The following is a 125,878-nucleotide window of genomic DNA, read 5'->3' as shown; positions in this document are numbered from 1 at the left end:
GTAATCCCAGTGACTTGAGAGGCTGAGACAGAAGGATTTCAAGTTCAAGTCCAGCCTCAGCAATTTAGCAAGGCCCTAAGCAACTTAGTGAAACCTTGTCTCAAAAAAATAAAAATGGCTGGGGATATGGCCCAGTAGTTGAGGGCCCCTGGGTTTAATCCCCAGTACAAAAAAACAAAAAACAAAAAACAAAAGTCAACATCATACATTTTGTGTCATGTATATTCAGTCTCAGTAAGAGGCAGCACTGCTGTCTCCTCCATCCCTAAAGCTCCCTAAAGCTGGGCGCAGGAGGCATCTCCCTGTGTGTCCTTCGGTGACACTTGGCAGAGGAGCTGTGGAGGCCTGGCCTGCAGCAGGTGGACTAAAGAGGCTGGTCTGGGCTATGGGTTCTGGGCTGGCTGCAAGGGAGAGCGCCACTGGCCACTGGCCTGTTCCTCTTGCCAGCTTCCTTCTGGCCAGGCTGGGTGACCCAGCAGTCTTCAGGCTGGCAGTGCTCCCAGGTGGCACAGGTGGTAGAGGCTTAGGTGGGGCTGGATGAGTTGACCAGTGTGAGACATCTGGGCACAGCATGCAGCAGGGGAGAGGGGTGCCCACCCTGGAGAGAGATACCCATAGGGAAGTTCCACCTCTGTCTGTGTGGGGGGCTGAGCAAGTGCAGCTCAGGACAGAGGTGAGTGGAAGCTTCTCTGGGGCCGGGGAAGGAGCCCCTTCAGCCCCCATGGGCCTCTGGAAGGGTTAGTTTGGACCCCAGAGGCCCCTTCTGGCTGAGAGGCCCCACCCCTGGTACTGACTTTCCTCTAGGCTTGCCAGGAGTATTCATGTTCCTTGTCCCTGGTGGCTAGTCTCTGACCAGATCCTGAGATGCAGGCCAGAGAGGCCAAGACCAGGGAAGGTGTGCCTTCTGGAGGCCAGTCATGAGCAGCGTCCTGGCTGGGACCAGTGTCTCGGCTCTTTCTGGGTTCTGTGATGAGTACCTCTTTATGGCTGAGCTCTACCAAGTGGCTGTGTGCATGTGGTGCCTCAGCTTCAGTGGCTCTGCAGAGCCTGGCTTGCCCTGGCCCGGTCCCCGAGGTGCAGCTCTGTCTGGCATGTCCCAAACAGTATCCTAGGCCTGCAGGCTGACAACCACCTGCTGCTCTCTGTCCCAGGGTGATTTTTCCCGGTAGGATATGGGTAGGTGGATGCAATGACCCCCATGGTAAGCACTAGAGACCAAAGATGCCAGTTTCCTCCTGGGGCACAGGAAGCCTCAGGTGAAGAGCTGAGGGGGTGTTTCATGGTGGAGTCAGGTCTCCCAGGGGTCTTGCCAACTGCTCTTCTCAGGGAGGGGCTGCTGGACTGCATGAACTGGGCTCTGTGGCCTCATGTTGCCCACCTTTTGTAGTGATCACCATGTACTGAGCAAGGACTGTGCCCCAGGTAGCTGTGAGGGCTTTGTGTCCACTCTGGTGCATGCCATATGCCCTCCTGGGACCAGGAGACAGGCTCTGTGCAGAGGACTAAGTAGAGGTCCACCTAGGCAAACTGAGATCTGATGAGTCACTTATTAAAGTTTGAAAATTTAAAAACTGGTTCTGCACATCTAAGCCAAGAACACCTTAGTTCTTCCTGAATTTTCAGTTCAGCATATGCATTTTTAAAGTTGTGGTAAAATTGTCATTAAAATTTATCACCTCTGTTGGCCCTAAGCTCTTGAGCCTCCTGCCTCAGCCTGCCAAGTGCTGGGACCGCAGGTGAGCAACACTGCTTGGCTCATCCTCATCCTGAAGTGTGTTCACATGGGCATGTAGGCGTCACCACCGTCCTTCTGTCCACAGGAACTTCATCTCTGTCTTCACGAAGTGTGGCTGCCCACTCCTGTGGGCTCAACTTATGCACCAGAACCAGTGCACCTGGCCTCCAGGATCCACTTGAAGGCTCTGTGAGGTCCTTTTGCAGCTGGGACCAAGGCAGGGGCATCAACTGGCCTGTCTTAGCTTCCCTGGCCCCCTCAGCTCTGCCTGGGAGGCCTGGGACCCATGCAGAGCATTTGGGAAGTATATGCTCTTTAAACTGCCATGGCCATGCACTGTACACAGTACTGTGCACATGGTGCTGCCTGGTGCACCTCTTGGGTGCCATCCTGGGGGCATCCTCCGGGCCCAACATACTCCTTCCACCTAGCACAGAGCACAGGAACAAGACGGGGGTGCTGCCTCCCTACTGGTGCTCCTGGTTCTGGTGTGCATTGTTTAGGGAGAGATCATGTTTTGGGGTCTGTGTGTGAGTCTAGGGGAACCCTTTTCTCCCTGCTGCTCAGCTCTGGCCGGTTTGGGTGGAACTGAGCCCTGATTAGCCACCTTCAGGGGACCATGGGGCCTCCCCCAGGGGAAGCTCCCGTCTCGCTCCAAAGCATGGGTGCTGCCAGAATCCTGAGAGAGCGGAGAGGACTCCAGAGAACACCCAGCTACTTGGGGGCAGGGTGCAAGCATGCCCAGCTGACACTGCTCCCATGAGGGGCCTCAGTGCCGCAGGAGTGCCTGTCCTGTTTCCACACTCTGCAGCTGGGCTGACCCTTCTCAGCCACAGAATGAGAGGAGCCCTGGCCTCAGGCCATCTGGAGGGGCACGCTGGGTTTGATGGCTAAGTGTCCACTGTAGGGACACCAGTCACACCTACCCCCTGCCACAGGCTCAGGGGTTTAGCGCTCCTGCTGCCCAATTCCTCCAGAGGTGGCTGGGAGGTGGCTGCCATATCGCTAGGCCTGCACATCCCACAGCGAAGCCTCTGCTCTGATGGCGCCCCCACAGGCTTACATGTCATTTATTTTTCAGAAAGGATGAGGGGATGGTGTCATGCTCGTTGTGGGATGACAGCTCTTTTTTCTCTTTTCTTCTGTGGTGCTGGGGATTGAACCCAAGGCCTTGTGCATGTGAGGCAAGCGCTCTACCATCTGAGCTGTATTCCCAGCCCGAGGGATGACAGCTCTTTAACAGAAGCTGTGGGGTCCTTGCCATCTTGAACCTCCTGTGAGCTGGTGCAGGTCTGGCGGGAGCTGCTTCCACTCCTGGTTCACGGAGAATGAGGGCAATAAGGAGGGTGTGGCCCAGTCTCTCTTGCTGGAGGCTGCTGTTTGCCAGCCTCACGTGGAGAGAGTCTCCATTCTGGTGGGGGAACTGGCTCCCTTATAGCTGAGGGAACCAGCCATGTCACCTCTCACAACCGGTACCAGGCGGTAGGTCCTCCCCCCATCCTCTCTGATTCCCTTATTCAGCTTCTCACATAAACATGCCAAGAGTGGCCTGAAATCTCTTCAGGGCCACAGCCAAGCAAAGGAAGCCGGTACTGACATGTGCATGAGCACACAGGTGCACATGTCCCCACACGTTTCACAGCCCACCTTGGGGTGTGACTCCCGCCACAGTGCCAGTCTGCAGGCCAGTTCTCTGCACGCAGGAGCATCTGGGTGTGAGGAACCTCTCCAGGTCACTCCCATGAGCAGCAGCATCCTGTCCCAGCCCTCTGCCTCTCCACATGCCAATGAGAGTCAAGGCCTTTCCTCTCCTCTCCTGAATCACTGACTAATGAAAAGCTCAAAGGAATTCAAAGTTGTGCCTGTTCCTCCAGGTCCCCCACCCCAGAAATCACTCCCCCCCCCCATGCCTTTCAGGTAAGGGTTTTTTGGGTGAAAATCATCCCATACCACCATCCTACATGACTTTTCTGTACCCACAAGGAACCAACTGGCATTTCCAGTTGGGCAGATGGCTCTAACACTGGCCACACCAGGCCTTGGGGGCAGCCCTGTCTACCTCGAGGAACAGACTGCCCTGGTTATAAGGAAGGTGAAGTACACAGAAGGGCGCTCTCACATGATGCTGGATTTCAGTTAAGACCAAAATACATACCTCTCAAATCAGAACCAAAAATACAAAGATGATATTTCTACTTTTGCAAATGAAAGACAGCTGCCAGGCTGATGCAGAGGTACATTAGCGTCTCCTGCAAGCTGTGTCTCTGGGGACAGGGTGCATCTCCACTGCAGGTGCTGGCCTGTGCCCTGGCCCGGGGCTAGAATTCCCCTGAGCTTGCTTGGGATCCTGGGTCAAGTGGGTGCCCAGAGGATCCTATAAATAAGGAAATTCCAGGGCAGCCTGCAGCTGGCCAGAGCATGAGACAAGGGGCGTGAATATTGGCAGAGGCTTGGAAGCTGGACCTCCTCCAGGTGCTTCTCTTTTCTGAGGGGCTGGAACAGGATTTGGGTCTCTTGAAATTTGATGTGATGGAAGGTGGAGCCTAGAACCAGAACTATAGGAAAGGGAAGGTCAGGGGAGCCAGCCAAGCTCACCTATGCTGGAGAGAATGCTCTCTGCTGGGATATTTGAGAGACGTGGTGCAGGGGCTCCTCCTGCTCGGAGTTGCAGACTGGTGGGCTGGGACGTCACTCTCCTGCTGGGCTGATGGCTTTGGTTCCATCCTGAAGATGTTTGGGGTTGCAGGCAGGGGCCATTTCCTTGCATCCTCTCAGAGTCTTCATGGCACCTTTGGCAAACTGCCCCTTTGCTGCAGATAAACAAAACCAGTCCTGGGTTCTAGCAGCAAGTTTGTTTTGGATGATAGAGATAAATGCTGCTCCTATATTCAAACTTGAGCAAGGTACAGAGGCCTGGCTGACAGCTTCCTAAAGGGTAACTCCTAAAGCACACATGAGCCAGAACTGGCATCTAGACAAAACGCTTGTCTTTCCAGTGCCAGAACAGGTGGAAACATGCAATTCTAGCAGCCCAGATGATTCCTCTGACCCAGAGTCCTCTGTTCCCACTCTTTGCAGTTCCTTAAGCCCACGGGATCTCTGGGCTGCCAGGTTCTCCATCTGCTCCCTGCCCCATGTGGCCCCAGTGTCACGATTGACCCCTGCATATCCCTCCGCATCCCTGGAGGGTTCTGCCCTGGCCAAGCCCTGTGACTCAGCCCTTCTCTGGTGGTCTCAGGGCACATGCCACATCAGCCTCCCTTCCAGGTGTGTCCACCTATGAGATGTCTCCTGGGAAGACAAAGAATGATGACGGCATCATAGTCTATCTCTGCAGCTCAGACAACTAACTATCCCAGGCCTTCTCCTGTCCCCTGCCACCCATGGTACCCTGCTGTGCCCTTAAGCCAGTCTTAGGGCCACTAGGGCAGAGTCAGCCAGGCTTCCCGCCCCAGCCCATCCTCCTGTCCCAGTGCCTTCTCTCACGCTGCTACCAGATGAAAAAGAGGGGCCTCCTCCCAGTTTCGTGTCTAGTCTTATGGCGCCAGCAACTCTCCGCCTCTGTCATCAGGTTTCCACCCGCATCTGGAATGTCCAGTTTGCACACACACCCCTCTTTCTGCACCCTGTCCTCCCCTTGGTTCAGCTCAGCTTCTCTGCTCTCCTCCACAGTGAAACTCCTGGAAGGAAGCTGCATACTCATTGTGGGGATTCTATCCTCCTCTGTCCCCACCCTCCCACAGAATTGCTTTCCAGGGATGCTAGGGCATCCCCAAATCCAAAGTCATGCTGAAAACTCTTGATTCTGCCCCACTTCCCTGTTCTGGCCTTTCCTATTTTAGTTAAGGATTACTCAGGTATCAGAATTGTTTAGGCCCAAAACCTGGGAACTAGATAAAATGGACACATTTCTAGAAAGACTTAACCACTGAAACTAACTCAAGGTGAAACAATCTGAACAGACCTATAGTGAATAATAATCAGTTACCCATGAACCCCCATTTCCATATGGCTGTGATGCTGAATTCTACCAAAGAATTAATGCCAGTTCTTTAAGAACTCTTCCAGAAATATATGAGGAACACTCTCAATCTGATTTATGAGGCCAGTGGTAACTGATATACCAAGACCAGATGAAGACTTCACAAGAACTTATAAACCAGTATTATTTTGAACATGGATGCAAAAAAAAAAAACCCAACAAAATAGTACTAAACCAAACCTAGGAACATATCAAGAGGAATCTATGTCGTGACCAAGGGGAGTTTATCCAGGAATGCAAGGGAGGGTCAATAACTGAAAATCAAGCAATAAAATACACTACAGTAACAGGATGGCGGGGGGAGATAGATGCAAAAAAAGCATTTTGGATTTTCTGGAGAAAATCCAACCATGTTTCATGATAAAAGACATAACCTGGAGGTGCTGGGGATATAGCTCAGTTGGTAGAGTGCTTGCCTCGCACAAGGCCCTGGGTTTGATCCCCAGCAACACACATACACACACATTCCAAACAAACAAAACAAAAACCTGGGAATAGAGAGGAACTTTTGTCTGATAAAGGGCATCCATGAAAAACCTACAGCCAGCATCATAGTGGTAAGTGGGATGCCTCCTCCAGATCAGGAATGGGATAAAGACATATGCTCTCACGCTCCCACTTGACCCTGAGCTGGAGCTTCTTTCAAGCCAGGTCTTAGGCAAGAAGAAATAAAGCACCCTCCTCCCTCGGTTGGGAAAAAGAGGTTAGCTCCCTTCACAGAAGACAAGCTCTGTGTTCAGAAAATGCTGGGAAATGCACTGAGAAACAATATGAACTAATCAATTGGTTCCCAGTTCCTTCATGATAGGAGACCAACACTTGAGCAAGCACCGCAGGTCCTCCTTGACCTCTTTCCTTCTCACCACTTGTCCCACTGTCAGTGACGCCTGCTTCACCCTTCAGAATCCTTCCTCCCTCTGCTCAAAATCCCTTGATGGCACTCCACCTCACCTAGAGGAGGACAAGGTTCTGACCCTGTAGGATCTGCTGTCCCCCCTACTCCTCACCTCCTCCCCTGACTGGGAGTAAATGTCCCCTCGTAGGGCTTTCCAGGTGGACGGGTTCTATCTACCTCTTGATGTGACATAGTGCCCATCACCGCCCAGTGTACTGCGGGTCACTCCTCTTCTGCCTGGACTCTCAGCTCCTGAGCCCTACGTCATCTGGACAGCATCTGAAAGACGGGGTCCACTTCAGCACAGCCTTCTTTCTGATAACAGGAGGGCTCTACCAAGTCCACAGAAGTTAAGAACCTCAGATCCAGGGAGGCAGGGGGCCAAGTGGCCACTCCAAGGCGTTGCGTGTCCTCTGATCTCCTGGGGCTGGTGCCCGTGGGCCAGCTCTTCTTCGAGGTCAGCACTCATTTCACAGGGATACTGTCTCCCGGATCGTCCAGACCCTGCCTGGCTGAGAATGAAGCCACGCCCGCTCGGGAGGGAGACGCACGCCGTCTTCGCGAGCGTGGGATTACGTGGGATGCCACACAACTGCCCACCTGGGGGTAGGCTCACCCGGATTGTCCAGTTGGGGGGCTCGAAGTCTCCCCAAGCTTCAAGCACTGTTGGGGTCCCCACCCAGCTACGTCGGAGAATGGGCAGTGGAAGGCGCTGTCCAAGAGAGTTGGTGTTCGACGAATTGGAGGAGCCGAGCCGGCGGTGGTGGAGGGGACCAAGCCTCAGGCCGTCCCACTGTACCTGGGGGCGGGGACGAATGACCGGGCTTAGGGCCGTTCCATTGCGCCTGGGGGCGGGACTGTAGGCGGGGCCTCAGGCGTGCGCAATGTACCTGGGGGCGGGGTGGAAGGGCGGGGCTTCAGGCGCGTGCCACGCGCTGGCGGAGGGGGCGGGGACTTACGCGCTCCCACAGCGGCTGGGGGCGGGGCTGGAGGCGGGGCTTCAGGTGTTTCCCTTGTGCTTGACGACGGGGGCGGGGCCTCAGGCGCGTCCTGTGCCCTTGCGGACGGGGGTGGGGCCGGGGCAGGCTTTCGGGCTGTCTACTGCGCCTGCGGACGCCGGGGGTGTCAGGGTTAGGCCGGGGGCGGGGCCGCGGGCGGCGCGCTCTGCGCCTGCGGAAAGGGGCGGGGCTGCTGTGGCTTTCAGTGCGCCTGCGCAAGGCAGCGGCGGTGCGCTCGCTCCCGCCCGTTGGCCGCCGCCTCAGCCGCCACCTCCCGGGGCCGCGCACGCGCCGCCGCCGCCCCCGGCCCGCGCCCGCGCCCGCCCGCCGCATCCTCGCCGGCCCGCTCCGCGCCTCTTCGGCCTCGGCTCGGCGCCCGCATCATGCAACAACAGCTCGGGCGGCGGCGGCGGCGGCGGCCGTGAGGCGAGGGCCGTGCGCCCGGCGGGCCGGCGCGGGAGGGCGGCGGCGCCTTTGTTGCGGCCGGGCCGCCGCGGCCTTTGTCTGCGGATGGTGGACGCGGGAGGCCGCCCCGCCGCCGAGGGCTGGCGGAGGATGGAGGCCCCGCCGGACGGCGCTGACCTGGTGCCGCTGGACCGCTACGACGCGGCGCGGGCCAAGATCGCCGCCAACCTGCAGTGGATCTGCGCCAAGGCCTACGGGCTAGGTGCGCGGCGGGCGGGGGGCGCGGGCGGAGGGCGCCTGGCGCGGGGGCGCCGGCCGCCCGCTGGCCGCGGTCCCGAGCGGTGGCCAGAGCGCCTACGGCGAGGCTCGCCGCAGAGGGACGCCCTGGACGCCCAGGCGACCCGTTCGCCACCGGTTTTGGTGGTTGCAGATCTTGGGCCGCTGACTCCCAGGCCCGCAGCTGGGCCTTGCACGGATTGCGTGGATCTTAGCGATCCCTCCGGTAATTCTGGTCGCGGAGCTGGGTGATCCTGCGACGGAGTTCTTGGTGAGGCCTAAGGTGCTTAGTGGATTAAGGCGGTCTGATTCCTGCTCCGGGAACTTTGCAAACCAGGTGGTGCGCCAGTGCCTTGATTCCTGGCTTCCTCTATTAATTAACCTTAGGTGCTTTGTTTCAATCCAAAGTTAGGGGTTAACACTGGTGTAAGCCTCTTAATTTGAAGCACGAATTAATTGCTTTTATTCTGGTGATAAATGACTGATTCTAGAGCAAGACTGAAGGGCAGAGGTAGCCCTTGGAGAAAAGGGTTAGTTGACCAGTTTTGAGAACTTGCTGAGCAGGCGTTCGGTGTGACAGTGGCCTGTGCCTCAGTCCGCCTCGGGTTAGTCATAAGCACAAACACGTTTTGTGAGTCTCAGATTAAATACACGCTTTATTATTTTTAAAAAATATTGTTTAGTGTCAATGAACCTTTTTTTGTTTATTTATATGCGGTGCTTATAACCCAGTGCCTTACACATTAGCAAGCGCTGTCCCGCTGAGCCAGCCCACAGCTTTATTTTAAACTCGTTTTTGTGCTGTGTAAGTAGCAGTTGGAAAATGATTCTTTCCTTTCTTTTAGAATTTTCAGTTTACGATCATTGTTCCCTGGTTATGTTGAATTTCTCTCAGGTTCTGTATGGTGGTGGAAAAATGCTGCCACATACCTGACTTTAAGTGGAATTGATAAAATGTACATGTAACACCTTAGAAAATGACACTGGAGTGTCGCTGGGTGTTGGGCACCATCCACCCAGTGGCTTCAGGCACCCCTGCTGGCTGGCCCCTCCTGTGCCTTCCACAGTGATGTCTTCTGAGGCATCTGTATTCCACGATGTGTGCTTAGGTTCCTCCTTCATCCAAGCTCACTGAATTTTTTTCCACGTTGTGTAATATTTCACCAAGGCTTGTCCACCATGTGCCACTCTGACGATTATGGGTGCTGCTCAGTTCAGATTTTGTTGTTAAACCTGGTCAGTTCTTGGGCATGACTTACAGGCCTGTGTGCAAGGTTCACCTCTGTGGTTTTGAGGTTGTGCCTGCTTAGGCTCTCCTGATGAATTGTTAGACTCAAATATTTAACAAAAGGGGCTTCCGTCATTTGCGCTCTCAATTTGTTGGTAAGGCCAGTGTCTGTTTTATTGCTTTCAGCCTTGGCATTCATCTTGGATCTTGTTAGCTATCCAGAGGTAAGTGTTGTCTCAGAAGGTTGTATCTGGTCGGTCTAGCTTATCAGTATGGGTTGCTCTTGGGTATTCTACCTCATTGGAGAGAGAATCAAAACCTGGCACTGGGCTGTAAGTTGGAATTATTGGGAGGTGGGCATGTGAAGACTAGAGACACTGGTAGTAACTGAAGATCAGGTACTTTCAAATGTCCTGGGATGGAGCCGGGATGGCTGTGCCAGTTGGAGACAGGACTTTAGCTAACAGTGCATATCACTCTGGCTTTAGGAGATCCGTATTCCATCCATTTTTGCTCAATGAGAAATTTTCTGTTTTGAAGGGGAGTAGATGTAAAAAAAAAAAAAAAAAAAAAGGAAACTCTCTTTAAATTTACAAATTTGAAAGGTCCCAATTCAGATGACCAAGGAAACTCGCCGTGGCTCAGTTGAAGGAATTTTATGTATGCTGTAGTCAAGGGGGTCCCAGCTGGGGTGTCATTTCGCTATAGCTGGTGTGGGGTTGTGTCTTCCATCAACTGGGTGGGGAGTGATTTTAGCAGGATATGTAGATTGTTTCCCCTCAAACTTTGATCCTAATACAGGGGTGAATCTTTGTTATCCTCCACTACCTCTGCAGCTTATGTGCTTTTCACTGAAAGCGACACTTCCAGTCTGGGCACTTCAGTGGTTAGTCAGTGTGGGCAGGCTTGCTGGGAGAAGTGGCTTAGGTGTTTTATAGGTATACAGTTGTTTCTTAGGCTGTGAAGTGAAACCAGCTTTCCTTTTGTGTAGGAATTGAAAGCATGCCAAACTCTAGGGCTGGTTGTGAAGGCCACCTTCTTGGTTTGCCTCTGGGGTTCTGTGTCCCTGGGCACCCGGCTGCCATCTGTATAATCAGTGGCAGGCTCCTGGTGCTCACCCTGCCAGGCCTCAGGCATTGGATTATGCCGAAATATTTCCTCCAGCTTAATCTGGCTCTGGTGCCACAGCCAAGACTCGTGGGCTGTCCTGTCCTGTGCTTTTATTTGTAGGTCCACCTCCCTCTTTTTTTGGTAACTCTCATGTTTCATTGACAGTCTTTTAATATTTTTTAGAAGTAACTTATTGGATATGTTGAAAATTCTTCACTTTAAGAAGTCTAAGAGAAGAGGAGTCTGGTAACATTTAGGGTGAAAATCGTAATAAGTTAGTAACAAGTTTAAAGGGTGACTCGAAATGCTATTTACTTTACAGAATCAAGTGCTGGACTGGGGTTGTGGAATTCCAGTCCACTGTGCATTTCACATGTGCCCTACTCTCAGGGACAGTGGGGGACATCAAATCTTGTTATCCCAAGGACAGTTCTGTGTCTGATCTGGCTCTTAGTCATTGCAAGGTTTCTGTGTAGCTCCTTGGAAACCCACGTGCTTTTGCCCTGGAGCTGAGCTGCTGACACCTGGCACTGGGCGGCAGCTCAGCCTTCTGTCCTACCAACACCCACTGGGCTAGATAGTGGCTGCTACCTGCCCAGGGTCCCTGTGGTGGGGAATGCTGCACCCCGCTCCCTCCCTCTTGCTCTCCCACTCTGGCTAGAGTCATTTAAACAGCTGATTTGACAGGCACGTGTGGAGTGAGAGATCACAGTCGCTTGTGCGTTTAAACCGGCCAGCTCGTACGTACGTACGTGGAGAGTGTTGGAGCCGCTGCGGGCTGCTTCATCTTGTAGGCATTAAGAGTAGCTTTGACCCTGGTTTGTTTAGTTGCAATTAGGGGCAGAACCCTTCGTTATCAATTCCAGGGGGTTGCTTGCTGTTTTGTTGTAGATTGGTCAAAAGGAGTTCAGTGCTGGGAGCCCCTTTCTAGCTCCAGAGCTGGTGTGGAGTCTCTCTCGCTTCGTCCCTGGACTGGGGCGCGTCTTCCTGGGAGCAGCCTTCTCCTGACAGTTTCAGAAGCATATTGCCAAATTCTTCCAGGTGATTATTTGTTTAGGTTATGAGTTTATTACTTTAGATTGTGTTTTTAAATAGCCTTTGTTGTTCTTGGAAAGGAGTTGAGTACTTCTGGGCTGGGTTTAAATGAGCGCTGTTAGGTGGAACTGAGGCTGCAGGGCCAGCGGCTGGTCCTCTGAGTGGCATCTGAGAACTGCCTGTCTGGTTATGTGTGCAGCTGTGCGTGGCTGGAGTCCTGGTCTTGCCTGGAGCTCTGTGTCCACCTTGCTGGGTGCTCAGGTGCTTCTTGAATGGGGGAAGGGGAAGATGTGTTTTGTAGTTCTGTCCTGGTGGCCAGAAGCGGGTGGATTCATATTTTCAAAGATAAGTCAGTTTGTAAATGGTCTCTTTCCTAGCTTGATGCCTAAGTGAAGTATTAGCCCAAGAATGGAAATCCATCTTTGAGTTTGGTCAGTTCTAACTCTTTAAGTTCAAGTGACTCTCTAGAGGGCTGGCCTCATGGTGCTTCAGGGTATAAGCTTTGGGCAGACGTCTCTGAAGGGCTGGCCCTTAGTTCTTATTGCTCATGGCCTTCTGCCATGGACTATTCTTGTGGCCTAGTAGTGCTGTGTGCCAGCGCCCTTCCCCATCACCTAGCTGCACTGTGGAAAAGCATGGATTGCTGTCATTTTCATTGTTAGGGTGGCCAGAATGGAGCCAGTGTCAAGTCATAACCAATGACAAATGAATGGCCACCCTGTGCATTGTTTTTTATTATAGGAAATACAGAGGGGGATTTTTATTTCCTGCTTTGTTGATTAAAGTCCCCACAAAATATGGACAGACACAGAGGAAACAGGAATAATGCAGGGGTTAGAAGATGACTGCATGATGAGACTGGGGGCTGCAAAAGAGGAGCCTCCAGGTGCATGGGGTGGGAGGGTGCCGGGACAACAGGCTTTGAAGGATGGAGAAGGCTTGGGTAGCCCCCAGGGACACAGGGGAGGGTATCTGGTTGCACCCTTGCAGCGGCAGAGTGTTTTGGGGGCACTGAGTGGATTAATCTTGTTGAGGCAGACAAGTCCACAAAACTGGTGGATTGAAAGAGTAGGCGATTGGTTGGAAACAGTCTGGGGCCAGGTTGTTTATGGCATTCAGGCTGCCTGGGGATTGTTTGGTGTGTGCCTGGGAAGATGTTTTTAGCAGGTCAGAGTGGGAGGAGGCCATGGACAGGTGGACCATCTGGGAACTGAGTCTCTGAGGCTGAAAAAGCCACAGCGAATTAGGGGGGTGGATTGAGCCAGGAGACACTATGAAAGCAGAATCCAGGAGACTGGATTGTGACAGTTGTGCAGGAGGTTGAGTTAGGGCCGCTGGGTTGGCAGTGTTGGCTGAACATGGGGACCATCATACCCTTGGCGGGAATGGTTACAGGCTTGCTCTTGGTTCGTTCATTCGTTCGTTCCTTCCTTCCTTCCCAATTCCCTTCCCTTCCATTCCATTTTATTTATTTTTGGTGCTGGAGGTGGAACCCAGGGCCTTCCTTGCATGTTAGCAAGCACTATACCACCTAGGTATACCCCCAGTACTAGTTAGAGTCTTTGTGTCATGGAGATTTCTACTCTTATGGCTTCTCTTGACCTATACAGAAAGATGATGTTTGAGTTTTTATTTCTGAGCTCCCACCTGGCCCTTTTTTTTTTTTTTAAAGAGCTTAACCTTTATTTTAATTTGTATTTGGTGCTGAGGATCGAACCCACTGCCTCACCATGCCAGGCAAGTGCTCTGCTACTGCTGCACAACCCCAGCCCTGGCCCTCTTTTTTAAATGATGCTGGGGATGGAATGCAAGGCCTAGAGCATGCTAGGCCTCTTTTTCATGTGCTTCTCACCTATGGTGGTTTCGGTCCACATGAAGCCCATCATAAATCAAAAATATCACGATGTCAGAAACACATTTAATACACCTAACCTCCTGATTGTCATAGTCTGCAGCACAGCACACTGGAGTAGTGATTTCTGGTCCTTGTGGTCCCGAATCATGAGGGAAAATGATTTGGCATTTTGCTAAGTCCCCAAAGAGATCAGAATTCAGAGTTCAAAGTGCAATTTCTGCTGAATGCATGCTGCTTTGTACCATCAGGAGGTTGAAAACAGTGGTTAACCTTGAACCATCACCAGTCAGACCATTAAGCTAGTGTGCTTGAGTATTCCCTGGGTACTGCAGACTTGACCAATCAAAATTAGACTTGGGTCTGTTCAGATGAGGAGCATGTGCTGTGACCTTGGGTCCCGCTGTGCTTCTCAGGCCTCAGGTAATGCTGGGCTAGCCATGTATGCAAAGACTTATAAGGAAAGTTCTGGTGGTTCCCTGTCTAGTGAGGGGCAGATGCCACCGGGAGGGTATATGAAGAGTGAGAAGACCTCCCTGGAGGGCATCTACAGTGTTCCCTTAAAGAAAGTGGAACCCAGTGAGTGGCCCGGTGGGTAAAAACCAGGGCAGAGGCAGGGAAGGGGAATGGCGGTGGCTGTGGTGTTTTACTAAGGGAAAGGCTAGTGGCAGTTGGAGCGCACAATTAGACTGGATAAGATCTGGGCCAGACCTTGGAATGGCTCCAGTGGCTGATTGATCAATTGATGAGTCCTCGCCTGGGCCTTCCTGTGTGTGAAGTGGAGCCGTGGAAGTTTCTGAGGAGGGAACAGATGTCTCACTGTTTAGTCTTTGCTAGGGTACCATAGCTACTGCCCACTGTAGGTATAAGATGCAGATTTATTTTGTACCTTTGAGAAGACCACTTTTATAGAGTTGTAATTTACATGCACTAAGTTACACATTTTGTACCTTTATCTATCTATCTATTTTTATGTGGTGCTAAGGATCTAACCCAGTGCCTCACACATGCTAGGTGAGTGCTCTACCACTGAGCTACATCCAGCCTTAAGATGCACATTTTTGAGAATACAGTTAGATGGGTTTAAAGGAAGGCACACTGCTCTGACCCCTGCCACAATTGAGAGAAAGCATTTCTTTCTCTGCCTGAGGTTCCCCAAGAGTCCCCCAGGGCTTCCCTGACCTGCTTCCTTTTGCAGCACATCAGACCTGTCTTTCTGGAGTTTCCTGCCATCTAAGCACACAGCGAGGACCTGCTATTCCTTGCTGGATGCAGGATATTTGAGATTCGAGCAAGCGAGCCCTAGTAGGCTTCCATCTGTGTCCTGCCCACATTGACCTCTCCGTTCACCTATAATGGTTACGTGGATGGTTTCCAGTTTAGGGCTCTGATGAGTAAAGTGGATGTGAACCTTCATTTTTGTGGACAGGTGTCTTCATTTGTCTTGCACAGGTAGACATGGCATTCTCACTCAGGAGATGAGTGTGTGTGTGAAGTCATAGGAAAGGGCCTGCTGTTTATAGAGGGGTGGCGTTGGTGCTTCCCATTAGCAGGGCGCTGGGGCTCAGTGAGCTCCCTTCCCATCGGTGCTTGTCAGTCCTTCCCTGTCATTGTCCAGGTGGGTGGACTGTGCTGTCTGTGCCTTTACTGTGCATTTCCCCCAAGACTAAACATGATGGGCATTTTAAAATGCGGATTTTAGGCCTTTCGAATATCTTTTCTATGAAATACCTTTTAAAATCATGGCCAGTTTTATTTTGAGATCATTGTATATTGACGTGGTTGTAAGAAACACTGCAGAGATCTGGGTGCCCTTACTTGATTCCCTAGGGGTAACTTCTTGCAAAACTAGTGAAGTATTATAACCAGCATGCTGATCTTAGAATGACCCAGGTGTGGAACCTTCCCTCCCTCTGGCCTCTTCTCTGGCCCTTTTATGCCATACCTGCCTCTTCTGCTTCCTTGGTCTATTTCACTTGGTTTCTTCAGGCTTAGGGCTTAGTATGGGTTTTTGCATGAGGGATTTAGCCAGGGATGCTCTATTCTGCCCTTTTTAAATTTTATTAATTTTTATTTTGAGACAGGGCATTGCTAATTTGCTGAGGCTGGACTTGAACCTGCAGTCCTCCTGTCTCTGTCTCCCGAGTTGCTGTAATTATAGCATGTGCCACCACACCCTGCTAGGAGCTTAGATATTGATTTGAGAGCAGGACCTTTTTCTGATGTAAGCAGTTACTGTCAGCATTACCACCTTCACTGTATCTCACATATATTGATAGGTTATATTTTCATTTTCATTTGATTCTATCTATCTTTAATTTTTTTCCTTTGATGCTTCCTCTTTGGCCCATTGTCTTAGTCCATTTTGGGCTGCTGTTACAAAATACCTCAGGGTAATTTGTACATGACAGAAATTTATTGTTCACATTTCTAGGGGCTGGGAAGTCCAATGCCGCATTCTGGCTGGGCACAAAATCACGAGCCACCACACACCTTGTAGATTCAAACAGCAACTCTTTATTCCCGAACTCACACCAGCACTCTACACATGTTCTGGGGAAATCTACATTCTGGGCCAAATCCATGTTCTGGATCCCAAATACCCTCTGAATCCCGTGAGAACTCAAGGAGCGAGCGGCGAGCCTGAGGCAGCAGGATACGCCCTATTCCCAGCAGGGTACACCTTAAACCTGGAACCTCCCTAAACCCAAGGAGAGCCCTAAACCCTGATCCGCCCTAAACCGGGATCCGCCCTGGTCCTTGAGCAAGGTCACCTTACATGCAGTGTCACTGCAAATGACCTGGGTCAATATGGAGAGTCCTTCCTCTAAGCAACATTGGGTAGGCTGACAAAGAAATTGCCATGTGTCATTCCTACTTGGCAATGGCTCTCAGCAGTCCAGGATCGGGCACCAGCAGACTCTGTGCCTGGCCCATTTCCTGTTCATAGATGGTGCCTTCTCTGTGTCCTCACCTGGCAGAGGGAAGACAGGTTCCTTCTCCTCTCTGCAGGATGTGCACCCCATTCATGAGGCAGGGCTCATCACCTAATCACCTCCGGAGGGCCCCACCTCTTCCTACCATCATAACCACCGGGGCACAGACATTCAGACCATAACACTTAGGAATCATTTATTAGTATAATTTCCAAGGGATTATAGAGATTTTCTTGTTTTCTTGCTTTTATTTCTAATGTGATTTTACTTTTACAGTAAGATAACAAACTGATTTCTATTATTTTAAACTTGTTAGTGTTTGTTCCAGAATGTGCTCTGTTTTGGCGAACGATCCATTGGCATTTGGGAAAAAAATGAGTATTCTGTGGTTGTTGGGTGGAGAGCTCTTTATAGCCAATGGGATGCCATGTTGGTTGTGTTCATATTTATAACCTTGTAGATTTTATGTCTAGTATTTCTGTCAGTAGCTGGCAGAGGGTATTCTTGGTCTTACTTGTGGGTTGATCTTTCTTACCATTATGTAATGATCTCTACGTCTTTAGTAGTTTTCTTTCTACTTTATCTCATAGCCGTGTTCGGTGGTCCCTACTTATCTGTGCATTTGCTTTGCACAGTTTCAGTTACCCATGGTAAACTGTGCTCTGACAGTATTAAATGAAAAATTTAGAAATAAATAATTCCTAAGTTTAAGATTGCCATTTTGAGTAACATGATGAAATCTTTCATATCCTGCCTGGAACATGAGTCATGCTTTGTTCAGTGTGTCCATGCTGTATACACTACCCTCCCCTTAGTCACTTAGTAGTTGTCTAGGTCATTAGATCATGGTTTTGCAGTGCTTATATTTGACCCTCATTGTACATGATAATGGCTTCGAAGAGCAAGAATAACAATGATGGCAGTTTTGTTATGGTAGTTATGATTTTTGTTTATTTATTTATTTATTATTATTTTTTGTGCCAGAGATTGAACACAGAGGTGCTTACCCATTGAACCACATCCCCAACCCTTTTTTAATTTTTGAGACAGAGTTTTGCTAAATTGTTTAGGGTTTCACTAAGTTGCTGAGGCTGCCCTTGAACTTGTGATCCTCCTGCCTCAGTCTCCTGAGCCACTGGGATTATAGGCATGTGCCACCATACCCAGCATAATTGTTTTATTTTATTATTAGCTACTGTTGTTAACTTCTTATGGTGCTTAATTTATAAACTTGGTATCAGCCAGGTGCAGTGGTGCACACCTGTAATCCCAGTGGCTTGGGAGGCTGAGACAGGAGGATCGAAGTTCAAAGCCAGCCTTAGCAATGGTGAGGCACTAAGCAACGTGGTGAGACCCTGTCTCTAAATAAAATACAAAATAGGGGTGGGGATGTGGGTCAGTGGCCAAGTGCCCCTGAGTTCAATTCCCAGTGCCAAAACAAAACAAAACAAAAAAAACCTTTATTGTAGGTCTACCACGATATCATATCTCCCCTGGGGTTCTGGGACTATGTCCCTGAGGATGGGGGCGGGGGGCACTGTAACTCTCTTCTTTCTTTTTTTTTTTTTTTTTTGGTGCTGGGGATCGAACCCAGGGCCATCCTTGTGCATGCAAGGCAAGCACTCTACCAATTGAGCTATATCCCCAGCCCCTTTCTGCTTTTTTAAAAATAATTTTTGCATGGTATATCTTTTCCTACTCTTTTACTTTAACTCATGTCATAGAATTTGAAGTGAGTTTCTTGTGAATAGCTTATGGTTGTGAGCTCTTTTTAAAATCCAGCCTGCCAGTTTCTGTCTTTTAATTGTTGTGTTTGGATTTAATGTGATTGTTGTTATGTTAGGACTTGAGAGATGTTTTATAATTTATTATTCGTTCTATTTCCTGTTCCTGTTTCTCTTTGATCTGGGTTATACATTTCTGTTTAGTTTCTTTGTGGTTGCTCTGGGTGTTATGGGGAGGTATGTGTCTTAAGACAGTTAATGGTGGTGGTGTTTCACTATTATCAGTGAAACATGGAAACTTTTTTTTCCGTTTAGGTCCCTTTACCTTACCCACTTTTTTTTTTGTACCCAGGATTGAACCATCCATGGTTCTTAACCACTGAGTCACATCCCCACCCCTTTTTATTTGTGATTTTGAGACTGGGTCTTACTAAGTTGCTTAGGGCCTTCCTGAGTTGCAGAGGCTAGCTTTGTACTTGCAGTCCTCCTGCCTTAGCTTCCTGAGTTGCTGGGATTACAGGTGTGGTTTCTTTTTTACTCCCCCACTGCTGGGGATCAAACTCAAGGCCTCCTGCATGCCAGGCAAGTGCTGTACCCCTGAACTACATCCCCAGCTCATTTATTTATTTCTCAGATGTTCTCACCAAGTTGCCAGGCTTGGCCTTGAACTTGGGATTCTCCTGCCTCGGCCTTCTGAGTAGCTGGAATTACAGGTGTGGCCATCATGCCTGGCTTATCTTTTAAGCTTATTGGAGACACATTCTTTTATTTTCCTTCATATGAGAATATGTCTATTTCCCAGTTTTTCCTTAAGAATAGCTTTGCTGGATGTGGAGTTTTTGGTTGACAGTTCTTTTCCTCCAGCATTTGAAAAAATGTGTGCCAGTTGCCCGTGGCTGCCATGGCTTCAGATGAGACCCCCTGCCATTGGAGTCTTTGGAGGGGGTGTCCCTCTTTATGCAGTGTGCCCTCTCTGTGTGACTGCTTCAAAATATTTGTAGTTTAGAAGTGTGAGTACAATGTGTCTTGGCACGAGTCTCTCTGGGTTCTTCCTACTTGGAGTTTACTTTATCTTGAAATTGGTGGGTTTATACCATCAGCTATGCATGGGCAGGGCTCAGCCATCGTGCTGCCAGTGCTCTTGAGCTGTGTGCTTTCCCCTCTCCTGGGCTCAGGAAGCACACAGCTGGCCTTTGGTTGCTCCCCCGAGGTCCCTCAGCTCTGCCCCCACTCTTCCAGTTTTCTGTCTGCTGTTCAGGTGGGTGGATGCTGCTGACCTCAGGTTCAGTGATTGTGTCTTCTGTCATCACCGTCCTGCAGTTGAATCCTTCCAGTGAGTTTTTAAATGTCTGTTACTATATTTTTTATTTCTATATTTGATGCTTTTAAAAAATTTCTTTCTGTGTTGAAATTTTCTAATTTTGTTTCAGAATTTGTTATATCTTGTAGAATCATTATAGTTGCTTTAAAATTCTCGTCAGATAATTACTGCATTTGAATCATCTTGGGGTTTGTGTCAGTTGGTCACCTTTTCTTTCTAATATGGTTTTCAATTATTTCCTGGAGACTTTGGCTGTTGTGTTAGAAGATTTTGGGTTCTTAGGCTTCTTTTATTTTAGCAGCAGTGCCCTGTTGAGGTTTGCTTGCAGCCGTGGCCTCCTTTTGTGGGCTGTGGTCCAGCGTGGCACTGTCTCCAAGCCTTGTGCTATTTCAGTCTGCTCCCACTGGGCCCTTCTGGTGTGGCCGAGGGCAGGAGGAGCTTTGTGGGGCTCACTGTGGTTTTCGGTCCTGCCTCTAGTAATGGAGCACGTTTCCCAAGCATTGGTTATGGGGTGGTTTCCTTTGTGGGAGCATGGGGGGAGGCCCCTCATGACTGACAGGGAAAGAGAATATCTTCTTGACCACGTGCTTATGGTGGGACACCACTTGCCGGGTTCCTCTGGCACAGGTGACTGTGGCTTTGGGGAGGGGTGTTTTAGGCCTGATGGGGAGGAAGAGCAGGTCTGGCTGGTTTTCTATCGTGCCATCTCTTGCTAGGGTCCCCTGGCTGCTTATTTTTATAGAGGCCTTCTATTAATCCCCTGCCCCTTTGAGTCTGGGCCGGGATGAGCTGCCCGCTGCCAGGTTTGCTCTACCGGGAGTCAGCAGACACCAGGACTGGCCCCTGCTGGCTGGGGGTGAGGTGTCCCTCTCTAGGTCTGTGCCCCAACCAGCATCCCCCTCTTGCCTTTGAACTATTCTGGGGTTTGTAGCTGTTCTCTGTGCAGAGGAGGAGGCAGAGATCAGCCTGCTCTTCTGGTCTGATCAGAAACCCCTTCTAGCTGCTTGAAAAAGCATCTGTCTTTGGGTCCATCAGCATCTCTGTGCTGTCTTTGATGTGTGGGTTTCTTTTTTTAGTCCTGCTGGCATTTTGTAGTGCTTCTTGAAGATGTGGTTTTGTGAATTTTACAAGTACCAGGACATTCTCATCCAGTATCTGTTAAAGTGCTGCTTCTGCTCGTGACTTTCTTTTCCTGGCCTCCAGGTGCAGTTCCGAAGCACCGACAGGTCTGTCGTTCACCTCCTGGTCGTCTTTCTACTTCTTTGTCTCGTTGTTTTCCACTTACCTTTATCTCAGTCTGAACTGTTCAACAATCCATTGCATAAAACCAAACCCTGCTCTAGAATTTCTAGTTTGTCCTTTCTCTAACTTGTCAGGGTCTTTTTCCTTCTTTTTGAAAATAGCCTTTCCACTTTTCTGCTAAAATTCCTTCCTGTCTTTTCCCCTCCACTGTCTTAAACACAGTACTTTAGAGTTGTGGCTGATGGCTCACACTGTAGCTCCTGAGGTCCTGTTTCTTCCTTGTGAATTCTGTGGTGGTGTTGTTTTTTAAATTTTTTTTAAAGTTGTGGAATTTTAATTTGTTGCTCTTGTTTTTATTTCAATCTGCTCCCACTGGGCCCTTCTCTGCTGAGAACTTCTGTTTCCCACTGACTTTAAGAGTTTTGCTTGTCCCTTCTAGAACTGGCCATGGTCTTAGATAGCCCCACCATCTGGGACCTCTTGAAGCTGGGGCCTGTCAGTTGCCTTTTTCCTTGAGGACTGGTCATGTTTTCTCAGTTCTTTGTATGCTGGGTGTTTATGGGCTGTGGCATGGGGTGAGGTTCTTTGCTGGGTACTGTTCATCTCCTGTGGTGAATGTGGATCTTCTTCCTTTGCAGCTGGGTAGCAGTAACCTACTAGGGTCAGACTCCGAATCTGCCTGGCCACATGGGCAGACATTCAAGGATCATTCCCCCTCAAGGCCTTTGTGGTGCCTTTGGGTCCATCCTAGGCATACAGCTCAGGAGCCGGCCCATAATGGCCCAGCTCCTATACGTGGTTGGGACCCACCACACTCTGTGGCTCCCGGTAACCCCTGCACCTTACCCTCTGGCTAGAAAGGCAGTTTTGGCTGCTGTGAGTAGGGTGACAGACACAGGGTGGGAGAGAAAAGGGAAACACCCCACTCTCCAGCTTTAGGGGTTCCTCTCCTGGGGAGGCCCAGAGGGCAGGTTTCTCTTGGGATTCACTGGTCCCATCACAGTCCTGTGGCTGGGCACCCTCAGGTCCACAGTGGCTGCGCACCCTCAGGTCCACAGTGGCTGCCCTCCCCACTGTGCCTGCTGTTGCCCACTTTGCAGAGCCCTCAGAGGCTTTGGTTGTAGGCCATGGGGAGAGGCTGCACTACTCAAGTCTGTCCACTGTGGGGCACCGCCTCTGTTGCCCCTTGTTGCTGCTGCCTTTGCTCACCCTGTCTTGTCATTTTGCCCACCTGCTTATTTTTCTTTGGGCACCAAACATTGTATTTGGAAGTGTGGGAATAATCTGAGGCCGAAGGTGGCATTCTCCTGCAGGGGGCATTGAGACCTGCTTGCAGCTGTCGCGCCCTCCCACCTCAGGAGGCTCCAGAGCTGGCCCGGGTCCTTGGCTCCGTTCCCAGCCCAAAGTGTGTGGGTGGTTCCACCAGGCAGGCCCATGGGTCCCAACTTTGTCCCTAGAAGCGAGCTAGGTGCTGGAAGTATGGCTGCACTTTCCTGCCACCTCTTCTAGGAAAGAAGAGGGAAACCAGGAGAGAGCGCGAGTGTCTCAGGTGAAATGGCCTCCGCCTTGGCTCTCAGGACTCTGGTTCCCCTGGATGTGGCTGGGCTGACACAGCCTTGAGCAGGGGTTATGGTCACGCTGCTCTCTGCTTGCTGGCCAGAATCCTGGAAGTGGACCTCCCACGTGATCTAAGGGACTCCTGTGCTCGGGTGCCACGGCTAGCTCTTACTTCCCTGTGTTCCGACGGGTTACTTGGCTGTGTCTCAGTCTCAGGGGTGACTGTGATACATGTAGGATGGCCCTGTCCTCCTGGAGGAGCTGTCCCTGCACTGTGGCCATGAAGCCTGATGAGGGTGGCAGGTGGTTGTGCATGGTGAGCCCTCTGCTCAGGTTGGTCCCCTGTGTCGGGAGGATCTGGTGTCTGGGGATGCTGAGCTGGCCCCAAGGGGAAGCCAGGCCTTGCTGGGGAAGGTGGAAGGCTGTGCGAGTTCCTGCCCATCTTTCTGTTCCCCGGCACCTGGCTTTTGGTTTCCCTCACAGGCTTCTCTGTCCCCAGAGTTTTGTGTTTTGTGTTAGTGTTGTTTATCTCAGGGGTTGCCCTTACTGTGGGAAGCACATTCAGATGCTTTCTCTAAAGCCTTTGTAGGGCAGTTCCGCCATCCGGCTTCTACTGATAGTGTTTCTTTTGGGGGCTTTGGGTTTCCCTGCTTGTTCTTTCTTCCTTGCGTTATTGTGGGTGACGTGTGGATATCTGAGAGATTCTGCTTTGCAGTTGTGGGCTTATTGGAAAGCTGGGATAGGCTGGTCTTGCTGGCTTTAGCAGCTGGCCCACCAGGTTGTTGGCTGCAGCTCACCGTCTACCCTGTGGCCCTGCTGGGTGGTCGTGGAGTGCCAGTGTGAAACCCAGACTGTTGGTGTAGCTCTTGGAGTCGCTGTATGGCTGCATTGGATTTCACATGCGGCCACTTGGGGTGTCCAGGACCTCATATACAGATCCAAATGCCCACTCTCTGAATGTGAAGAGTGCCCCAGGGCTCATGTGAGAGACAACGTAAGAACATTATGAGGTGAGATGATTGGGTTATGAGAGCCTTAACCCAGTCAGTGCATTAATACCCTGGCAGGGAATAGCTAGGTGGAAACTGTAGGCAGGCGGGGGGTGTTGCTGCAGAAGGCGGGACCACAGCTGCCTCCTGGTGTCCAGCCCATCCTTCACTTTGCACGGGGAAGACAAGCAGGTGTTAAGTAACTCTTTTTCCTCCAGCTTCCCCAGCCCCTGACCCAACCTGACCTAGTCCATTCCCTTGCTGTGTGCCTTAAGTTCTTCAGCCTGCCTGTTCCCTGACAGCCCACAGAGAGGGCAGGCGTGTAGCAGGTGCTCAGTTAAGAGTCTGTGAACAGGGCTGGGGCTTGGCTCGGTGGGACAGCACTTGCCTAGCACTTGTGAGGTCCTGGGCTTGATTCTCAGCACCATATAGAAATAAACATAATAAAAGCATTCTATCCACGTACAACTAAAAAAAAGAAAAAAGTCTATGAACAAGTTAGTGAAGCACTGAGTTTGAGTTCCCTAAACTTGCCAGGCAAGGGTCATTGGAACATTTTTCCTTTCGCCTGGAAGTTTGGCCACCTGCACAGCTCACCCCCACCCCCTCAGTGCTGGGCTGTCTGCTGACCCCTCCCTGTGTGCTCCCTCTGCACCTGGGAAGTTGCCTGCTGACTTTGGCATCTTCTTCAGCATCAGCCCACTGCAGTGTCTCTTGCCCCCTCCTGGCTTCCCAGCATTTTTGTACCTTCCTGGCTCACAGAGGTGCTTGCTAATTGTTGAGTGAATAAATAGTTCTGACAATCTGCATTACTGGATTGCAGAAGAAATGAAAAACAAATGAAAAATAGAAAGAGATTGAAGGCATCTATGAAGCTGTTTGAAATAGCTGCTTCCTAGTAAACATCAAGGACATCAGGTCTGTGCACATCAGTTCTTGAGGGACCAACAGCTCAGCATGAGGGCAGTCACTGCCCCACTGGACCAGGGAGTGTGGCTCCTTACTGAGTGGGGCTGTAGTGGCCCTGTGGCACACACTGAGGAGTCCATGGGTCTGGAGCCATTATTCCAGCGTGAGCACCACTGTCCCCTGGCTCTCCCCTTGTGATCCTGAAGCATCCGGGGGTGTCTTACAGTATTCATATACATACGGGATTCGAAGAGCCGCTGGTGTGAACCCCTCCTTGCTGACTGTGGCCCAGCGAAGCATCGCTGTGGGGCCGATGGTCCAGGAGAGCCGCTACTCAGACCTGCCTTGCCAGCCCCTGCCTTTCCGGTGGGCATCTTCACCAGGTTGGGGCTTTAGTTCAGTCTTTGCTTGCCCACCCATGCTTGCACAGGATCAGGACCCTGTAGGGTCCCCATGAGTTGTGGCGGCTCCTGCCCTTCTAGAGAGAAGCCCATAGTTCAGGTCAGAGGGAGGATGGTGTTGGTCAGCTGATGGGGCTCAAGGGGCCCTAGGCCCCATGTGGAAACATCACATAGGCACTCAAGGTGGTGGCCACAGCCAGAAGGTACATCTGAGGTCACCCCACAGCTGTGGTCTTTGAAGCTTTGAGGCTAAATGCGCTCTTCTCGGACATGAGGTAGGACATAGCCTTGCAGTCTTGGGCGACTGAGGCAGCAGTGAGGTAGAAGGAGAGCAGAGGGCAGGTGAGGTGACCTATAGCCTTCCCTGGCAGCATAAACTTCTGAAACTGTCGTCGAACCTGGGGCTCCTGCCTGGTGCCCTTCCCAGTTTCTGCTCTGCAGGCTGCCTGTCCCTGGGCACCACACTTTCCTCCCAGGACATATTGCTCCCATGTGTGGATGCCCCTTGCCTTCTTTTGTCCCTGCTCCCATCTCTGGGGCAGGGCTTTCCTGGACTGCTTAGTGAAGCACAGCAAGCCAAAGGCCCTCCTATGGTGCTGCATGCTGGAGCCTGGTCCTTCTATCATTGATGTGGTCTGTTTTGTTCAGAGCTACAGGTGACTTCAAACTAGGTGGCTTTCCAGGGTAGTCGGCGAGTGTGAGGTTGGCCCTGGTGACACTCTCTGAGCTTAGCAGAACCACTGTAGCCTTCCAGAGTTGGAGCTGACTTGCCCTGTCCACCCTCAGAGCTGCTGTGGTCACTAAGCATCTCAGTGCTTTAAAACTAGAGTGCCATGTGAATGCTGGCTGGCCACACTCAGAAAGAAGAAACTGAGAGCCAGGAGTTGAGACTGGGGCTGCGATGAGGATCTACAGACCCATGTTAAGTGGCCTGGGTCTCAGAAAACAGCACCCATGAGAAACAAAAGGAGACAGGAACAGAGGGAGAGAGGGGCCTTTGAAAAAGGATCTGCTCTGCTCTGCTCTGCTCAGGCAGGGCCTGACTCAGGAAGCATGAGCCTCCCTGGTACGTTCGTGATTTCAACACTGGCCTTCCTTGGGAATGGTGGCTCTTTCTAAACACTTGTGGAGGTGTGGACAATTCAGAAGTGCTGCAGCCTGCACTGTCTCAGACTGAGTGGGTTAGGTTTGTGGGACTCGGTGCTCTTAGATTGACTGTAGAGACCTCCCTCTGTGGGACAGCTGCTGACCTCTTGCAGATGAGTCTAGGAGCAAGCTGGGCGGTATATAGGGCAGAACTGTGGTGGCGGTGGTGCACTTACCTGGCACATGTGCGTTTGGCTCCCTGCTTCAGAGTTGGTTTTGGCCTCTGGTGACCTTGGGCATGTTGTTCCTCTCTGTGCCTGGGTTTTCTTAGCTGGATGCAGGGACAGGGCCATATTGGGTGGAGTCACAGTGGTGATTCTGTAGCGTGGTCTGCTAATCTACACAGCTGAGAAGAGCCTGGCTGCCGCTGCTGGCAGGCGTGCCCTGTGTGCACCTCACTCACGGTGCTCTTTCTTTGCTCTAGATAACATCCCCGAGGACCTCAGAGACCCCTTCTACATTGACCAGTATGAGCAGGAGCACATTAAGCCACCTGTTATCAAGCTGCTCCTGTCCAGTGAGCTGTACTGCCGTGTCTGCAGCCTCATCCTGAAGGGGGACCAGGCAGCCACCTTGCAAGGACACCAATCTGTCATCCAGGCTCTGTCCCGAAAGGGCATCTATGTGATGGAGAGTGACGACACCCCTGTGACAGACGCAGACCTGGGCCACGCGCCCATAAAGATGGTGAGTGTCTGTAGTGGGCACACCCTGTCCTCTGCAGTTGGCCGCATGGGCAAGGCATAGTGCCCTGCGAACAGGCATACAAGAGGCGAGGCTGGCACATGGGCAGTGGTGGCTCTTAGTGGCTCGTGTCTTTTCACATGTGTAGACCCTCTGGCAGCGGGAGGGAGCGGGCTTGTGAACAGAGGCACTGAGGCCACTGTAGTGGCCCACATGTCCTTGTGGAGGCCTTCCTATTAGGTGGCTACGTGTCTGTCCTGTGGGTCTTCTAGTGCCAGTGCCAGTGGGCATGCCCCTCTCCCCTGAGCAGGCCTTGTCCACGGCCCCCCTGCTGCCTGTCCTGTTCCAGCGCCTGTTGGTACCCTACATTTCTCCTTTCGGGCACGTCATGGCATTCTGTATTCTGTGGTCTTTCTCACTGGAAGGGTGCCTGTTGTAGGTGAAGAGAAGGTTCTTGGTGCCCCGTGAGAAGGCGTGCTGTGTGCATGGGCTTGGGGTGGCAGCTGGAGGCATGTGTTGGCATGGGCATGGGCAGCCTCTTCTCACAGCTTTCCCACATGGGGCTGCACTAGGCAGTACTCCACCTGCCAGGAAAGCTCATGGGCTGCTGGGGCTAAGGAGATGAGGGGCTGGAACCCACCCAGCCCCGGTGCTGGCCTTGCTTGAGAAGGGATGCTGTGCTTCCTGACCACCCTGAGGCTGGTGGGCCAGAGCCCAGGTGTGATCCAGTGAGGGGCATGTGCACTGGAGTGAGTGTCTCTTCCCACGGGGAGGATGGAAAAGAGCTATCTGGGTGGGCTCCCATGTGGGACCTGCTGGGAGAGGAGTACTGACTGTGGCCTCTGCCCCAGAGCGCCCACATGGCCATGGTGGACGCCCTGATGATGGCCTACACCGTGGAGATGATCAGCATCGAGAAGGTGGTGGCCAGCGTCAAGCGCTTCTCTACATTCAGCGCCTCGAAAGAACTTCCCTACGACCTCGAGGATGCCATGGTGTTCTGGATCAACAAGGTGAGCGCCTGCTGAGCCCTCCTTCCCTGAGAGCACATACTGACTCTCAGACAGGGACCTGGCTGCTGGGTCTTATCATTTGGGACTACTGGATGCTGTGACCAGCAAGGTGTCTGCAATAGTTTAAAAACAGAACAGGCCTTTCTCCTGGGCATCCAGAGTGAGCAAGATGAGTGGTCTTTGAAAATGCAGTACATGGGTATGGTTGAAACAAATGAATGGATCCTCATTTTATCTTTGGCACCTGTGTGCAGGTCAGTTTTAGAAAACATTGATTCTTAGGAGGCACATGGTGTCTTCTTGTTAAATATTGTTTTTCCCTTTTACATTTAAACGCTTTTTATTTTTGGTACCAGGGATTGAACCCAGGGGCACTTAACCACTGAGCTACATCCTCAGCCCTTTTTTGTTTTTTATTTTGAGACAGGGTCTCCCTAAGTTGCTGAGGCTGGCTTTGAACTTGTGATCCTTCTGCCTTAGCCTCCCAGGCCACTGGGATTACAGATGTGTGCCACTGTGCCCAGCTTCCTCACATTTAGAAATTTACAGTGCAGTTTTTATACAATACACATGAAGAACTTTCATCTTTAGTATGTGTACTTATTCATGAGTTTACCTTCCCAAAGTCTGTGGTTTGTAAGCATCCTTATTTGTAAACGGTGTTTGAGTGGGCATCAGGAGCCAAAGGAGACAAGATTGTGCAGCCCCATGTGAAGTTACCTCAGCGTGCTTGAAGATGTGACCCTGTGAGACCTTTTAAATTCTTTGCTTATAAGTGTGTGCGTGTGCAAAAGCTGGACTAATGGCTCCCTTTGCTGGCTCCCCTTAAACTGCTATGACAAGCAGATTGGTGTCAGGAATTGGGAAAGGCTTGTGCTGGGGCTTCTGCTCAGATAGTCACCTTGTTCTTGAATTGATTTGTGTTCCAGATGAGAGTTTGGGGGATCAGGTGGGTTGTCCGGCTCCCTTACACCTGTGATCTTGTGGCAGGGGAAGGTGAGTGCTGCTGTCTTTGCTGGGTCTCACTTTGGAGCCTCTGGGCCTAGTTTGGACCTGGATGCTGGTTAGCGCCATCTCTGCCTGTAAGGGCACCTCTGGAGGTGGGCACCATGTCTCATGTGAGGCCGGTGCCAGGGGGAGGTGCTGTAGGAACTTGGTTAAAAATGGGATTAGAAACTGAGCTTCAGGACATTTCTGAAACTCTAGTAGGATCTTCCTGTGGGCAAATATTCAGTTTTTGACTTATTATAAAACAAATGATATGGTTTTTACAGAAAATTCAGAAACTATGAATGGGTGAAAGGACAAACGTAACTGACCCATGATCTTACCATGTGAAAATGGTTGACATTCTGATGGTCCTTACAGTTTTTGTTTATGTGGGTTACATGTAGATTTAGAGACACAGTTGGACCTTATCTAAGCACATCCCAGGTAAGTCAAGGTTGGGTCGGTGAGGGCAGCGGGCGTCTCCCTGCCACCCGGCTGACCCCTGCTGATGGAGGCTGTCTCTCTTCTCTGCACTGCCTCTTGGACAGTCTCCAGCATTTCCTCAGACCATGTTTCAGCAAGGGAATGGTTGTGGTGCAGGTGTTCATTTTTAATGACTTCTGCTTCTCTTGCCAGAACCGACCTTTGAAGGCTGTGTGTTTTTATCATGCCATTAGTCTTTCTGGGTGCCCTGTCTCCCAATTCTTCCATAAATTGGATGTCATTAATAAATACTTGGCCCTTTGAAAGGTGACTCTCCCCACAGGATAAAGCCTGTGTTCCTTTGGGGAGGAGCACATTTCTCCCTCCCTGTTTGATCAGGTTTCTCCAGTGTTTGCCATGTGTTTATACACGGTTTTCTGAGGTTCCTGCCCCTGTTGCCCGTGGACATGGCAGATGTTTACAAGTTCATATCCATGTGTTCCAGAGGCCACATGGTCCTTATGGGTTTTTCTGGCTTCTATATCCCTTTTTTTTTTGTTTTTTTGGTTCTGTGGGTTGAACCAGGGGTGCTTAACTACTGAGCCACATCCCCAGCCCTTTTTATTTTTACTTTGCAACAGGGTCTCACCAAGTTGCTGAGGCTGGTCTTGAACTTGCCATCCTCCTACCTCAGCCTCTTGAGTCACTGGGATTACAGGCATGTGCCACCACACCCAGCTTGGTTTTTTTGTTCTTAATACAGGATCTTGCCATATGGCTCAGGCTAGGTTTAAGCAGTCCTCCTGCCTCAGCTTCCTGAGTCGCTGAGGCCACTGGTGTATGCCCCATGCCTGGCTATGATGATGTATTTTTAAAAAAAAATTTGCAGATGTCACACCATATGCATTTCTTATTTTCTTTGAGCTAGATCTTGGTATACTGCTCAGGCTGGCCTTGAACTCCTGGGTTCAAGCAATCCTTCTGCCTCAGCCTCCTGAGCAGCTGGGATCACAGGTACATACCATTGCATCTGGCTTCCTCCTGGCTTGTCCCCAGTGGACACAGCTACTGACCTGGATTGTGCTACGATGCTCGCAGCTCCTGTGGCCTCTGTCCCCAGCCCCTTCTCCTGGATCAGACTTGAGGTTGAGTGGCGGGGTGTTCCCTTCTTACCCCGAGTGCTGTTTCTTGTCTGTTATCATGGCCTCTTTCCCAACCCGATATGACAGGCTGCTTCCTTGGCATATCCAGAGGAGCTCAGGCTCACCTTGCCAGGCTGTGCCTGGTGTGGCTGTGGTGCGCTGGGGGCCTTGTGTGCTCTCCCACTCTCGGTTCCTGGGCTTCCTCTCAACCGGGGTCCTCTGCTGCCACCAGTGTGCAGACTGCACACACCTCCCAGTGTTTTCAGGTGGGACTCCCTGGTCAGTAAGATGGAGCATCCTTCAGGCTTCCCCATGTGCACTGCCCTTCTGGGGTCCTCTCCCAAGCGCACCTCCGAGGCCTCCCAGTCTTCAGCAGCTTCAAGGCCTGTCTAGTGAGCCGAGATCCTTTTCTTGTGGCATCCCTCTGGGACCCCGTCCTGCCCCCACTGAGATGGTGGCAGCCTAGGCTGTCTGCATGTCTGCCATCTTGGACTTGCCTTTGCCTCCTCTTGGCCTGAACCTTGGTTCCTTGCACACCCTGTGTACCTCTGAGACACTACCTTTCGGCCCAGCACCCGGGGGTGCTGTGTAGCTGTCCTTTGTCTGGGACTGCAGCAGCCAAGCCGTCCTTGTGGGTTCCTGAAACATCTCTGTGGTGGTTAGGTATTTGGGTTCTCTTTTTTCCTGGGTTTTCCAAGGTTTCACCAAGGTCTGCCTTCCAGAGGTTCTTTTTAGTTTTTATTGATGGCCAGGCCATTGCTTTCTTTTTCTATTTTGAAAAAATGCCTTGCTGAGGTATAACTTGTATGTAACAAATGGATGTGATTCTTTGCGTTTTGACAAGTGACAGTAACTTTTTTTTTTTTTTTTTTTTTGATGGTGCTAGGGATAGAACTCTGCCTCACACATGCTAGACAAGCTCTACCACTGAACTAAATCCCCAGCCCTTTTTAAAAAATTTTATTTTGAGACAGGGTCAGGCCAAGTTGCCCAGGCTGGCTTGAACATGTGATCCTCCTGCCTCAGCCTCCCAAGCATCTGGCATTGCAGTGTGGCCATCATGTTGGCTGACCGTTTAATAGCCACTAGGATGGAGGCTGTGTTCTGCCACCTGTGGAACCCTGCTTTGTGCTCCTGTGCAGCTGACCCCTAGGCACTGCCGATCTGCTTTCTTCATGGGGATTTGTTTTGATAAAAGTGTTTTGCGCTGTGTGATCTTCCTGGGTCTAGCCTCTTTGATTGAGCATCCATCAGCAGTTTGCTGTTTTTGTGCTTGGAATTCTGTTATATAAATGCACCATGATTTATCATCCCCTGCTGATGGGCACTTGGGTTGTTGCTGATGTTTATTTATTTTTTGGTACTGGGGATTGAACTCGGGCACTCAGCAACTGAGCCACATCCCCAGCCCTATTTTGTATTTTATTTAGAGACAGGGTCTCACTGAGCTGCTAAGCACTTCACCATTGCTGAGGCTGGCTTTGAACTTGCAATCCTCCTGTCTCAGCCTTCTGAGCTGCTGGGATTACAGACCTGCGTCACCATGCCCAGCTGATGTTGTCTATTTTGATATAGGTTCTAGGAGTCTGTTTGGCGCACATCTCTGTGTGCTGATGTGTTTTCATGCATTCAAGTAAATGTTTAAATCACATGATACGTGTATGTAACTTAAATATAGCAGTATATTTGAACCATAGTTTAGAAGCAGCTATCTGAACGCTTTCCAGAGTGGCTGTGTCCTTTAAACTCCACTGGCAAGGCAGAGTTTCAGTGGCCGTGCTGTTGAGCCCATGCTTGGTGCAGTCTTCACTTCAGCTGTGGAATGAGGTTCTCCTGAGGTGGGTTCTCCTGTGCTTTCCTGTGTGTGTACCTGGGAGAGATGTCTGTGCTTTTTTATCAGGTGCCTTTTCAGGTATTCTACCCTTATTTACTTTACCTTTACTTTATTTTTTCCAGTACTGGGGATTGGACCCAGGGCGCTCTACCACTGAGCCACACCCTTACCCCTTTTTATTGTATTTTGAGACAGGGCCTCACTGCATTGCTCAGGCCAGGCTGGAACTGTGGTCCTCCTGCCTTGGCCTCCTGAGTTGCTAGGATCACAGGTGTGCATCATTCGTTTTCACTCGTTTTAATTGACTATTTGTCTTATTATCAAGTTGTGATAATTTGGAACACTGTATGTACTGGGAATCCAGTGCCTTCTCAGTCTGGTCTACTCCCAGTCTGGTCTCCTCCCTCCCTCCCCCCTCCCTCCTCCTGTGTGGTACTGGGGATCAAGCCTCGTCCTGCATTGCAGTATACCCCAGTCCTCCTCACCATTTTCTTAGTTGGTCTGTTGAAAAGCACAGGCTCCTGAGCCCTGCAGCCCACATTGCAGTGCTTCTATCTTAGAAATCTCTGCCTATCCCCGCTGGCTGTGCCATGGTCTCAGTTCTTGTGCTGGCATCCCTGACCCCTTCTGAGTTCATTCACTATGCATGAGGGTGTGAGGTTTCTGGCTCCTGTGCAGAGGCAGTGCAGAGGCAGTTCTGAGGCCCTCTCTGAAGGGCATCTTCCATTCTCCTTTGCTTCACAGTGGTGGCTGTGGGAAAACCAGTGAGTCTGTGTTGGATGCTTACATCTTTTCCACGAATCTGTGTGACTTAATTTCCTGGCCGCGTCGGACAGTCTGTGGTTGATCCAGACTGTGGTAGTACTTGTAAGTCTGTGGTGAGATAATGTAGGTCTTTGAACTATGCCCTTTTGTTAAACAATAATCGTTCTAGCTGTTCTAGGTCTGCACATTCACATCAGCTTGGCATTTCCCGCAAAGGGTATTTGCTGGGATTTTGAGTGGGAATGTGTTAAATCTAGAGCAGTTATCAGTGTTGCCAGTGTTGAGGCTCACAGTCTGTCAGCATGCCCTATTTGCGCATGGCTGTAGATTTTCAGGGTGGCATCTTGTATAGAGTTTCTGAATTTGTCCCTGGACTTTTAATGTCTTTGGCTGTGTCCTAAGCAGTGGCACACAATTTTATCTCCCTAATTTTATCTCCTAGTTAAATAGAAGAGCAAATTAAATACTTGAAGGTATTTAGGTTTTCTATTCAATTTGAATAGAAAAGGTTTAGATTTTGTTAAGAAATTTTAGGTCAGTTTTGGTAAGAAATGTGTCAGTTTTAAGTAAGTAGTTGGATTTGTCGGCATAAAGTTCTTTTTTTTTCCTCCAGGGCTGGCAACCAAAGCCAGGGCTGCGGGCACGCTGGGCACGCACCCTACCACTGAGCTTCCTTCCAGGCCCATACATTTCACTTTTTATCCTTTTAGTGTCTCTGCAGTCTGTGGTGCTGTCCCATCTTGGTTTCCTGATCCTGGTGATTTGTTCCTTCAGTTGTTCTGGTTTATCAGCATTATTAGTCTAAAATATCTGCTTGTCATTTTTATTGGGTTTCCTCTATCATTTTGTCCATTTTCTTTGTTAGTTTTTGTTTTTTCCATTTTTTCTTTAATTTGCTCTTCTTTATTTTCCCTATTCCTTTTGTCTTAGTTTTGGGTTGGCACATCGGAACGGTATGTGTTTGTCGGGTGGGCTGGTGCTGTAGTCCAGGTGGCTGACACCTAACACGTCGGGCCCAGGTGGTGAGCGTGCCCCTCCTCACGTAGGCCCTCTGTGATGAGCGTGCACCTGTCTACAGGGACATGGAAGCAGGCAGTGAAGTGCTGACGTGAGTGGTCAGCTGAAGCCAGTCATTCAGCCCTTCCTCCATGCCCATGTGAGCGTTCAGAGCTGTCGACTCTTCCATGCAGCGCTTTTGCTGTGTCTTATGTGTTTTTATGTATTATATTATTTTTAGTTTCACTGGTGAATTCTTGTTTTATTGGTGGGTTATCTGGAAGGCTTTTGCCTAATCTTGAATATTTGGAGGGGGTTCCAGACATCTTTTTGTGTCTTTGATTTCTAGTTTAACCCTGTGGCCTGAGAATGTGCACTGTGTGTCTCACTCTGAATGGGGAGGCCTGTTCTGAGGCATGGGTGTCAGCCCCTGGGTTGGTGTGGGGGTTGTGTCTGCTGCAGTCTTGGTGGGTGGCTGTCTCCTGGGCCTGATATCTGGTCACTTGGAGAGGAGAGGAGTGTGAAGCCTCCCCCTGGAGCCTGATTTGCTTCCTGCTTCAGTTCTGCCAGGTTTTGCTTTTTTTTAGTATTTTCAGTCTATTACTGGGTTCACGCATTTTAGTCTTTTTATTTTTATTTATTTATTTATTTTGGTACCAGGGATTGAACCCAGGGTGTTTTACCACTGAGCCACATCCCCAGCCCTTTTTTAAAATTTTGAGATAGGGCTTCACTAAGTTACTGAGCCTGGCTTTGAACATGCAATCCTCGTGCCCAGCTTCAAGAAATGTCCCTTTTATCACCAGTGATGTCTTTGTCCCAAGAGTCTCCTTCGCGGCATGTCAGGTGGCCTTTTCCCTCTCCCTGGCTGGTCTCTTCCTGGATGTTCCTTGTGTGCCCGTAGCTGGCCTTGCCCTCTCACCTGAGGACGTGCTTCCTCGTGCAGTGTTCAGACCAGTCACATTGACCCTGATCAGTGCAGGCTTACTGTCCTGTCTGGCTTCTTTGTCTCGCCTTGGGCTGAGGAGCTGTACCATCGAGCTACTTCCCAGGGCTTGCCGGGTTGCCTCCACCTTGTGCTCCCCTGCCTCAGCCTCCTGGGAAGCTGGGATGGCAGTGGCCCACAGGGCCTGGCTGGGCTGAGTATTTTCAGCACTCCGTGACACCTCCTGTGTTTCTTAGGTTGCTTCTTTGTGGCACTCTGCATTTTCAGATGGCCGTGGCTGCTGCAAGCACCATCTACTCCAGGACAGAGAAGGACGCTGTCCCTGGGGCTTTGGGGCTGCTGTCACCCTTCATTTCACGGCAGCCCTGATTGGTCATGCAGTTCTGCTCTCAGCGCCAGTTACCTTTTAAAGCAGTTAGCATTGAGAATAAAAGTCTCCAATGTTTGCTTATGTATTTTTCAGTTTTTGTTCTTTTTTGTACTGACCAAAATTTTCAAACTGGTGGAGGGCCCCTTTACGCTCTTAATCCTTTAAGATTATTGCGGGCCTTAAAGAGCTTTTTAAGAAAAGTTCGATCTGTTAGTATTTTCCATATTAGGAATTTAAAAAAGAAAAAAATTTTAAATAATTTTAAGTCCTTAATTTTTTTAAATTTATTTTTTAATTGTGGTTGGACACAATACCTTTATTTCACTTATTTATTTTTATGTGGTGCTGAGAATCGAACCTAGGGTCTCGCATGTGCCAGGCAAGTGTTCTGTCGCTGAGCCCCAGCCTCAGCCCAGAAGATTTAAAACATTTAAAAATGGTAAACATAATTCATTTTATGTTAACATAAATGATGTTTTTTTAAAGTGAGAATAACTGTATTTTCCTAAGGAAAACATTTAAAAGTAGCGATATCTTATGTGGCTTGCTAGAAGACAACTGGGTTCTCCTATCCTCTTTTGCATTTAATTGATTATAATATGTTGTATTTCATTGAAGTTTATAAGGAGAACCTGGCTTCACATAGATGCTGCAACAGAGAAGAGGGTATTTCTGTTATCTTCTTGGACATGTGTGCACCTCTGCCTTCAATATCACACCAAAGCTTGACAGCAGCAGCTTCCCAAAGTTGAATCATAATGGAGCCTTAGAAAGCCATCAGCCAAAAGGACGCACATGCACTGAGCTCACCATTTTAGGGTGTACAGTCGAGTGTGGGGCACGTTTAGAGGTGTGGGGCCAGCCCACTGTCTCAGCAGCGGAGCACCTCACACGCCTGGAGGGAGCCCTGCCTGTCAGCATCACTGCCCAGACCTGGCAGCCCCTGGCTGCTTCTGCCTGGGCATGTGTAGAAGGAATCATGCAGTGAGTGGTCTCTTGAGTCTGCCTTCTGCCCCGTTCCTGTTTCCAAGGCTCACCTGTGCTGTGGCACGTGCCATTTCTCACTGGCCACCTCTGAAGGTTCAGTTTCCCCACCCTTGCTAGCACTTGTTATTTTCTTTTCTTTAAAATTTTTTTTTGTAGTTGTACACAATAATTTTATTTTAGTTATTTATTTATTTTTATGTGGTGCTGAGGATTGAACCCAGGGCCTTGCACATGCAAGGTGGGTGCTCTACCACTGTGCCATAACCACAGCCCCTTTTGTTTTTTAAATAGCTTTCCTAGAGGGCATGAGGCAGTCGCTCCTTGTAACTTTTGTAATTAATGACATGGGGCCTCTTTGAGTCCTTTCGGGCCTCTGGTCTTCTGGTCTTTTGCAGCCTTCGGATCCTGGCCCAGTGGTGAGCTTTCTGCCCTGTTCAGCCCCAGTCTTTGTCTTCCTTGCACTCTTCCTTGGTCTTGGAACCAACTCGTCCATGGTTTCGGAACACAGTGTCTGTCCTGTGGAGTGCTGTTTAACCCAAAGTAGATCTCCTAGATGTCACCTTTTGTGGGCGCCATCTAGCTTTGGGTTGTAGAAACAAACATTCCAGAATTTTAGTTTTTGTTTGAGATTCGTCATTTTATCCAAGCAACAGACTCTGGCAGACGCTTTGATGACAGACATCCTCCATTCCACATCTAGCAGTTGGTGGCTTGACACCGTGTCTGACAGACTTGAAGGGCCTGGGTCACCAGGCACTATGATTGCCACATAGCAGAGGAGCCGTGGGCCTGTTCCCCATGTGGTCACATAGGATGTAAAGACATTACACTGAAGAGCACATTGAGCTTCAGTAAACCCACCAGTGTTTACTGCTCCCAAGAGGACTGTAGGTAAAATAGGGCAGTTAGTGAGGTAGAGTCCAGCGACAGCCCAGTGCCATTTCCCTGGTTGTGTGGAGGGCTGGCAGTTCTCCGCCTTGGTTCTGCACCATCAATGCCAATGTTGGCGCTGTGAGAAGGTTCAACTCATCCTGGCATTTGGTGGGTGTAGTTCTGACCTTGTGCAGACCCTGGACATGTTTGCCCCGCGTCAGCTGCCTGAGTGTCCGTGTTTCTGTGTCGCTTTCTCCCCCTATGCATAGGTCCTGTGGCACTCTTACTGGTGGTTCTCTCCTGTTCAGAGAGAACTGCTGTTGGATGTGGAATCCTAGGCCGGCATTCTTTCCCCAGGACGAGAGGTGGTTCCTGCTGCTGGAGAATACCTTGGTGTGGGTGAAACTGGGTGACCGTCCTTGCCCAGTTCTGCCTTTGGAAGGCAGTCTTCTGTTCACAGCTCCAGGCCCCAGGACAAGGATGGAGGCGCTGGCCTCTCATTCCCACCCTCCACCCGTCTGGCTCAGCTCCCAGGGCCCAGCTTGCCCATCACCCTTCTTGCTGAGCTCTCTTCTATCTCCTTTGCCCTGTGGGTTTCCAGCTTTTAAATTTCCCTGGTCTGTGTGGATTTGACAGGGTTCAGAAATACAGGCAGATGTTTAATTTGCCAGATTTAGTCTCCTCCTCGGTGATTTTTTGTAAATAACAATTATATTTTCCTTTACATGACCATTTCTTCGGAATTTTGAAATTAATTTCCACTTTAAGTAGGAGGATATGCTTTTGTATTTGTTTCCTTTTTGCAGTACTGGGGATGTAACCCAGAGCTGCGCATGTGCTAGGCAAGTCTCTACCAAGAGCTATCCCCAGCCACCCCTGCCTTTTACTTCACTTTGAGGTAGGGCCTGGCTAAGCCACCCAGGCTGGCCCGGAGCCTGTGAGCTCCTGCCCCATGCCTGGCTGCCTGGTACTTTGTACAGTGGTTCTCTTTTTCAAAGATTGAGCATTTATCTCAGGTTTGTCTGTCTTGATTAGATATAGTCCTGTTTATAAGACTGAGATTTGTCTTTTTTCTGCTTTCTAATCCATGTTTTCTTTACATGTTATCGACTCTCCCTGTGTCCTTCCCTTGGCTCTCAGAGCAGCTTCTTTCTCATTGCTGTGGTTTGCAGGAGTAGCGTGTGCTCCGGTCTGGGGATGACATAGTCCTGCGCCTTCTGCTTACAGCTTGGACCACACCCCTAGCGTGGATGCACGTTTTTCCCTTCTCATCTCATCTGTGCAGTTGGGGGAGGAGAGAGTACGCATGTCTCTAGTTTTTAATGGTGTATAGCTCAGCTTTTAGTGTGAAATTTGCTGAGAGTTGTTTCCTGGTGGTTAGGGCAGGTGGGACCCATGCCCAGTCAGGCAGCCTGTCCTGAGCACACCTGCTGAAGGTGTTGGCAGTGTGTGCTGAAGGACAGCCTTGCGCTGGCGCCAGGAGGCATGTGAGTCTCCTTGCCGAGGCTGGCTGACATTATTATCCATGGCCAGCCTTGGGTCACGTGAAACCCCTCCATCTCTGTGTCTGTGTCATGGGGCTCTCTGGGAGGGAAGATGGAGGTGCAGGTACCAGGAATGTAGAAGCCTCCTTCTTAACACATTCTTCTTCTACTTTAGGTAAATCTTAAAATGAGAGAAATAACAGAGAAGGAAGTTAAATTAAAACAGCAATTACTGGAAAGTCCAGCTCATCAAAAGGTAAAGAGCAAATTTAATATCTCTGGAATGCACTGTTATTGTTAATCCTAGTTTTAAAGAATTTGACCTGCAGCTACTACTTGCTTATTCTTGTAACTCACCAAAAATGAAGCCAGCCTCTTGGATTCTCCCAGCAGCCTTGTTCTCAGTGCCTCGGTGAGGGCTGACCATGGGCGATTTGTCTCCCTTCCACCCATCCCTGGAAAGGGGTCGTGGTGCTTTGCCTGCAGGAGGGTGCAGGTGCACTGGGTGCGGGTGGGGGAGCTCTGAGTCAGGGGTGTAGGCTTACCTGGGAGTTAGCTTCTGAACATCAGCAAAGGAGGAGAGACTGCCCAGTGCCAGCGGTGCCTCTGTAGATCCCCGAGGTGGCCCCTGGGGTACAGTGGGACTGGTGGCTGTCTGGGAAGCCTGGTACCAGGTATCAGGTGGCAATGTGTGTTGAAGAATGGTGCAGATGGGCGTGTCACACGATCTGGGCATTAGTCTCTTACCCTGGCGTCATTTTCTCTTCTGCCAAGCACCTGTGTGGTGAGTCTGCCTCAGTTAGGTGTGTGAACGATGCCACCAGCCTGTGCCATCTCCCCCTGGAGAGCCAGGTCCTGCCTCCCCTCATGGCTTCCTCTCCCCACGACCAGCATTACACACGGGCTGCGGCCAGGCGCCTCCCTGGTCTGGCTTGTGGGCACCGTGCCTCCTTGGCCCTCAGATGTGTGCATGTGTGGACACTGACCAGGTGCTCCCCACTTGGAGTGGACTTCTTGCCTTGGTGCCCAGCCCTTCCCAAGTGCCAAGGCATTCTTTGCAAAGGTAGCAGGGTGTGTCACCTTCCCCTTGAACCGCCTGGGCGATGAGGTGTGCTGAGGTCCTGTCCAGCGGAAAGCTTTGACTCACTGAGGCTGTCCCACCTCTGCCGGGTGGGTGCCGTGTGAGCGCGCCTGCCGCCCGTGGACCTGCTCTGCTGACGCTCCTCTCACCTTCCTTCCTGCTTCCTGAGCAGTCTCCCTCCAAGTGGTATTGGAAGTTAGTGCCCGTAAGTGCCCCAGCCTCAGCTGCCACTGAGAGCATCCTGTTGCCATCACGCGCTTCCATAGAGCTGCTCGCACCCAGAACTGTTCTGTTTTTGTTTGTTTGTTGATTTAAATGTCCACGGGGGGTGGTTCCACTCTGTAGTGAGCAGGGTGGCAGTGTGGCACTTTGGAGCCCAGCTATGCTTCTCCCAGTCTCAGTGGCTTCTGTAGGTGGACAGTGTAGTGTGACTGACACAATGTGTCCCTTCCTGATAGACACAGAGGTGGATGATGGCCCACTGGCCGTGTTGCTTTTCATAGGTCACACGTCCTTCCGATGTTCCCTTGTCTGATGGGGCTCAAATGTGACACCCCTAGTGTGCCTGCGCTGGGTTGTCTGCTTGGGATGATGGCTCACTTGCAGGGTGCAGGTGGACAGCAGAGAGGGCTTTTCCAGTATTTCTGTTTCTCTGTTGTCCTCCTTGTGGCCTTCTCCCTGGGCCTTTGTGGAGTGGGCAGAGAGGTGTGCCTGTATTCCCAGGCAACGATCTGAGTTAGGTCAGCACAGATGCGGGCTCCTGGAGTTGGGTGACTTTTCACGTGAGAGGAAGAAGCCAGTCACCTTGTGGAGTAGGAGTCAGTGATCCAGCTGTGGGCCGCCTGGTGGCCTACTCTGCAGAGGAGCCAACCTGCTGCCTGCCCTTGTCGGTGCTGTGGCACTGGGTGGAGCCTGCCCCTGAACTTCTGGACACACAGCTTTCTTAGTTGGCCTCTCTGAGCCCCTTCGGCTGCCTGTGTGCTATAGCTTCATTATTTGGCCCAGATTATCTTGGGCCTCCCTAAGTGGGGGACCTTGCTGCTCTCTGGATGTGTTAAAGAGGAGGGAGAGGAAATCACCCTATGGAGGCCTGCATCTCTCTCAGCCTGATCCAGAAGTGGTTTAGGTGTGGGCTCACATGGAGCTGTCCCACGGGGAGTGCCGCCTCCGATGGGTTTCGTGGAAACAGAAACACGTGACCAAGAGCAGTGACCCTGGAGGTTTTCCTTAGTGGAGAGCTTAGGACCATCCTCCCTGATGTTGGTGGGTGGCAGCAAGGAGAGGCTGGGTGAGGATGGGCAGGAGGAAGGTTTGCCTTAGTACGGGCAGCCTGAGGTTTGCAGAGCCGGGTCTGCACGGCTGCAGCGGGCAGACAGTGCGCCGCCCGCTTTCACCCATGCCTCCATCTGTAATCGAGAATCCATCTGCTTTGCTGCATGCCGTGCCCACTGCGTGTGTGCTGCCTTGGAAGCCTGGCCTGGAGCATGCCATTGCACACTGCATGCTGGAACCCGCGGACTTTGCACGTGTGGTACAGTATGAGGCGGGTGCCTGTGGGAGCAAGTGCCGGGGGCTCCGAGAAACAAGTTAGAGTGTGTGCTGGCCGTTCCATGGACATAAAACAAGCCTTACCACTAAATTTAGAAGAACATCGGGAGCTTGGGACATTTTATGCTTGGGACAAGTACTGATTGATACTCTACACAATATACTTACCAAGATATCAACTCGAAATTTCTAGATTGCCGAGACAATTCTCCAAGTTGGACTCATCTGCAGAACTCTCAGAAATCCACAGTCCTTATTGTAGACAGCTGGGTTTCTTCCTCTAGTTCTCCCTCTGGAGAAAATGTGGCTGGAAATGCTGTGCATTAACGCTGCACTGGGCTGCCGACACAGGAGACGTGAGTGCACTGCAGGCCCTTTTACTGACCGGCCATGCTCAGCAGATGGGGGCATAGAGCCGAGGGACCCGCCTGCTATGGATACCTGGCACGTGGTTCCTCTGAGTGCAGAAGTGTGGGAGCCTTGACCAAGTGTTTGTTTTATGAACACCTTGCACGGATTTAGTTTCCTGATGCTTTGTTGTATTTCTTAGAGTGGCTGACGGTTGCATTATGAGAAATTTTGTCTAAACTGGTTTCTGAAATTTCTCTGACACTATAATAATGCTGTTTTGTGGTTTTTGTAATGACCACAGTTCACGCTGCTAACCTTAGGAAAGTGACGAGCTCGCTCTTCCAAGCATCAGGACATTCACCACTTAACTTGTTTCTCGTTGGTTTGTCGCTGTTGGCTCCTGGTAGTGTAGACGTGCCTCCTGCCTCTGTCCTGGTGTGCCTGGTGCAGCGGCAGTGTAGTTGGATTAGCCTTGGCAGTGCGAGCCGTCATCGTTGCTACCAAGCACAGTCCTGGGTGGAGACGTGGACAGGTGTCTGGTCGTATGGGGTCCGGATACTGGGCTCTCACGGGGAGTACCGCTGCTGTCCTGTCTCCAGTGCCCCGTGGGTCCTTGCTGCAGCAGCGTGCCTCCCGCGAAGACCCTTCTCCTTCTGTCAACTGCAGGTTCGCTATCGGCGAGAGCACCTCTCGGCTCGGCAGGTGCCCTGCTTCCCGTTGCTGGAGGACTTGATGCGAGATGGCAGTGACGGGGCTGCTCTCTTGGCGGTTGTCCACTACTACTGCCCAGAACAGATGAAGCTGGACGGTGAGTGGAGCACTTCCTACAGGCCGAGGTGTGCACCTTGACACCAGCTGCCGCTTGCAGGCAGGGCTCCGGGGAGAGATCACATGTGGACAGTGTCTGGGGACCATTCCAGGCCTGGGTCTCACCTGAGTTGCGATGCAGGCTGGAGACCCTTCCTCCAGCTGACCTCAGACAGCTCCAACTTGGCTTGGGGATGCAGAGCTCCCTGCCAGGTTCAGCCTGTTTATCTGTCAGCTTGTGGCCTACGGCGGGTAGAGGGAGAAGCAGGTGGCTATGAGTGGCAGGGATGGTTGTCTGCCAGGGTGCTCTGGGGACACGGATCCTAAACGATTGGGGTTTGCCAAGTGCCCTTCTTTCTGGAACGGAGAAGCAGAAGGCCAGGGGCGAGCCCCAAGCAGCGCCCACAGGGAATATCTCAGTGTCAGTCCTGAGTGGCGTGGTGCCCTGTGGGAGTGTGGGTGTGCCATGTAGTAGTCTTTTTTTTTTGATACTGGGGATTGAACCCAGGGTGCTTAGCCACTGAGCCACATCCCCAGCCCTTTATTTTTATTTTGAGAAAAGGTCTTGCCAAGTTGTTAAGAGCCTTTCTAAGTTGTTGAAGCTGACCTCAAACTTAGGATCCTCTTGCCTCAGCCTCTCAAATCACTGTGCCATAGGCACGGGCATATGGCACAGCACCTGGCCATATAATATTCTTTTTACACACAGAATCACCTCATAGACACAGAGCTGCCTTTTTGCTGGTCTGGTCTCAGATTTGTAAGTTCAACTGCTCCTATTGCCATAGCCTCCTGAATAGCTGGACCACAGGTGTGTGCTCTGGGCAAGATAGAGCTGCACTTGAAGGGCTGGGAGGCCCCTCTGCCTCCAGGGAGAGCCCACATGTGGGTCTGGGGGGCGAGGGGGGTGCCTCAGGGAGAGGGCTAGAACAACCCTAGGGTCACCCTCAAATTCCAGGAGGCTCCCCAGTGCCGTCTGGGTCAGGAGGAAGTGGGTGGGAGAAAGGCTGAGGCACTTTGCTCTGTGGTGTGGGTGTCTGGGGAAAGGTGGGTGTCAGAAGTGGCCGGGACCAGGGGGAATTCTAGCATAGAGCTTCCCTTCTGAAGCCACACAAGGAGATGGTTGTCCCCAGGCTCAGCACCAAGACAGGTGGGAGAGGACAGAAGGTGTGGCTTGGTGACGGATACAAAGGACAGAGCGGAGAGCCTAAGGAAGACGCGGGGATGCTCAGCGGCCTTGCTGGGCCTCCTGTGCCTCGCCAGGGCACTTTCGCCCTCACTCTCCTGCCCAGGGCAGTGCCTTCTTGCCGCAGTCTAGCTGGGCACAAATCACCGAGCCGCCACAAAGCACTTGTATCTACAAACAGGAAACTTTATTGCCTGAACTCCAACAGCATTCCACGCACACTCCCCGGAAACTCTCCCGAACGCCACCCACGCGGCTCCTTCAGGAACACACCACACACCAACCGGAACTCCCTCCACCGGAACTTCCCCAACCAACGCGAACTCTTCAGGAATCCCCGCGAGAGCTCAACCTGAACTCAACGGGAACTCCGTGAGAACTCAAAAGTCATCATCTTAATGGCTCGCTGGCGTCACCTCTCAACTACTACTTCTGGCAAAAATGCCATGCGTCATCCCAACTCCGCTGTGGCCCTCAACACCTTCTCAGCTCTGCCTTCCAGTCCGCTGACCCGGTTCTTCCTGAAGGACGTAGTGGGGATGGGGTTGTGGTTGGTGGTGAACAGCGCAGGGCGGCACAGCCGCGCTGAAGCCCAGAGCAGCTGGGAGCAGAGTGTCAAGATGGTGAAAGCAACAGCATTACAAGGAGTAGCCCACAGGGCCACGTGCGGCTTGACAGACGCTGAAGAGACACCGTCAACAGCCATCGTGGAGTGTGCTTTTTAAACATAAGCAGTTGAGGGCTGGGGCTGGGGCTCAGTGGTAGAGCACTTGCCTAGCCTGTGTGAGGCGCTGGGTTTGATTCTGAGCACCACTTACAAATAAAAATAAATGAATAAAATGAAGGTCCATCAACAACCAAAAAACAAAGCGGTTGAAGTGCATGTGCAGGCACCTCTAGAAGACGACCTTGATGGAGCCCACTGAAGACATGGCTGCAGACCTAGTGACACCAGAACTCCCCAGCAGAACATGGGAACCAGTCGCACAGGTGTGGCCTGCTCCCAGGCTCCTGTGATCCCAGTGGAGTGGCCAGCGTAGGCTCTCCACGGGCAGGTGTCCTCCTCTGCTGCTTTGGTCAGGCTCCAGCATTGATGTGGTGCCTGGGCAGATGGGCGTGGGGCAGACACTTGGAGTATGTCAGCACTCCACGACCTGTCAGACAGGAGGAGCTGTGCCCTCTGCTGCGCATTGTTAGAAGGAAGCAGCTTGGGAATTGGTTCAGCTGGGTTCACCGCGGTGCACAAAACTTCCCAGAGAAAGTTGTAGGGAAAAAATGGAAGTTTTTCTAATCAAAAGTGACTTCAGAACAAGGAGATTGGGGAACTGAATCGCACCTTCCCTCTTGGATGAAGCCAGGGTGCATCCAGACTCCTAACAGCAAGTCACCGACCAAGAAGTAGAACAGAAGGGCAAAGGAGCCCCAGCAGGGAAGAAGGGAGGTCACCAGAACCCTGGGGTGGCCGGTGAGAGCACCAGGGCTGCACAGCAGAGGTGACTCTGGCGCCTCTGGCCTCCGACCCTAGTGCAGGGCAGGCACAGGTGAGGGGGGGACACCGAATCAGGCGTTTCTGTGACATGCTCCCCACATCTCGCCTGCCCTGCCAAGTCTCTGTCCTTGCCTGGCTCCATGGGGCCGGTATGTGCAGTGGGGAGGAGTCTTCTCTGTAGAAGCTGGCCGGGGGGGTGACTACCACTAAGGACCTGCAGTTCTCTGCCAGGCAGCTGGCCCCCGCCTGGTACCTGCAGCCAAGCCTTCTTCCTGATGCTCCTGATGCCTTCCTCTCCATCCTCCTGTGGCTGGTTACCACAGGTCCCCTGATGTTTGGGACAGGAGGAGATGCAGTGGCGAGGGACAGAGACCCAGGAGTGGAACAGATGCTGGAAGGAGGGTCTGAGTGTCACAGATTAAGACCAGAGCATGTCCAGAAGCAGACTCCAACGAACTCTGGGAAGGGACATGCTTGGCTGCTGAAATGTCAAGAGTTCACTAATAAGCTGCATGACACACTTGAAGAACTCTCCCAGAAGTGGAGCCAAAGACAGCCATGAGGGCAGGGAGAGGAAGCTCACAGAGGGCATAGGGAGAGGAGGAGGGGATGCAGAGGAGCCAGCGGGGAAAGCCCAGGGTGCACTGGCAGGGCTTAAGGACCCAGGGCCTCGTGGTTATGAGGGCCACAGCACTCAGGCCGACACCCATGAGACGGGGTGGGAAGACAGCAGTGGGAGTCCTGGAGTGGGACACCACAGTGCCCCAGAGCCAGAGGCTCTGGTGGTCTGTTGTCGAGGGGAGGAGGGAGGCTGCAGGAGCACCAGCACTCAGGCTGGAGCGCCCCCCAGGGAACCTGTAGACCCGGGCAGGCAGGACACCCCGGAGGGGTTGCAGCAGGACCCAAGCAGGTGCTGTGCAGCTAACCTGCGGGAAGGGAAGCTCCCTCTGGAGCTGACCACCACCCTGCAGGGGGCCTTAGAGATGCCCCTCCTCCTGGGCCTGGCACTCCCACCAGGACAGCACAGTGGGTGTAGTCTGCCCCTCCATGCCAGGTTGGGAGGCAGAGTCGCTTTTAAGCTTAAAAAAATTCTCCGTGGTGTTTTAAGACTTTGTGTAACATGTTAAAAGTGAAAAATTTAAAAATTAAAGCAAATTCAATAGCAAAATAATAAATTATTAAAATAAAAAATTTTTAAGTTCTAAAGAAAAATATGTAAACTAAAAGCTTGTTCTTTATTTTGATACTGGGGATTGAATTCAGGGGCACTCTTCCACTGAGCCACACCCCTTTGTGTTTTATTTAGAGACAGGGTCTCACTGAGTTGCTTAGTGCCTTGCTTTTGCTGAGGCTGGCATTGAACTCATGATCCTCCTGCCTCAGCCTCCCAAGCTGCTGAGATTACAGGCGTGCGCCATTGCACCCAGCGCACCCCCCCCCTTTTTTTTTTAATTTGGTGGCAAGGATTGAACCCTGGGCCCTGTACATGAAAGGCAAGCACTCTACCAACGAAGCCATATCCCCTAAGGATTTCTTTTTTCTTTTTTTGTGGTGCTGGGGATTGAACCCAGGGCCTTGTGCATGCAAGGCAGGCACTTTTCCAACAGAGCTCTATCCCAGCACCCCCCCCCCCCCCCCCCCCGCATTGGCTTTTTTTAAGAGGAGCTTTTACCCTGACACTAGGGATAGAGTGGTCTCTCCTGTGCCCCTGAGGGGCATTTGGGCTGCTTTCCTGACTGACAGATGGGAAATCCTGCATAAGGTGCTAGACGGCAAGGATGCAGCAGCCAGGTGCGTTCACGTGGCGTCCCAGAAGGAGCAGCTCTGGCCTGCTGGAGATGTGGCTTAACCTTCATGGCTCCTTCCCTGGGTGGCAGTGAACCCGGTCAGCATCTGCCCAGTACGAATGTCCTGTCTAAAACGCAGGGAGAACTGTTCAGAACCGGGAGTGAAGCCAACAAAAGGGATGTGAGAGAAAAGTGTGAAGTATTTTAAAAACTGGAAGAAAAAAACCACAGGCTTTTCTGTGGCGCTTGGAAGAAGACTTCGCTTTCTTGGGTGACGAGTCAAAGCCTGAGAAGTGTGATTTCTCCAGAGTGTTCTGCAGATTTATTGCCAATCCAATAAATACCTGTATTTTCATAGACACCGGCAGGCAGTAGGACTTTCTGCAGTCCCTGGGGGGCCCAGGCAGAGCACTCGTTTCGTAGCACTTTGTTTTGGTGAGCTTGCTTCAGGCAGTGCTCATGGTCTCTGTGCACTATGCCTCCAGCCTCCCCACTCATTGTGCTGTGTCACTGGGTAGCAGGGGCATTGTAGGCCACTCCTGGCCCCCTGGGTCCTTGGTTTCCCTTGGCTCCCTTGAATCTGCAGGCTTCTGCCTTCAGCTTGTGTGACCTTGTTGTGGGGCAGGTCCCTCCAACACAGCTGCCCCCGTGGCCTTGGCAGTGCTGGCCTGGTGGGCTGAATTTCCCCACTTGACCGTGTGACTTGGCTTCATAGTGACTGGCTTGTCTGTGGGAGAGGTGGGGGGGCCTTAACCCCAGTTCTCATCAGAGGTCTGGTCCAGTCTCGCCAAGTGCCACTGTGTGGTATTCACTAGCATCCCGCTCCTAGAAGTCCACCCTTTGCCTGTAGGCTTATTTATTCACGTTTCAGAATACATCTTTATGCCCTTATAGATTTTTATTTAATTCAGTAGGTTTTAATTCATTTATTTCTTTGCTTAAATTGTTCCAGATTTTAGCCAAGTTTTTGTTTGTTTGTTTGTTTGTTTTTTGCAGTGCTAGGTGAAACCCAGAGCTCACAATTGCTAGGCACACTCTCCCATTGAGCTGTACCTGGGCCCTAGCCAGGTTAACTTTGAAGAACAAGAACATGGGCACTTGTTCTGTGAATGCCAACTTTTGTTTAACTTTCTGTGAGCTAAGATGGCATGACCCTGCTCAGGGATAGACACCTGTAACAAAAGACGTGCACACAGAATCCAGAAGAGAGACTGTAGGCTGCTGTTGCAGGGAGGGTCTTGCACTCTGCAGGGAGAGGAGAAGACTGATTAGTCTCAGTGGTGACAGACAGCACCCATCCTTAGACTAAACACCTAGACCTCAGAAGAACCAGTTAAGGTCTTGAAAAACAATCTAATTTGTACATACTTGTAAACCTTTGAACATTTTTTTTTAACTTAGAAATAAAGTTAATTTCAAATGAGTTAGCACCAGGCGTTGTGGTATATGCCTATAATCCCAGCAGGGTGGGAGGCAAAGGCAGGAAGATCTCAAGTTTGAGATCAGTCTAGACAACCTGGCAAGTCCCTGTCTCAAGATAAAAAATAAAAGGGCTGGGGTTGTGGTTCAGTGGTAGAGTACTCGGGATCCAATCCCCAGTACCCCACCCAGCCCCAAGGTGAGTGCTTCAACTTCTTTGGGGCTTTTTTTTTTTTTTATATATATATTTATTTTTCAGAAGTAGTTGGACACAATACCTTTATTTTGTGTATTTATTTTTATGTGGTGCTGAGGATCGAACCCAGGGCCTCACACATGCTAGACGAGCTCTCTACTGCTGAGCCACAATCCCAGCCCCACCCTTTTTAATTGCTTTTATTTTTTATATACATGACACCGGAATGTATCACAATTCTTATTACACACATAGAACACAGTTTTTCATATCTCTGTTTGTATATGAAGTATGTTCACACTAATTCATGTCTTCATACATGTACTTTGGATAATGATGTCCATCACATTCAACCATCATTGCTAACCCCTTGCCCGCACCCTTCCCCTCCCACCCCTCTGCCCTATCTAGAGTTCGTCTATTCCTCCCATGTTCCCCCTCGCTACCCCACTATGAGTCAATCACCTTATATCAGAGAAAATATTCAACATTTGTTTTTTTGGGATTGGCTAACTTCACTTAGCATTATTTTCTCCGACTGCATCCATGATTTTATTCTTATTTTATTCCTGTAAATGCCATGATTTTATTCTCTTTTATTGATGAGTAATATTCCATTGTGTATATATGCCACATTTTTTAATCCTTTCATCTACTGAAAGGCTTCTAGGTTGGCTACACAATTTAGCTATTGTGAACTGTGCTGCTATAAACATTGATGTGGCTGTGTCCCTGTAGTATGCTGTTTTTAAGTCCTTTGGATATAGTCCGAGGAGAGGGATAGCTGGGTCAAATGATGGTTCCACTCCAAATTTTCCAAGGAATCTCCATACTGCTTTCCTAATTTGCAGTCCCACCTGCAATGAATGAGTGTGCCTTTTTCTCCACATCCTCGTCCACAGTTATTGTTGTTTATCTTCATAATAGCTGCCATTCTGACTGGAGTGGGATGGTCTTAGAGTAGTTTTGATTTGCATTTCTCTAATTGCTAAAGATGATGAACATTTTTTCATATATTTATTGATTGATTGAATATTCTCTTCTGAGTTCATGTTCTTGGCCCATTTATTGATTGGGTTCTTGTTTTTTTGGTGTTTAGCTTTTTCAGTTCTTTATATACCCTAGAGATTAGTGCTCTATCTGATGTATGAGGGGTATAGGAAAAGAAGAACTTAAATTAGCACTATTTGCTGATGATATGGTTCTATACCTAGAAGACCCAAAAAGCTCTACCAGAAAATTTTTAGAACTAGTAAAAGAATTCAGCAAAGTAGCAGGTTATAAAATCAACACCCTTGGGGCTGGGGTTGTGGCTCAGCGGTAGAGCGCTCACCTAGCACGGGCGGGACCCGGGTTCCATCTCAGCACCACATTAAAAACATAAATAAATAAAGGCATTGTGTTGTGTCCATCTACACCTAAAAAATAAATATTTAAAAAAAAATAAAATCAACACCCATAAATCAAAGGCATTTCTATATATCAGTGACAAATCCTCTGAGAAGGAAATGAGGAAAACTACCCCATTTACAATAGCCTAAAAAAAAAAAAAAAAAACTTAAGAATGAACTTAATGAAAGAGGTAAAAGATCTATAGAATGAAAACTACAGAACCCTAAAGAAAGAAATCAAAGAAGACCTTAGGAGGTGGAAACATCTAGCTTGCTGTTGGATAGGCAGAATCAATATTATCAAAATGACCATACTACCAAAAGCACTATACAGATTTAATGCAATTCCAATCAAAATCCCAATGGCATTCCTCATAGAAATAGAAAAATCAATCATGAAATTCATCTGGAAAAATAAGAGATCCAGAATAGTGAAAGCAATCCTTAGCAGGAAGAGTGAAGCAGGTGGCATCACTATACCAGGCCTTAAACTATACTATAGAGCAATAGTAACAAAAACTGCTGGTACTGACACCAAAACAGACTGGTAGACCAATGGTACAGAATAGAGGACACAGAGACTAACCCACATGATTACAGTTATCTCATATTAGGCAAAGGTGCCAAAAACATGCATTGGAGCAGAGACAGCCTCTTCAACAAATGGTGCTGGGAAAACTGGAAATCCATATGCAACAAAATGAAATTAAACCCCTATGTCTCACCATGCACAAAACTCAACTCAAAGTGGATCAAGGACCTAGGAATTAAACCAGAGACCCTACACCTAATAAAGAAAAAGTAGACCCTAATCTTTATCATGTGGGATTAGACCCCAACTTCCTTAACAAGACTCCTGTAGCACAAGAATTAAAACCAATTAAAATCAATAAATGGGATGGACTCAAACTAAAAAGTTTCTTCTCAGCAAAAGAAACAATCTGTGAGGTGAACAGAGAGCCTACATCCTAGAGCAAATTTTTACCCCCTTGGGGCTTTTTGTTTGTTATGGTGCTGTGGATGAAGCCCAGGCCCTGGTGCACTCTGGGCACGTGCCCTGCCTCTGAGAGCCAGCCCAGCTCTTCCTTTGTTTTAACATGACTTTCACAGCAAAGCAGAGGCGGACGAGGGACAGTCTTGACAAGGGACACTGTCTCAGAGTCTCCTTTTTAGTGGCCTAGGGAATCCTTGCCTGTACTGCATTTACTGATTGAGGGCATGACATCCTGCATTGGCCTCCCCCTGAGTGTGATAGCAAAGATCTCTGTTTCATGGAAGAGACGTATGCTGTGCAATCTTCTGGTCTGGGGACTCTGACCTTCCCTAATAGTTTGGATTTTCTGCTTTTCCCTGCCCACACCTTGCCACCTGGACATAACCGTGTGCACAGGGTTTCCATTGCCAAAGGAAACCGCCATTCTCTAGCCACATGCAGCAAGGCTCTTTTGCAAACTCAAAAACTCAAAGGGGAGAGCGCAGTGGAAGACCACCCTTGGAATTTCAGGGTTTCTGTGGGATGCATAGGGTTAGCTATCTCATCGCTTTTCCTTGAGCATTTTCCTCCTGTGTCTATTGTCGTGTGTAAAGCTTACTCACAAGGTGGTTTTGTTCAGAGTCACACCTGTGTGCACCCCCTCGGGGCAGAGCGCTAACACTGCCTCTCTGTGTCTGCTAGACATTTGTCTAAAGGAGGTGCCGTCGCTGGCCGACAGCCTGTACAACATCCGGCTGCTGAGGGAGTTCTCCAACCAGCACCTGAGCAAGTGCTTCTACCTCACCCTGGAAGACATGCTCTACGCGCCCCTGGTGCTCAAGGTGAGGTGGCCCCTCACCTGTTTCAAGGCCGTGAGCGCCGTGCTCACAGTGCTCACAGGGCTCATGAGGGCTCACGGTGTGCCTCTCTTCCCTTCAGCCAAACCTCATGGTCTTCATTGCTGAGCTTTTCTGGTGGTTTGAAAATGTCAAGCCAGACTTCGTCCAGCCCAGGGATGTTCAGGAGCTGAAAGATGGTGAGTGACCACCTGCACCATCATGCCCAGGCTCGAGCAGCCTACCCAGAACCCTGTGAAAGGCAGGCGGGTTGGCTAGCTCCTATTTAGAGTAAGCTATTCTCCCTGAACATATAATGTGTCAAAATACACTCTACTGTCATGTGTATCTAAAAAGAACAACAATAAAAAACTGCAGGTAGTTTTCTGTGCTTCTTGCTATGTTCTAAGTAACCATGAATAATATGAATATTTCTGTAAAATTGCTATTTTTGCAGCTAAAACGGCATTGCAGCAGAAAAGTAGCCGGCCTCCTGTCCCCATCTCCAATGCAACCAAGCGCAGCTTCCTGGGCAGCCCTGCTGCACTGAGCCCCGCTGACCTGCCGCCACCTACTCAGCCACCAGCCGAAGGCGGGCATAGGTACCACCTCCATCCCGAAGAAGCTGAGTGTCTGTAAGTCACTCTGTGCTTTCCAGAATTAATTCACTATCTTGTTTCCCTTTTCATCGTCGCCCGAAGTTTTAATTAAAGTTATCTTTTCAATAGGTCATACATAAAGCACAGAAGAGTGGCCGTGGCAGCCTGTGCTCCTGCCCTGACCCTCTGGCCAGAGGCCAGCAATGGTGCCAGCCTCTTGCGGGCCCTGGTGCCTAGTTCTTTCAAGCCCGTGCTTCCAGTTCTGGTGCTATCCACAGCATAGGTGTTTCTCCAGCTCTGTCCACAGTAAATCACATAGTTTAACATGGTCTGAAGAGTAGAAGAATTAAATGACAGTTTAAATTTGCTTTGTTGCAGAGTCTGATAGGATGTGTGTGTGTAGAATATATAAAGAATGAAATCCTCTTTGCATCTCAAGTACTGTGAATTGTTTTCTCAGAGATAGACCTACCCAGGAAGAATATCAGTTTGCTTCTTTAATTTCAGCAAGCAATTAACTTGGCTCTGGTAAGACAGTAAACAGAGCTGTTTCAAGTGTTTTTGGTCATCGGCACCTGACTGGACTGAGTGGATCTGGGGCAGATTGGCAGCTGCAGGGCAGGATGAGGGAGTCTGTGCCTGGCGTGTGAGCATGTTGACGCACCTGTCATTGTCTGTTATTGCTGTTACTAGTACTCTGTGGTGCTGGGATGGAATCCAGGGCCTGCCTCAGGCTGAGCAAGCGCTCTACCTCTCAGCTACACCCTAGCCCAGAAGGTAGTTTTTAAACGTGGAGATTGAGCTAGGCTTTAAGAGTACAGCAGTACTTAGAGTGATTTTTGAGCAGAGCTTGTTGCTGAGTGATTCTGTGGGGCATGAAGACCTCTGTTGTCTTGGGCTGCAGAGTTGAGTCAGGAGGAAGGAGTCCTTGGAGGCGGAGGCAGTTCCCTGGTGCTATTCAGGGCGGGGTTTGCCGTGTTCTGTGTGGGGCTCTGAGGCCTGGAGACGGACTCCTGGAGAAGAGGTGGAGCACTCTGGCTGACATCTGTGCTGAGGCACGGGTGTCCGTTCTCCATGCGCCTCTCCACATTCCAGTCCCACATCAGCAGTGTGTGTGTGCACACAGACGTTATGGGTGCTGGGTGTCATGGGTGCACGCTGTGGGCCTGCTTTCTACCTCCCTGTGCACCCTGAGGTTTTCGCTCATTGGGATCTCTCCTGCAGCACACTCTAATAACTGTTTCTCTTCGCAACTGGGCTGGCGGCTAATAGCCATAGGAGCTGTGAGCAGCTCTGGGCAGGTGTTCCCCTGCCTGCCCAGCTCCTCGGGGACCCCTGCACCCCCAGCCATTCTGCTGGCAGCCACACTGCTCCCTAACTCTCTCCCACCCCCTCCCACTGTCTTTCTCTCCCTCCCTCTTGCTCTCTCCTGCCTCTCTATCACCCCCTCCCCATTGTCTTTCTCTATTCTGACCCTGGATGACCCCCTGCCTTTGTGTCTGTAGGCTTCTTAGCTGTGGCCAGGGGACTCAATCTGCTCTTAACTTTGTCACTTCTCCCTTGTCCAAGTTCTCCTGAGAGTGAAATAGCCAGAGTAGCTGCCCTGTGAGGCCAGTGTTCCGACTGCTGGGAGCCATGCCCACTGACCAGTGCCCTTCCTGCATCTGTGGGGCTCTTCAGGGGCACACCTCACAGCACAGCTGTACACGCACCTCTCGCTGCCCCTCGCCTTTCTGGACTGTAGGGCAGAAGTGGAAGTGCTGCGGGCAGCTCTGGAGCTCCTGGTGGACATGGCTCTCACGTCCTCAGCCACCAGGACTGTACAGCACCCCTGCTTCTCTGGGTGTGGGATCCCGTTCAGGTCACTCAGAGCCACCTGAGTTAGAGTTAGCTGGATATGGTGCGGTCATCTTTGTGGTCTTTCACTGAACCAAGAATGTGCAGTTTTGAAAGTCGTCTTTTCCAGGCAATTGCTTTTTCTCTTTTTTGCTTGTCTCAAAAGATCACCTGGCCGTGTGCTTGAGTGTTGCTGGGGGCTTGGGAACTGGCTGTGTTACACACTGTAACCAGAAGTACCATATCCCTGTCTGCAGCTGTGGATTTTTATCTCAAGTTTGAAGTTCTTGGTATTCTTTCTTGGTTCAATTTCATAGAAATCAATTTTTGCCAGAGAACTTTTAAGTTGTTCACTCCTTAACATGAATTCATAATGGTCTGTTATTTTATGTGCATTTGATTTGGAACTTGAAGTTTGATTAACTAGTGATTTTTTTTTTTTTCTCAAATTCTTTTTCCATTTAGTGGGAAAGGAACTTCTGCCTTTAGCCCTTCCCATCCTTTATTGCCACTGAGGCAGAAGCAGCAGAAAGCAGTGCAGGCAGAGGACAGCCCTGGTGAGAGCACAGTCCCCTCCACAGCCCCTTCGCCACCTCTTCTCGCTACTGTTGAGTAAAATAATGTTCCTCAAAACTGAATCATCTAATTCTGGTGTAGTAATTTTAGTTAATGTTTGCAGAACAAGTTTTAATTTGTATTGATATGTCTTAGAATTTATCATTCTATAGTTACAGTGCCAATAATCTAATAAATCCCATGTGGCACCCACTGAATTGGTGTGCCGTGCCTAAGCAGGAGCTGTTGACAGTCACCCAGTGTTGTCTTTGTGCTTTGGGCTGGTTGCTCCTCAATCATACACGACTCATCATTGGGACTGTTGAAAGTGGCACTGTTCTGATGGTCTGCTTGCTTGAGCAGCTCTGGCCTGTGAGTTAGGCATCTTTTCCTGGAGAAGTGGCAGCGGATTGAAAGAACTTCCACTGGTGCACAGTTAGTCACTGATGCTGAACTTGCTTGTTTTCCTCCGAACTGCAGACCAGCGACATCGATCTAACTCTTTAACCCGAGTCGATGGCCAGCCACGAGGTACGGCAGTAGCGTGGCCAGAAAAAAAAGCCAGGTGAATCACTTTGAAATGATACATTTCTATTTGGGGTGTTCATGGGACTGAAGCTGCAGTTCTCCAAATGCTTCCAGGCCCCTGAAGGGCCTCCAGGACTCTTGGAGAGAGCTCACAGGCCCAGTCATCTCCATAGTGGTGCCAGGTGCTGACCGCCCTTTTTGTCTTGTTCTCTCATGGGGTGCATGTGGATGTTCCCGGTGGCCATGTAACATGTGGTGCCATGACAGTCAGGTGTGAGGGTCCTGCCAGCCGGCATAAAGGCTCATAGGATCAAATCATGTCACTGATAAGATAACAGGGAGTTTTCGTGTCATAAGCTTGTGATAGGCTTGTCATAGTCACAGTAGTGACTGCTCATCGGCATTTGGAGCGTACTGGAGTTTTAATTTCTACTATGATGAACCGAGTCATATTGACAAGTATAATAAAAGCTCTTAGGAGTCCTCAGTAATTTTTAATGATTATTAAAGGGGTCTGGGACCAAAAGGTTTCAGAATCACTAAGCTACAGTTGTTTCTGGTTCTCTTTTCTCCGGGGAGGGGTTTACTTAGGTGCCCTATACTTGAGGTTTGTATTCTTTTCGTAACTAGAGTTCTGCCCCAGACTGTCACATGGTCTCAGGGGTATGTGGCGGCATGTCCAATGGGCTTCTCCTCTGCGTTTCAGGCCAGTGTCCCAGCCAACACCCTTTGCTCTCCACCATGCTGCGAGCTGTGACGTGGACCTTGGCTCTGGTGACAGCGTCAGCCTGGCGCGCTCTATCAGCAAGGACAGCTTGGCATCCAGCATTGTTCATCTGACCCCACAGAACCAGCCCTGCCCCACAGCTGGGAGGACCAATGGGAGGAGCCTCCTGAGCAATGTTAGTATTGAGGATGAGGATGAGGAGCTGGTGGCCATCATCAGGACAGATGTGTCTCCCCACTGTGTGGACCCGCAAGGCCCCAGGGCCTCGCCGCGGGCCCCAGGCCTAATAGCAGGTGCCAGGTCTCCCCAGAGGCAGGTGGATGCCCTAGAGAATAAGCCTGACAGCTTTTTCTTGGAGCCCCTGCTGCCAGCAGTGCTGAGGCCGGCAAAAGAGAAGCAGACCACCACCAAGGAGGATGAGCGAGGGGAAGGGAGACCTCGGAGCATTGTGCCCAGGAGGCCCAGCGAGGGCCCTCAACCTGCTGCCCGGAAGAAGGCGACCGGCCGTCGTGACTTGAATAGCACTTTCACCCCAATTCCGTGCTCAGAGCTTGCTGCTAGCACTGACCCTGCAGAGCGGGGACTGCGGTCTGCAGAAGCTACAGAAGTGCATGGGGGCGCTCTGGCCTTTGGCGGATTGGATCCGTTGTCTCAGGGACAGTCTGCTGATGGCTTTTTCCTTCACCTAGGCAGGGCTGATGGAGACACAGAGGGGAGGTTATGTGTTGGCTCAAGAAGCCCTGGCACCCCCGATGAGGAGCCCTGGGCTGTCCTGAGGCCAGATTCTGACTCTGACGTGGGAGACCTAGAGGAAGTGGAACAGGATTTCATTGGCGAGGACCCTGCCGTGGTGATTGCCAGGTACGCCGGTGAAGAGGAGTCAGCCAAGTTGCAGGAGGACATGAAGGTGAAGGAGCATGAGGACAAAGATGATGCTAGTGGCCGCTCGAGCCCATGTCTGAGCACTGCCTCTCAGCTCAGCAGCGTATCCATGGCCAGTGGAAGCGTGAAGATGACCAGCTTTGCTGAGAGGAAGCTCCAGAGACTCAACAGCTGTGAAACCAAGTCCAGTACCAGCAGCTCCCAGAAGACCACACCGGACGCATCGGAAAGCTGCCCAGCCCCTCTGACGACGTGGAGGCAGAAGAGAGAGCAGAGCCCAGGCAGGCACAGCCGGGACCCTGCCAGCCTCCTGGCGTCTGAGCTGGTGCAGCTGCACATGCAGCTGGAGGAGAAGCGCAGGGCCATAGAGACCCAGAAGAAGAGGATGGAGGCCCTGTCTGCGCGGCAGCGCCTGAAGCTGGGCAAGGCCGCCTTCCTGCACGTGGTGAAGAAGGGGAAGGCTGATGGTGCCCCTCAGCCACTGAGGCCAGAGCATTTTGCAAAGGAGTATGCTCAGCACAATGGCGAGGACTTTGACAGTGGCATTTCTAAGTCAGAAGCCTTCCTCGCCAAGGAAGAGCAGAGGGAAGATCTCAGTGAGTCTCAGGACATAGACAGAGAAAGCCTGGCTTTTGTCCAGCTTCATAAGCCCAAAGACCTGACGGCTGTGCATGACGGGGAGAAGGGCAGAGCGCTTTCTGCTGCTCTCCTGGAGGATGGCATTGGCGAGGTGGGAGACCTGAGCGAATGTGACCTTTCCATTGAGAAGCTGAACGAGACCATCAGCACGCTGCAGCAGGCCATTCTGAAGATCTCCCAGCAACAGGAGCAGCTCCTCATGAAGTCCCCCACGGTACCAACGCCAGGCCCTAAAAATAACTCTCAGGACCAAAAAGTAAAGACCTCAATCCACTTCGTTGAGCCACTTTCTCCGACTGGGGTGTCTGGTCACCGCAAACCCCCCCGTCTGGGCCAGAGCCGGAGCTCCCGTTCAGGAAGACCAGCTGAGCTGAAGGTTCCAAAGGATAGGCAGCAGGGCTCTTCTCGGAGCAAGACCCCAACACCCAGCGTGGAGACCCTCCCACATCTTCGACCTTTCCCCTCTGGTGATCACCCACGGACACCTCCCGACCCGGGCGTGGACAGTGCTGCAGCCCCCGGCAGCAACCCTCCTGAGAAGTGTCTCTTGGACAGTTACAGGCTTCATGATGAAAGCAACCAGCGGACATTGGCTCTGTCCTCCTGCAAAGAGGCAAATGTTCTGTCAGAACAGATGAACTTCACAGAAGCTGTGGACACGAGTGGGAAAGAGGCAGGGCTGCACTCCTCCGACCCCGCAGGGAGCGACCACGTTCCTGGGGAAGAGCCACTGAGGAGCAAGGCCAGCCTCATCGAGGTGGACCTGTCCCACCTACAGGCCCCCGATGAGGACGGAGAGGGGGCTGGCCACACGGGCTCTGTGGACCTCCTCAGCGACAGTGACCAGAAGCCTGGGCTTGGCTTCTTCTTTAAGGTGAGTTGGTGGCCCTTGTGCTGTGTTGCAAGAATCAAGGCTTCAGGCAGGTGCATCAAGAGCCCTGGGGGGAGCTTGGTGGGCTCCGTGGGCTCATGGCTCTGGAAACAGCCACAGAGACGCTCACAGATGAGCAGGGCTGCATGCAGAGACTTTCTGTGAACCTGATTTGACTCTCCTGTATCACAAAGTATGTTTTTTCAGCTGTTTTTAACAGTTGGAGAAATGGTTGGCAGCTGCAGGCGGGGTTGCCCACCCTGGCTGGGCAGCACCTGGGCAGCAGAGAGGCTCTGCAGCATCTTCCCAGGGGTGAGGAGAGACACACTGGGGCTACTTTTCCTGAGACCAGACAGTGCAGTCCTCGGGCAGCACCAGACACACACTTTATTTGGTGTTTGTGCTTTTAAAATGAAAACACAGTTAATTTGGGTGTTAGCTCAGTTTGGAAATTTACTAATAGTGTTCAAGGCTAGCTGAACAAGGCATTTGGAAAGGTGGCCAATTGTGAATCCCTGTTGAACAGCATTTTTTTTTGTGTGTGTGTCAGTAATCTATAAAGGACATTTATTTCTTAGTTCAAAAGTAAAAGTTTTAGGGTAGCGTTAAAATTTTCTAAGTGTATATCAAAATCTGCTGGGTTGCCAGGTGTGGCTCACGCCTGTAATCCCAGGGGCTCAGGAGGCTAAGACAGGAGGATTGCAGGTTCAAGGCCAGCCTCGGCAACTCATTGAGGCCCTAAGTAAGTTAGTGAAAACCTGTCTCAAAATTTAAAAAAAAAAACAACAAATGCTGCAGGATGTGGGGGCCTTGGGATGTGGCTCAATGGTAGAGCCCCTCCAGGTTAAATCTCCGGTATAAAATAAAAAACTATGTGTTGAGGTGCGCCTGGGCCAGGCAGTTCCGGGTGTTTCCTGTACTGTCACTGACCACCAGACGACGCCTGTGCAGGACGAACAGAAAGCAGAAGATGAACTTGCCAAGAAGCGGGCGGCCTTCCTCTTGAAACAGCAGCGCAAGGCCGAGGAGGCTCGCGTGCGGAAACAGCAGCTGGAGGCAGAGGTGGAGCTCAAGCGGGATGAAGCCCGGTAACCTCCTCTCCTGGTGCCCCCTCCGTGCCTGGCAGGGCAGCCTGGGTCCCGTGAGCCACAGGGATGATCAGGGCTGGCAAGCCCCAGTCTTAGTAGTGCCCTGCAGCCGCCTTGCTGCTCTCCATGCTGTCCCTGCTCAAGGCACTGGCCCTGCTGCAGGTCTGCGAGGGGCTGTGCCAGGCTCTTCCCTGGATGGTCTTCAGTCGTATCACAGCCCCGTAGCTGTGTGCTCATCCCATTTTAATGTCGAGGCCACTAGCATGTGGTGCAGCAAATAAGTTGCCCGTGGCCCAGCGCTCTGGTGGGGCTGCGGTTTCACACCAGAGGCTTGGTCCAGGGCCCACCTTTTGACCACTGTGCCCCCCGTGGAAACTGGCTTTCTCAGCTCCAGGGGCCCTAGAGATGCCCAGCCACAGAGCCTGGGTCCCCTGTGTAGGAGGCAGGTCCAGGAGGGGCGTGGTTTGGGACCCCGTCACTCAGTGCTGTGGGGAACCACCTTGGCTCTCAGGCGTAAAGCTGAGGAGGACCGCATCCGGAAGGAGGAGGAGAAGGCACGGCGAGAGCTCATTAAGCAGGAGTACTTGCGGAGGAAGCAGCAGCAGATCCTAGAGGAGCAAGGGCTCGGCAAACCCAGGTCGAAGCCGAAAAAGCCGCGCCCAAAGTCCGTGCACCGGGAAGAGTCTTGCAGTGACTCTGGGACCAAGTGTTCCTCCACCCGTAAGTAGCCCCTGCCGTCTGCCACCTGCAGCTGTGCTTGGCGTGGAGCGCTTGAGCCGGGCAGGGTGCTGGGAGCCTCCAACAGTGTGGAGGCAGCCAGGCATCCCCAGCCTGTGGGGTGGCTGGGCCTTCCCTGCAGTCGGTTGCTCCTGCACATTGTCCTGTGCTTCGTCTCTGCAGCGGATAACCTGAGCCAGACTCATTCCGGCTCCAGCCTGTCCTTGGCCTCTGCAGCGACCACGGAGCCCGAGAGCATTCACTCAGGGGGCACACCTTCGCAGCGGTAAGGAGCTGGGAGAGTGGAGCTTCTGGGTGGAAAATGGGTGAGGGTGGCTTTGTCGCTTTGATCTGGTAGAATTCCAAGTTCACAGCAGGGTGGCTGTGGTGGAGGAGCCACGCCTGCCTGGCACAGCTGTCTGCTCTGTGACTCAGCGTTGGCCTGCCTTGTCCCCAGCCCACGTGTGTGTCCACGTTCTCCAGTCTTCCAGGAGTGAGCCAGGGCGGCACCCTGTGTCTAGGCAAGCTTGACTGGTTGCCAGGACCGGGTGTCTTTCTGCCACATGTAGTTGTCAAGCCAGCACTTACCTGACCCACGGGCCGCATCCAGTTGTCATCAGTGGGCCCAGTCTGCGTCTGTGCCGATGCCATCGCTCTTCAGTGTCCTTTAACTTGGGACAGTTCCTTGACCTTTTCTGGCCATGATGTTCTGAGACGCTGAGCAGTTATGCTCCCATCTGCTTCCCGTGGCAAATGGGTCACGAGCGCCCACTCTGGGATGGAACAGCTAGTGTGAGGCCTTCCTCCAGCAGCAGGCCGGGCGGGTCCTGATCCCGTCAGTTTACTTGGATCATTAAGGTGGTATCAGCTGTTTTCCCACTGGCTGTTAAAATCTCCCCTTTGTGATTAGAGGGATTGTCCAGGCAACATGGGGCCCACCTAGACATCGCTGAATGTGTCTGCCCAGCCTTGGAGCCTCCCTCGCTCCCTCCCATGTGGTGCTGCTTCCTGTAGAGCCAGGGCCCTCCCTCCTCTCCTGGTGCCCCCTCCATGCCTGGCAGGGCAGCCTGGGTCCCGTGAGCCACAGGGGTGACCTGTGGTATTCCTGTGTTCACGTATGTGCCTGCTGTGTCTCCTGGCTTTGTGGAGGGTTCCTCTGACGGGCCCCAGGTCCTGCCTGGAGGTTTCTTCTGATGGTCGGCGGCCCAGCTAGACTCCACCCCAGCACTGTCTGGCACCCTTTGGAGAACAGAAGCCTCATGTCTCAGAGCTCTGTCCAGCTCTTGGCACCTGCCATGTTTGGTAGGGACACTTCTGCAAGCATAGCTCAGATCTGCCAGGCAGAGTCACTGACACAGGGCTTTCAGACTGGGCCCAGTGGGCTTCCTTCCTGGGTTGCATCCCTGGCTGACAGCAGTACAGAAGGCCTGCGCCAGCAGCAGCCCTTGCGCCCTGCTTCAGTGGATAGCAGCCCCAGGCTAAGCGTGAAGGCGCACTTCCTCCTGCAGAGGGGCCACCCCAAGTGTTTGCTGTGTCTCTTTGCCAGAGCGCGTGTGGGGTGGCAGTGTGCTTACCCACCCCCACCTTCCCCAGAAGTCCGCTGCTACAGGGTGCCCATACCCTGACGATGCGGATGGCGGTGTGGGCTGACAGGTGCAGTGGCCACGTGCTGGGTGTGGGTGGGAGGAGGGAGGCTGAAGCTCTGCTGGCCTCACCCTGTGTGCTTTACTGCCTGCAGAGTGGAGTCCTTGGAAGCCTTGCCCATTCTGAGCCGCAACCCAAGCAGGAGCACAGACCGGGACTGGGAAACAGCGTCGGCAGCTTCCTCCCTGGCCTCAGTGGCCGAGTACACAGGTGATGGTCACAGTCCTTGAGGTCACTGTGCATGCAGCCTCATGCTTTGGCTTGGCATTCTATAGAATACCAGTCTTCCTGTGTCTGAGGGTGTTTTCCTGTTACTGAGTAACAGCTGTGTGGCTCTCGGTGTCTTTGTAGTGCACCGTGGACTAGGGAAGCCCCTGGCCCAGCTCCCGTGGCCTGCCCTGCAGTGGCATAGTGCTGGCTCCAGCCGCCTTCAGAGTGGTGCTCAGGGCAGGTACCACACAGCCTAGGTTAGGCCTTCAAAATTACCTCCTGAGCTTGTCATCTTTATAGTAACGAACCCAAAGTTAGAAAGTGGATAGGTATTAATCATTTTAACCTTTCATCTACCATTTCAAACTCACAAATGGGACTTCTCAAATCGATTTGAAGCAGTCCTCACTGCCCGTTTTCTGGAATGCGTGCATGTCCACGATGCTGCTGCTCTTTTCCATGTATTTGTGCCTCAGAATTTCAATTTTGCAAATCTTGGTCTGGTTTCTTAGGTCCCAAGCTCTTCAAGGAGCCCAGTAGCAAGTCCAACAAGCCCATCATCCACAACGCCATCTCCCACTGCTGTCTGGCCGGGAAGGTGAACGAGCCTCACAAGAACTCCATATTGGAGGTAAACGCCAGCCGCACGGTGGCTGTGAGCTGTTTGTGGGTTATGGGGCAGCCAGGGAGGGCGGGCATGTAGCTTTGTGAGCCCAGGTTGTGGTCGGGACCCTGAGAACTAGAGAGTTGGTTCTGGTAAAGTGCTGGTCACTGTTGCCATGTTGACAGTCTGCAGCTAGAGTGGGTGTGGCTTTGGTTCTTTTATTATTTATTTTTTGGTCCTAGGTATTGAGCCCAAGGATACTCTACCACTTGTGCTACTCCTCTCATCCTTTTTTATTTTGAGACGGGGTCTAAGTTGCTGAGAGTTTCACTGAGTTACTGAGGCTGGCCTCAAATTTGTGATCCTTCTGCCTCAGCCTCCTGAGTATGGCTTCCATCATCTCATAGGAGGTGATGGTGGCCTTCCCAAGTGGAAGTAGAGGCCTAGTTAGGATGTGGCTGGTGCTTCGCAGTGGGGAGCTTTCCGTTGGGGTAGAGGAAGAGGGAGGTGTGCTAGGATGGGCCGGCCCTGCCCAGTGCTGTTCTTGGCTCAGGCTGCACCCTGAGCAGTGGACTGTGAGACAGGTGCATCAGGTGAGGTGCTGCCTGAGGAGGGGTCCTGTGGTGACTCTGGCCACACTGCCTATTCTGCAGCAAAGACCGTCACAGGCCATGTGTGGGCAAGTGGCTGTGCCTGGTCCCCAGCAGGCTGATTGACAAAGCCAGGGCAGCCCCAGGTGGCTTGAGGGCTGTAGGTCAGAAACTGATAAGGACTTGGGGAAAAATAAGAAGCAGGCTGCCTCAGGGTTGGGTGCTGGGAGTTCCCGGGTCAGCCGCAGTGCCTGGTGGTTGAGAGAGAGGCCCTAGGTCTTGGCTGAGAGCCTGGGGCCCAGGAAGGTGGGTGCTGCCTTGACTGGGCTGACTGGAAGGCCTCCCTGCGTCCAGCTGTGTGCCCAGTGGGTGTTTAGGAACAGACCCCTGAAGCTCAGGGTGAGCTCTGCCTGGCTCCTCAGACGGCGGGAGTGGAATTCCAGGAAGACGTGGGTACCAAGAACCCCTGCCCCGCACCTCAGGCGCATTTGTGACCTTGTGGAACAAGGGCTTCCGAAAGAAGCCTTTGCAAGCTGCCCGCCCGCCCTCAGAACTGGGCGCTTCAGTAGCACGAGGGGGTGTGGGTTGGTGAGCCCAGGAGGGAGGCTCCTTTCTTAATAGCAGATAATCTGGGCTGGTGCATGCCACCCCCTGCCCCTTCAAGCCTTTCTTGTGGGAGTGGAGACAAGCGGCCTGTGACCGAGGCATTTCTCCCTGAGCCTGTTTCCCAAAAGAGGCACTCCAAATTCAGAGATGCTCCAGCAGGGTACTGGTGCCTCAGCTCCCGTCGCAGCCTGGGGTGGGGGAAGACACGGACAGGGTCCCAGCCTCCGAGTACAGCTGGTGTGCCAGGCCTGCCTGCCCAGGGTACGTGGGACACCCACCTCCTTGAAGCACAGGTGTAGTGCCTGAGGGTTGTGTGTCCGGCAGGGCAGAGAGCTTCTGTCCAGGCTGGACATAAGGTGCCCCCTCTGCCTCGATCACAACAGAACCTCAGACTCCATAAGGGAGGCAGGGCCAGCATGAAGACCTGCAGCTTAGGGTTGGAAGCCCCCTCAAGCCAGTGTCAGGAGCCACTGAGGGCTGCTGCGGGGTCTCGCTGCTCTGCACAGGGCCACAGTCCCCCTCCCAGCCTGCCTTTTGGCATCCAACTCTGTTCCTGTTGAAACTCAGAGGTTGTGCAGTTGAAATCAGTTATTGTACATAGATTTAGATTTCGCTTTTTCCAAGAACATTCTAAGAATTTATTGTGAATTTATTTAGTAAACATGTTATATGCTGACTGAGACCCCATAGATTTAGAAAATACCTTTCCTAAAGCAAAATAGGTAGACATAATAACAAGTCAGTGAAGCGTTGCTTCACACGTTCACGCGTATGCAGAGCAGGAATCTCAGCTCCTCCTCTCTCAAGCTGTTGCACCCGCACATGTCATGTGGCGTTGGGCAGCCACCACTGTAACACACAGGAGTGAGTGGGCAGCAGGTGTGCCAGGGAGCTGCCAGGAGGGCTCAGAGGCCCTGGGCCACGCCTTGGGAGCTGCTGAACAGTAGGCAGGCTCGTGGCTCAGCAGGAAGAGGTCCTGTTTCAAAGGTTGTCAAGCCCTGACCGCTTGTCTGAACTCAGAAGGCCATAATAAGCACCCAGCAGGCCCCTGTGGTCTGTTGCGTTTGCCTTGGGATCTTTTTCTCAGTCACAGCTTCACTGAGATGCAGTTGGTGTGCACAGGGTGTGTAATCCACCTTTTAAAGTGTGTCCTCCACTGGGTGCAGCGACCACACCTGTGACCTCAGCAGCTCGGGAGGCCAAGGCGGGAGGATTGCAAGTTTGAGGTCAACCCTGGCATTGTAGCAAGATTCTGTCTCAAAATGAGGAATGTTTAAACAGGGCACGGGTGTGGCCTGGTGGTAGAGGCTGGCTCAAGGCCAGGCTCCTGCCCAGTGCAGTGGAGTATGATCCAGTGGTTTTAACTCATAGGCCAGCACAGCCGCCGATTGGCGCCCTGTCTCACAGTTTGCCTGTTCTGGAAAACTTGGGGTCTAGCTGCTTTCCCCTTGCACACTTTGGGGTGGTAGTTCATTCTTATTTAGTTATTTTTTGCAGTACTGAGAATTGAACTCAGGGCCTCATGCGTGCCAGGCAAGTGCTCTGCCACTGAGCCACATCCCCATCCCTTTTTGTTTTTCATTTTGAGACCAGGCCTCACTAAGTTGCCCAGGATGGCCTTGACCTTACTGCCCTCCTGCCTTGGCCTCCCAAGTCCCTGTGTCCAGCAGTGCATGGGTTTGAGGTGTGCCGGTGTTGTGGGCTGTTCAGAACAGTATTTCTTTCCATGACTGAGAAACACTGCATCTGTGGGGGGACCATGTTTGTCCATCGGCGTTGCAAGTTTATGTGGCTTCTGCCTCTGCTCTGGTGGACAGTGCGTGTGGACGTTTGCACACGGCTCTCTACGTGGGCCTGTTCTTGTTCCTCTTGTGTGTGACGGGGTGGAGCACTGTCCAAGGGTGGCCTCTTCCACAGTGGCTGTGCCATGCTATTCCTCCCAGCAGCGAGTGTGCCCTGCACGCCCCCTACCTCTCGCCCAGCCATCATCCGTGCAAGGTGACACACTGGGTTTGGAGGGCGTTTCCCTCTGGCCGCACTGCCAAGGTCATCTGGGCTGGTCGTCCCTCCGTCCTGGGAGCCCTTCTCCTTGCTCACCTGGACTTCCTCAGTGGGGTCTCCACTGGGTAGACAAGCATGACTCCACACAGGCAGTCTGGCCTGGCTGGGCTGCCCTCACAGGGCTGAGGGCTGCCTGGGCCTGGCGCTGCAGCCAGCCGTGCTCAGTGCCTCTCCTTTCCTCTCACGGCAGGAGCTGGAGAAGTGTGACGCCAACCACTATATCATTCTGTTCCGTGACGCCGGCTGCCAGTTCAGGGCGCTGTACTGCTACTACCCCGACACCGAGGAGATCTGCAAGCTCACCGGCACGGGGCCCAGGAGCATCACCAAGAAGATGATCGACAAGTTATACAAATACAGCTCAGACCGTAAACAGTTCAACCTGATCCCAGCCAAGACCATGTCCGTCAGCGTGGATGCACTCACCATCCATAACCACTTGTGGCAGCCCAAGCGGCCCGCAGTGCCAAAGAAGAACCAGACTCGTAAGTGACCCCAGTGAAGCCCGGGGTCTGAGGACATGCCGACGGGATCCATAGTTACTGTTCCGTCTACTGGGGTACGAAGCGTGCAGAGACACTGACCTTTTTTCAGAGGTGTTTAGACCACAACAGGAAGCCCTCTCTCGCCTCCTTGCACGCACAGGGCATGCTGGGAGGGCCAGAGGGGGGCGTACGTGCCCTGTTTTCAGTGGCAGCTGCTGTGGTCCCTGCTGACCAACGCGGCCCTCAGATGGGGACGTCGTGCGGCGAGGTCTCCAGTGTGCGTCCCCCTCGCTTGCCCCTCCACACGCTGCCTGCTGCCCTCCAGTTGGCCAGCGCAGGCGTGCTCTGCAGTCAGGTGTGTGAATGTCTTCCTGAGAGGAGCTCGTGTGGAGTCTTTATTTGAGAAGTTGTCTATTTATTGATTGTTCTACTGCCAACATCTACATCCAGTCCCGAGATGTCTGAACAAGTCCTTGTTCCTTGCTGCTCAGAGAAGCTTACTGAGGTTCCCAGTCCACTAAAGGCACTGAAAGCAGCAGTCAGTCTCTGCGGCACCCCTTTACAGGCGTGGAGATGGCGACTGCGACAGGCGGCCGTGCGGATGGCCGGGTACTGCTGGCTGGTGTTGGCCTGCTGTGAGGTGGTGCTGGGCCATCAGGGGCTGTGCCGGTGACGCTGGGTAGGGGCTGGTGGTCTGTTCACTTAATAAAAGCAGATTTTGGTACAGTTAGCGCATCTGTCCCTCTGAGCGGGTCTCTCCTGAGATGCTGCACAGGGCCGAGACTTTCTTTGTGGTGGTGTGACGTCTGTACCTGCCGTCGCGCTCTGGCTTGAGGAGTAGCATGCTCTGCAGGGTGTACAGGCAGGTGAGGGTGGTGACTTTGTCTTGTTGCCTATTTAAAAGCAATTATGTGGTTATTTGCAGTTATTCCAGAACTCAAGTAAAGTGGAGTGGCTTTGGGTTCTTTCCACATGGGTCCCAGTGGCGGCTGATGCTTCTCCAGAGCAGACGTTCCTGGGGAGCAGGTGCATCCCAGCCCCAGCCACGGCTTGTGCCACGCGGCAGAGACACCTGTGTGACGGACCAGCTGCCGGAAGATCCTGGAGCCACTTATGTTAGTTTTGCACATATTTTCTTGGGAGTGTTACTTGAATCTATCTTGAACTGCAGAAAAAAATTGACGATAATAGAAGAAGTTAGAGACAGGTATAACTGTCACACAGTGTTAGGTAGAAAGGTGACGGAGCTGTGTGCAGAGGAAGGAGGGGACATGGTACGGGACAGGAGAGGGAAGCCCAGGCCTCCTTCAGTTTCCTCATCCTTTGAAGAAGAACATGGCCTGCTCCGACTGTGTAAATATCGTGCCGGGCCCTGCGCTGCTGTGGAGTGACCGCAGCCCGTGCCGAGATTAAAGTCTGGACGTCTGTCAACATGCTTCTGCACGTGTGCTCTGTTCTCCACTGTCCCCTTGGTTCATGTTGCTGTTTGTATTGGAAAGAGCCCTGGAATGTCATGAAGAGTGAGCCGTATGCACCCCCGCCCCAACCCTGTCCCAGTGCAGGGTGGGCATTGGCTTCCCCTGGCCTCCTGCGGAGCTCCTGGGTGAACTGGCTTCCTGGAGGTGCTCCACCACGCACAGAGCATCCTGTCTGCGGGCCGGCCCCGCTGCCGCGTCTGACGTCTCTGGATGCCAGGGCTTAGGCCTCGTTGCTCGGGGTGGGGACGGGTCCTTGGTACGCAGCCTCTGCGTTGTTGGGGGAGCTTCAGGCCCAAGGCGTGCCCAGTGGGTGATGCCAGGCCTTTCTGGCAGGGAGGTGATGCGCCCCTTGAGTTAGCCCCAGCGGGGCTCTTGTCAGGCCTGTGCTTCCTGAGTGCCTGCGGTACCTCAGTGCCACATGCAGGTCACCAAGAGTGTGTCCGTGTTTCAGCCTGCAGCCTAGTGGCGTGCTGGCACTTGGTGGTGACAGAAGCCTGGGGACAGAGAGGCTGGAGTCTAGACAGAAGGAGCTCGATGAGGCCCATTGTCCACAGACCACATGGAAACGCCTGGGCGAGGGTGCGAGGGTGTGCAGGCACATGTAGGGGTGTGTGTGGGCATGGGGTGTGTGCGCATGTGTGAGGGCATGTGTGCATGTCTGTGGGCATGGGGTGTGTGCATGGGTGTATATACAGAAGTGTATGCGCATGTGAGGGTGTGTGTGTGAGGACATGTGCATGTGTGGGTGCCGCAGACAGACCATCTCCCTTGTGTCCTCTGAGCCATTTCTGAGCGTGTTGCTGCCATGCAGCCTCAACAAATTTCAGGCCCAACCTGAGTTCTGCACTCAGGTGGCTTTGAGAAGGGGAAGAGTACAAAAAGTCCTTCAAGATCCGACTTTCATTCCCTGAAGTGCTAGCTTGAGGGAATTGAGGGAAAGTATTTACTGAAACACAGCTTTCTGTTCAATTCTGCTGGGTACCCTTCACAGGCTGGCTTTTATCTACCCTGTGAAGATAGATAATGTGGTCCTGCCGCTGGCCGGGAAGCACGCTGGCCTTGCCTGCCTTCTCCAGGCAGGACTCAGAGGAGCCCTGCCTTGGCTGAGAAGACGGCTGCAGGACAGGTGGGGTGTTGGCATCAGACAGAGCTGTTTGAGGGGTCTCCACACTCTGCCTCTCAGTGCTGTGGCATTATTGGGGACTTCAGAGGGCAGAAGCCACCCTGATAAGACTCGGGCTCCCTGAAGGGCCTTAGTGCATAAGCAGTAGGTCCCTCCTGTGCCTCCCAGGATCATGACCTGGGAAGGCAGGTTTGGGTTGTAGAAACAGTGTCCTAATTGCTGTGCCACCTGGAAGAGGGACAGTCTCTGTAAACAGGGACCTTTGTGAACATCTCAGGCTCTTCTGTCCTTTAGAAAGAGCAGGTTGAATTTTCCAAAGTGTCTCCTCAGTTGAGAGGGGGTATTTTGCCAAAGTCGTGTGTGCTGGGGTAATAGCAGAGAGATGTCACACAGTGGAGGGTCTGAACTCCCCGCGGCAGGCGCAGGCCATAATCTGCAAAGGGGGAGGTAGAGGGTTTCTGCCGTGAAAATCTGGATTGCCTCTGGAGCAGAACAGGCAGTAGTAAGCCACACTGCCCATGATCGTGGAACTCGCCCCACCCTTCCCCGTGGGACCACCTTTTCCCTAATAGGTCACCAAATAGGTGACAGCAGGAAGCTGAGCTAGGGCTGGCTGCTTCTCTCGGAAGCCACAGGTTGGGCACAGCAGCACAGCCTATAATCCCAGCTGCTCGAGAGCCTAAGGCAGGAGGATTGCAAATGTGAAGCCAGCCTGGTAACTTAGCCAGGCCTTGTCTCAAAATTTAAAAAATGGGCTGGGGATGTCACTTGGTGGTAGAGCACCCTCTGGGTTCAATCCTCAGTAGCAAAAACCAAACAGAAACATAGAGTAGGGGGAGGAGGGGCAGATCTGTCCAGAAGTAGTGGGTGGTTCGTGACTTCTGGGACAGGGACTGGGCCTCTCCCAGAGACAAGTTCTGTCTTCCAGTCCTACATGGGCTCGCTTCCATTGGGGTCAGAGGTGGACCAGAGTGCTGCAGGTGGAAGTCTGTCAGGGCCACACTTGGCCCCTCTGGGGAACTGGATCTCCTGGGTTCACAGCAACAGCCTGGTCCCGCTGCCCCTGTGGCTGGCTGGCTGGCTGGGCGTCAAGTCTGGGGCAGGTCCACAGTGAGGAGAAAGGACTGTTTCTCAGGGTTAAGGAAGGTATTTGCCTGGTGACAAGACGATATGTGACCTGAGCACCTTAGCTGTGGTAACCATGCTGTCTGGGCCCCTGCAGGTGTGTGCTCGGGCTCCCTGGGAGACCATCGTGGATGCCGCCCATCGGCAGGTCTGGGGATGTGGACCTGGCTGCTGACCAGGCGATGCACACTGATAATCTGCTGTCCTGCCCTAGAGAGGCACACCAGGATGAGGCGCACCTCCAGGGGCCTATCTGGTGCGAGCACCTGGTAAATACGAGCGAGGGCTCAGGGTGAATCTGTGTTCACTTAGGAAGGTGACTCTGGAAGCCAAAGCCTGCGCCCTTCCCTCCCTCAGGCTGCACCTGGCCTGTCCCTGTGCCAAGTGCTCAGCTGGCACTTCACAGCACAAAGCTTGCCTGGGGGTGTCACAGCCCCCAGCCCACGTCTCCCAGCCTTGAGTCCGAGGAGCTGCTGCCAGTCACACTGCCACCCTGCGGGTCCTGGAGTTCTGCTGTCAGAGATGTTGAAGTGTGGAGGGTGGGGGTGCAGCTCAAACCCCGGGAAGCACCTTGCCAGCCGAGAGGCAGCAAGAGGGTGGTTGCCTACTGGGCCGGGCAGGGTGGCTCCAGACTCAGCCGGGGAAGCCCCAGCTCCTGAGCAGTGGCAGCGTGTTGGGGAGCTTTGCTGCAGGCAGAGATGGTGACTGAAGGTTGAAGTCCCTGCCCCAGGGTGTGCCAGGGCCCCCAAGACCCTAGAGCCCCAAGGTTCCTATAGATGTCGCAGGGCATGAGAGTAGGTGTGCCCAGCACCGACCCATCTGAGGTTTCAAGTTCAGGCTGCCTTTGAGGCCTGGGACCCATTCCCTTCCCTCAGGGCTCCAGGCCCCCTAGAGCAAGGTGAGTGGCTCCCCCTGGGCCTCAGGCTGCAGCCTCCGTCCAGCTGTTGCCCCGGGCCAGCCCCTCCTCTGTGGCCTGGCCAGTTCATCAGAAGGCATCAGTTAGTCAGGTTTTTCAGAAGATGCTAAAACTCTTCCTGGAAGACATGACCATCCGCTGCTCCCAGGGCACGTCTAAAAAACCCTGACCGAACTTGGTGCTTTTAGACAGGAGAAAAGCCCCTGAGGTCATGGGAAGGGCCAGGGCAGGGCTAAGGTGAGGGCACAGCGTCAGGCAGAGGTGGCCTGGAGGCTCCTGAGGCCTGTGCCCACTGCTCTTTGTCGTGCCTGCCTGGCGTGAGAGGCTGGGACAAACTGAGTGGGGCTGGGCAAGGGTACCCCAGCCCGTTAGCTTTGGGGTTTGCTTTCTGTCCACTGTGGTCTATCACTGGGACACTGTGCACGTTCACTGGCTGATTGGTGTCACCGGACCAGTGGCCATCCACCCATTTTCTGTTGCTTGTCCTTGTTTGTGGTCCCTGCCTTGCCCTCCTTTGCTCTCCAGCTCGGCTGAGCCTCCCACGGTGTGCATCCTTTTCCTCACAGGCCCACCTGGGTCTGCAGTGCTCCTGCCCCCCTCGGCCCTGCCATTCCCGTCACCCACCCCCAGGTGGCAGCACTCAGCTGTGAGCCAAGTTTCCTGCTAGGTCAACCAGAAATAAGGAAAATAAAGGTCCTCTCCATAATTTTGTTTCAAATTTTATGCTGCAAAGCCTTTAAATTCTAGCTCATTCTGGGCAGCGGCAGCTGCTGATGGTCAGTCTGGATCCCCCACTTAGCAGAATGGGTGTCTTCCGAGGGGTTCATCAGAGTTAGGACCCTTGAGTACCAGCGGTCAGTGAGGACAGAGGAGTAGGACTGACCTCCTTGGTGCCAGGACTACACAAGCCAGGGGTGTTGGCAAATGGACCCAGGACAACCAGAGACGTACCCACGTGTCCCCGGGCCTGGAGACAGAGATGGAGGTCGAGACAGAGTGCAGGAAGTTCTGGGTGTGCAGGCAGCTTTTATTGGTCTAGGAGCATCTCACAGTACACAGACCCTCCTGACCCCAGTGCTGGCCGGGTCCACAGCAGCCTCTGAACCTGGGCAGGGTGGAGCAGCCCTGGTCAAGGGCCCAGTGTCCTCAGTGGCTAGCAGAGGTTCATGGATTGCCCATCACCTTGAATGGGGCTAGACCCAGAGTGACAGCCCTCCCTCCTGCTGTGAGATGCTTGTCACAGGATGAGTCCCAGGTACCCACTCTTTACAGCACAAGGCGCTGCAGCCCCACCTAGTAGAAGCCAAGGTGGCTCTCCCACCCCTTGGCCCAGCAGCCAAATAGGTGACAGCAGGAAGCTGGGCCATGGCAGTAGGATAGGGGCTGGGGACACTGAGTATACATGGAGGTGGGCTCAGACCCCTTGCTGTCCACTGCGGCACCCCAGGAGCTGCTGACAGATCTAGTACAGCAGGGCTGAGCTCTGGCCACCTAGCCAACGTCAACCACCTGCCCTCCATCAAGCCCCAAGACTTCCCTGCTCCTGAGTCTGCACAGTCCCTCCCTGCCCACGTGCATCCCTCTGTCCTTGTCAGCGCCTCACCCAGGCACTTTCTGAGCAGGCAGGCCCCTGGTGGGCCAGTGCGCAGGGTGGGGAGGCTGAGCCCCAGGTGTGTGGCACCCTGCCAGCCAGGCCTCCCACGCAGTTTTCTGTAGTCCCTGAGCTGCCTGCCCACCTCTGGGGAGCCATCTATCCTGATGCTGGGGGCGAGCTGTGCCCAGGCCCTTCCCCTTTATCTCAACCTCTGCAGTGCACAAAATGGACACAGTGAGGTGCACACAGCCCCACTGGGCTCAGCTCTGGCCCCCAGTGGACGGGGTCCCCAGCAGCTATTGGTCTCAGATGAGCTGTGTCCACCCCACAAGACTGGGGTGCTCAGGGTCACTCCAGAGGCATTCTGGGATATAGGGGTGAGGCTGATGGACAGCTCACCAGGAAGCCTCCAGGACACTGGGGCTTCTACCAGCCAAACTTCCCATCTGTCCCAACCCAGCATTATGTAAGGGCATGCTGGCCAGGCTGGGGGACAGGCTTGCCTGTAAAGTTGGGGGTGGGGACCACAGCAGACATTTCTGACCCTTGTAACTAGCCCCAGGTGTCCTCCAGACCCAGACTCAGAGCCTGGAGCCTGGGGCAGGCTATCTGGTGACATGCTGCCTACAGAGTGCATCCATGTAAGCAGTGAGGTCTAGCAGCAGGGGCGGGGGCTGCCCAGATCTCTGCCCGAGGATTCCCTGGAGACCCTGGGGACAGCAGCCAGCAGCCCAGGGCTAATTGTGCTTCTCAGGTTGGGTGTTTAGAAACAAGACTTTGCTTTGAAATGTAAAATGGTCCATAGAGACACACTGTCACAGTGTCCCCAAACGCCATGGCTGGAAAAACTCAGTGTAAAAATAGGAACTGGTGTCTTCTGACTAGTTACTGGCAGTAGGTACCCCCACCTGCCAGATCTGCCAGCAAGGGCCCCCACAGCCTGGGGGCTGCACACCCCTGGCTCAGCCTCCAAGACCCTCCTCTTTCTTTGCCCTCCTGGGGATAGCTCAGAATAGCAGATGGCAGAGAGCACCCCCTGGTTGCCCTTTATGAGGGCTGTGCCTCAGAGCCGTGCCGAAGTCAGGAGGGCACTGAGCGGGGGTGGAGGCCACGAGATCACGCCGACTGTTCAGCACCAGCAGGACTGTGCGGGACTCCCCCGCTCCAGGGTCCAGACACGAACTCTTCCCCACCCGATGCACCCCAGTCCCTCCAGCAATGCCTAAACATGGCCATGTAGAGCAGTGGGACCCAGGTGGTGTCCAGTCCCTCTGTCCCCTACTGGCCACCTGCCCTTCACCTTGACCAGGCCCCGGTCACGAGTTGCGGTACATCTGTATAGAGACATGGACAGTACAGGTTTGTAAAAATAGATTAAAAACGTTTCCCGCTAGCCTCTAGGGTGCCTGATCTGGTTCCGCGCCTGGCCCTGGGGTGAGGGGTTCTTTCTGGGGTCAAGTCCAGGGAGCCACCCTGAATGAAGTATAGCCTCCCTGGGCCAGGCCAGTAACGGTATCTGTGCTGCTCCCTCCTGAGTCCTTCCTTTGGACCCCAGGCAGGGCACAAGGTCCAAAGGATGCCCTGGTGTGGGTTCCTCAAGGTGGCTCAGAGCTGGGTCTCGTCTCGAGTCTCTGGGTTGCAGGAGGACAGCTTGTTGCTACAGCTGCTCTTCCGGCTCTGGGAGCTGCTGGCCACGTGGGCCAGAGGGTCGGAGCGAATGAGATACCTGTGAAGCATAGAGGGAGGGCCCTGAGGTGCAGGACAGCCCATTGGAGTGCTCAGGCCCCACCCGCCCCACATACCCAAGAAGTCCCTGGCTGCCTGAGGAGGGGCAGGTCGCACTCACACAATGTCGTTGGGCTCCAGCCTCGTGTCAGGCGGGGGGTTGATGAGGACGTAAGAGAGGGTGTTCTGCTGATCATTCATCTCATCTGCAAAGGACAGCCAGGTGGCGTCACTGCCCACTCCCCACCCTGGCTCTGCAGGGCCTGAAGGAGCCAGGGAGCTGAGCATCTTCTCAGCCGGGGCCAGTCCCCCTGGCACTGCTGGGCACTGGTCTCTAGCCCCTCCCTGCACTGAGCAGGGGTCAGCTAGCCGAACAGCCAGCATTGGGTGGCATCTCAGCAATGCAGGGCCCTGAGCAGAGGCTCCAAGAGCATCTGCCACCTGCACAGAGCACACACCTGGCACCTGTGCCTGATCATTCCCACGTGTGCACCTGTACACACCTACCTGTAGCTGCACGTGCCTGGACACGCCTGCACATACACACCTGCACACCCCTTGGCGTACCCCGTGGGGCCACGCACACTCCTGCACACAGATGTATAAAGCACATGCCTGACACACCTTCATACCCACCCACACCTGTACACACTTCACCCAACTCTCCCACCCTCCTTGAAGTGCCCTACAGATGCCACTGTCCCTGGGGACCAGGCAGGATCTTTCCCACTGGGGCTGTGCCATGCCCACACCAAAACCAGCATGATGTGCAGCTCACAGGGAAGCTGTGATTCCAGGAGCACCCGGTCATCTCACAGGTGTCTTGCACCGGGTCAGCAGGTGCCCTCGCCAAATACAGCGACAGATGGCCATTAAAGGCAGTGGCCCTGAATTCACTGGCTTCAGTTTACCCATCTGATGATGTTGGAAGGCACCCTGTGGCCTCTGCGCTTGGAGCCTCTGTTCAGGGCCTTGTATTGCTGAGATGCCACCCAATGCTGGCTGTTCGGCTAGCTGACCCCTGCTCAGTGCAGGGAGGGGCTGGAGACCAGTGCCCAGCAGTGCCAGGGGGACTGGCCCCGGCTGAGAGCAGCAGGGGGGGGCGTGTCTGCTTGGAGCCAGTGGCCTCAGAGCCACAGCAGGCACTGGGGTCAGAGCCTCCTCAGCTGGGCACGAGCGGGTGAGCAGGAGGGTGCAGGCTGGAGTCAGGTGGTGGGCAGCCTCTCAGCCAGGAGGCCAGCCATATAAGCCACACCCAGAGCCGTGTCGGCAGGAAGGATGGCATGGTCACCCTGCACCAGCACAACATGGGGCCATCTGTCCCAGGAGTACAGCTATTTCTGCCCTTTTCCCAAAACCCATGGTTGGGTCTCCTTGGCCCTGGTTGGAGGTGCTGCCCTGACTGCTGTGGCTTGTGCTCAAGGCTGAGGGGAGGCGTGGTCTCCTGTGACCATGTGCCCAGCCATAGCTCTGAGGTAAGACAAGCATAGGGACAAGCTGTGTGGGCAATGGGTGGCAGAGGTGGCTCTTGCGGACCCTGTACTCAGACCACAGTCACTGGCAGGGCACCATGCTGTGATGTATGCCCAATTGCGACACTGGAATCAAGGGGCCACCAGTGCATTCACCCTGTAGGCCTCTGTGCCCAGCAGCTGCACCTTCAAGGGTGAGCCCCTGGGCCCTCCCTCTGTGAGCTTGGGCCCCTGGGCCCACTTTAGAGGGTGTTTCTGAAACTAGCAAAGCTCACGGAAGGCCAAGTCAGGCCTGGCTCAGTACTTCTTGGAGGAGGTGGGTTATGCCAGGCTCCAGGCTGGACAGAGGGGCCCGGCTGGCCTGAGTTCTTATTAGTTTTGTGGGAGGCAGGGAACAGACACAGGTGTGGCTGGGTGAGGTAGGGGCCTTTGCTTCCAGCTTCCTCAGGAACAGCCAGGAACCCTGGGTCGCCTTCCATGTCAGGTCACCAGGGTGGCTCTACCTCCCTCCTCCTGTCTCCCCGAGCCTGGGCGTCCACACACTCCTGCCCTCACTCCCCTGCCCTCACTCCCCATGCTAGTCTGAGCTTACCCCCACCCTAGCTTCTGAATTGGGGGTTGCTTTTCTGCCTCCTTCCAAGGGAGGCTGTGGAGAGCGGGTAAGGTAAGGCTTGTTCCCTCATCTGTTTGCTGAGTGGCCTGGGGTGGATGCCCACCCTGCTGGCCAGGCTAACAGGGCCACCTTGCCTTCAACAGGAGACTCCCCTGGCTTTCCCCTCCGGCGCCCCAGCATCATCGCCCTGACCAGCACGCAGGTGGTGACACACGAACACCACAGTGGGCCTGTGACCGTGGGCAAGTCTGGGGCTGCCTGAGCCCATGCCCGCCACCTGGCCCAGGAGCCACAGCCACAGGCAGTTAGTGGTGTGGCTTGGGTCTGGGCTCACGGGGCCTGGCAGAGGCCACTCTTGCGTGGATGCTGGTGCGAGGCTGTGGGTAAGGGAAAGCCCCTGCAGCAGCCTTGCAGACAGGCCCTGCCTGAGCTAACTCCGTCTCGCCCTGTGTGGAGGGGGGCACCAGGACAGGCCCAGAGGCTGCCAGATGGAGGGGTCCAGCAAGGTCACGGCTGGGACTCTGCCCTGAGCACTGAGCCCTTGGGGCCGGTGCAGGGCTCTGGGGAGTGGGGTGGCCCTCCGCACTGGAGGACCCAGACAAGAACTGAGGTGATCAACTTTGTCCTAACTAGGCGGGGGGAATTTCTCTTGGGGTCCCAGTAGGGGATGGAAGCCAGCTGTCCCCCTGGCTCGGGCAGTACACACGCTCTCTCTCCTGCAGCTCAGAGCAGAGCAGCTCCAAAGCCCCCTGTGTACTGGGGCATTTTCCAGCCCAGGCTTCACCCAGCCTCTGTCCAGGGGGCTCAGGACCTTGGCTCAGGGGCCTCTGACATCTCATGGAACCAGCCAAAGAAGCCACCATGGCTGGGATGACCTTCCTGCCCAGTCAGGGCAAAGGCAATTGGCAGAGCTCATCCTACAGGGCAGGCCAGGGTGGACGTCCTGGGGTGATCCCTGAGAGCCAGGCAGGCCTAGTCCTCCTGGCCTTGAGTGGCACAAACCACAGCTTCACCCGACCCACGAGGATGAAAGGTCCAACTGCAAGCTTGTGAGGCCCTGCCCGATATGGAGGAGCCTGGGGCCCTCTCTCATCTTTCCTGACCTCTGCCTGGCCTGGCCAGGGCTACAAAGGGTTGGCATGTCCCCTGTGTGGTGGTCAGTGTTCACTAGAGCAGAATTACCTTGCAAATATCCCAGGTTTACCCGATTCATGACATCACTGGCTGTTAGATTTGCTACGTCCTCTACAGAACACAGGGGAAAGGCACAGACAGAAACGGAGGGGAGGGGGAGAGAGAGAGAGAGAGAGGTCAGCAAGCAGTGGCGTGGCGGGCAGCACTGCAGGCAGCTGCACACAGGGGCCATCCACAGGGGATGTGGTGGTCAGCACTGGCCACCTTGAAAGCGAGTTGATTGCCAAAAGGAAGCCAGCCCTTCTGTGCCAAGCTCTGGTGGGTGGGCAGGAGTATGTAGAGACCAAGGGGGACACAGGGCAGGCACCAGCTCTGGGGTTGGCCAGGCCAGGCCAGCCTGGACTCTCCACCTGCCAGTGCTTGGATAGGCCATGAGCACTGACCCCTCCATGACCTTGGTGGTCAGACCCCCAGAGGCAGTCACAGCAGGGACAATGCATCCAGGGACGCCCTCCAGTGTCCAAAGGCTGGCCTCGGTCTCCTCGGACTCACCCCCCATGGAGTAGCTGGCAGTTGAGGCAGCTCAGTGTGCCCAGGGGTGCACAGCCAGCACCTGACCCAGCCCAGTGGCCCTGGGCAGCCCCTCCACTGGGGGGGCAGTGGGGCAGAGGAAGTAGATGGGCCTGGGCAACAGATGGGTCCCCGACGGAGCCTGAGGGAGGCTGGAACAGCAAGGGGGGGGGCAGCAGTGCAGCTGGAGCTGGGTCTCAGCATCCCAGGAAGAGAGGGTGCTCATGGTCAAAATCACCAGTTTCACCCCCAAACATGGCATAGAGTAAGGGGGGTTAGCTGTGGAACCTGCTCAGAGACGGATGCCTAGGGGTGACCTGAAGCAGCAGAAATGGCTGGCCACACCCTGGGAAGGACAGTGGGGCAGGTGGGAAGTGCCCTGGATGGGCTGTTCAGTGTCTCCCTGAAGACCACGTGCCCACGCCTCCTGCATGGAGACGGGCATGGGGCTGGGCAGCGCGAGGTGCCCTGTGGTCTCTCTGCCTTGTTTCTTTTCCCCATGAGAATGGTCCCTGTGTTCCTGCTGCCCAGCAAGACTGGACTTAGTGTCCTGTCTGTCCCTAAAGGAGACTCTGGGGAGATCACCTGCCCCACCCTCCCCACCTCACAGCCTCCTCCTCCAGGCTTCAGGCAGCCAAGTCCAGTCTCCTATTAATGGACAAACAGAGGCCCCCAGCCACTCAGTTCTTGGGGATCCTATACCCTCCCCACACCAGGAGAGCCCTGGCCACTGCATTCCCTGCTCTCCACTGAGCAGGGCTCTCATGGCCACAATGGAGCTGGAGCTGGCCCTGCAGTGAGGGACAGGCAGAATGGCCAGGAAGGCAGCTGGACGGATGGATGGACAAGAGGGTGCCACCACCCAACTCCCGCCCGGCGCCCTTACCGTAGCCAGTGGTGGGCAGCCCCAGGTGCTTCATGCGGTTCTTGACCAACTCAGAGAGCTCCTGGCGCTCGGAGCGCCGGTAGAGGCTGAGCCGCTGCTGGTTGACCCACTCGGTGGCCGCGGGTACCTTCCCTGTGTGCTTGGTGCCCCTGCGGCTCAGCTTCCGGGCCCACTGTAGGCTCTTGCGCCGCAGAAGCGGGTGCTCGGCAGGGTCGCCACTGCTCGTGTGGCAGCCGTGGCCACTACCAGGACGGGCCCGTGTGCCCCAGGGCCCCTTGACCTCCCGTGTGTCTTCACGGTCCTCCACGTTCACTGAGACCTGGGACTGGGGGTGGGCAGCAGGTGTGGGCTGGGGCAGGGACCAGAGTGGAGCCACAGGGAAGGGAGGATGGGCCCAGGCGGGGTGCCCCAGGTCTGCTCCAGGGACGGGGCTCCGGCCCTGCCCCCAGCCTGCGGTGGCTGAGCCGACCGCCTTAGCCTCTCTGGCCCGCGTTTCTGTGGGTCTGGCTGCTCCCTCTAGGCCCAGCATGTCCTGGCTCTTCACCAAGGGATGGTGGCTCCTCTGTGCCTCAGTTTTCCCAGGGTCCCTCTCTGCCACATCCTTGAGCAGTCAGCGAGGGCAGCAGGGAGTGTGGCTGGATCAGGGTGTGAGTGGGGTGCCATGGGAGCCCTACCAGGCAGCAACTGAAAGGCCGGGGGCCTGGGGATACGGGGGTCAGGCCAGACCTCGGGGAGACCCACTGTGGAGGGGGGGGTACAGCACATGCTGATGGCGATTGCCGCTCTGGGAGCTGGCACTGGACCATTGGGCTGGAGCAAGGGGTGCATCCAATGTCCCAACGCATGGGCCACTCCCTCCAGCCTGCTCCCCAGGAGGGTGACTGCCAAGAGCTCCTGAGCTGACCTGTGGCTGGCACAGGCTCCAGCCCCACTCCTCACCATGCATTTCCCAAAGCCCCAAACCAGTGGGTCCAGTAGGACCCTCTCCATGAAGCAGAGGGTTTTGAGGGTCACCAGCACAACCAAGAGGCGCTCACCTGGGCTCTGAGGTCATGGGGCTGCAAAGGAAACCAAGGGCCGGCTGGAGCCTTGGGTGCACCTGCCCCCCCCCCATAGTGTGACTCAGCCCCTCCCTGTCTGCACAGAAAGTGCTCAGTCAGGGTGGCCCACAGGGCTGCCCGCCTTGTCCTGCGGCTCTCGGAGGCTCCCCTGAGCTCCCGCTCCCACTCAGGCAGATGGCAGCCATGCTGCCTCGAAAGAGCAACTACATAGGCAGAGGCCACCACACCCCAGGCCCCCAGAACCAGAGATGGGACTGGGAGTCTCAGGGTGGGGGGAGGCAGGCAGGGGGGTGGCTGCGTGCACCTCGGAGGTGAAGACATGACACTCGGTCCTGTAGATGCCGATGGGGATCTCTGCGCTGGAGGAGCAGAGCTTCTGGAAGAGGCGGCCGTAGGTGCGGATCCACAGGTCGTCCTCCGTGATCTTCATCTGCAACATGCCGGGAGTCCCAAGCTGGGGCGGGACGCGGGTGGTGCCCAGAGCCCCTTGCTGCGGGGCCCACGGGCAGGGCCTACCACCTGCTCCTAGGTGGCGCGGGAGCCCGGCCTGGCCCGGGACTTACAGCGCAGAGGTAGCCGGAGCCTGGGGTGGTGTCGAGGCCCAGCAGCAGCCTGGTGATGCTGATCATGTAGTCTTTCACGAAGGACTGTGAACCGAGCTGTGGTGAGGCAGGCGCCCGGCACAGGCCTGTGGCGCCCAGCCTCCGTGCACCTGAATGCCGCCCCCAGGTTTGCTAACCCACGTGGCCAAACACGCTAAGTTAGAACTTAGCGTGCCCTGGGGGACTGGACGGGGGTTTCACAGGACTGCGGGGGGTGACCCGGGAAGGCACCGAGTTCTGGCAGGGAGACGGGGCCTCTGTGGCGACCGAGCCCCCCTCCCTCCACACTGGCTGACCTGATACAGAAGCGTGTCCAACATGCTAATGCTGAAGACCCGTCCCGCAGCGAAGGGCAGGCGGAACATGAAGGCCAGGTTGGAGCCATTCTCCCGCTCCCGCTGCAGGAGAGAAGTGTCCTCAGATTGGCCGCGCCCACGCCCCACGCGCAGGGGCAGCCAGAGGTCAGGATGGCGCATCTGCGTATGTGTACAGGCGCCAGTAATCACTGGCCAGTGGGCCTGGGCCCCAGTTCACACTCAGAGCCAGGGCCTGGGAGTGACCACTGGAGTCCTAAGGAGAGAGGCCCAGGGTAGGTGGACTTCCTGCACCAGCCACCCGGGACTCTTTTTGTCTGGGGATGGATCCTCGGCTTTCTTTGTACCAGGCCAGCTCTACCTCTGAGCTGCGCCCTCAGCCCAAGCTTCTCAGTAATTTTCAATTGTAGACCGTATTTTGTGAATGACAGGACACTGGGGCACAGAAGCAAAGGTGCAGCATGTTTACCTGCTTATCCCCTGGCACACAGTGTAGACAACACTCCTGGAGCATGGGGAGTTTGATGCAGCCACTGTGGGTGTCCCAGGACTGCCAGGACAAGCCACCAGGAGCTTAGTGGCTTAAAACAGCACACTTCACCTCTCCAGGTGCTACAGATCAGACTGAACCCAGTGTCAGCAGGGCCTTGCTCCCTCTGGAGGCTCCAGAGGTGCTTCCCCACCTTTACTGTGTCCTGGGGCACCACCTTCATTGGCTCGTGGCCTCTCTGTCCATCTCCAAATCTGCAGTGCAGCCTCCTCCACCTCTCTGACCTCCTCCCTCCTGCAAGGATCCTATGGTGACGTGGGCCAACATGGACCATCCAGGACCCTCGCACATCTCAAGGCCCTCAGTTAATCCCATCAGCAGAGCTCCCTCTGCCACAGAGGTGGACACTTGCAGGCTCTGGGGACAAGGGCGTGGACATCTTCAGAGCCGTTCTTCAGCTGGCTGCACCCCAGTGGGGGTTCAGGTGGCAGGACATCAACAGCTGAGGACGCGCTGCCCACTGCAGCCAGAAAAGCTTCAAATGCAAGGAGGTGGGAAGCTTCCAGAGGGGCAGATACCCTGGCAGCCATTGCTACCGGTGCCAGCCTCCTTCCCTCCAGGGAACCACAGAAGGGAGCAGAGAGCAGTGGCTACTTTCCCTTCTCACTCCTGCGACCCAGAGAGGGGAGTGTCGGCAGGAGGGCATGTGAGCCGCCAAACACAGACAGGCGACCCCAGTGATTCATGATCTGTGTGTGCCCTTACGTCTAGGAGCAGACCGCACCTGACGAAGGTGGACGGCAGGATCCCCATGATTAAAATGATTGTTTTGCTTAAATCAGAACAGAACAAAACGGAAGTTAAGAAGAACCCTGGCAGGTCCACAGAGACAGAGAGAGGAAGGCAGCTCTGATGTGTTGGTTCCCTTCCAGAACCTTCTCCATTGAGCACTGCCTCACTTCGCCCTAGAGGGACATCTGGGCTTCAGTGGGAGCAAGTGCGTCTTCAAGTCTTCCCATGATGGTGAGGACGCAGGGACACCCCGTGAGCCATGAGAAGAGCCAGCCGGGAAGTGGCCAGCCCAGGCCAGCAGCGTGGGGTTGGGTGTCCCTGGGTCAGCTGAGCCAGCCCAGCAAGGGCTGCAGAAGGGAACCTGCACAGGCTAAGGCTGGGGGAACCCGGGAGCTGCGTGGGGCTGTGGGTGCAGGCGCCAGCCTCTGCCCCTCAGCCAGACCCCCAGGCCGTCCACCGGCGCGGGTGCCTTCCCATCTCAACACACCAGGGAGTTCACCTGCAACCACCGCACCTCCCCGGGGCCCCTCATCTCAGTGCTAGAAATAGCTTCAACCTCTGCTTTTCTCGCGAGGGGTAAGGCGAGTTCAGGACACCACCTTCCAGGTGCACGCCAGGGGAAGGTCGGGGGCCGCTGAGGCCCCTCTTCTCCACACTTGCCAGCACCACTCGATGGGAACTCAGAGCAGCAGGAACATTTCTACTAAAATAGCCGTCATTGGTCTCTTTTAACCCAGGGTCTCGTGCTGCCCACGTGCCCAGCTGAAGTCTCCAGGAGCCCCGTGTCTGAGGTGGCAGAGTCCTGCCTGGGACCCAAGGCCAAACTTGTCCTGGCAGAGAAGACAGGGCCTTGGTGGACCCTGTAAACTGGCACTCACCGGGGAGTGGGTGGGCAATGGATGGCCTCAGTGGCCTGCCCCACTCCTCCTCCTTGGCCTGAGCCCCCCAGGACCTCCATGCCTCTGGACCTCAACCTCATTCCAGCACAGAGGACCCAAGGTTGTTTCCTAAGAGCTTCACAGCCACCAAGGCCACACAGTGATGTCCTGGCCCCCAGCTGGTCCCTGTCACCCCTGTCGTCACAGAACCACAGGATGGGCCCATTCACTTTCCTGAATGAGGAGCTGGCCTGGCCAGGCAGTGCTTGGGGAGGAGGTGGCACAGCACTGGTGACGTCTGCCACAGCAAGCAGGGCAGCCTGATCAGCGAGACCTGACCTACTTCTGGCCTCCTTGAGGCACAAGGCCCAGGAGGAGCTGGGCTGACCCTGGGGAGGGTGGTGAGCAAAAGCAGCACTGAGGACTGGGCAGGCCTGCCCGACTCATGCCCGGTGCTGCCCGCTGGCACTGGGTCTTCCTGGTGCTCAGAATCCTGGGGCTCTGTGGCTTCTGAGGCAAGCCTTGACCTGCCAGTGTGGCCGCCCTCCACGACCTCCTCCTGGGGAGAGCGTCTGAGCTGTCAGGTGTGGGACTGAGGGACACAGAGACCCACCCAGCAGGGTGTGGGGAAGCACTGCAGTGGGCAGAGGCCAGGGCCTGGGTGAGCCTCCTGCTGTGGGAGCCGCTCTGTCGGCCTGGGGGCTGTCCACTGCCCGCCTGGCGTCCTCTCATTTCTCTGGTGCGGACAAAACCCAAGGTCTCCATGGGCCTCTGGGTCTGCAGCCGGGTGGAGCCCGCTTGCATTGTCCATCAGGTCCAGGCAACAAAGTTGAGTCCACGTGCCACGAGCCCTTGTCCCTTCTGCCTGGTGCCGACGGCCAGGCCTGCTCCGGGGGCTTCAGCTCACAGGTCTTCCTGAGTCGGCCACACAGCCCCTGCAGCTCTCCAGAGAGGACTCTGGCCCAGACTGAGCAGCGAGCATGCGTGGCTTTGGACATGGTGGCCGTGACCTCCAGATGCCTCCTTACCCACTCCCTGGCCTCCAGCTGCCCACCCTAATACATGGTCAGTCCTTGTGAGGACAGGTGTGCTGCCACTAGCCTAAGCATGGTCACCAACAGTGACCATGTCTTCCCCACCCTGTGAGTCTCACATTCTTGGTGGATTCCTGTGTCTTTGGTGCGTCCCTCAGTCCCACACCTGACCACAGCTGATATCCTGCATGGAGCCCCGAGGTACAGATGGGAGGATGCTGGGTCCAGCTCTGCCACCTGCTCTGTCCATCACGGGACCCGAGGCAGGTTTCCTCCCCTCTTTAGGTCCCCACATGCCAGGCCCTAACCAGGGCCTAGGACCTCTATGCCACGTAGGCTCTGAACGCAGACCAGGGCAGAGAGCCCAGGGCTGCTTCCTGAGAGACTCAAGCCCTGAGATGGGCCCACGGTCAGGTGTGGGGCTCAGGTGGTCCACCCACCTGGAGAGCTCCCTGTGGGGATTGGAACTATACTGGCCAGCTGACCATCCCAGGACAGACAGTCTGGATTCTGGGTGGCCAGGGCCTGCTAGTGCCCTGTGGGATTTCCCGGCTCCAGGATCAGGAGCCTTCAGCTGGGCTGTCCCTGGCCTCCTAAGCACCCACAGGAGGCTGCCAGCTCCCATCTCTTCCTCTTGCTCTCTCCAGACTCCGGGGCTGAGTGGCTGGCACTCAGGGCGGGGGCTGCTCACCTTTTCGAGTTTGGAGAGAGCCAGAGAATAGCTGTCCTTGGCACGGAACTGCATGAACCGCATGTTGGAAGGGTGGGTGAGCTCCGTGGTGATGCTGAGGCTGGGGAAGAGCCTGGGGAGGAGGGAGGTGGGCCCTGGTCAGCCGTGGGGCTCAGGGCGGGCCCTGGTCAGCCATGGGGCTCAGGGGTCTGTCGTCAGGGCGAGGGGCTCAGGGCCTGTGGTCAGCCGTGGGGCTCAGGGCCTGTGGTCAGGGTGTGGGGCTCAGGGCGGGCCCTGGTCAGCCGTGGGGCTCAGGGGTCTGTCGTCAGGGCGTGGGGCTCAGGGCCCGTGGTCAGCCGTGGGGCTCAGGGGTCTGTGGTCAGCTGTGGGGCTCAGGAGGCCCATGGTCAGCCATGGGGCTTGGGGCATCTGTGGTCTGCCTTGGTCAGCTGTGGGGCTCAGGAGGTCCGTGGTCAGGGCCTGGGGCGGGGCCTCACCGGAACATGGTCTGCACGTTGACAATGGTCTTGGCGTCGGCCATGTAGTCCTCCTCCGCGCTCATGGTGCTCTCCTTGTCCACCACCACCAGGTTGTCCGCGTAGATGATGCCGCACTGCAGCAGGCTGTCCAGGCTGGTGCAGACAGGAGCCACATGGCCCAGGGACCCAGCCTACTTCCCCCCAGGTCCCTCTGGGGCCTCGGATGCACTCCCCTGCCCCAGCCATCCGGGCCACCTGGCTGCGCCACCTCGGGAGAGCTCAGGGGGGACAGGGCTGCGGCGATGGCCACGCCCCATCCTCGGCTGTCCAGTGCCTTACTTGTCCACAGAGCCCTCCATGTAGTAGACCATGGGGAAGCAGCAGATGGCCTCCAGGAAGTGGTGGTCAGGCCTGAGGGGACAGCAGAGCCTGCAGGTGCCATGTGCTCCATGGCCCACCCTGGCCACACCCGGGAGCAGGGGACCCCGGCACTGCAGCCCATGGGACCTGGGAGTCTAGGGGAGGTGGAGGCCAGTGGGGAGACCGAGGCCCAGGCAGGACCTGCTGAGGTCGGACAGCTAAGGCCAGCCCTGGCCTGCCACCAGGCCTGTGGCAGAGACTGGCTCTGGGTAAAAGGAGCCACAGGGTGTGAGAGCCGCGGGCCCTACAGCGGGAGTCAGTCGTGGGGACAGGAGGGGAGTGGACACGGGCGCAAGGGAGGAGACGAGGAGGAGGGCGGGGAGAGGGCAGCTGCAGGCCAGGCGGGGAGGCCCCGGGGCTCACTTGTTGTCCAGCAGCAGCACGATGGGGTTGAGCTCTTTGCGTGAGCGGTAGTAGGCCCGCAGGGGCACGATGAAGTTGTAGAGCCCGTTGCCGGCGGTCTCGGCCGAGACGATGATGAGCTTGTTCTTGAACCCGTAGGCCTTGGCATCCTCATAGCTGTTGTGCTTGCAGCCCTGAGGAGGGCCAGAGCATGTCACCGCCCCACACCCACCGCGGTCAGCAGGAGCCCCCAGAGGCCACAGCTGTGCCCGCTGGCGTGCCTCCAAGGGCAGCGCTGGCGCCCAGGCGAAGCCAGTCCGTGAGCGTGGGTTTAGCCACAGCTGCCGACAGGCACACCCACATCCTGGCCAAGGGCCAGAAGTCAGTGGCCTGGCCCGGGCACCCGGTGCTGTTCCCACAACACCCTTCCCCTAAGAGCCCTCAGGCCCTGGGCAGGACCGGCTGGGGCATCTCACGGGAAAGCATAGCTCTGCCAGGGGACGGTGGCATGGGGAGTTCCCAGTCATCTCATGGGTGAGGACAGATGGCCCATGAGGACTGCCTGGTGTCCCATGGGTGTCAGCCCTGGGAAAAAAGGAGTGCACACGCCTCAGACCCGTGGGCGAGTGGAACCCATGGTGGAGGGCGCCATCTCCTCCGCAGAACAACAGAAGCCACGAGGCGTCTGGGGCCCGGAGAGCAGCAGTGGGGCCAGGAGCAGCGCAGGAGCCCACGGTCCTTCCCACGCTCCCCGCGGGGCTTCGACAGCCTCCCCAGAGCACTGTGACCAGCGGACACCGGGGGAAGGCTGAAGGCCTGAGTGCGAGGCTCCCCAGGGAGCCCTGCTCAGAGGTGACCTGGGCTCCAGGACCATGAGCACCTCAGAACAGACACTGCGCCAGGCCGAGGTCCTGCCCAGCTCTGGCCACAGGCTACACCAGGAGAGACGGCCCTGGCGCTGCAGGAGCAGGGGTGGATAGGGAGGCGCCCACCCACCCTCACGCAGTCCAGGAAAAGTGCCTCTTAGGAATCTGGAGGCCAAGAGCCAGGACGGTGGGGGTGAAGGCCGGCGCAGCGGGGAGCACTCTGTTCTCACCCTCGCGGCACTCCCCAAGTCGGCAGCTGCGTCCGGATGTGAAGGGGGAATGGGAGGCGGGGCCGCGCTGGCGTCTGGCCCGGCTGGCGGGTGGCCTTACCTTGTCAAGACGAAGACAGCAGAAGGGCGCTTTCACGGGCAAGAGGTGGCACAGAGTGGGGGAGCTGCCGATGTAGGGCGAGTTGGGGGGGTAGCCCTTCACGTACCTGGGTGGAGACGGGCCCTCAGCACGGCTCTTTGGTAGCCATCCCAGGGCCACCACTACCGGGGGACTCAAGGGTGTCCATTCCATCCCCGGTCACCCTCTGCTCTAGATCATCAGCACCTGGGACGCACTCCTGGAGCCTGGCCTCTGGCCACCAGCAGGACCCAGCCAGCCCAGGCAGCCACATGGGGGACGAGACCTCAAAGACGAGCCGCAAGGTCAGGGCCTCCACCAATGTCCTAGGGTGGCTCAAGGCAAAGGTGTGTGTGCAGGGGCTATCACCGCTGTGCCCTCTCCCAGGGTGTCAGCAGGCCTTGGGAAGGGTCACCTCTCCAGGCAGCCCCAGGGCCCCCCAGTGGTCAGACCTCCAGGGTGGGGCAGGAGGTGGCCTCTGCCCTGAGACCCCTCTCTCCTCAATGCACACATTCACAGAGAAGCCTGGGCTAGACCCTGAAGCCAGGGTAGACCCAAGGGATCTGACCACCCTGTCAAGCTCCCTGACACCCCAGCACCCTGGCCAGCGGGCAGACACTGCGGCCTTGAGTCCTGCCTCAGTGGCTTCCCTGGGCCAGCTGGTCTCCCCTGCAGGCCACTGACCCCTCATCCCTGTCCAACAGCTCCCAGCACACACCACACTGTGCCCTGGCTGCCCACCACATTCCCCTCACTCCACCTCCAGGGGCCTCCAGATGGCAGCCTCAGGGGCAGCCTGCCCCTGCCCTGCCCTGCGGGGCCTCGAAGTGGCTCACTGGCAGCCACAGGCCATGGCCCTGGTGGTGGGCACCACCTGTCTCCTGACCCCCAGCGGGAGGCCCTGCCTTCTAGGGCAGTGAGGGCTGACCAGTTGCAAGGTGCACCTGGTGCTGTGGACGCTGCCTGAGTGCGCACCAGCCTGTGGGCAGGCGGGGGGCAGAGACTTCTGTGCAGAGCTGCTGTGGGGCTGGTGCCTCGGGCAAGGACGGGTCTCACGCTGGGGTGGCCTTGCCCCAGTACTGGCCCCACTCGGGTCTGTGAGCCCCCAGGAGGGGACCCACCCCACTCAGCGCTGACCTGCAACCCTGGCTGAGGAGAAGGGGCACAGACCTGCAGACCCCTCAGCATGCCTCTGCTCAAAGCACTGCCGGGACCAGGGCTCAGGCACGGGACAGAGGTCAGGCACCTGCTCTGCCGTTTGCCGAGCCAGAACCCCCAGGGAGCCAAGCGCCCCCCAGGGCCTTCAGCCCCCCAGCACGCCCACCCACTGAAAGCTCAACCCCTGCAGCAGCACTCACTCGACCACGGAGAGCCCCTCGTCATCTGAGGGCGTCACCTCGTCCTCAGACTGGTCACTCAGCAGGTCACAGGGCAGCAGGGCCGAGCTGTCTGCCAGCTCCAGGACCGGGGCTATGCTGGGCCGACGGCTGCCTGAGCCGTTCTCCGTGGGCACCATCAGCTTGTTGCCCCCGCCGCCCCCACCACTCTGCGAGGGACGGCACTCTGTGTTCTGTAAGTCCATGGCCACTGTCCCTGGAGAGAGTGACTGAGCTAGGCTGGTGGCCCCTTCCCACCCTGCTGTTAAGGCTGAGGACACAGCCAGCCTCAGAGACCCTGGCTCACATCCTGGCCCCTGTCCTACAGCTGCGTGGCCTTGGGAGTCTTGGCACCCTCTAACCCTTGGTTTCCCCCTTTGGACAAGCAGGACGGGGCCTCTGGGTATGGTAGCCCCAGAGCCCTCCACCTCTCAGTGGCACCACCCAGTCAGTTGCTGTAGTCTCATTACTGATGGCCTGAGGGTGGGGGCTCTTGGGAGCTCAGGAGCCTGGCAGCTGGCCATTCTGCTCTGAGGACCAGCCCAGGTGGGGATGGCCCTGCTGAGGATCAGAGGGGAGCTGCAGGACCACTTTGTACCTGCGGACTCTGCCTTCCCACTATAGCCAGGGACTGCCAGGTGGGGATGGAGGATTTGGCCCAGGGTGCAGGGCTGCACAAGTCATCACGGCTTCCTGGGAGCCACCAGGGAATGACACACACACTCCAGGGGAGGTGAGGCTGGGCAGCAGCAGACCCGTCTCCCCTGCCCCTCAGCAGGCCTGGCCTCAAGGGCACACTGCCACCATCAGGAAGTATAACCTCCAGGTCTGGCTGCCAGCCCACGACATGTCATGGAGAATGTGTGCCACACTGACCCAAAGCACAAAGTTAGGACCATATGCCAACACTCCAGTAGGCACATACCAGTAGGGTATGCAGCAGGCACTCAAAAGTGTCAGCCGAGTCATTCTCAGGCCATCCTGTAGGAGAATGCAGTGCCCTGGCCGAGTCTAGGGGGCTGTGGCCTGGGTGGCTCCCTGGCCTATCCCTGCTCCCCAGTCTCCTGGGTGGGCCTGGCTGCGGAGGGCTTACACCCACCTCAGGTATCCTCAAGCCCTGGGCCCACACCCGTGGGAGACAGCTGGACCTGGCCCCAGGCTCATGGAAGTTCCAGGGTACCTGAAGGCCAAAGGCCTTGCTAGTTTCAACACTGTCCAGCTGGCTCCCAGCCCCAGAGGACACTGGGGCCTTGGCCTATTCAAGGGCCACGTGTGAAGGAAACCTTCTGGGCTGATGGGACTGCCAGGGACGAGGACGGCCGGCTGGCCTGCACCCCAGAGACCCTGACCAAGGCGGCCCACAGGGTGGGTGCTCAGACACCCTGCTCATTGCTGACAGGCCCTCACAGGTGGGGACACCTCCATTTGACAAATTCAAACACTGAAACCCAGACAGACTCACCTTGCCCAAGGTCAGTGCAGGCCAAGGAAGAGCCAGGCCTGGGGGCTTACCCATGGAGGCGATGATGCTGTGCACGGGCAGGCGGGAGGGCCCGTCGTAGAGCCCCTGCCCCCTCTTCTGCTTCTCCTCCTGCTTGAAGATGAAGGCCGAGTTCTCCTCCTTGGTGATGTTGATGTAGAAGCAGGTGTCGGAGGCGGCCAGGATGTGCCGCGGCCCTGGATTCAGCAGGATGCTCTTGTCGTCCTCTCGCTTCAGCCCGATGAGGCACACGCCGTACCTGGGCACAGGGGCTGCGGCTCCACGGGCTGCCCCGCACCGGCCGGCGCCTCCCCCTGCTCCTCCTGGGGGCCACCTGACTGCAACTGCCTCCTGCGCTCCTGCCCAGCCTTCCTTGGGAAACCCACTTGGGGTCAGGGTCCTCCACCAAACCCTCCCTTCGTGGGTCAGGGAACCAGTGACCCTGGGGTCAGCCTTATGAGAGCCTAATGAGCAATCTGGAGGCCTCGGCTGGCTGTCCTTGTCAGGCGGCTGTGGCCAGGGTGCCCCAGCTCTGGGTCTCTCAGGCCCCCTGCCCCAGGGTCCCGCCCACCGGCCCTGGGCCCAGGTGCTGAAGGGGGGCGCGTACTTCTTGTGGGCGTGGAAAGCCGCGTAGGTGAAGCTCTTGCCCTCGTACTCGCGGAAGAACTTGCTGTCGCCCATGCGGATATGGTAGACTTCGTTGCCGGAGCAGCGTCCGTACATGCGCTGCCACTGCTCCGGTGACTCCTGTCCTTCCCTGCCGGCCACAGCAGGGCAAGAGACCATCACCCTCGGCTAGGGCTGCCCTCCCGCTCAGCTGGGTCAGCATTCCCTGGGGCAGGCCCCTCCCCCAGACACGTGAGGCATCCACCCTTCTCCAGGAAGCCCGCCCTCAGAGTAGCCCCGCCCCAGGAGATCCCCGCCCACAAGAGGCCACACCCCTGTGGGGGCTCCGCCCATAAGGAGCACCGCTCACAGGGAGCCCCACCCCACAGGGCCCTGCCTGGTCTCCCTGGGCCAGCTGGGGCCTGGCGGTAGGCCCTGCGGGGCACTCACTGGCCGCGGGACGTGTGCACCAGCAGGGTGATGAGGGTGGAGGTGGCTGGGCAGATGCAGTTCAGGGCCAGCATGGCGTACTTGCACTCTTCCTCGCACACCACGTGGTCTGCAGGGCAGCAGACAGGGTCCACTGTTCCTGAACTTGCTGCAGGAGCCCTGGCTGGGCCCCTAGACCCGACGGCACCGCAGACCCCTTGTTCAGCTCTGATTCCAGCCCCTCCCCAGAGCCTCTGCAAGCCCAGAACCGGAGCCTTGATGGAGGCTCTGCTTTGTGTCTCTCCTGTTCTGCCCAGAGCTCCAGGGCTGGGTGTGGCCCTCGCCTGTCCCCTGGGGTGCCCATCTAGGCCCCTCACCTGTCCCCAGGGATTCCGGCAGGGTCCTGCTCACGGTGCACTCATCAGAGGGTGATGCTCCCAACCCCTGCTCCTGCCCTCCCTGACCCTGCACCCCAGCTGGATCATCTGAAAAAGCTGGACCGCTATGGGCGCCCCTCCTGGGTTGTGAGGAAGGAGGGCTGCTGCCCTGCCGCACCTCCTTGCTCCTGTGGTGGCTCCAGCCCCCGCCCTCCCAGCTGCGCACTGGAGGCCCCAGACGCACCAGCAAACTTAACGTGAAACTTGTTCTCAGGCTTGAGGATCTGGACGTAGAGAGGGCAGTTGGGGGCGAAGTCCTTAACGGCCCAGGCCCTCAGAATGGTCTGGTGGTCCTGGGGGGGGGGTGTGTTCAGTGTTGGAGTGTCCCTGCAGTGAGGGGGTGGGCAGCTACAGGCTGGAGGGGCTCCCCCCTCCACCCCCGCCTGCCTTGGCCTCGGCCTCACTCACCGCGGCTGTGCGGTCCACCTCGTTCCTGCTGCTCAGGATGAAGCAGGCCTCCCCATTGTCCATCCTGCAAAGTGCCAACCGCTAGTGTGGCCAGAGGTCGGCCTGGTCCCAGCAGTGCCTCCAGTCCTGGGCCTCCTCACCTCCCTGGCCTCTCCCCAGCACATCCTGGGCCTGGTCGGGATTTCTGGACACCCTCAGGAGGGTTCAAGCTTGGACACTGGACATGTCTCAGAAGCCAGATGGCATGTCTGGAGACACCAGTGGACCAGCCGGGGCACCTGGCTCTTCCAGGACATGGCCTGATGGGGCAATGGAGAGCTCTGGCCTCAGCTCCAGCTGTCAGGGGCTGGAAGGGGGTCCCCACTGAGACCCCACTTCACTGTGTGCTAGCAACCTGGGCCCTGGCCCAGCTGACCTGACCCAGGGTATTCAGCATCTGCAGCCCATCCCCGTGCCCCATCAACCAGGGACGGACTGGGCCGCAGAACAGAAACACTTGGGGGCAGGGACCCATCTCCTTCTCTTGGCCACACTGTGGTCCTGTATGACCATATCCAACCCCTGGTTCCCAAGGGCTCAGCTGCAGAAATAACCTAGCTGGCCTGAGATCCAGTGGACACACTGTCCTCTCCCACCCCAAAGCAGCAGAACACACTGTGCCTCCTAAAACCTCTGCTGCCCGCTGCCTCCCTGGCTCCTCCCTATTTGCCCAGACACAGACATGTGTGAGGTATGGATGGGACACAAGGGGCTGTGACCATCAGGGCCCTACCTCAGGGTACAGGGCTTGAGGGATGAGCGACCCTGGGCCAGGTGTCCTGCTTGCCCTCAGCCCTGTAGGCCCCACAGATGGACATGGGAGACTTCTGGAATGGGAAGGTGGCAGGAGGGGCTTTGGAGAGAATCCCAGGAAGTGCACTAGCACATTAAGGAAAGTTCCATGGCATGCCACATTTGTGTCACCTCAAGTCACTCTGCCAACTTATCTTTAAAGCAAGATCCACCCTCAGCCCTCGTGACTTTCCCCACTGACTCCAGCAGCCAGCTCCTCCGCCCCTGGTCTATTTTGAGCTCCTAGAACTTGACGTAGAGAATCCCCAGACTCCAAGTGGGGAGAATGGGGGCTCCCAACGTTGGGTCTGCCCAGGAGGCCTGAGGTGGGCTTGCTGTGCCCAGCGTGAGCAGGGTCCTGCTCACCTGGGTCAGGTGGTGGGCACTGAGCCAGAGCTGCCAAACACCCCATACTCATTCTGCTGCTCCAGCTGCCAACCCACCTACCCAGTGGCTCCCACACCCGCTGTGCCCACCCTGGCTGACACTCACTTGGCCCGCATGAGGTCTTGGTCCTTGAGGGCAGAGCCCTGGAGGTAGATGACCCGCTGAGACCACAAGGGGATCTGCAGAACCCTGCGTACCTGGACGTCCATTTCAGTGGGGCAAAGGATGACCACGTAGTAGTCCTGCTGGCCAGGCCGTGGGTCAGAGCCTCTGGGCAGGCTTCTGCCACTGCCAGCCCACCTGCTTTCCCGGGTGCTGTCTCACCCAGCACTTCACAGGACCCCGCAGAACTCCCAGAGTGTGGGATGCCACCCTCTAGACAGGGAAACTGAGGGCTAGTCCTCAGGGGACGTGCTTGGGCTCAGGCAGTCCTGGAAAGGGGTGGCTGCTCTGGGGGCAGGAGGATCCCGAGGCCTGGGGGCCTCACCTGGAGCCGGGGGTGGGCGTAGAACTCATTCAGGAAGTCCATGAGGAGGTCGATCTTGAGGGAGCTGACACACAGCACCACGTGCTTCTCCGTCTGTGCGCGGTGGCGGCTGTAGTTGCCCCCAGACTTCTGCCGCTCCATCCAGAGATAGACGAGCTCTTCAAACTGTGCGGGAGAGCAGTGGGCACTGGCTCAGCATGGGCAGTGAGGGGCAGGGCGGGCAGGGGTGGGGCTGGGGTTGGACCTTTCCCATTTGGCAGGGGCAGGCCCTGAGCCCAGGGCCACAGCACAGAGCGGGACCAGGTGGCTGACAGGGTGTGCAGGGAGCAGACAGCCTGAGCAGAGGTCGGTGCAGGACCAGAGGTCAATGTGGCCCAGGACAGAGCCACATTGGAAATGGCCACTGTCTTGGCACGGCCACCTGAGGAGGGGGAGTGAGCATCCCCACTTGCCCGGGCCTGGGGCAGCCTGAGATGCGAGCTCAGCTCCAGACCCCAGAGGCCGAGTGGCTGCCAAAGCCGAGCTGTGGGCGGTCAAGGCGTCAGCAGACCTGCGGCTCTTCCCATCAGCCCCTGAGACTTATTGTGGGGAAAACTGACAGTGCCGGCAAATTCTCGGCCCACGGAGTTAGGAAGTAAGTGCTCTCCTGACAGCTGCGGTGAACACATCGGGTGTGGGGTCAGTCCTCAGGCTGGGACCGCCTTGGGCAGGGTGGTGTGAGTCGAGCTGCAGCCTGAAGGCGCCCCAGGTTCACCCCAGTGCCAGCCACCTGGCGCTGTCCAGGGTGCTGACCCTGCTGGCTTCACACTTTTCTGAGTGAAGGATGGTGGCAGCCCCCCTTGACAGCCGGCCTGCTCAGGGAACGTGACTACCTTGCCCGAGATCGAGTCACTGAATGAACAGGGCTCTTGCTCAGTCCCAGTGACAAGACCCAATGGCCTTGAGGCACTGAACTGGCTCCACAACCAGGAGGTGCCCAAGACCCAGCGTGGTCCCAACAGAGACGCCTCCCAGCAGGTGGCATGGGCTGGGCTCTGCTGGGGGTCACCATGGGCCTGCGTCCCACCTCCCGCAGGCTGTTCCCTTGTCTGCCACGGATCAGAGCAGCACTTGCCTCCCAGGGAGGCCGTGAGGATGAAGCCGGCTGATGACCAGGTTTGACAGTGAACCCAACGTGCGTCCACCTGAACCTCAGGACATGACCCAATTTGAATACAGTCTTTGTGATACAATTTGTTGAAATGAGGTCATCGTGGATTTGGGTGACCCTGAGTCCAACACTGCTGTCCTCAGGAGAGGAAGACCCAGAGAAGAGGCCTGGATCAGGGCAGAGGCTCCTGGATGGCCACAAGGGCACCAGGCCTGTGGGGGCCTCGGGCAGCAGGGCACCAGTCCCGCCCACACCTACGTGCAGATCCGCTTCCAGGACAGTGACTTCCTGTTGTCCAGCTGTCTGTCCGGCGGTTTGCTGTGGTGCCCATGAGCCTGACACTGATGCCCGACAACACGGGACCTGAGCCTGCAGAGCAGCTCCGGCAGACGACAGCTGTCCCTAAGCTCTGGAGGGAGGCTTGTGATTGCCACCAGCAGCACCACCGCCCCTCCCCAGGGCCTCCACCAGCAAGTCCTGTTCCAAAGGCACCAGGACCACCCTGTCCACTAACAGGACCCCTAGCCTTCCCAGGGGCAGCAGGAGGGGGCAGGAGGCTGTGCAGATGGCGAGGTCAGCAGCACTGTGGTCCTGGCCACCCTTAGCCCTGTGAGGAGCAGGGCATCCTGCTACCCAGTCTGGGGCCTGAATCCATCCTCCCTGCAGCCACAGGAGCAGGCTGCTGACCCCTTGGTTTGGACTGTGGCCTCCAGAACTGTGGAGCAGGCTTGTTGTTTTAAGCCTGTGGTGTGGCCATCTGTTGGAGCAGACCTGGAGACCGCAGGGTCTGGCCTGTCCATGGCAGCTCTGGCCTCTGTGAGGCTCAGGTGGGCTGGGGGTACAGCCCAGTGGTGGAGGGCTTGCCCTGGTTCCATCCCTGGTACCCCTGCCTCCCAGAAAAGAAGGCTCCGGGTGACTTCACAGCAGGGACATTTACAGGACTGGGAAGAAGCATCGCTAAGCCCGCTCTTGGCACTCGAGGACAAGGAGGGGAGGACACCTGCCCACACCAGAAGCCAGGGGTGGCCCTAGGGCTGGCTTGGAGTGCTTCACCAAGGTCGGCCCAGTGGGGCAGCCGCCCCTTCTCCAGCCGCACACTGTCCCGGGCCTGGCCGGCAGGGGCTGGGCTCCAAGGCAGCAGGGCTGGGCGGGAAGCCACCAGTGCTCCCTATTCAGGGACCATATTTTCTTCCATGTGAACCAGTGACCAGTGACCTCTATGAGCTCCCTGGAGACACTCCCTACGCTGGCAGTGAGAGCTAGGGACACGTTAGAGCTGGCAGAGGCGGCGTGGGTCTGCAGGAGCGATCCAAGCCCATCCCACGGGTCCTGGCAGAGACCCCAGACCAGGGCGGGGCGGCAGGCCTCATGGATCAGACTAGAAATCTTACAAGGAGGAGCAGTGAGCCCAGGGGCTGTGGGCAGGGTGGGGCGCCCTCCAGGAGACGGCCGTCCAGGTGCGTGGTGTGGGGGGATGAGCCTGGGGATTGGCTGGCACAGGCCTGCCCCTGCTCCCGCAGCAGCAAGACGCAACCTCCACTCTCAGAAGGAAATATCCATGACTGAGGAGGGAAGTGGTCTTTTCAGACAAGAAAGGAAAACAGAAGCCATAAAAGAAAGATCAGGACATTTGACCACAGAAGAATCCAGACGGTCAGTACGAGGGGGGAGCTCCCAACCAAGAGAGGGCAGAGCTCATGGACAGCAGGGCTCTGTGCCTCCAGAGGGCAGGCCAGGGAGTCTGCAGGGCAGCAGAGCCCCCTATGGAAAGTGCAGGGTCAGCAGAAACCCAAGCGGTCAATGAGCAGATGAAGAGAGGCCACCTCAGTGGACCATAAAATGGCTACAGCTTAGAATGCAGCCTATGCCCTGCATCGTCTCAGATGGAGGTGGGGAGGAGCCAGCACTGCCCGGCCAGTAGGGACTCTGACTCAGACGCCTGGAAGGGAAGGGTCACATGCCCAGGCTGCTGTAAGGGGCCTGGTGTTAGGTGTCCCCAGCACATAGTCGGCCTTCCTCGTAGCCTACTGGGAAAAGCAGAGGGCTTCTGGCTGGGGATGGGGGCTCAGAACCGCCAGCAGAGAGCGGGCCAGGCCTGAGGGTCAAGCTCAGGGTCAGCAGTGGCCCTTCCAGGTGCCCCTCACGGTCCTGACCACTGCTGCCATGCAGGACTGTGGGTAGCCAACAGGTGACTGTCCACACTGACTGTCCACCTCTGCCTCTGTACTGGTCCCAGGGGGGTCACCCTAGCACCAAGAGATCCCCTGTCTTCCCAGAAGGAAGAGCCCGCTCGGCTGCCCTGCGGCTCACCACCACGCTCCACAGGAGGCCCTGGCCAGGCCTGCCCTCCGCAGGTGTCACCCGCCCTGGCCTTGTGGCCCTCCAAGTTGACCACCCTGGTGCCCGTGCCACAGCCCCGCGTCCCTGAGGCTGGGGACCAACCTGCAGTGGGAGCACCACCAGGGCCACGCCAATCATGATGACCACCAGGAACTGGGACGGCCAGATCTTGGGCGTCACATCGCCGTAGCCCACCGTGGAGAAGGTGACGATGCAGAAGTAGAAGGAGGTGAGCAGGTTCAGGTTCTCGCCAGCTCGCTCCAGGTGCTGGATGCCACAGGTCCTAGGGGACGGGCGCTGCTGGGCCACCAAAGGCTGGGCTCCAGCCTGGGTACCCTGGGCTCTGGTGGACCCCGTCTCCTGATGCTGAGTCCGAGTCTCAGTCTGGGACACAGCTCAGCACTCTTGGGCTCCCAGACCACCCATCTGTCCCCAGCCCTGCTGAAGCATCTCCCAGCCTGACACGGGTGGGCACTCTTGATCCCTCTAGGCCCTGGATGGCCCCTGAACCAGCCCTGGCATCACCTTGGTTCAAATCTGACCCCCTTCCTGCCCAACAGCTCTTCCCAGGCCCAGGAGCCCACAGGGAGCAGGAGTGTGGAGCTGGGGCCCCCTGTGTGGACTGGGGCTGGGTAGGACCCTCGACATGAGGGGTTGCTTCCTAGGCCCTTCCCTGCACAGAGCTGGACACCTCCTTCCTATGCTCAACTGAGGGTCGATTGGGCAGGGCCTGGGGTCACTCCCTGGTCCCACAATGTTGACACAGCCGGTGCTCAGGGCCCCTGGGGTGGACAGCTGGGTGACACAGGGCTGCTGGGAGGAGACTCACCCTGAGTCACCCTAGACTCTGTAGCCTTGGACATCTGTTCCAGATCCTCTGAGGTCTGTGTGTTGTGGGTGGGGTGCAGGGGAGGGAGGGCAGAGAGCACAGGGCACCCTCTGCCCAGGGCCTGGGGATAGGAAGTGGTAACAGGGCCGCTCCAGGATCCATAACAGGGTCAGAGCATAGGTGGGTGCAGGAGGTCAGCAAATCTACCCAAGTGGCTGGAGGCTCAGTTCCAGGAGAACCTCCAAGCCCCTGCCCTGGCCTGGCCTCTGCTCTCAGGGTGGCCTCAGGCCAAAGGCCCCATCCCACTTGAGGGCTAGTCCCAGCTTCAGAGCCCAAGGCACGGACCAGGAAGCCGGATCCCAGAGTCCTGGGCCTTGGGGGAGCTGGACTTAGGGGTTTGCTCATGGGGACATGGGCTCAGGGCTACTCCTGGACCTCCGTGCCAGCCAGCTAAGCCACCCCCTGCCCAGCCAGCTCTGTCTCCTGCCCCAGACCTTGACCCCAGAGCCTGGCTCTGTGCCCTGAGCTGTCACTGCCTCTGCCCAGGAGCACACTGTCCCCGGCTGTTGGGTGGCCCTCAATGCCCAAGGCTCACCCCGTGAACACGAGGCACAGCAGGGTGCAGAAGAGGATCAGGACCTGGTTGAACATGGCCGACTGGGTCCTCAGGATGGCACGGTGGAAGTCGTTCTGTGGAGGATGTGGCCTTCAGTGGTCAGGGCTCGGTCCCCCGCCAGAGCAGATAAACAAGAAGCAGGCTGCAAAGCCAGTGGCCTGGCCACACCTCCCCTGGGCGAGGGCCACAGGGCAGCCTGGACTTGGGCAGGCCACTGACCTCGCTTCCTCTCTCAGGAGCACCCCCGCCCCCTGTGCCCCGGGAGGGCTGAGGCCTGTAGGAGGCTCGATGGACCGGGCATTTCAACTTCACTGTACCATTGAGTCAGACCTGGGGTTGTGAGTCTGGGGGCCTGGCGGCGGGGGCAGGCCTGGGGGCACAGAGGCTGACCTCCCTAGATCTCAGCAGGCTGCCTGCAGCCCAGTTTTCTCGTGGGCCCAGAGCTCATGGTCTTGGTTCTCACAGTCTTGGTTCCCGTGGTCCCTGTGCCCGTGACCCAGGATTGGTGGCTGGTCTCCCGTAGGCCTGCTTGCTACTGCCCATGGCTCCATCTCCTCCCCAGCCCTTTCCCAGGTCAGGAGAAGCTCTCTGCCCAGACATTGACTGGGGCAGGTCACAGTGACAGACGTTCCTGTTGGTCACATGGCCTCCTGGCCGGCAGCCTGGTGGCCCTGGGGCTGGGTATGGCAAGTTGCCTCTGCAGGTGGGCAGGGGTCTGGCTCTTGCTTACGATCATATTCTCCAGTGCGTGCTTGGCCAGCCAGCAGTTGAGGAACACCGGGATGAACAGGTTCCGCAGCGGTGGCCAGAAGATCTGTGGGGAGACAGTGGGGCTAGGGAGGGAGAGGGCAGGACTGGAGGCCCCTGGGGTGGTGGGTGGGAGCTGGGGAGGCCCATGGGGGAGGTGGGTGGGGGCTGGGACCACTGGGTGAGGGGTGGGGTTGGGGCTCACCCACCGTGATGATGAAGGGCAGTGTGTTGACCATCTCTAGGATGAAGGACACTCGGATGATCTGCTCCCAGATGTTGCCCTGGGGGTCAAAGGGGGCTTCAGAGCTGGTGCAGGTAGGACAGAGGACAGGGACGGTGCAAGGGCAGCCTGGGAGGTCAGGGAGTGGTGCTGGGGGCAGGAGTGAGGAGGAGGCAGGATGGTGGGGACCTACTTTGTAGCTGAGGTAGATGAGGAGCATGGTCTCCAGGAAGCTTATTGTGGCCACGATGACCTAAGAGGAGAGAGGGACAAGGAGCAGACCTGGGTCTGGGGTCTGAGGCAGGGCCAGGCCACGCGGGTCTCTGGACGAGCACCCTTTGTGTGTACGTGTGCACAAGGCTGTGGGCTTTGGACAGGTTCCTGACCAGGGGGCAGCCTGAGGGGCAGGGGCCATGGAGAGCGGTCATGCTGCTGCCCCAGGAGGTGGAGGTGGGCCATGAGGGCCACGTGGGGGGCTCTGAGATGGTGGGACAGGGCAGGGCTTGCTGGCACTCTGCCAGGGAGGGGCTGGGCTGGGCGGAGCCTCCTCCAGACACAGCCTCTCTGAGCCTGTGAAGTGGGGCCTGAGGCCCTCTCTGGGGGAGGCCAAGCATCCAGTCATGAGCCAGTGCCACCACCCAGAGACCTGAGCAGTGGCAGGGCTGGGGAGACCCCCCAAGAGCTGGCCTGGGCCACCTACCCTCACTTGCATCCCCTAGGGAGACAGCAAGCTTGAGGGGTCAGCAGGAGGGAGCGGTTCCCACAAGAAACGGAGGGGGGTGCGCCCCAGCAGTCCCTGGGTGTGTCCTAAGTGCTCCCTGAGCCCAGCTCCATTCTGGAGCCCATCAGGCCTGGGTCCCCTGCTCACTGGGCCTGGGTGTGTCCTAAGTGCTCCCCGAGCCCGGCTCCGGTAATGGCTGTCCTCTGCTGTGGGGAGAGGAGCAGGTGGGGCACTCTCACCTGAATCGCCCACAGAGCCATCTTCCTCTCCACCCACAGGATTGGGGCCCTGGGGAGAGAAGGGAGATGAGCCTTGGGCAGGGTGCAGCACACAGGGGCCACAGCCATCAGTGTCCCCCTTGCCCCTGGGCCCAGCCCAGACAGGCTCAGGAAGAACATCTCAGAGGCAGTGGGGGCCCCACAGCCAGAGGCAGAGACTAGCTGGGGGACCACGTTGTCCCCCTCTGAAGGGGACATCCCAGCACTGATCCCAGCCAGGGTCTAGAGGGCAGCTGAATGTGTCTACAGGGACCCTGGGCAGCATTCAGGCTGAGGCTGGCCATTGCCCTCAGAGGCTAGGCAGTGTGGACTCCATCCGCACTCACCACGTGCACCCCATGTCCCCTGACCCTGGCAAACAGGAGCAGCAGGAACTCACCAGTTGATCTCAGAGGAGGAGCCATTGAAGGTGTACTTCTGCTTCACACAGCCCCAGCTGCGGATAGACAGAGAGCTGGCCTGGCCACGGGCCCTCCGGGCCAACCCCAAGGCCCTCCTTGGGCTGCCATGGGCTCAGGGTACATGGGAAGGGGACCCAGCCCCATGTACTGAGGGGTGCCAGAGCTCTAGAATTTTGGCAGAGACCCTGCAGGGATGACGGGTGGGCTCTGCTTGACAGACCACACCCTCACCTGGGATCTGGGCTGACAGTGAGACTCTGGCAGGAGATAGCCAGGGACTCTGCATTGTCACACACTCCCTGGAAGGTCCCACACAGCCAGAGGCAGAACCAGGGGCCCTCCAGGCCTCCTGAGGCCAAGCCGCCTCAAATAAGGCTGGATGAGGCTCAGTGGGGACAAGGCTCCTGCCCCAAGGGGCTGGCTCAGCAGTGCAGGGCCCTAAGCCACTCTGGAGGACAAGTGTGTCCCAGCCACCTGGGATCAGCTGGCTGGCGGGTGGCAGGGCACAGTTGGCTGGCAGGGCACAGCTTGCATGCCAGTTCATTGCTTCTGAGCGTATGAGAGGGGACCCCCGCCTCTTTCCTGACCTACTTCCCTCCAAAAACTCACCAGGGTGGATGCAGACTCAAGGCCATCCATTGTCCACCACTCCCCTACCTCCGGCCCTCTCTCCCAACATCTGCCCGCCTGTCTCTCGTCAGCATCCATCCCTTTATCCACCCACTCACGTTCTCACCTGGGATCCACCCGGGCGTCTGCCCCAGCCACCCTCTTACCTCTGTCCACCCACCCACCTTCCATCTATCCAGCCATCTACCCCGCCATCATCTGCCCATCCATCCAGACATCAACCCGTGACCTCCTCACCGTCTGTCTGCCTGCCCACCACCCACTCACCCTCCTCCCACCACCACCCACGTGCCAGGCGCTGTGCTAGGGATGGGTGATGAACACCACACACTGGGCCCTCTGGGGAAGGGGACCAGAGGCCCAGGAGCTTCCAGGACTTGGAGAAGGTGAGGTGGACCCAGAAAGGTGGTTGAGAGTCAGTCAGAACCCCTGTTGCTCCTCCTCAACTGCTGTGGTGGGTTCTGCCCGCCCCCCTGCCCGGACAACCACAGGGGTTTGTTCTCAGCTATGGGTGAGGGTCTCTGGCCTGGGGATGCCAACTCCTATTAAATAGTGGGTGTCAGATGAAAAGGAAGGTGAAGAGCAGATCTGTACACAGACAGCCTCCAGGGCCGGCTCCTTCCCGGCTCAGCTTCCAAGACCCCAGCAGTTAGGGACACCTACACTGAGGAGCCTGAGAGGACCCAGAGCCAGTGACCAAGGGGAGGCGGTCTCCAAGGACATGATTCAAGACAATCCGGCACTGAGGGCTGCCGGGCCAACCCAGAAATGAGACAGAGCCTGACCCAAGCATCCCTAAGCAGAGACCCAGCAGCTTCCAGGGAAGAAAATGATGCGCCCCACAAGGATTGGGGCTGGGACTCAGCAGCAGGGGGGAGCAGGAGGACCACACAGAAACCTCCAGAGAAGGTCCCCCCATTCCTCGAAAGGCTCCTGCAGTCTGCAGGTGACTCTTCCTCAACATGGCCAGAATACGCCTGCCCTGACGGTGAAGGAGTGACCCAGGAAGAGGACGCCATGGGCCACAAGGGTCAGGTGGAGCCTCAGAGAGGGGCCAAAGCCCTAGCCAGTTTGCATACTGCTGCAGGGGGCTCCCCCAGAGGCTGGGACCCTCCTGGAGTGAGCGTGAAGACCCCCTCTCATGCAGGGGGCACCTGGACCCTCCAGGCTCCCTGGACCTTCTGGGTCTACGGGCAGCCACACATGCAGCCCCAGCATGGGGGTCCCCTCTCCCCACTCTGAGCTTGGGCAGCATACTGGGCATGGCTTTGACTGGGCACGGGGCTTCCTAGAGGCCAGGCGGGGTGCTGGGTGCAGTCCCCCCAGGGCCCAGGCAGTCAGGTCCAGCCCAGGGCCCAGGACCCCTTCTTCCTCCAGTCCCACGGGTCACACCCACCATCCGATGCCCAGGGCCGGGTTGTCCAGCAGGACCCGGATGATGTAGAGCAGGCAGGTGAGGAGCTTCAGGGAGAAGTTGAACAGCCGGATCCTCAGGCCTGGGGGAGGCAGACGTCAGGAAGGCCCGCAGCCCCCTCCGACAGCTCCACCCCGGAGGCCCCACCTGGGCCCCTTCAGGAGGCACCATGTGCCCACTGCACAGAAGTGGAGTCAGGACCCAGGGGGCATCCTGAGGCTGCCCCTCCGTGGCTGGGGGGCCTGGAGCCCACACACATAAACTCCGAGCCCCTCTCTGACTCCCTGGGAGGTCCAGGATGGCCAGTCTTGAAGCTGGGAAGGAGTCAGCAGGGGCCTGCATGGAGGAGACCTCGCCCAGCCCCATCTGGTGTCCAGCAGATGGGGCAGTGTCCCCACAAATCCCACACGGCTCCCAAGAGATGTGCGACTCTTAGGCAGAGGGAATGCCCCCAGCGCCCACTGCTCAGCGACACAGCCCCAGCCACACTGGCTTCCTCTGGGGCCCCTCCCCTCCTGCCTGGGAGCGCCCAGCCCCCACTCACTGGATCTTTGGTTTTTGATGAAGAACAGTTTGAGCCGCTCCTTGAATGTGTTCTCATTCACGTAGAACTCCACCTGGACCCTGGGGCAGGAGAGGGGACGGGTGGCAGCCAGTGGGAGCCTGGCAGAGAGGCAGCCCCAAGCCCCACTGACTTGTCCCCAGCTGCAGGACTGAGAGGCATGCCCACCTTGGACCCAGGAAGCCACCTATCACAGCCTTCCCCGTGCCTCCCCCAGCACACAAGGGCCACAAGCCACTGCCTGCTCAGCGTCCAGGGCCCGTGGGCCCCAAGGAGGCGCAGGCTATGGCACCCACTGGGCTTTGGGCACACAGAGCTCAAAACACACCCCAGGACCTATACAGAGTACCCAGAAGCTGACGGCCATTCATGATCTGGTGGCCTCTGGTGGCTGGGTTCTAAGACCACCGCTCAAAGCAGCGTGAAACTCAGGCAGTCGGGCCAGGAGGGCTGACAGGCAGCAGTCAGGCCTGAGCTGTCCTGCAGGCCAGCAGCAAAATCCCCTAGCATAGGCCCCTTGCCTTGGGCTCCCCAGCAGCCCCTGGCCATTGGTCCCCAGGCCCCCGTCACTTACACACATGACTGTCTATGGGCCCGTCTCCAAGCCCTCTGCCCAGCATGGGCTCTCTACAGTCCTGAGAACAGACCACAGTGGACCCAGTGGGAGTGGCCTGAGGGTGCCAGAGGGTGCTAGCACATGGCCCACCCACTGCCGGCCCCATCTGGTCTCTGGGAGTAACATGGAGTGTGATGCGACAGCTACTGCCCGGCTCTCTGTGCCCAGCTCTGCTGGAGTTCGCGCCCCGTGGGGGCTCCATGTCCCACCGAGGTGAACCGCCAACAGTCACTCCAAGGATGACGAGCCGGGCTTCCTGCAGCTGGGGTGGGGATGGCCTGTCCCCCAGCGGCCATGCCCCTGTGGTGCTGGGCACCGACCTCCCTCAGCATGACCTTGGGCGTCCTCCATCACAGGCTGAGTCCCTCTCTGCTCCAGAGCAGGGTCAGGTGGGGCGACTGCGTGTGGGTGGGATGATGGTGCATGTGGGGCACACAGTCCCCACCTCGGCACAGAGCAGGGTCACGACCTGGGAGGGCAGCGGGGCGGAGGGCCCACGGGCAGAGTCCTGCTGCGTGGAGGAGGTCACCAGCAGCCCCAGTGGAGGCGAGGCCAGTGCAGGCCCAGGTCCCTGTGCCCACCTCTCCCCACTCCCCATCATCAACCATGGGCAGGGAATGAAAGCTCTCCTCTGAATGGGTGTGGGCTCTGTGGAGGCAGCTGGAGAGTCTGATGTCACGGCCTGGCCCGGGCATGCTACACCCATGTCCTGAGAGGCGTTCGAGACGGGTGAAAGGACGGGGGCTGAAACCCACTATGGTATTCAGAGGTGGGCCTTGGGACGCGGTCAGCAGCCTGGAGCCCAGGAGGGAGTCCTGGTGGCCTCACAGGAGGAAGAGGCAGACAGCGGGAGACAGACACGTGGGTGCACCCGCGCCAGGCCCTGCTCTGACTGCAGGCTCTGCCAGCAAGAAGCCATCACCAGATGCGGCCCCAGGACCTTGGAGCAGACCATGAGCCAAATAAGCCCCTTTCCTTTACTATGCATCAGTCTGCAGTCCGTTGCTGGCAACAGAGACCGACTGCACCCTCCCGATGTGGACCTGACCCTGCTCGATCTGACCCCCTCCCCTCCCCCAGATGGGCTGGGACCCAGGTACTTTCTACCTCCTCCAAAGCTGTCCCCCCACCCTCCGTGCAGCCGAGAGCCCCCAGCTCCAGGTCTACCCTGTGCCGTCTGCCTGGTCTCACTGGACACCTGGACACCATTTCATGGGACATTACTGCTTGTCCACCTGCCCTGCCTGCTTCCCTAAGGCTCACCTCTGACCTCCCACCATCAGGCCCAAGAGGCCCACCCAGCCTACCCTCCTTGGGTGGACCCCTTGCCCACCACAGCTCAGGGGTCCTCTAAGCTCTGGGCACCCCCAACCCCACTCTTGGCTCCCTGTCTTCTGCCCTCCAGGCTCTTTCTCTGCCTCTGGCTTGTCCTGGCCCCTGGGGCTGGCTCTGCTCCGGCTTCTGCCTTCAGCTCCCCCAGGTTCTGAGCTCCCCAAACGCAGCTGCCTGCAAAGACCACAAAGCCACTGCTCCGTCCCACAGTCAGGGAATGGAGAAGCCCACCCGTCCTCGTGCTGGCCTGCCTGCGGCTTCCAGGCAGCAGTGTCCCTGCTTGGGCACCGGTGGGGGGGGTCAGGCCTGCTGACCATAGCTGGTCACACCCTGGCCTCTGGTTCCAATACCCCATGAATAGAACACAGGGCCACCACTCAGGGTGCGAGTGCCCGGTCAGCTGTGGACATCCGTCTAGGCAGCCCCCAGGGCTCTGGGTGGGCAGCACCCACCTATGGGGGAAAGGGGTTCTCCATGAGGAGCCAGAGAAACCCGCGGGACCTGGCAGCAGAATCGGAGCCCTGCAATGCCAGAGAAACTAATGATGCTTGGCTTTTGATTTGTGATGAGCTGTGGCCGCCACTCCTGACCCCACCACAAACAGTAGACCCTCCAAGGGCCAGGGGCAGCCCTGGGGAGGGAGCCTGGCTGGGGTTGTGGGCCACCTCCTCCTACAACGGGCACTCGCTGGCTTGTCCTGAGCTCCTGGGCTCACAGCCTGCAGTCGGGGGCTCAGGCTGCTGGAAAGCCAGACCTGGCCACTCCTCACCTGCCCCCCTGGCTTCCTCTCCTCCTCCCCAGAGAGTGGGAACAATGGCAGGAACTGCCTCCCACACTGTGCGAGGGCGCCTGGCAGCCAAGGTGCCGTGTCAGTGAAGTGACAATCAGCCTCTGCGCTGTGTCCCCGCTTCTTTTGGATGTGCGCCCAGAGGGAAGTGCACCCAGGGGAGGTGCTCCCAGGGAGGGTGATCCCAGAGGGAGTGTGCCCAGAGGGGGGTGCGCCCAGAGGGAGATGAGCCCACAGCGGGGTGAGCCCAGAGGGAGGTGAGCCCAGTGGGAGGTGCACCCAGAGGGAGGGGTGCGTCCAGATGGGGGGTGACCCCAGGGGGGGGTGCACCCAGAGGGGGGTGTGCCCAGAGAGGGGGGTGCGCCCAGAGGGGGGTGCGCGGGGGCTGGGGGGTACTCCCAGAGGGAGGTGCTCCCAGTGGGAGGTGAGACCAGAGGGGGGTGCGCCCAGAGTGAGGTGCGCCCAGAAGGGGGTGCGCCCAGGCCTGTGCCGTCACTCTGACGGTGCCCACATAGGCAGCTGGGAAACCCAGCGCCATCTGAGACTCCTCAGGCTCCAGGCTGCCCATTTGTGGGCTTGGCTCCATATAGCACTGGCCATGCCCACTGACCTGGGTGGGACCCAGGCCCAGCTCGGCCTTGAGCCTGGAAAAGCAGCACACCGCCAGCCCAGCCCTGGGGAGGTCAGTGTGGCCCTGGCCCTATGGAGTGGACAGCTGTGTGGGAGCTGGCAGGCAGGCTGCCTGGGGTCAGGCTGGTCCTGCGCAGTGCCCCACAGCAGCACAGAGGGCTGGCCCGGGCGGGAAGAGACACCCAGGTGCCCCCGTGCCTGATACCAGTGGGGGCCTCAGCAGCAGCCCTGACTGTGACTTGCCGCCCACCCCTCCTGGAAACTCCCGGCAACTCTGGGTCTGGCCAGCAAGATGGGGTAGGCACCTAAGCTCCCCTAGTTCCTCACCCACGGTCCCAGGCTAGCTCCACAGGTCCGCCTGCTGTCCCAGGTTAGTTCACTGCCGGGCACTGTCACACCCCAGCCCCACAGAGCCTGAGGCGGGGTGGGGGGCCTCATGGTCATCCTTCCTCAGTGCTCAGAGGGGCCCCTGCCTACCCTGGCCTGGGCCCTGCAAGCCCAAGCTGGGAAACAGGGTTGGGGTTGGAGGAGAGTCCAAAATGGCCAGGGAGGGTGGTCAGGGGCTTCCTAAACTAACAAATGACCTGGCCTGTTCCTCCAACCAGTCTGCTGTCCTGGAATCTGCAGGGTCTTTGTTCTGGTCTTGGGCCTCCCAGGGCCTAGGGACACTCCTCTGACCAAGGCCAGCTGGGCAGTGGTGTGGGCCACAGCCTCGGGCGGCTGCACAGGGTCATACCCCACAGGGCTGAGGCCCAGCTCCCAGGGCCTCCACCAGCCTGCGGGGGCGTGGGAGAGCCTGGGGCAGCGGGCCAGCCTCCATCTCACGCCTGTTATCTGTGGTGCACAGGGTGCAAGGCTGCAAGGCTGGGGGACAGGCCAGGGTCAAGGCTGTAGCCCTCAACCCCGCGGGAGGTACCAGGCGAGAGCCACAGCAGCAGGTGGTCACTGCTGCCAGTGACGCTGGTTAATGGAACTGTGAATGACAGGCCCCACTGGGAGGCAGACCGGGTGGGGGAAGGAGGGCCTTCCCAGGGACTGCGCTGACTCCTACCTTCATGGGACCTCAGCCTCAGCTGGAGCCGTGGAGCCCCTGGCCCCAGCCTGGGCTGTGGCAGGAAGGGCACCCCTTCTGCAAGCCACCTGGCTCCTGGGGACCTCGACCTGCACAGGCAGCTAAGGGGGCTAAGACCAGGCACGGGGTCATCCTCACGCCTGCCCTGTAGGGCACCATGGCAGGTCCCATCCTGGCACCAGGTTGCCCCTGAGAGCCTGGCCTCCTCAGCCAGGGACCACCCCCACCCCTGTGCTGGCTAGACATGGCCCTGCCCAGCTGCAGGGCCAGGGGCCTGGCAGAGTGTATTTTCCCATGGGGACTGGTCTGCCCGGGTGTGAGGACACATCTGTCCCCAAAAGCTCCCTCCCCTACAAAGCACTTACTGAGAGAGGGAGGACTCCAGGCTGAAATCCTCCACGTGGGGCCTGGGGACACAGCAGACTCATCAGCGCAGAAGGCAGGTGGACAGAGGGCTGGGCTCCAGGTAAGGTCCGGGGGCAGTGGGGCATGCCCATGCCACACACCCTGCCTGCAGAGCCCCAGCACACGGCCAGGTGCCAGGGCAGGCGACCCAGCATGCAGGGTGGGGCAGGGTGGCAGCCAGGCCACCTCTGTACACTCACCTCTGTGCCAGGAAACAGCACAGCCCACCAGGGAGGCCAGAACATGCAACCCCCTGCGCTGGGCCCATTGGGGTGCCAACCACGAGGACAGTGTGGCCTGCCTTCAGCCGACACACACCTGGGAGCCACTGCTGTGCCCTGCCCAGCGCTAAGCATGCCCAGGCCCAGCAGCACCAGGAACAGCCCTGTCAGAAGCGCTTCACCCCAGGAAGCTGAGGGCAGCAGCAGCAGCCGGAGCCCAGGGTGGTGCAGGGGCCTGCGGGGCTTGCTGCAAGGTGCCCGACTCCTCTTCCACTCCCTGCCACCCAGAGACCTGGGGCTTGGCCGGCCAGTGCTGCCCCTTGGCTTCCTTGACTGGGCCGGCTGGGACTGGGGGTCGACAGCTTCTTGGGGGTCAAGGAGTCCCTGCACAGGGCCCAACCAGGGCAGCCTGGCCAGGGTTTTCCCAGACTGGCTGGTGGGAGCTGCCACCAAGTTGTGTGGTCCATATTGGATAGGAGCTCAGGGGCAAAGGCTGGAGGGAGTGGAACTCTACCTTCATGTGGACTGGGCAGTGTGGGGTGCAGGGGGTCTCAGTCTCCCCAGAAAGGACTTCAGGGGAGCCTCTTTTAATCTTCAAAGCAACCACTTTACAGAAAAGGAAACCAAGGTTCAGAGCAGTCTGCTGCCCTCCCAAGGCCTCACAGAGGAGGAGCGGGGAGCCAGGCTGCCCAGCTGTCAGCACCCCTGCGGTGGCCTGGGCTGTACCCTCTGGTGGGCAGGCTCCCTCCTGGTGGGACAGGTCCTGCTGGGACAGGTGCGCCAGCCCTACCACCTTCTGCTCTCTTGTCCTGGCAAGGTGGAGACTGGACCCACCCTGGGAGGGCCAAGGTCCTGGCTGAGGTGGCTGTGGGTTGACAGCTCCACACGGTACAGGGGAGCCCAGACTTAACTGGTCCGAAGGCTCGGAGTGACCAGGAGTGCCAACAGGTTCTGTGCTGTGTTGGCTGGGGTCCCTCTCACTGGCTCCAGCACAGCCCAAAGTCTGCAGCTGGGGCCAGGCTGCACCAGGGTCTGCAGGAGACCAGCTGTGACTGGTCATAGGAGGACCAGGAGTGGGTGCTGCCCAGCTGGGTCCCCTCCGTGTGTGGCTCCTTAGGCTCCTCTCCTCACCCAGCCCTGCCCAGCTGCCTCCTCCTCCTCCTGGCTATAACCTGGATAGAGGTCTGCTGCCCACTGCCCACAGGGCCCCTGTGCTCTGCCTGAGAGCCTGGTCCTGAGTGTCCAGGGCAGGCCCTACCCACATAATGTCCCCTGGCCTGCCAAGCAAACAGGTCAAGGAGCCCAGGTCCCATAGGAAGGACAAGGGCCTGTGAGCAAAGGGACAGGGGCTGTTTGGGCCCAGGCAGAGCTGGCCGAGGACTGTAGCTGGTGACGTTGAGGTGGGCCATCTGGGCTGACCCACCAGCGGGGCTGTGTGGGGAGGGAGGGAGGAAGAGGCCGGGAAGGGAAGCCCAAGATGGCCCAGCAGGACCTGTCCCAGCAACTAGCGACCTTGGCCCCACCCCGCGCCTGTCAGCCACCCAAGCACGGCCTCCCCAGCCCTCCCTCTGCTCACAGTGGGTCAACACACCTGCGCAACAGCCTGAAGGCCCCCTCCACCAAGAGCCCAGGGGGGGTCCAGGGAAAAGCCCCGATGAGGAGGGGCCAGGCCTAGAAGGGGCAGGCTCAGGGTCCAGGCCAGTGAGGCAGCTTCTCCAGGAGCCCCACTGCGTTGGTGGGAGCAGGTGTCTGGGTGTCCTCTACCCTCTGCCCTGAGTTCCATGAGGTGCTTCAAAGGAGAGGGGTTCCCTGATCAACTGAGTGCACATCGGAGCACTGAGGTCTCAGGTCTCAGCAGGGTCCGCAAAGGAAACCAGTTACTCTGGACTGTTTTGTTTCCCCCAAATTTACATGTTGAGCCCTGACCCCCACAAGGCAGCAGGGGACTCTATTTGGAGACAAGGTCTTCACAAAGGTTGAAACGGGTCACATGGTAGGCCCTAATCCAGGAGGACTAGCACCCTGCAGAGAGATCAGGACAGACACACACAGAGGGATGGCCACGTGGCCCTGGCGCCTGTGAGCCAGCAGGGCCTCAGGAACCAGACTGCCCACATCCTGATCATGTACACAGCCTCTAAAACTATGAGAAAACTCACTTCTGTGGCTTAAGCCCCCCAGTCAGTGGCCGTCCCACCCAGTCATGCACCAGTTAAGGCCGGAAGCCGCATCTATGAGGGATCCCTCCCTCAATGTTTGGCCACGGTCAACGATAAACCAGCCCAGCCCGGGTCAGCAGATCAGCACGCTCTAGGGGAGAGGAAGTAACAGGGTAGGGGTGGGCGGATATAGTGTGGGGGCTCCTGAAGACGAGCTGTCCTGACAGCGGCCACCACAGGGGCTCTGCGGAGGGGGTGAGCACCAGAGAGGGGCTCTGGGCGGAGGCTTGGTGTGTGCAGAGCTGGAGTGCTCAAAGACCATAAGGAAGACCAGCATGGTGGGCAGCAGGACACACGGAGCTGAGAGGGACAGGGTGCTGCGTAGGATGGGGCAGAACCAGGCTCCTGGAGGGGTGTTGGCCGCTGTGAGCATCTGGACCTGCAGGGCAGGAGGTGTTGGGCAGGGCAGGGGCTCTGTCCACTGTGGCCAGGCTTGAGTTCTGGACCACAGAGTACAGGGCCACGTTGGAGCCTGAGGACCTGCCCTGTGGAGGTGCTAGCCGATGACAGCCAGGGACAGAAGACTGGGGCTGGGGAGGACCAGAGGAGGAGTGGAGGTGTCAGGCTGTGTGACCAGAGCTAGCCTCGGAGGCGGACACAGACGTGTCCCTGGTGAGACTGTGGACGGAAAGTGAGTGCTCAGCTTCCCAAGGGATCAAAGTGGGGCTGGGGAGGGCTCCCGAGGGTGCTGGCTGGTGGGAAGGTGGTGGGCGGGCAGGGCCCAGGGCTGTCCTGGGGAGTCACCAAGCCAGGGGGAGGCCAAGCTGTGTCCTACTGTGGGGCAGACTCAGCCAGGAGCAGTGGCTGGTTGATCCTAAACAGCCCAGCAGGAAGCGGGCTGAGAGGCCGGAGTGCTGCCTGCCAGGGGGAGGCTCCCGGCCCTCGGCCCTCCTGTACACAGGGGTGGCCATCTCCCAGGGTCTGTCCTCTGTAGGAAGAGCTGCTCTCCAGCTAGGCTCAGAGGGCCTGCCCTCATTGAAGGTCCCATGGGGACAGGAAGGGGTAGGCAGTGGCAGGGACCACTGTGCAGCCCCGTGAGCCTGTCCCTAGCCTGGCCCCGGCTTTGCACGGCACCAGCCCCCAGCCCCCACCCTGGCCCACACTAGGCCCCACCACTGGGCTTTGCACAGAACCCTGGTGTGGAAGTCTGCGGGTCTCTGCAGCCTGCCCCTGAGTCTGCCCCTGTGGGCACTGACAACCAGCTCTCAGCCTCTCCTTGGCCCTCAGCCCACCCGCTCCCCCTCTACCTAGGACCTTTCTCACACCTGTCCCTGGGACACCCCATCTTTTCCAGGGCTCCTCTCCCTGGCCCCTCCTCCAGGGTCCTCCCCTTGGCAGGGCTCCAGGTCCCTAAGACTCCATCTGGGAGCTCAAGACCACAAGGGCCCAGCTCCCCGAACTTCTCAGGCCCAGACTCTCAGTCTGCCCTACTCCTAGGACCCCACAGGGCCTTCCAGGACACTGCCCCCTCAGACCCTTTGCCTGCTCTCTGCTGTCACCATGACTAGTCACCTGTGGCCACAGCCTCTGAGCATCCCACCCTTTGCCTGAGGGAGGGGGACATCTCCCACGGCCTCCCCTCCACTGCCCCCTTTCCTGCTGGGTCCACATGGGCACAGCTGAGGTGTGGCCAGCCTGCCTCCCCATGGCTGTCCCCACCTGAGCCCAGCAACCTTGGTGCTTGGACATGTCCCTCCTGAACCCTGCTGCCTTGGTCCTGAGGACTCAGAGGGGCTGAGGGAGTCAGGGGGGGGACAGGTGGGATTCCATAGGGGCCTCAGGACAGGAGTGGGGCTGGGAGACCCCATCTGGGTCCAGGGAGTGAGGTGGGGGATAGAAGGAGCCCTCCTTCATTGGGGCCCTGGGAAAGTGCTAGAAGGAGGGAGGGGCCTCTCACCCCAAATACCTGGGCAGCTCCTTCTAACCCCCCACCCCTCCCAGATGGGGAAGAGGAGGCAGCAGACCCAGTTCCAGGGACAGCCTGGCTGGGGGACAACACTGCATCTACGAGAGGGCAGTGCATCAGGGGCACATTGGACGTGGGGGCAGACACCTCTGCCCACTGTGGCCAAGTCCCCTGGGGACAGTGGAGACCTCCTTCTGCCTCACTGCCTTCCAGGCAATGGGGAGGACCGAGTCTCCATGGCCCTGGAGATGGCCCAGGCATGCAGGATGGGGCAGCTGCAAGAGCTACAGCCGACAGCTCACTCTGGCAGGCACCCTCCTCCCTGTTCTGGGCTCGCCTGAAATCTACACCAAACTTCCTAAAGCACAAATCTGCCAAGTCCTCCTCTGCTCAGGAGCCTGCCTTGGCTCCCTACTGCCCATCTCCAGAGCAGGCAAGCAGCCTGTGACCAGCACTCAGGGAAGGAGGCTGCAGAGCTGCCAGTGGGGTGCTGGCCTGTCCCAGAGGTGTGACCCCTCCCTTCTCCTGCCCTGCAGAAAGAGCCTGACAAGACCTGTACTTGAGGTCTTCTGGGGGATAGAGAGGCCAGTGTAAAAGGGCCAGCATTTATGGTCCACTGGTTCATGGGAGGCCAAGTACAGGAGTGGGAAAGAGGAAGGTCTTCCTGGGGGAGGTGGCCTGTGGCCCCAGCTCCCATGCTGTGCGGTGGGCTCAGAGGCAGCCTGGGCAGAACCTGCCATCCCTGCAGTCTACCCCTGGCCGGGGCCAGGCTGGCTGTGAGTAGAACTCCTGAGGTCACTGGCCCCCACAGCATCCAGGAAGAGGAGGCAGAGGAACCAGCCCCTGGGGCCTTGGCGGGCACTCACACCCTTCCGCCCAAGAGCTGCCCATTAGCAGCCCAAGAGCCTCGGCTGCACACTTAACCTCAACAGTTTCTTCTGGCAAATGGGAATACTGAGGGGCTGCCGAGAAGCAGGCAATGGGTATGTGGGCGGGCAGGCCAGACAGCCTGTGGCCAGGGCCCCTTGGCCTAGCCATCTGTCAGGCCCAGCCTCTGCCAAGCCCCTGTCAGCCATGATATGCACCCCCCAGGCTCTGGCCCTCACTTTCCCTCTGCCTGGAAGACCCTGCCAACTCCTCCTGCTCCTCCCAGAAGGACCAGCACCCCAGGAAGCCCACTCTGCAGCCACGGCCTGGCCTGCACCCCTCTGCCCAGCGCAGGCTCTGTGCCCACGATGTGTGCCCACAGCAGGCCAGGTCTGATTCATCTTCATCCCCCGCAGCACCAGGCATGGCTCTTGGCACAGGCAAGGTGCTGGCCAAGAATCATTGCTGCAGATGACACCTCAGTGTCCTCATCCATGAAATGGGGTGCCATGTCCCACCCTAGCTTGCAGAAGGGATGGGGAGGAACTGGCAATGCCCCAGGGAGGGCCTCCACCACCCTGGCTGCCCCAGGAACCAGGCCAGCAGCTGGCCCTGGGGATGCTCCCAGGGGGCTGCGGGCAGGGGCCTGAGCCCCAGCTGCATCTCAGCCTTCAGAGAACTACAGACCTGCCTGGACTGTCCCTGCTCACCTCCAAACTGGGGGCCAACCTCAGGTGGGACAGGGCAGGGACCCCCTGTCACCTGGCACAGAGCCTAAGTCCACATCCACCCCTGCCTTACCCATAGGCCCACTGTACTCAGCCTCTAAGCGGGGTGTCTGGGGTCGGGAGGGGGGGCACCTGGGTAGAGCTTCCAAGGGCAGCCCCCGGCGGTCCCCTCCCAGGGCTGCGGACAGCGCGGCAGGTGCAGCGGGCTGGCCCCTGCGATGCGAGCGAGATGCAAAGCCCCTCCCGGCGGCGCGCAGCGGGGACCCAGGCCCGCGCCCGCCCCTACCTCTGGCCCACGTCGCTGCCCACGGAGCCCCCGCCGCGGGCCGGCAGCAGCGGGCTGAGCCCGTGCGGCTCCTCAGGGGCCGCGGCGCCGGCCGGGGCGCCCCCCGGGCCCGCCTTGCCCTCGGACGGCGAGCGCGGCAGCTTGGCCCGCGCCATCCTGCGGGAGCGCTCGGCGCGGGAGGCGGTGGCGGGGGCGGCGCCGGGCGCAACCATCGCGCTCCGCACCCGCCCCCCCGCGCGCCACAGTGGAACGGTCCGGCGGGGGGGGGCAGGACGGGGAGGGCTCCCAGGCTCCGTCCCCACCAGCACGCCCCCAAGGAAGACCCAGTCCCGGGGCTCAGCCTTCCCCAGAAGTGGTGGTGGTGACTGTCCGTGCTGGGAAGGAGGAAACGTGCAGCTGAGACCTGGGCCCTTGGCCAGGTACCTGGGGAACAGGAGTACTGGAGAGGGGAGCTAGGCATCCTGGTTGGTCCTGTGCCCACATCTCGACCCTCCAGGGGTCCTGAAACCTCAGTCTAATGCCCAGATCGGCCAGCCCAGAGCTGTACCCATCCTTCAGTTCCTGGCCTGTCCAGGTGAGGTGGCTCCAGCTCCCTCACCAGGTGGGAAACTGCTGGTGTCTCCCGTGGACACTCAGGGTCCTCCTTCCCCTTCTTTCCACCTCCAGAGCTGTCAGGGCACATCTCAGGGGCACTCGGCTGTTGGCCCCCACGCCACAGTGGGTGCTGGGCACGGGATCCATGGGGCATGAGGCAGCTACCCACGTGGAGCTCTTGACGTCCTTCTGGGGCATGTGAGGCCCACCTCATCAAACACAAGGACGACCTGCCAGGGACACAGATTCTTATCCATTTTTTGATGTGGAAAGACTGAAGGAGGAAGTGACTTCCCCAGGAGCAGGAAGGAGCGGAGCAAAGATCCGGACCCAGGACCGGCTGATCAGAGCGGCTCTGTGTGGCCATGCTGTATGGCTTTTCTAGCTCCTCCGTCTCAGAGACAGGGCTCCAGATGACTTGCCCAGGCAGGTAACTCTGCAGGTATTGGTGCTGGGAGGTCCGGCTTGCCCCAAGTCCAGCTTGGCGTGGGAGCTCTCCGAGTCACACCTGCCAGACCCAGGTGGAGGGGCTCTCCTGGGCTCCTGGGCCCTCCTGAGCAGCCCACACCCCAGGCCAGGAGCTCCTGCTTGCTGGGCCCGACTGTGAGTGCCAGCAATCAGGGAGCATACAGGAGATTTATGGTAGAGAAGTGGGCTTCAGTTCTTCAGGTAGTACCAACCTGAGTGGGGGTGGCCTGGCCCACCCACACTCACCAGGAGCCCTCATGAAATGGCCTGCACCACCCCCTCACCCTGAATCCCCTTGGCTGACCATCTGTCCCCGATTTCATGGGTCTCCATGCATATACTCTGCAAAAACACAAGAACCCCAGGGCTCATGTCACAGGAAAGGAGCACCCAGAGAGGAAGGGTGGGTGAAGTGCCAGCCTCGGCCTGGCAGGGAGCAGCCTGTTTCTTAACAATGCCATCGAGGTCAGGTGGGCTGGGCCACCGTAGGGAAGCTGAGGCACAGGGCTACTCCCACAGGGGACCCGCATCCTGGCTCTTCAACACCTGCCCCAGGCCCAGATCACATGGAAACCAAGCAAAAGGCTCAAACCTGGGCTCCTGTCGGCCTGAGGGGAACAAGCAGGAGGAGTTCCCCACCACCCTGGGAGGCACTCACAGACGGAGGTGCCCCTTTCTGAGGAGCAGAGCAGCTATGAGGAGGGAGGCCGGAGGTCTCCCCAGGGCATGCTGTTGAATGAGACCGCTGATGTGCATAAACAGATCAAGCAGGCCACAGCGCCTGCACAACCCGGGGCCATGCACACAGCACTGCAGAGAGAGAAAGTGCCTGAGGACGTCAGAGGTGCTCACACAAGGCACCCCAGGAGCAAGGGGAGGGCGCAGAGAGGGCGTCAGGGCTTTGGGGTGTTGTGTTCCCCCTGCATCCCTGAGCAATGGCAGTGAGCCACATCTGGAAGGCTCACGCAAGCCACATCCGCAGAGCGTGGCAGTAGAGATGCGTGGCAGCCTGTCCCCAAGGGCCAGCCTGTTCTGCCCACACAGAGAGCTCTCCTTTCCACTCTTGTTTTCTGAGTGCAGGGGTCTGCCTGTGCTGTTGGCATCCGAATCCCAGGGCTAGAGAGAGGTGACAGTTGGGAGGAGGACACCGACATTTTGTGGTGTCAACCAGTGACAGGCGTGGAGGAGCCTGTGTCCCAGGTGGCAGGGGGACCTCTCAACTTGTTCCTGCACCATGTGGGTGGGTAAAGTAGGTCTATCTTGGAAATGACAGTCCCCTCTCGGCAGGGTCCAGTGGCTGTTTCCTGTGTGGAGAGGGCAGACAGTCCCTTACACATCCAGTGCTGATTCCTGGCTCCTTGGCCTCTGGGTACAGTGGAGTGACCCAGAGGCAAGAAGCAAAGCCTGGAGCAAGTGAGGTGGGAGGGCGGGCACTGGGCTCCCAGGCTCTGGGTCCTTGGAGCGTGGATGATCTTGCGCCCTCAGAATGTCTGCAGAGCATGGGAGTGGAGATGGGGCAGATGCCCTGGAAGCCCCAGAACAGATGACAATCGCCCCTTTATGAGTGTTAAAGACAGACAGGTGCTGTGAGCTCCCTGAAAGACAGACAGGTGCTGTGAGCTCCCTGCAGGGAGGGCTGAGGGGCACTGGAGCTGGTGGAGGACACCACCTCTGGAAGTGGCACTGCCGTTCTTCCCACAAGACTGGGTGGGGAGGGTCGAGCTCAGGTAGGGGGAGGAAGGAGGGGCACCTGGGATGGGGAGGACAGGAGCAGCACAGAGGTGGATCAGGATGTCCATGCTGGAACCTCACAGGGTGCCTGCCAGAGGCCTATCCTGGGGCTGCCAGGCTGCAGAGAAACTGTCTGGTTACCTGCTCAGTTTGGGAGCTGAAGCTCTGGGGCAGATGGGCCGCCTTGTGGAGCAGGGCAGCCAGAAGGTGGTCCAGAGGAGGTGAGGAGGCCGGGTCCCTGTGTGGCACGTCTTCAGGTGGGAGGCAGGTGTGTGGGCAGGTGTGGTATCTACAGTGGGGCAGGGGTAACCTCTGCCTCAGGAGCCTCCCAAACCCAAGCTGATAAACAGACAGTGAAAGGCAGTGATCAATACTCAGAAGCCATAAAGGCGAGGACAAGCCAGTGTCACAGATGTCCTCAGATACTGTTGGGAGCCATGTTGGGAAGTGTGGGCAGTGACCCCCCTTCCCTGATCCTGTCCTCAAGGTCAACCTGAGACAGCCACAGCATCCTGAGAATTCTCCCCACAGCCCTGGGGAGAGGCCGCCAGAGGCTGTTCTGGCCTTCCCTGTCGTCTGGCTGGGGAGCTGTCTAGGCCAACCCCCAGAACAAGGTGACACCCTCAGGCTGCCCTCTGGGGAAAGAGTATGGAGCCCTAGGACATCTCCAGCTGCGTGGCGTGGTCCATGGGCAAGGACATTTCACAGGATCCTAGGAAACGGGGCAGATGGACACTCAGACACACAGCCCTTGCCCATGCTCTGGAGCTGTGGGAAGGTGGTGGGGTCACCCGCAGGCTGGGGCACAGGAAAGGGAACAGGAAGAGGACACAGGGGCTGGGAGGTGGAAGAACCCACTTGACCATGGGGGATGACCATGGGGCAATGTGTGGCCCAGCCACATGGGGATCCCTTGGCCTTAAGCAGGAAGGAGGGTCCGACAGCTGCGCAATGTGGGTGAGCCTTGAGGACATGGCGCTGAGAAAGGGGCCTGGCACAGGACAGTGCTGCGGGGTTCCACCTGTGTGACAACTCCGAGTCACCAGGCCACAGACAGGAAGTGGAATGGAGGGTGCCGGGGCTGCGGAGTCAGTGTCTATGGGACAGAGTTTTCACTTGGAAAGTGGGAGAGTCCTGTGGATGGATGGTGGAGGCAGCCGCGGCACCGTGCAGACAGGCTTAACACACGGAATGTCCTCTCGGAATTGGTTTGCATGGTATATTTTATGCCATGTGTATTTACCACACTTAAAACAGATACGTTTAAAATAAAGAGAAGGAAGGAGGAACAGGAAGAGTGGGTGAAGGAAGGAAGGAGAGAAAAAGGAGAGGAAAGGAGTAAGTGGACTTCAAGGACAGAGAACCTGGTCATCGGTGAAGCCTACGTCCAGGGCAGAGGGAAAATATCCTCCAGGCTTCTGGCCCAGGTCGGCTTATGAGGGCAAGTTTCAGTAAAAAGGAGAGACAGAGGAGTCTGTTATCTCTGCAGACTGAGGAAGGAAAGGAGACTGCAGGACCCAGAGGCCTTTGGAGAGCCAGGCGCCCTCCAATTACTACTAAGTGAGTCAAGACTAGCAAGAACCTTAATCAAATTAAGGACCTCAGTAGATGACTCTGCACAGCAGAGGCAGACATAGAACCCGGGACTTGAGAGAGGGTGGAGGACTCTATCTCAAGGGTCCTTGTGCCCCAGGGCAGAGGCTCCAACAGGCTTTAAGTATTTAAAATCAATTTAGAAAACATTTAGAAACATAATGATGTAGCAGACAAAGAACTGTGTACTGAGTTCCAGGAAAACACCACCCAGATATTGACCCTCCTACATCTACTGAGATTGAAGGGCAAAGAAAGAGCTCTTAAGGGTATAAGACGGGAAAAGGGGTCACCCGGGAGGGGCAGAGCCATCTGGCTTTGGGTTTCCTGGGGGGCACTAAACTCGAGGGTCTGGGCAGACCAAACGCTGAGGAGGAAGACAGTGAGATGAGGAGTATTGTACCCAGCCAAGATATCATCCAGGTCCACAGACACAGGACTGTTATACCCAGCCAAGCTGTCACCCACGTCCACAGACAGGGGAGATGCCGCAAGTGTGGAGCAACACACGACATGTGGCACCAGCACAGATGCCCTTTTTGAAGGAAAAACAACCTTGAAGGTGAAATGCAGTCACCTCAAAGAAATACCCAAGTAAGGAACTCCACAGTGAAAAATAACAGTGAATGTGTGTGTGGTCAGCAGGAACCTATGTAAGTGGATTTACAGCAAATGTTAGATGATTATGCAAAGTCTGGTTACAGAACAGATTGTAACAATTTAAAACCTTGGTGGAGTAAAAAGAACAATATAATTAGCAAACATTGGGGGTGTGTAGGGTGTTGTCGTCCAAAATGAGGATGCTCTAAGCTGGGAGTGAACCACACACTATCCCCATTGGACGGACAGTCCTTGGAGACATCTCAGCAGGGAAGGTGCCAGGGCACAGAGAATCCTGTTTTGATAGAGGTAAGGAAATTACAGAAAGGAATGGGGTCATGTCAAGGGCCAGCAAAAAGCCCCCTCTGGCCAAGGAAGGACAGCTGAGCATCAGAGGGAACACTAGACAGGGTGGATATATTTCCTCTGGCTGCTATAACCAATTGGTTAATTGCCGCAAAATTAGTGGCTTAAAACAACACACACTGGGGCTGGGGATGTGGCTCAAGCAGTAGCACGCTCGCCTGGCATGCGTGCTGCCTGGGTTCGATCCTCATCACCACAAACAAACAAAGATGTTGTGTCCGCCGCCGAAAACTAAAAAATAAATATTAAAATTCTCTCTCTCTCTCTCTCTCTTTTAAAAAAAAAAACCCCACATTTCTCATCCAATCTTGGAGGTCAAAAATCCTGACACCTGCGTCAGCAGGACTGAGCCTCCAGTAGAGACATGCGTCTGCCCCTTCCAGAGTCAGGTGTCCACCTGTGCTCACCCACCTGGGCCCCTTTCCCTTCTGTACTCGCTGGCCTCTGCTTCTGTCCTCATGTCTCCCCTCCAGTTCTGCTCTGACCCTCCTGCCTCCCTGGGAGGGCATCAGGCCTGACTGCCCAGAGAATCGCGGGTCACACCTCGTCAAGGCCCTCAACCTAGTCTCATCTGCAGAGTCCCTTCTGCCACGTTCACAGACTCACGGGCTTCCAGGATTAGCTCGTGGACATCTTAGGGTGCACTTTTCAGCCACCACAGATAGCAAGTCTGTGTAACTCTGTGGGTCAGTACGTGATGCTCAGGGAGACAAATCCAGAAAAACCCGCTGCTGTCGCCAGGAGAAGCTGCCGTGAGCTTGGCCTCATGTTGGAACTGGTAATTGAAGAGAAAGGGTGGGGTGTGGCAGGAATTGTGCTATGGGTGTGCACCTGGCCCTCTGATGAAGGCAAGTCAGTGGAGGGAGAAACAGAACCAGGCAGGCCCACCCTGGGCCCAGGAGCAAGGCGGGTCAGGCAGTGGTCAGACAGGGCTGAACCCTCAGTAGCAGTGTCCTCAGACCCACGGTCGGGGAGACCTGGATGTCTGGGTAGCACCTGCTCACCCTGAGGTGAGAAGGCACATGTGTTGCTGCTCAGGGGACCCACTGGCCATCTCCAACGGGGACACATGGGCAATACATGGGTCACAATGGCATCCGCAAGGTTCTCACACCTACATCAGGCAGACCTGGCCAGCTGGGCCTCAGGACCAGCGTCCACTCCAGAGGGACAGTGAAGTCAGAGGAACAGGCTCTGGGGAAAATAGCCTGGTGTTGGTCAGGGTTCTCCAGAGGACAGAACAATAGGCTATACATGGCCCTCGGGCGTCCAAGGGGAGTTGGGTAAGCGAAGCAGCTCCTGCGATTATGGAGACTGACACCCCAATCGGCTGGAGGCCCGGTGTGCTGGTCAGGGCTCTGTGCAGGTCCAGAGCTTCCCCCTCTGGTGGCTGTGTCTGCTCTTCTGTCTGTTAAACCGGCCCCACCTTCCCCGAGGTCCCCTTATGATGTCGTCTGGAAAAGTCTGCACAGTGCACCCTGGTGACCATCTCTGCCTGCCTCTCTTCCACCACGGCGCCACCCCAGCCCTCAAGAGGCTTCACTAAATCACACCTTCAAGGTCATACAAGGTCACAGCATCAGGTTCTAGGGACCAGGACATGGGCAATGTGAGAGTTAAACCCAGTGGCCTGCGGGGAGTCCCAGGCAGACCCCACATCCACTCCAGAGGGTCCAGCTGGATGTGAGGGGCTGGGTATGAGGAGAGAGGGTGGGGTGTGGAGGGGGTGCTGCCTGAGCCTGATGCCGCACCTCCCTCCAGGGGTATTACATCACTGCCCGGCTCGGTAGGGTCCTCTTGAGGGGACACAGGACTGGGCTTCCTCCCCACAGCTGGGCCCCTCTGGGTCCTGGTCAATCATGCAGGAAGAGGCCCCTGCAGAACAGCCAGAAAACTCCTGGGGAGGGGGAGAATTAGTTCCAGCATTGGGGCGGGGGCCAGGCCTCTGGAGGCTGACCAGGGTCCTGAAGGGTCCAGCATGCAGGAGAGCTCTGCCTTCTGGGGTGACATCACTTTGTCTTCCAACAGTCCCTGAGGGTGGCACTCACTGAGGGCCCACGGAGGATGGGGTGGAAGTGTGGATAGGGACAGAGAGGTGGGGCCCACGGAGGATGGGGTGGAAGTGTGGATAGGGACAGAGAGGTGGAGCTGGGACCGAGCCTCCACAGGCCTGGGGTTTGGGGTGTGGCCCTGCCCACATCTGGAGCAATGGAGCCTGGGTAGGGGGAGCTCCGGGGCTCAGACCCCCAACCCACAGCCTTCCCAGGGCCAGCCAGCTCTGCTTCTATGGGGACTCCTGTCTCAGGTGTCTAGAGGGACCTGAGACCCAGGGAGGGCTCCTGGGGCCCTGCCAGGTTGGGGCCTGCTCTGGAGGGGCTGGTCAGCAGTCCCACCCAGCACAGAGCTGTGGAAGGAAGCTGGGGTCCCACATCTGTCCTCAGCCTCTCTGCAGCTCCTTCCACTACCCCTCCCCACCAGCTGGGACATGCTGCCCTTCCTGTCCCCTCCCCCAAACCCACGCCTCTCCTCAGCCCCTTGCAGGCCCTGGGGTCGGGGTGCTCAAGGGATGGGCCCTCCCCTTGGCTGCAGAGTGGCCTCCCTCCTGGGCTCTCATGGGGGTCAGCGTCAGGGAGGAGGTAGGGTCCCTCCACCCTGTGCCATCCCCTTGCTTCAGGCTGCTCCTGAGGTGGTGGCCCTCGGCCATCGCTCCTGTGAGGGAGCCTCCTGCTGACGCCTGCTCTGTCCCCTCCTCCAGCACGGGATGTCCCCTCTCCTTGTCCAGCTCCAGGGCTGCTGGGAGGGTGGGCCTCTGGAGCTTCCACTTCCCAGCAGGTCTCCAGTCAATTTAGGGCCACCCAGGAAAACAGCCCACCCAAGGATCGGGCATATTATTAGCAGACGCCCCCCCAGAGCTGGCTGAGAACCCCAACCCAACAAGAGCTGTGAGAGCCTGCACAGGGCATGGCACAGCCGCCTCCCCAGCCCTGTGCTGGGACCTCACTGGTAACCCGAGCAGGGGCAGGTGCTGGACCTCCAGGTCCCCCCACACACCTGTGCACTCTGACAGGAGGTGTGGTGCCTGTTGCCCAGACAACAATGCACCATGCTTAAGTGCCTTCAAACAACAGGGATCTGTTCTTTCCCATTCTCGGGCTGGAAGTCCAAAATTGAGGGAACAGCTGGTGCTTGCCAGTGCAGCTCAGCAGCTCCTGGCCGTGTGGCCTGAGCAAGGTCCACCTGAGTGTCTGCCTGTTATCCTCCCAATCAGCTGCTGTCTGAAGAAGTCTTGGAGTCCTATCTTTGTATGTATAGCTAATTAAAGGCCAGCATGTGGGGTGGGGGGCTCCTGATGACTGCTGGGGGTGCTGCACACAAGAGGTTCTCTCCAGGATCCAGTGGAAACCCAAGTTCAAGTAGTTGTGGCATGGCAAGCAAGGTGATGGGGTTAGAATGGGGTTAGATGTGGTCCTGAGGTGGGCCTTGGAATGGGACCAGCACCCTGGGAAGGAGATCAGCCTGCCCTGCCCCCCGCCCCCTGAACACTGGGAGGAGAGGTCTCTGGACTGCTGGCACCTGCTCTGGACTCCCTGCCTTCAGGGCTGTGCCCAATGAATACTTGCAGCGGAACCCACTCCCCCTGTTCTGTGGTGGAGGCCTGAGCAGAAGAAGCCCTAACGTGACCCTCCCTGTTCCTGTACTGCATGCACCAGCCTGGAACGTGTGGTCACACCATAGGAAGCTCATGGAAATCACCTTCTGACAGCCAGATGACCACGGGTCTCTGTGCCTTGGGGGATGCTGGCTCCCCCTTGCTGGGCATCTGGGTTCTGCTTTATAATTAATTTGGGAAGAATCTGATTTTGAGTCATGCCTGTGAGTCTCTGGGGTGTGGGCTAGGGGAGGAAGCCATGTGCCTGGCTTCCTCCTCTAGCTCCCGAGGAGCAGCACACACCGGGAGGAACACCTGCCTTGCCCTCTCAGCGTTTCAGGGTGCCCTAGGGCCTGGGTGTGGGGAGCCAGAGCCGTTTCTCATTTCTTGTGGTGGAGACACTAACATGGGATCACGTGGAGGCCAACATCCTACCTCAGTGAAGACAGGCCCCAGGAGATGCCCTGCTCGGCTGCACGCGCACGCACCCAGTGCCCACTTCCTCCTGCTGTCTCTGTGACCTTGGCCCTTGTCCTTCTGCTCACTCCTGGCCTCCTGGGGAGGAGCAGTGGCCCAAGCCTTGGAGTTCATGTGAGGCAGGAGGAAGGTGTGAACTGCTCTGGAGGCCACACCTCCACAGGAAGGCCAGCTGGCCTTCTGTTGTCCACCCTGACTCAGGGCCCACCTCTGAGGCTCTGCTTCCTGCTAAGGACCCCAGGGGGAGTCCCAGCCCCACACCCAGCTGATGCGGAGGGCATATCAGGCTGGATCCAGGCAGTGGCTGGGACAGGCGACACGTGTCTCACTCAGGACACCTGAGAGCACATAGAACAGTCCAGATCTGTCCTTTCTTGGTTCCATTATGCAGGCAGCAGACAAAGGGTATCCAGGAGAGCGGGCAGGACAGAGCACACATGACACCCTGGACCAGTTCCCGGAGTCCACACAGGTGGACCCTCCCCTGCGAGCTCACCCCAACCTCCCCTGGGCCCACTGGCCAGGTCAAGACCATCTCCCTGGCAGGCTGCATCCTCTAAGGCCTACGAGCTTGCACTGGACAGGCCCCACCCCAGGCAGGGCGAAGGGAAGGGCTGAGGTGACCTGTGGCAGAACCACCAGCCCAGCCTGGCCTGGCAGTCAGGCCTGTGCAGGGAAAGGAAGGCCCCAGGCAGAGGTTAAACACAACCTGGGGAGACCACACCAGCTGGCGTTTCCCTGAGCTAAGCAGCCCTGGGGTGGACACATGCCAGGGAGGCACTGCCAGCAAGAGGACTAGGGGCAGGGACACTCGGCCTGCTCCAGGGCTACCTGGGACTGCTGGTCCTGCCCTGGAGTCTGGCTGGCACAGGTGGGTCACCATCACACATGTGGCTGTCCTCTGCTGCGACAGCTCCTGACTCTCGTCCACTGGTCCATGTGAAATCCCCTCACTGCACATGTGAGTTCCGGGCAGCTCAGCCCAGAGTGCTGTGGGGGTGGATGTCCAGTCCCCATGGGGTCCCTAGTCCAGGAGGAAATGCCTCCCCTTCTGCCTGTCCTTACCTCCCTCTGCCCTCGCCCCCAGAAGCTCCCGGCCTCCTCCTCGGGCTTCCACTGCCCTAAACCCACCACAGTCCTCCTGGATGCTCAGCTGGCCCCACCCCCACCCCAGCCAGGCCTGGCTGTGTCCTCTCCTTTAGGCTCCTCGGTTTCCAAGCCCTGGCCATGCCTGACACAGGTACTTCTCTTGTGGGAACCCAGGGACCAGCTGGCTCACCAGGCACCCCCAGAAGGGGCATAGGGTACAGGTACAGCCCAGCCCACCCCCAGCATCCCCAAAGCACCCTCAAAAGACAGCCGATGTGACCCAGATCCCCCACAGAGCTGCCGTGGCCTTCAGGTAAAACTGTGGCCAGTGGGGCTGGGGGTGTGGCTCAGTGGCAGAGCGCTTGCCCAGCACAGGTGAGGCCCTGGGTTCGATCCTCAGCTCCGCACAAAAATAAATAAATAATAAAATAAAGGTAATAAAAATACAACATTAGAAAAAATAAAAAAAAAAATAACAACAGCAAACTTGAGCTGGTGACCTTTGGGGAGCCTAGGGCCCATTCTGAGGTCCAGATAGCTGGCTGCCGTCCTTAAGGGGCTGCCCAGGGGAGGAAGCCTGAACAGAGCTCTTTCCAGGGAGGCCCTGCGGCCCTGCTCTGGTAGAAGATGGGCTGGGCCACGGGGAGGGCGGATGCTGGTAGGCATTAGGAAGGGTGTCGTGGGGGAGGGCAGGCTGATGGCCCAGAGGGGCAGGCAGGCAGGGATGGGTGGGGAGGGCACTTAAGGGACAGGCCTCCTGCAGGCACTTGGCAGGCACTTGGCAGGCAGCCGGGCTAATTCTCCCCACTCACCTGGGCCTCCCTGGATGGTTCTTCCCCGCCCTGCTCCTAACTGCTCAGTCATTAGCAACCATAGGTGAGTGGTTCTGAGGGCCTGCTGTCCCTAGGGACCCTCACTTGAGTCCTGCTTGGAGCCCTGGTGGG

The 125,878-nt window shown here is 56.4% G+C and overlaps 2 protein-coding genes across 7 annotated transcripts; one reads left to right on the top strand and one right to left on the bottom strand.

Annotated features, from left to right (window-relative positions):
- Positions 1-8,095: 8,095 nt before the first annotated feature.
- Camsap1 (calmodulin regulated spectrin associated protein 1) lies at positions 8,096-67,445 on the top strand. 6 transcript variants are annotated; one of them, XM_034636068.2, is made up of 18 exons: positions 8,096-8,337; positions 26,226-26,488; positions 27,337-27,498; positions 38,484-38,564; positions 41,955-42,096; positions 51,239-51,378; positions 51,476-51,572; positions 51,830-52,007; positions 54,273-54,364; positions 54,843-54,927; positions 55,597-58,012; positions 58,892-59,097; positions 59,609-59,817; positions 59,998-60,100; positions 61,553-61,668; positions 62,181-62,299; positions 65,720-66,014; positions 66,940-67,445. In XM_034636068.2, the coding sequence occupies exons 1-18, from the start codon at positions 8,181-8,183 to the stop codon at positions 66,957-66,959; spliced, it is 4,881 nt and encodes a 1,626-aa protein (XP_034491959.1). In that variant the 5' UTR covers positions 8,096-8,180; the 3' UTR covers positions 66,960-67,445. The 6 variants fall into 6 exon arrangements, with proteins under 6 accessions (XP_034491959.1, XP_034491960.2, XP_034491961.1 ...); XM_027942065.2 differs by having other exon boundaries at positions 8,097-8,337; positions 58,961-59,097; XM_034636069.2 differs by lacking the exon at positions 38,484-38,564.
- A 4,217-nt stretch (positions 67,446-71,662) lies between these two features.
- On the bottom strand, positions 71,663-114,579 carry Kcnt1 (potassium sodium-activated channel subfamily T member 1). Its single transcript, XM_027935370.2, has 31 exons — positions 114,368-114,579; positions 103,281-103,399; positions 102,719-102,818; positions 100,671-100,727; positions 100,253-100,301; positions 99,486-99,545; positions 99,279-99,353; positions 99,053-99,136; positions 98,302-98,396; positions 96,980-97,160; positions 93,388-93,552; positions 93,006-93,142; positions 91,683-91,746; positions 91,459-91,567; positions 90,859-90,967; positions 90,410-90,559; positions 89,835-90,061; positions 88,305-88,539; positions 86,929-87,034; positions 85,754-85,926; positions 85,310-85,381; positions 84,989-85,123; positions 84,513-84,624; positions 80,610-80,711; positions 80,275-80,358; positions 80,016-80,141; positions 79,688-79,708; positions 78,651-78,975; positions 77,243-77,305; positions 74,097-74,181; positions 71,663-73,976 (listed from the first exon to the last, which is right to left on the bottom strand). Exons 1-31 carry the CDS (start codon positions 114,577-114,579, stop codon positions 73,856-73,858), a joined length of 3,753 nt encoding a protein of 1,250 aa, XP_027791171.2. The 3' UTR covers positions 71,663-73,855.
- Positions 114,580-125,878: the final 11,299 nt, after the last annotated feature.

The sequence above is a fragment of the Marmota flaviventris genome, chromosome 13 (genome assembly GCF_047511675.1).
Source record: "Marmota flaviventris isolate mMarFla1 chromosome 13, mMarFla1.hap1, whole genome shotgun sequence".
NCBI classification, from domain to species: domain Eukaryota; kingdom Metazoa; phylum Chordata; class Mammalia; order Rodentia; family Sciuridae; genus Marmota; species Marmota flaviventris.
Note: the sequence above shows the minus strand (reverse complement) of the source record. Positions and strands in the feature narration are given on the sequence as shown.

Bases quoted from the DNA above. Each gene is read 5' to 3' on its own strand.
- Camsap1 (XM_034636068.2), top strand. From the start codon at position 8,181: ATGGTGGACGCGGGAGGCCGCCCCGCCGCCGAGGGCTGGCGGAGGATG. The intron at 54,928-55,596 runs GTGAATCACTTT...TCTGCGTTTCAG, and splicing joins TGGCCAGAAAAAAAAGCCAG to GCCAGTGTCCCAGCCAACAC. The intron at 59,818-59,997 runs GTAAGTAGCCCC...TCGTCTCTGCAG, and splicing joins GACCAAGTGTTCCTCCACCC to CGGATAACCTGAGCCAGACT.
- Kcnt1 (XM_027935370.2), bottom strand. From the start codon at position 114,579: ATGGTTGCGCCCGGCGCCGCCCCCGCCACCGCCTCCCGCGCCGAGCGC. The intron at 90,560-90,858 runs GTGAGTGCCCCG...TGTGGCCGGCAG, and splicing joins GTGCACACGTCCCGCGGCCA to GGAAGGACAGGAGTCACCGG. The intron at 90,062-90,409 runs GTACGCGCCCCC...CCCTGTGCCCAG, and splicing joins GCTTTCCACGCCCACAAGAA to GTACGGCGTGTGCCTCATCG.